This window comes from Myotis yumanensis, unplaced genomic scaffold (genome assembly GCF_028538775.1).
Source record: "Myotis yumanensis isolate MYYU_CA2020_CCGP unplaced genomic scaffold, mMyoYum1.0.hap1 SCAF_2, whole genome shotgun sequence".
Lineage (NCBI taxonomy): Eukaryota > Metazoa > Chordata > Mammalia > Chiroptera > Vespertilionidae > Myotis > Myotis yumanensis.
The window spans coordinates 37,094,045-37,234,694 of record NW_027223753.1 but is presented as its reverse complement, the minus strand read 5'-3'; the positions used below and the strand labels follow the sequence as shown (position 1 = coordinate 37,234,694).

The window sequence follows — 140,650 nt, the reverse complement described above, 5'->3', positions numbered from 1 at the left end:
CTTATATATTGTTAGTGGGAATGTAAAATGGTACAACCATTTTGGGGAAAGAAAACAAAAAGTCTGGTAGCTTCTTTTAATACTAACCACACACCTGACCTTCACCCTAGCAAATTCCACCTAAGAGAGATGAAAAAATATGTTCCTGCAAAGATCTGATTAGAATTAGCCCAGGTGTCCACTGACAGGAGACTGGCTAAACAAAGTGAAATATTCATATCATGGAATATTGTGCAGCAATAACAAGGAACAAACTATTGATATGCACAACTTGGGTGAATTTCAAAACCATCATGCTGAGTAAAAGAAGCCTAGCATGAACAGGCACATGCTGTATGATTCCATTTCTATGAAATTCTAAACAAGCAAAACCAATCAATGGTGGGAAAACTTAAAGTTGTTGCCTCTGGGACGGTGCAGGTGGAGACTGACTGGGAAGGAGCAGGAGAGAATCTTCGGGGATGAGGGAAATTTCTGTCTTGTTTTGAGTGGTGATTATACATGTATACAATTGCCAAAATTTACTGAACTGGACACTTAACAACTGCATATTTTATTACATATAAACTGCACAAAATGAAAAGAATGGCTGGGGAGATGATAAAAAGAATTAATAATTAGACACAAACACATATGAGATTTTACTTTGATAAAGGTATCATTTCAAATGAGTGGGTAAAAAATGGATTCATTAATAAACGATGTTGAAATAACTGAAAAAAAAGTATATTGGAACCACATGTCATTTCTTACACCAACATTAATTTTGGAGGGATCAAAAGTCTAAAGGTAAATAAAAACATGGAAGCATTGAAGCAAAGATGGATAATTCTTTTGTGATTCTTAGTTTGGGTAAGGGAAAGACTTTCTCAAAATAATTCAAACCCAGAAACTATAGAAGAAAATATGCAAATATCCATTAAAACCGAACATGTCCAATGTTTTTAAATGCCACCAGTGAAATCTTTATTTAAAAAATGAACAAACTATCTCATAGATATGGGAGACCACATGTCCATTTTTTTAAAAGATCAATAACCCAGAAGAAAAATGGGCACAGGACAGGGACACATGGTTTGCGGGAAGCATATACAAATGGCCTCTAAGCATATGAGAGACGTCCCTGCTCAATTACAGTGAGAGAAATGCCGAGTTACTGTTCCCCCTATTAGATGGCACAGACCAAAATCTTTGATAATCTCCTGCGTTGGGGAGAAGATAGGGCACACGCTCTCTCAGGCATTGTGGGTGGAGTATAAATTGTTACAGTTCTTGAGAAGACAATCTGGAGATATCTATCAAATACAAACCTGCGCCTACCCTATGACCCAAGCCATCCACTTCTAGAAATTAATTCAGCGGATGCACGTCCCCTCGTCCGGAAAGACGAATGGCAGGATACCCAGTGCAGCCTTGCTCGCAGTGGCAAACAACGGCCACCAAGAGGAGGCTGGTGAGATAAACGGCCAGGTCTGGATACAATGGGATGCCCGGAAACTGCCTGAAGTGCACCAAAACGGATGAAGCGGACCCTCACACGTGAACTCTGGAGCCAGATGCCTGGGTCCCACTCACCGGCTGTGTGACCTTGGACCCGTGGCCTAACCTAAGCTCTCTCAGCCCCAGTTTTCTTATCACTAAAATGGGATGAGTAGCAGTGGGAGGAATGCCACCTACCTTAAAAGGTTGTGCTGAGGAGTAAATGAGTAAAAAAACCTGGTTTTAAGACATTTAGATTAGTGCCTGGCACATAGTCAGAACAATGTATGTCTATAATTATTACAGATCTGAAGCAATCTCCAACATATATTAGGTATAAAAACACTCCAATTGCATGAAACCAGAGTGTGCAGGAGAGTCCTACATATTTATGCCTGCATATACAGATCTCTAGGAGGAGGCGCCAGAAACTAGAGATTGCGCCTGAGGAGTATTCGGGGTGGGAGGCAGTTCTCACTGAGTAACTTTCAAACTTTCAAACAAAGTATATGTATTAGCCATTACAAACTTTTAAAATAAAGAAATATGCCCTGCCCTGACCGGTTTGGCTCAGTGGATAGAGCTTCAGCCTGCAGACTAAAGGGTCCCAGGTTTGATTCCGGTCAAGGGCATGTACCTTAGTTGCAGGCACATACCCAGTGGGGGGTGTGCAGGAGGCAGCTGATCGATGTTTCTCTCTCATCGGTGTTTCTAACTCTCTATCCCTCTCCCTTCTTCTCTGTAAAATATATTTAAAAAAAAAAAAAAAGAAATATGCCCAGCCGGGTGTGGCTCAGTGGTTGAACGTCGACCAAGAACCAAGAGGTCACTGATTGGATTCCCAGTCAGTGCCTGGGTTGCAGTCTCGATCATCGATGATCCTTTCTCCCTTTCTTTCTTTCTTTCTTTCTTTCTTTCTTTCTTCCTTCCTTCCTTCCTTCCTTCCTTCCTTCCTTCCTTCCTTCCTTTCTCTCTCTCTCTCTCTCTCTCTCTCTCTCTCTCTCTCTCTCTCTCTCCCTCTCCCTCTCCTTTCCTCTCTGAAATAAATAAAAATGTCTTTAAATAAGATAAGGAAATATATTTGGAAAAAATGTCCCTTGGGGTGATGGAACTGTCCTATGTCCTGATTATGGTGGTGGTTACACAAATCTATACACATGTTAAAATTCATAGAACTGTACACCAAAAGAAAAATGTAAATTTACTGTACAATAATTTTAGAAATAAAAATTCAAAAAAGAAAGTCTCATTGGAGGACAGGAGACCAATAAGGAGGTGTTGTGATTTGTTTTGTTTGAGGGAAAAGAAATTCTTAGAGCCCTGGGGGAGGATCTGTTGATAGCTGTTGCTTATTCCTGAACCTGACTCGGCTGCTGTAGGGTGACTAACCATCCTGGTTCGCCCGGGACTGTCCCAGGCACAGCACTGAGAGACACTCATCCCAGGGAACCCCCCTATCCTGGGAAACTGAAACAGTTGGCCACCCCAGTTGAGTGGGGCTGCCAGGCTCAGGCCGGCTGGGCTGGGGAGGCAGGGGCCTCTCTCCACGGCCTCTCATCCTCCAGCGGCTGGCCCGGGTGGTTCTCATGGCAGCAGTGACCGGGGCCGAGATCAAGCAGAATCGTGCACATCTTAAGGCCGAGGCTCAGCTCTTGGCCCATCATCACTTCTGCCACATTCTATTAATCAAAGCGCGTCATAAGGCCAAGCCAGATGAATGGCGTAGGACAATAGCCTCCCCTCTTGATGGGAGGAATTGTAAAGTCTCATTGCGAGGGGCATGGTTATGGGGGCTGAGGGTGGAGAAAGGGGCCAGCTTTGTAATCTGTCACAGAAGGGAGTCACGTGCAGTAATAAGCCCAGCTGATCTGTAAAGGCTTATTGTTTTACTACTGAATCGAGGAGGTTATTTGTTACACAATAAAGTCACACGGATACAGCTTCTCGAGCTCACGGGGTGCATTTGGAGAGTGGCGGGGAGGTCAGCATGGCGGGGCGATCAGAAAGCGGAGGTGGATGAGAACTGCTGGATCTGAGTGTTTCTCATCTCCTGAACTGGCAGGATGAGGCCAACAGGAGAGGGACCCGTTTAAGGTGAGAAAGACTGGGGCCCAGAGAGGGCAGGCATGTGCTCAAGGCCACACAGCCTGTCAGCATGGGTAGGGATTAAAATCTGCTGGGGCTTCCCTGCTGGGCCCAGGAAGGCCACGGGAAGAAGAGGGGTTTGAATGTACTTTTGCAATCTCTTTACTTAAGACCAAGAGACCATCAAGTCTCCATAAACGAACATGGAGGGAGACCTGATGGACAGGGGGTATTGAAATCACAAAAACTGCCCTTGGCACCCACATACGTGCAGGACTGGGCTTATTCATTCTTTCAATTTGAATGATTATGTGTCTTTTTACTTCAAAAATTCTCTGGAGCTCCCTCTCTATCATTAGCAGCCAATGGATTTGCAGGTGTTTAATTAGGCTGGAAAATTATAGACAGCCAGAGCCTTGACCGGGATTCCCTGCCTCCTGGGACGCTCCCAGGCCAGGAAATCAGGCCAGTTCCAGGAAAGGGTCTCCCTGCTCTCATCCTGGCCAACCAGGCCCCTTTAAATCCACTGACCTGTCACTAACTTGTGTGGCTTTGGACTAGGTCCCCTCTCTGGGCCTCTGCTCCTGTCTATGCTGTGAAGGGCTGGACCAGGTGAGAAGCCGTGTGGTGGGGTCTGGGACAGCCAGGAGGCCTGGTGTGAGCAAACTGGCAGTAACAGGACCAACCATGAGCTGTGTGAGGGCATTACAGCCCCCAAGGTGGCTGTGAGGAGCCGGCTGGGCCCGGGGAGCTGGAAGGAGGTAGGAGGGGCTCTGTCCTCTCCTGGAAGGAGCAGGTGACATTCTGCTTTGACCAGCAAGGCTACTTCTGTGCCGGTCCATGTAGACTGCTCTGCCTCACTGCAGCTCCTCCTGCTCCTGGAGGGACGTTTGCTCCCTCGTGACGGGTGGGAAGTGACTGTCCTGTGCGATGCAGGAGGCGTGAGTAGGTGGGATGAGCAGGGGGCTCCCAAGCCTGACTTTGGCTTCCAGGCTCCTCCCACATGTCTGCTGACTGTGTGCAGCAGCCCTCCCAGCCCCAGCTGCCCAGGTCTGGACTGGACATTCTCCGTTTGTCCCTGCAGGTGCACCCTCTGCCCTTCTCTCGGCTCCACCGGCTGAACCCCCTGGCCTTCTGGCTTCTGGCTGGGTCAGCCAGTGGGGCGCAGCAGCTGGGAGGGTGAGAGGAGAGAGAGGCTGGGGGTTTGTTAACTGGCGCCCCTCCAGGTGGCCCGCCCCCAGAACCTCTGTCCTCGGGGGTGGGGGGGTCCAGCAAGGGCTGCCTGCCTGGCCCTTCAGGTGCCACTGCTCCCACTGGTGCTAGTCTCAGGGTGTTTCACCATCTCTTAACCTGTCCTTAGACACAACTCAGAGACACCCATCCGCAGGCTGCTCTGCCCCCAAGGAGCTCTGTGCTCTATCACCCACAACTTCTCAACTACTCTCTCCTTGCTGCCCCCCCCCCCCCCCCCCCGCCCCAACGCTCTTCCCCTGTGGACACAGTGGGTCAGCAGGAAGGCAGGCCAATCAAACTGGTTCCCGGCAAAGCAGTGTTTCCCACCCAGCAGTCCCTGCAAACCTCCAGAGCCAGTATTTAGTATTTTCCTTCAATCAACTCTCTTTTTTTATAAAAACTTTTTTAAAACATTGGACCTGGGTTTTTTAATTAAATTGTTTACTTTTAGAACGGTTTTTAGATTTATAGAAATATTGTGAAAGTAATTCAGAGATCTGAGAACTCACTTCTTAAACTTTACTCTAAAAGGAAGTTTCCATTATTTCTGCAAATGAAAAACCAGCATGATTTGCCTCAAATAGATGTTAATCTTAAAAATGAGCAGTGAAAACAAAACAATGTTATTAAAATTTAAAAACGGAATAAAAAATTAACAGCCCAATAGAAGTACTAGTAAATCTGACTGACATATAACAGTGCATTCTGTGCAGAATTGGCAGGGGTGTGTGTGTGTGTGTGTGTGTGTGTTCATAGGCGAAAGGGGAGGTGGGGCTTGAAGCCCTTACAGTGCAGGGTCATCTCAAGGCACCAGGTGGTTTTCCACCACGACCCATGTCGATGACCCTGCCAGAGTTCTCCCCACTAGGGAGCGGGCCTACCACAGCCCAGCGGTGTTTACGGAGCGCTGCCTCTGGTGGGGCGCCGTTCTGATGACAATCTGTTGACTCATCAGAGCCTCAGGACAACCTGAGGGGGTAGTAGGTACTGTGATATCTCACTTTTTTAATGGAGAAACTGAGGCAGGTTAAGTAACTGATTCAGGGCCACAGTTCAGAGACAGACCCAGGCGGTGGAGCTCCCAAGCCTGCACTTGTAACCACCGTACTCTGCTGCAGAGAAAACAGGACGATCTGCAGAAGGGAATTCAAGGGAGAGAACTTCTCAGCTTTAATCCCCGCCTCCAACTTTGTCCTCTGAAGTTCTTCAATTACACAGAAAAGGTGAAAGACGAGAAAATGAACGCCCTAGCTCCTCCTCCATGAGTCAGCAATTGTTAACCTTCTCTCTCTACTCATTCTTTTTTGAGTTGAAATAAACAAAGCCTTTCTCCATGTGTCCTTGGCTATAATACCAGGTTTGATGAGCTTGTAGTTTTTTTCCTAAGGACATTTAAAAATACACACATTGTTGTGAAAATAAGGAGGTGCTTCTCCAAGGACCTCCTAAAGTCATGCTGGTATGACCGCCACACACTGGGAAGATGAGGCCCCAAAGCAAAGGGTAGCCATGGGTCTTGTGGTTATTTTCAACAAGGATGCCACCTAGACCCGCCAGGTCCCTCTGGTGGCAGGGCTGGGCTGCGTGGAACAGATCTTGTGGGGTCTGGGTAGGGAAGACAGGTGTCCCGGGGTGAGTCACCTAGACCGAGAAGGAGGCCGGGGTGCAGTGCAGACATGGCTTTGCTTTGGTTGTTCCCTGTGCTGGACACTCGTCCTGTGTCTTTGGAGGCACCCTCCCTCCCTTTTATTGGGTATCTGCTCAGATGTCCCTCAAAGAGGCCTTGCTGACCACGCATACCACTTAACCTGCTTCATTTTTCATCAAAGCATTTCAAATCCTGGCACTGTTTTCTATATGGTCTGTTCACTTCTTAAGGGCAGGGTCACATCTCTACTCAGTGCTACACCCATGTGCCTGGCACGGAGCCTGGCACGAGCACATGCTAAATAAGTGATTGTTGAATGAGCAGATGAATGAATGGGTCAGCGGCATGGGGTTCAGATTCAGACTCTAGGCCTGATGCCATCACTAGGGGCAATCAGCCTCTACTAGCATGTGTTCTGTGACAGGGACCTCAGTCCTTACATTCATGAAAGGGACCACATTTGGGGAGTTTTTTTCTAGATTTTTCCATAGATATGATTTTTTATGTCCCTCCAAACCGGAAACGTATGTTAATTTCAAACAGTAATTTAACTCCCGGAGGACATGAGGGGGAGTTTGTGCCCAACACAGGGTACCCAACACAGTGAGGGTAAGGACCCTCTGGTTTCTCTGGTGCCCCATTATACATATTTCTGAGTAAGAGCCCAGTTTCCCATCAGGCTCTGGGCCCATGGGGTCCTCACTCCCCGCCCCCCACCTCCAGTTTACTCCTCACCCCACCCATTCCTCTTGGTGGCTGGGAGGCCTGGTTGACAGAATCCTGGGCTGGATGAGGGAGTGGGAAGTGGTCCAGCTGAGATGCCTCCGTGCTGGGCTCTCTGCCATGGTCTCACTGTGTAACCTTCAGCCTCGCCTTCCATACCTGCGAAATGGGGACGGTGAACTTGTTCTGAGCTCAGGGACAAGAATCTGTATTAGGTCAGACTTCCATGCCCCAGGGATCCTCTGCAAATAGCAACTGAACCACCCCATTTCCAGAGGCCTCAGGCACAAATCAGCAGCACAGAAACACCTCCGGGCCGTTCGCCTAAGCACAGGCAGGATGACGGAGGAGGAGCCAGGTGAGGGCCCTGCAGCAGCCTCATTCTGAGCTGTCAGCGTGATGCGTTAGATAAAATAAGTTCTTAAGTCAGTCAGAGCGGGCTGTGGCAACTTGGTTTCAAACTGTGCTTCTTGGCCACTCTGGCTGGGGGCTGGCAGGGTTGCCCTTTGAAAGGCCCAGCTCACTGTCCACCAGGTCCACCTCCCCTCCCCACAGGCCACCAGAGCCTGGGCACCAGGCCTTTGCTTAGGCCATGTGCCTATCTGATGTGCTTCCCCCGCCTGACTCAGCCCACATTTTTTGAGAGGGGGTGTGTGTGTGTGTGTGGGGGGGTGTTGGGGTCCAACCCCAACGGGTCCAGGGATCCCCAAAGGTGTGGACGGAGTCGGCGAAGAAGGAAGGACACGGAGGCAGCATTCAGGTGATCATCATAGTTGGGTTCCTCAGCCAGGTTCTGTTTCTAGGTTCTAGTCAGGTTCTCTTGCCAGGTTCTATCCAGGATCTCCAGCCATGTTCTGTCGCCAGGTTCTAGCCAGGTTCTCCAGCCATGTTCTGTCTAGGTTCTCCAGCCAAGTTCTGTAGCCAGGTTCTGTCCAGGATCTTTCGCCATGTTCTCTGGCTAGGTTCTGGTTAGGATCTGATGAGGTTCTGATGAGGAGCTGATGAGGAGCTGATGTTTATTGTCTTGTTACATCCGTATTTATACCAGCCGATTTTAATCCTGTCAATTTCTATTACAAAGGTTAGGGCGTTTCTTATCTCCATTCCAGGGAGTAAAGATTATGTAGCTCAAGCATGATTGTTTGTAGTTAAAGTGATTAACTACCCGCCTGGCACTTAGTTAAGGAGCTTTATCCCCTCTCTAACTTCAGGGGAAAATCCCTACCTGGGAAAACCACCTTTTTCGGAGAGGTGACCTTGGTTAAAACACATAGCGCCAAGAAGGTGAGCAAACATATTAAGAACAATATGCCATATATGCCAGGTCCCTTGAAACAGCAAGGATGGACCGGCTCCCAGCAAATTTGGGATGCCAGGTATCTCAGTGTAGGAATGCCTGAGCTGAGGGGCAGGCTTGCCCCTGCCCCAGGCTCCCAAAGACCCCTTCCCAGGAACAGGTCCCCTTCCTGAGGCTGGGCCTGATACCCTGCAGAGCCATGGGTCTGCCATGTTTGCTCTCTCTCTATCACATGGAACCATCAACCCTGCAACACGGGCCCAGAGGGTCACTGGGACCGGCCCGCACCACATTGGTGCCATCGGAGGACGGAACGCATTGCTCAGTGGTGTCCAGGGGCTCTGACTGTTGTCTAATCAGCTGGGCTTAGCCAAGGCCTCAGGGCATGACTGCCAGCTGCTGGACACACGCCTCCTTCCAGGCAACCAGGAAGCTGGAATTCTTATGAATCCTCGCCCTGGCCCTGCCCTTGGGAACTTTGCACAGTCCTGCACGGGTGTGCCAGCCGGAAGTGTGGGCCGCACCCCAGCATCTTATTTCTCAATGTGACTGGAGAGCTGCCTGTCTTCCCCCACCGCCTGGGGTTCCACCATTCAAGCAGCATCCCTGTGAGCCCCAGTGGTGTCTCTCAGGCGGCTGGAAAGGACCCAGATTCAAGAGCCTGGATCTGAATCCTAGCTATGCCCCAGCTGTGCGACCTCGGGCAGGTTCCCTCACATCTCTGGGCCTCAGTTTCCCAGAGGGTTCAAATACTCCGTGGACAGGACACAGCCTGTACAGTCGTTTGTTTGTTTTAATCAAATTGGTTGCCAACATTTAAAAACTAGGAGATTATGAAATTTAACACAAAAATCTAGATTTTCGGTTTCCCCCCACCCTGCCAGGTAACCGTCTACTGGATTGAATCGCATTCTCCAGTCCCTACAGGCCGTGTGGTCCCTGGAAGCTGAGTTAAGCTGGGAGCCCTCAGCCTCTTGCCTCAGAGTCCCCATAGCTCCTGGCCTAGGCCTGGTCATTGGATGGGTGCTGACCGAGTTGATGAATGAATGAATGAATGAATGAACGAACGAATACAGCAAAAATGACAATATTAATGCCCTACTCCCTGCCCCTCACTTTCCCAGAAGAGCAGGAGGAGTCCTCTCATTATGTAAACTTTGAAGTTCCAGGAATAATAATAATAAATATGTATATAACACTTACCAGTGCCCGGCCCTATTCAAAGCAATTTTCTTCTATTATCTCATTTGTCTCTCACCACGGCCCTCTGAGGGGTCACCTTGTCCACCCTGGGGAGGAGAAGACAGTGAGGAGCAGTATGTGGCTTAGAGGGCTGGTGGGAAGAGTAACTTAATAAATGTGGTAAGTGCCCGGAAAAAGCCTGACTCACCTGGTTAAGTAGTGTAACTCTTGCATCAACACTATCAGCAGGCACAGATGAGGAAACCGAGGCACAGTTCCAGGCTTTTGGCTCAGAGCCTTGCTTTTCCTCCAACCCTGAGAACACAGAGCGCTGTGCGCGATAACAGTGCAGGATCATAACCGGACCGGCTCATCTCCACCGTCAGTGTGTGGGCGGCAGAGCCAGCAGCGAGGATGCAGTTCCCAGGCTCTCCTGTCCCAGGCAGCACCCCACCCCCATCGGTCCAGCACCACCCGGGGTCTGCTCTGTGCACAGGACAGAACCCGCCCCCCCCCCCCCCACCACCACCCCCGACAGGGAATTAACAGGCTGAGAACAATGCGGGAGCCGCACCATTCACCTCCCTCGACCCCAGAGGCAGGGCTGGCCCAGCCGCTGTGGGGAGGGAGGAGGCATTGACCTCCTGTTTTCAGGCCTCCCTCCACTCAGTTCCCTGAGCCCAGACTTCAGAGCGTCCAGGAGGCCCCTGGGGCCATGACCAGAAAGGGGGGCCTTTCCTTGTCCTAAATTCAGCCCCTTGAGTCCCCTTAAGTGAGGAGACTTTACCACATTGTTTCAACATGCTCTTTCCAAGTCCTGGGCCTTTGCTGGGACTATTCCCTCTGACTGAAGGCTCTCCCTCAACCTCTTGGAAAACTCTCTTTTCCCTGGAAGTAGAGTTTGTCCCACTTTCCTCCCATGCCCCCAAGGCCCTGTCACACCCCCCTCACACATTATTGTCATTGTGTATGTGTCTGTCTCCATCCTGGCCTGTGCACCTATAGTTTTAACGCAAGCACACAGCCACCTTCAAGCACACAGCAGCACACATCGCAAAAACATGCAACCGCACAGAAAAAAATCACTACTCTCTCTCTCTTTTGTGGTGGCTGTGAAGCTGGGGAGATCCCGGCCTGGCTGAAGGATGTTGGATCTCTTTGTTCTCCCAGCCCTTTGACCCTCCGAATGCCCTCAATAAAATGGTTGAATCCCCCCAAATATATACCACTACCCTCTTCTCCTAGGTGCACCTAGACACCCAAAGGCCCAAACTACACAGAGGCACATGCATACATGTATGATGCCCTAACCACACACACACACATACACAGCTACCTGCACAGAATCACATTCTTGCAGACATAGCCTTCTACATGCCTGAACACACACAAGTGCACACTCATGCAGAACCATGCACATCACCCAACAGTGGGACACACACAAAGGTGCAGAACTGCACACACACTAGAGCCAGTCCCCGGAGTCAGCTGGCTCTGGCCTGAGGCTGGGAGGACGTCTCCTGTCTCCTCGGAGACAGGCTGGCCCCCATAGCAGGCCCTGGGAAACCAGGCCACCACCTCCCCTGGAGCCCACGCCTGGAGGGGAAGATAAATGATGTGTCTACTGGGCTCCTGGGCGGAGGGTCCTGGGCGGGAGGGGGACTCGGGCTGATTCCTGACTCCTGGTTCCTTCTTGCCACTTGTGCCTTCTTGCCCCTTGGGCCCAGTGAGCTGCTGCCCGTCCAGTGGGAGCCCAGGCTCCTGAAATCCTGACCTAAAGGAGCTGAGTGCCTCGGGCTATCCTGGGCACAGCCGGACCACAGCTGGCGCTGGCGCCAAGGGTTTAAGAGATTAGGACAGGAAGAGCTTAAAACTAAGAACCCTCCACTCCAGGCTGATTGCCTTTACGAATTCAGCACGACAACCGGGAGCAGACCCAATGAACACAGGTTTAGAGGAAGCAGGAAACTGCTCCAGGCCCAACCCAGCCTCCTCCCCAGACCCTGGGGACATTTGTCCTGGACTCTCTGAGTGAAATCGACAAATCCTGCCCATCTCTGGGCCTCAGCCTCCCCCCCTCTCCCCCCCACCCGCCCCCCCACCCCGCCCGCTCCATCCTCCCCACCTCTGAACTCCAGGGGAGATCTTCAAACCACGTTCCCCACTTGGAGAGGGGCTTGGGTGGAAAGCTGCCAGCTATGGGGCTCCAGGATTCCTCTCCCGCCTTCAACAGAAGCACTCAGTGCCCGCGGGCTCACCAGTCTCATTTCTTCCTCCTGAGCCCACAGGAAGCCTGCATTTCTCACCCAGCCTGCAGGAGTGACAAAGGCCGATCACAGGCTTCTTTGGAAGGAGGACGCGCTGTACACTGTCCCCAGGCCCTGCTTTCCAACCCCCGGTGTGACGCTTGGCTCTTTCCTTTGCCTCCCACAGCGACAATGTACTGAAGTCCCATTACTCAGCGGCACTGTGATGGGAGGAGCTTGGATCCCTGTGCCTTCACGTGGAGAAGAGATGCTCAGGGGAGCCCCTGGCCCGTTTTGTATTTGTGTGAGCGAGAAATAAACTTTTATTGTGTCCCCCGTTGGGATTTCAGGGTTTATTTGTTACCTCAGCAGGGCCCAGACTAGCATGGCTAATATACTCTCCTTTGAGGGATTTGACCTCGTGAGTTTTCACATGGATGTTTATTGAAGAAAGAACTCTGAGTAAAATCCTTCAGCCTGATGCCCTCTCTCCAGGCCTCCCAGCCCTGCAGTCCTGAGAAGCCCTATTCAGAGAGCTGTGGGCAGGGAAGCCAGGAGTCCTGGGTTTGGGAGTACGTCCTCACTGTGTGGCCTCGGGCAGGCTTCCTCACCTGTAAAGAAGAGGCAGCGATGCTTCACTACGAGGTGCTGTGATGATGCTTCACTGCGAGGTGCTGTGCAGATCAACGAGGAGCCACGGGCTGTAAGGGGGACTGCGCTTCAGGAACACACTGGCATCACATCAGGATGCACATTCTACCCGCCGCACCCGCCCCAGGCCAGGACAGACGGGAGACTTCAGGTGGGGCACCAGGAAGTCATGCATTTCATTCCTTCCTCCACTCAGCAAATATTCATTGTCACTGCGTTAGTAGCACAGGGTCCAGCAGCAACACACCAAAGTCCTTGCATCAGGCAGGGTGTATGCACAGGTGGGGACACATCCTGCCCTGTGCGGGGTCCTGGCACTAAACATTACATATATTACGTAAAAATAGGTACATACAAAAGAGGTGTATGCTGCATTTTTATAAGAAATAAATAGGGACTCTGGCTGGTATGACTCAGTGGATAGAGCATTGGCCTGCGGACTGAAAGGTCCTGGGTTTGATTCGGGTCAAGGGCACATGCCAAGGTTTCGGGTTTGATCCCCAGTAAGGGGCGTGCAGGAGGCAGCCGATCAATGTTTCTCATCAATAATGTTTCTATTTCCCTTTCCCTCTCCCTTCCTCTCTGAAATCAATAAAAATATATTTTAAAAAAGAAATAAATGGGGGGAATAGACAGGTCATATAATTTATTATTAAATCAGGACCTTTCTGAGAAAGACAGGGTTGCAATAAATGATTGTGTTGGGACAACAGGTGCTGGGAACCCTGGGGTATGGCCCCCCTATTATATGTATAAAGCATATAATAGACACCTTTGAACCCAACTTAATCATGGGAGTGTGACTAATACTGTGGGCTTCTTCCTTATCTCATTCCCTCCCTCTTCTCTATAATAATACCCACTATTTCAAATTTTGTGTGAATCATTTCCTCAATAAGAAAAAACAAACAAACTGTATCACATTGTATGAGAACCTAAACAATATTAATTTGCTCACTTTTGAGCCTTATAAATGTTGGATTATATTGTATGTAGTCTCCTGCAGCAAGCTTTTCTCACTCCACATTATATTTCTAAGATCCCTTCTCATAGTTGGCTGCAGCTATATTTGATTCATTTCCACTGCTGTATAGGACTTCAGTATATGGAGGGGGCATAATTTATTAATTCATTTTCCTGCTACAGGCATTAGCTTGGTTTCCAGGTTTTTGCCATTATAAATGGCACTACTATGAACATCCTTGTATGGGTCTCCCGGTGCTTTTATGCAAGAGTTTCTTTGCAGTTTCCACTTAGTAATGAAATCACAAGTTTCAAAGTGACTAACCATAGTCACTGCTTTCGGAGCGTAGAAGAATTCCTGTTGCTTCACATTCTCATCAGTACTCCTCTCTGTCCCATTCCCTTTCTGAAAAATCTCCTGCAGTATTCATTTGCATTTTCCTGATTACTATAAGGTTCAGCATCTTTTCTTTAGGTTTATTTCCATTCATATTTCCTCTGCTGTGAAATACTTGTTCATATCTTTTGCTATTTTTTAGTTGAATTGTTCGTCTTCTGGTTGATTTGTAAGAGTTCTTTATATAGTCTGAGTAGTAATGCTTTGTTCATTATTTGTACCGTAATAGAGTCTCCCAATTTGTGGCTAGTCTTTTAAATTATCAGAAAAAAATGAGCCCTAACCAGTTTGGCTCAGTGGATAGAGTGTCGGCCTGTGGACCAAAGGGTCCCAGGTTCGATTCCAGTCAAGGGCACATACCTTGGTTTCAGGCTCCTCACCAGTACGGGTCCTGGTAGGAGCACGTGCAGGAGGTAACCAATTAATGTGTTTCTTTCATATGGATGTTTCTGTCTTTCCCTCTCGCTTCCACTCTCCCTAAAAATCAATAGAAAAAATATTCCCCAGGTGAGGATTAACAGAAAAAGAAAAACAAAGAGCTTGGAGGAAGCAGAGACTGTGAATGGTGATAAACACATTAACAGAAACAATGATAAAAAGTTATTAACATCCTCAAATAAATAAGAAAATATTGCACCCATAAAACAAGGACAAGATACAAAAATATAAATAAAAAGGAATAGTCACCCAACAAACATGGAGTTCTTGGAAATATAATAAGAGAAAAAAGAAAATTGTAGAGGGTTAAAGAAATTTTCCAGAATGGATAACAAAAAGAGGTTAAAAAAAAAATAAGAAAAGAAATGTAGACCACTTCAGGAGGGTCAGTATTGGGATTATTAAGGAGATCCAGAAAGGAAAAAGCAGGGGGCAGGGAGTGGAGGTGAAATAATCCTTATGAAGGTAGTTCTACAAAATTTTCTCCAAACTCAAGGTGAGTTTCCCGAATGAGAGGACCTACAGCATGCCCGGCACAGTGAATGGGAATAGATTTGCTCTAAGACACACGCAGGACACAGAAGTCTAAAAGCTTCCAGAGAGAAAGAACAAGGTTTCTAGAAAAGATTAGGAAACAAAATGGCTTTGGGCTTTTTCAACAGAAATTAGAAGACGATGGAACAAGCCTTCAAAATTCAGAAGGAAGATTTTTTCCAACTTAGAATTCTATACCTAGTGAAACTATCAATTAAATGTGGGGCACTTTTAGAAATACAAGCTGTCAAAATTTTACCTAAGATATCAACTTTTGGAAAGCTACAGGTAGATGTTCCCCCAAATAATGTGGGGAGTATAGAGGGAGAATGTGGGATCTAGGAAGCAAGAGATTCAACAAAGAAGAAGAAGAAGCCTCCAGATGGTGGTGAAGGGAGAGCCGGTGATGTGGGCTGGGCAGCTGGCCTTGCCATCAACCAGGCCAGGGTGGAGCCATCAGAAATCTTCAGGGACTTTTAGGCAAGTGATTCAGTAGAATACTTAATAGGAGAGATTGTATTAAGAGGAGATGTACACAAATGGGGGAGAGTTTGGAAATAAGGGATACATTTATAGAAAACTAAGCAAAAAATATAACATAAAGATTAAGTATTAATTTCAGAAAACACAAAGTTGTGCAGGAAAAAATATTAATCACAGCACACTGTGAATAGCATTTCTTTTGCTCTGATGACATAAAAATCCTTTCAAGATATGACACCAAAGCACAGACCACGAAAGAAATAAAGATAAATTGGACTACAGAAAATAAAAACTGTGTATCAAAGAACACAATCAACAGAGCGAATAGGCTATCCACAGAATGGGAAAAAACATTTGCAAATCATATATATGATAAAGGATTAATGTCCAGACTATATAAAGAATTCCTATAACTCAGCAACAACAAAAATCTAAAACAACTCAATTAAAAAATTGGCAAAGGATTTAAGTAGACATTTCCCCTAAGAAGATATACAATGGCTAATAAGCACATGAAATGATGTTTGACCTCACTAATCAAGGAAATGCAAGTCAAAATTACAACGAGATACCACTTCATACCCATTAGGATGGCTGTTATCAAAAATAAAACGAAACAAAAAATAACAAGTGCTGGCAAGGATGTGAAAAAAAAATGGAACCCTTGTGCACTGTTGGTGGGAATGTGAAATGGTGCAATTAGTATGGAAAATAGGGCAGGTTCTCAAAAAATTAAAAATAGAATTACCATATGATCCAGCAATTCCCACTTCTGGATATACTAGAAGCCCGGTGCACAAAAATTTGTGCACTGGCGGGGGGGGGTCTCTCTCAGCCCAACCTGTGCCCTCTCACAGTCTGGGACCCCTTGGGAGATAACCACCTGCAGACGTAGGCCTGCTCCCCTGGTGGCAGATGGCATGCCCGATCCCACGGTGCCTGCCACGTCTCCCCCGGTCACACCCGGCAGGCCCGGATCCCGCGCTGGGGCGGGTGGCAGCTGGGGATCTCGCTGCTGCCCACGCCCCCCGTCCCCCCCCCGCCCGCCGGGGCTGCACATGGCAGGCCTGGATATGCGCTGGGGCGGGCAGCGGCTCGGGATCGCGCTGCCGCCAGCGCAGGGTGGTGCAGTGGGATCTGCCTGCAGTATGCAAATTTAACAGCCATCTTTGTTGGGTTAATTTGCATACTCTTTTGATTGGCTGATGAGTGTAGCAAAGGTACTGTCAATTAGCATCTTTGTCTTTTATTAGTGTAGATACCCAAAAGAATTGAAAGCAGGGACTAGAAGAGATTTTTGTATATTCGTGATCATATTAGCGTTATTTACAATAGCCAAGAGAGGGAAGCAACCCAAGTGCTCACCAATGGATGAATGAATAAACAAAGTGTGGAATATACATGCAATAGAATATTATTCACCCTTAAGGAGGAAGGAAATTCTGACATATGATACAATATGGATAAACATTGAGGAACATCATGCTAAGTGAAATATGCCAATCACAACATGGTAGATACTGTCTAATTCCACTTATATAAGGTGCCTAGAGTAGTCAAATTCATTGAGACAGAAAGTAGAATGTGGTTGCCAGGGGCTGGGGATAAAGGGGAAAGGGGACTTACTGTTTAATGGGTATAGAATATCCAACATGAAAAAGAGTTCTGGGGATGGATAGTGGTTATGGTAGCACACCAATGTGAATGTACTTAATGCCACAAAACTTACACTTAAAAGTGATTAAGAAGGTAATTTTTCTGTTATGTGTATTCTACCACAATTAAAAATAAAAAGACATTTTTAAACATTGCACCCATATTGGAAGGATGGGCAGAAGTTGAGGCACAGGGAGTTGAGTGTGTGGGTGTCTGCATGTCTATGTGTTCCAGGGTGCTGGGGCGGGGGGTGTGAGAGCTGAATCTTCCTCGTCATGGTGGGAGTCAACAGATAGTGCCTAAAACCGAAAGATCAAGAAATAGAAACAAGTGTGTTATTTAATGATAAGGAAGTAAATACCAAAAGAATCAGCCGAAAGAGTTGAAAGTGTTTGCCTCTGGGAGAAGGAAATGGAGGTGGGGTGTGAATGACTTAAATGTTCCATAACTAGCCTTGCAGAACTATTTGATTCTTTAAACCGTGTGAAGTAAAACTTTGATAAGAAAACAGACAACAAAAATAAAACAAAAACAAATGGAAAATTGCAGAACCTCTCCTAGAAGGCCCTGTGACTCAGGCAGTGGGCACCCAGGCCTGGCCGCCTCCAGTCACCTTGAGAAACCCGTCGTCATGGGCAGAGTGGTCAGGGCTCCTGCCCGCCATCCTGTCCCCCAGATTAAATGGGAGGCACAGAGTGGAGACCTTGAGAGAAGCGAGGCACATCTGGGTGGACAGAGGAGCATTGTTTATTTGAATAAGCACACATTTATGTTAATGTGTATTGGAAAAATATAATTAGCATATCAAACAAGTGATTTCATGGAGGTTATTGCTTAGGATAAAGCTAAGTCTATTGAGTGAAAGGATTTAAAGGAAAATACTAGGATGAGAGTAGAGGAGGTAAGTAGAAATGGAGATAAGAAAATAGTATGGCAGCCCAGCTGGTGTGGCTCAGTGGTTGAGTGTCGACCTATAAACCAGGAGGTCACAGGCTGACTCCCGGTCAGGGCACAAGCCCCGGGTTGCGGGCTTGATCCCCAATGTGGAGCGTGCAGGAGGCAGCCGATCAATGATTCTCTCTCAGATGTGAGGCCTGCTCTCTGAGAGCACACGGCCAGCAGGAAGGAAACTGAGGCTGCAATTGTCCTGCTCTGCCTCTAGTCTGCTCTGAACTCTGAGACACCGTCACCCTCCCAGTTCCTGGGCGTCTCTCTCTGTATAGGGAAGGGGTTCGACAGCTAAAAGCAATAATGTCCATGATAATTGTAGATAATCCTCGTGGAGGGCTTACTATGTACTAGAAACAATAATAATAAGGTAATAAGCAAACACTTATATAGGGTGTGCTACGTATAGAAAACTCTTCTGAGCACTTTATATATATGAATTTATTTCATCCTCACTAACCCTACGAGACAGTGTGGCAGCCAGGCTCTAAGGCGCCCACAGTGATTTTTGCCTCCTGGCCGTCACACTCCTGTAGAGTCCCTTTCCACAGGGAGTAGGACTGGTCTGTGTAACCAACAGGACATTGCAGAAGTGATCGAGTGTGACTTGCATGGTTAGGTCATAAAAGACTTCGTCACTCCTCCTTGCTTTCTCTTCCTCTCTCTTGGGTCAGTCACTATAGGGGAAATTGGCTGCCATGTTGTGAGGACACTCACGCAGTCCTGTGGAGAAATATGTGGCTTGAAAAACGGAGCGAACTTGTCAGCCACGTGAGTGAGCCGACCCTCGGGCCCCAGTTAAATCTGCAGAAGATTCAGCCCAGCCAACGTCGTGAGCCAACTAAGCTTCTCCCCAATTCCTGACCCACAGACACTGTGAGATAATAAATGACCACTGTTGTTTCAAGGGGCTACCTTTGGGGGTTACTGTTAGGTAACGTTGTCATCCCTGTTTTATAGATGAGGAAATTGAGGTACAGAGAGTTCAAGTAACTTGTCTCAGGTCACACAGTTAACAAGTTATTTAAATCCTGGCAGTTTGTGACTATACAAGGTTCTTGCAGTGAATTAGAATCCCTCTTTTATAGGGCGGAAGACACTCTGGAGAGAGAAAAAGAGGGAGAGAGAGAGAGATCTGGCTCACAGTACAGCATGAAAGACTTGGACTAGCCAGTGGTCAGCAAACTGCGGCTCGAGAGCCACATGCGGATCTTTGGCCCCTTGAGTGTGGCCACAAAGTTTCAATCGCACTGTACGTGCACGCCCGCACGTGGTATTTTGTGGAAGAGCCACACTCAAGGGGCCGCAGTTTGCCGACCACTGGACTAGACTTCTGTAATGTGCAGGTAGTTACAGAGGGAGAGCTCTGCTGCCTTGAACTCAGCTGTGATGAACTCAGGACCCATACTGGGCATGTGAAGCAGCCTTGGGTACCTGGGGCGGGACTCTGATGCCTCTGAGCTGTCACAGTGTGATAAGACCCGAGATCTCAAAGGCCGTGATGGAGTCTAGTTCATCTGTGCCCCTTGCCTAGCACAAGGCCAGCAAGAGCAGGCTGGGGGGGGGGGGGGGGGGGGGCGGGGGGGCGGGGGGAGGTGTATGCCGAAGGCCCTCTGGCCCTAATCCTGGCCTGAGAGAGAATTCATATTCACACTTCCCTTTAACAAGTCATCACTGAGGATACAGCAAGAACCAGGATGACCCAGTTTCTGGCTTGGGGAGCTCCCCATTAGATGGAGGGTTCAACGATAACAGCCCAGTGTGATCAGAGAGATGGGGACACACAGTGTTGTGGGAGCCGGGAGCAGGCAGGCCCTCTCTGGAGGGGACTGGAAGGCTTCCCAGAGGAGGAGACATTTGAACTGAGGCCCAAAGGATGACTAGAAGTCAACCAGTGCAAGAGTGTTCTAGGCAGAGGGTACAGCCTGGAGGAGGCCTGAAACTCCCGTTCTTGGGGGGCAGGGCGAAGGAGTAGAGTGCGCATAGGGCGGGCTGCTGGGCCTCTGGTGGCTCCGGAGGCAGAATATGGAGGCTGAGGTGGGGCAGCAGATGGAATGTCACCTGTTTCCGTTTCACGGGGAATCATTGTACTGGGGATTGGGTTTGAGGGTTTTCTTTGGAAACCCAGGAGTGTGCACGGCCCATATGTTTGAGTCGGTCGAGAATGAAGGAGAGGACAGGTGAGGACAAGAAGTCCCCTGGGCAGCAGAAGTTGTACCCAAACCTTAATGTCCATTTGGTGTCTGGTATGTGCCAAGGGTTAGGCGTTCTCCCTTTGCCCCTCACTGGATTTCAACCACGCATGTGCCCTGGAAAAGTCCCAGTTCTGCCATGTAGGTTCGAATACTGGCTCTGCCATTTACTAGCTGTGTGATTTCCCGTTCCTCTGTTTGCTTATCTGTAACATGGGATAAACGTAAAGCCCGCCTCGTGGGGCTGTTATCAGGACTAAATGAGTTAAAGCAATTGAAGCACTTAGATGGTCCGGACCACCAGCAAGTGTACAGTAAGTATTGACTATCACTATGACTTGATATGCTTTTCCTTTTAACTTGATTTCAAGTATTTAAACATCATTTATCTGATGCTTGTTATATATCAAGCCTTGTGTTTATCCTCTGAATATAAGAATGATAAGACATAGTCCTCCTGGGGGAACAGAAACCTTCAGTAAAGGCAGGAACAAACTTTGATAAAATGTGGCCTGTGCCAGGGCCCCAGAAATGCAGGAGAGCTGATTCCTGCCCTTGGGGAGATCACAGGCTGACTAGGGAGAGAGGCAAGTGGCCCAAATTGGGGAGAGGAGTCCAGAGAACCTCGGGCGGGGGGGGGGGGGGGGGAGAGGGCTGTGGAGAGACAAGGAGCGCCCTTGTTGGCCCCTGGTCATTTGTGAGATCGTGTGAGAAAAGACCCCATTCGGAGGGGAGGTCAAGGAATGCCTGGGCTCAATCTTTATTGTTTTTGTTTGTTTGTTTGTTTTTTCAATCTTTATTATTTGAGTGTTGAGAAGTCATCAGGGTTTTTTGAGCAGGGACTTGTGTTTGAAGCATAGCAACATAACTAACAGTTATTATGCAACTACTGTATACTACATGCTATGTATACACAATCTTATCTAACATAATCCACACAAAAACACTGTGAAGTCAGTTCTGTCACCATTCCCATCTTACCGATGAAGAAACTGAGCCACAAAGGTGAAGTGAGTTGCTCAGGGTCACATAGCGAGGAAGGGGAAGAACAGGCGTAAGCCCAGGCAGTCTCACCCAGACCTCATGCTCTTAATCTCTCTACCTTGCTGCCTCTGAACTTCAATCTACATAACTATCCTAAAACTAGAATGAACCTTGGGAATATCCCGTTACCCCATTTTGCAGATGAGAAACTGAGGTTCAAAGATGGGGACTAGCTTTCCTAAGACCACAGAGTGAAGATGGAGGGGCTGAGCTGGGGAGGTCAATCTGGTCTGCAGGAGGGGCTCCATCCTAGACTCCACAGTCCTAGGCATCCTGCTGTCCCAGCAGGCATCCTTGTGCTTAGAACAAAATCCAGACTCCTGACTGGGGCCTGTAAAGCCCTCATGGGATCAGGCCTTGCTGCATCCCTCTGACCTCACCTGGTCACCACCCTCTCCTCCTCATCACCAGGCTCCAGCCCACCCACCTCAAGGCCTCTGCACTGCTCTTCCCTCTGACAGGAATGCCTTTCCACCTGATTATCATGTGATTGGGCTCTGTCTTAGTCTGTTTGGGCTGCCATAGAAAAAAATACCATAGACTGTGTGGCTTATAAACAACAGAAATTTAATCCTCATAGTTCTGGAGGCTGGGAAGTCGAAGATCAAGGTGCCTGCAGATTTGGTGTCTGGTGAGAGCCCTGGTCCTTGTTCATAGACAGCCCTCTTCTCGCAGTGTTCTCGTGTTGTAGAAGGGGCCAGAGATCTCTCCGGGTCTCTTTTATAAAAGCACTAATCCCTTTCATGTCCTAGTGCCTCCCAGAGGCCCATCTCCATATACCCTCACATTGAGAATTAGGTTTCAACATATGCATTTTAGGAAGACACACGCATTCAACCTATAGCGGGCTCATTCTTGCCGTTCAGTGAAATGTTACCTCCTCAGAGCAGTCTTCCCTGATCACCTCTCTAAAGTTACCTGCCATCACTCTCACAGAACCATGTTTTATTTTTTTCATAGCAGTTATGATGATCTGAAATTATCTTTTTTTTGTTTTCTTGCTTTTGTGTCTGCCTCTCCCAATTAAAATGTCAGTTACAGGAGAGAAAGGAGGGACCTCATATATTTCTACACTGTATCCCCAGGCCTCAGACAATGCCTGGCACATAGTTAAGTGCTCCATACATTTTTGTTGAAATCATACCTGTATTTCATTGTCTGCTGATGGTCCATCTCCCCACCAGTCAGAGACCTCACAGGTCTCTGGGGCTGGGGCCTTGTCTGATGCACCTTGGCACCACCTCTAGGCCCAAGACGGGGTTGGCACAGAGCAGGGCTGGAATATGTTAGTTGCATGACTGAATGAGCAAGGATAGAAGGGGTAATGGCATGAGTACCTGCTGGGCTCTCCGTCGGGTGGCCACAGCCATTGCCAAGGGACTGCCCTTTGTGGGAAGTAATAGGGCTCAAGAGGCTGTTCATGAAACAGAGGGGCTTCCAGGCCTGGGACTAACACCTCCTGAAGCCCCGTCTTCTGCCCCTCTGCAGTGGAAATGAGAGGGCAAGAGTGGAGAGGGGGTGGACCTACATTGGGCCTGGGCACCTGTGAGCCTGCCTCTTAGTGGCCTAGGCCCTTAAACATCAACAACCTAATCCTGGGTCTGCTCTCTGCACCCCGCACCCTGTACCCTGGCAGGGTGAGGTGGGCTGTGACTTCCCAGAGGTGGGGCCTTCTCCTTCACGCAGAGGCCAGCAACAGCGGCAGAGGCCCTGTCTCCTAAGGGCGGGGATGACAAGTCCCTTCTCTGGAGCCCACGGTCCCTGCCCTTCCCTATCACAGCAAGGTCTACCCTGTTGTCCCTTCTGATTGTCTCCCCTCTGCCACACCCCCTGGAGAGTCAAATGCGGATGAATGAGAAGTCTGTGCCCCAGGTCCATCCTTGGCCATGGTCTCATGAGCAGGTAACTTGCACAGATGTACACGGGCACATTAACCAGCTTCACGGATGTGTAATGTCCTGGTTGGAGCTGATGAGGAGCGCAGAGATCCAGCCCCACTCCCTTACCTTCTTCCTGATCATGCACATCCTGGTACCCAAACTCCTATCCACCACCACCTAAGCTCCACGTGCCCCCTGCACAGACCTGTGAACGCAGGAACAACATCTCCCCTCCCACGCAGATTCGCTCCAAGGCTTCCTCAGCCTCCTACGAGCCTGCCACCTCCTCCAGGCAGCCTGTGCTGCTTCCTCTGGGAACAGTGGCCTCATCTGGCTCACCCCAGCGTCTGCAGCGCCCAGCACGCCGCCTAAGCAGGGCCACTGAGATCCTGCCTGGGGAGGAGTGGACCGAGGACGTGAGGGAGAAGGGAGAGGTGGTAGCAGCGAGAGGGACGTGGGGTGGAGGCGGCAGCGGGAGGGGGCGCGCGCGCCGGAGGCGGCAGCCCAGGGCCGGGGCCGCGCGCCCAGCCTGAGCCCGCCCCGCCGCCGAGCGTCACGGAACCTGCTTGAAATGCAGCCGAGGAGCCGGGGCGGGCGGCGGCGGCGGCGGCGGCGGCGGGGGCAGCGGCAGCCCCGGCGCCGCGGCAAGAACTCGGAGGGCTGAAGCGCGGCGGCGGCGGCAGCGACTCGGGGTGTGCGGGGGCGCGGCGGCCGGAGCCCGGGGCCCGCCATGGGCCGCCCCGAATGGGGCGCGCTCCGGCCGCTGGCGCTGCTGCTGCTGCTGCTGCTGCGACTCCAGCATCTTGCGGCGGCGGCGGATCCACTGCACGGGAGCCAAGGTGCGTGCGGCCGGTCCCGGGCCAGGCTCTGCGCCGCCGTGGCCGCCAACAAAGCGCGGCCCGGCGGCCAGGGAGCGGGTGCACCAGGGCCACCCAGCCCGGGGTTGGCAGAGGCGCCCGGGTAGGATAGGCTTCGCTGGACGCATTTATCTTTTCATTTGTCCCCCGCCCCCGCGGCTCCCTGCGTTGTGGGCTCTGCCCTCCGCACCTGCTCTTGGGGGATGGGCGCAGTGGGGACCCGGCGGGCCGGGAACTTTGGGGGATGGGGAGTAGTCATTGATGGTTTGGGGTGAGCTATACGATTCTTGTCGTTGACTCGCGCTCCGTGGCGGCGTTGAGCGGAGCCGGGAGACTTCCCCGCCTGACAATGCGTTTCCGGGGACCCCTGCACGCTGCCGAGCAAGAGGGGCTGCGAGCAAGAGGGGCAGGTGCCCGCAGCGCCAGGGGCATGGGTCTCGGCGTGTTTGGGGGCTCCCCGTAGGATGTGTCTGCGTGGATCCTTGACTATGGGCCGAGCGTGCGGGCGAGTGTGACTGAATGGAGGGTACGCCTAAGTTGTTTGACACCGACTGTGTGTGCCCGGCCTCGTCGTGCCACAGCACTGCCTGCCATCCCGGGACCCCTCCTCCCCTCCTTGCGGATCGAGGGTGCCCGAGGTCCCCGGGGCTGTTGCATCGCCCCCTTTCCGTCACCGCAGGAGACCCTGCCCGCTGCCTGGACTGCAGGGTCCGAGGTCCATCTCACGCCCCGTCTCCCCGCGCAGGGCTGGCCAAGGAATGCGAGGAGGACCAGTTCCGGTGCCAGAACGGGCGCTGCATCCCCTCTGTGTGGAGATGCGACGAGGACGATGACTGCTCGGACAACAGCGACGAGGACGACTGCCGTGAGTGGCCGATGGGGGAGGGAGCGACGGTGGGGGACGCCATACTTAGTGCGCACGTGGCTCAGCTGCCGCCCAGCCACCTGCGTGGACCTCACCCCAGCAGCCGGGCACCGCCTCCCTGGGGCGGTGTGCTGAGCCGTCCCGCTGGGAGCTGGGCTGCGGGCCGGCCCTCGTGGGGTCGGGGGCGGAGCCCGGGGCGCAGGGGCCCTGGAGGAGGGCACGCCACACCCGGTGGCTGAGCCAGAACTGTGTGCGAGGACGCGACTGTCCCTGCGCGGGTCCGGCTTCCTACGAACCGGCCTCCAGGGCTCCAGCCTCGGCTCCACGGAACGCGCGGCTTTTTCAAAGTTCCGCACAGCTCCAGGCCTAGCCGGGCTCCTTTACTTGCTCGTTTCTTCTTCTTCTTCTTTTTTTGAATGAATGGGCTCCCCAGGGCCCCTGATTGGCTGGGCGAGGACCACCCCATAGGCCCCCGTGGCCTGAGTGGCCAATCGTGGTGAGGAAGGGTGCGTGGTTTTCGGGGCGCAGTGGGCGCAGGGGCCTTGCCCTGGCCCCGCCTTGGCCACACCCCTACGCTTATCCCGCGGGTAGTAGTTGCAGACGGACTGGAGCTAAAGCCCGCTGGTTTTCTGCCTAGTCACGGGAAGCCCTTTTGTGTTACCCTCGTTAGCCGACCTGGATCTCCAGTCAGACCGACTGGGGCATGAGTCATGGTCTAACCACACAACCAATGGGTCTGGGCTGCCTGTCACTACTTAGCCACTTAAGCCGAGACAGGGTTGAATCATATGTGCGCCTTTATTCCAATAATACGGGCAGCATGGGTGAGCAGCAGGTCATCCACAAAAATCTGCTCTCCCCTTCCCAGAGCCAGCTGCTTATATTGGGTAGGAGGCAAAGATTATGTGGGAGAGAAAGAATTCCAGGCATGGGAAAGGAGGCAGGGTATAATGGTTACAGGTTATAGGCAATGCGGGCTGGGGTGGGGGGGGTGGGGGTGTCTCCAGGCACCTCGGGGGACAGGCAATAGGGCCTAGGGGCTGCAAAGGGCAGGTGCCTCCAGGACTAGATTGCTTCAGCCAGGAGGTTGTAAATCTTTCCATAATAGTAGGCAGTTCTCGGGAAAGAAGGATGGACTGCATTCCGATGTTGGCTCCCATGTCCCAGGGTAAGCAACTCTCAGCCATGTTAGAGTGTGCTTCCTCCAATTAGAACAGAACCATCACGGTTAACAGAACATGACTAATATTTCTTATAATTGTAGCTAGTCCCCAATATTCTATTTCTGCCCCTAACAGTGGGGCAGACCAGGAAGGAGGGAGCCAGGAGGAAGAGTCTGTTTCCTGGGAGGGACCCGAGGATCCCGAGGCTGCATGTGCACCCCGGCTGTGTTGGTTGCAGGTGATCTTTTCTGAGTTTGGTGTTTGTACACCGGGGGCAACTGCTTTGGAAGTTCTTTCTTGGGGTGCACTGGGTTCCAGATGTCTGTGGGACCAGAAGCAAGTTAGCAGGCAGTTGCCACGGTGGAGTGTAGTTCCAGGAACAGAAAAACAGGATTTTTAGAAACAGAATCAGGTGGCCATTCATTCTGTTACTGGGCGCCTACTGTGGGCAGGCACTCGGGCACTTGGAGAGCAGGCCCACCCCACTGGCCAGGGGAACAGGACCTGCGGGAGGAGAGCGATGGGTGGACAGACCCTTATCTCCACAGGGTGGCAGGGGTGGGGTGGGGTGGGGGTGGGGGGGGGTGGGGGGGTGGGGGGGTAGAGGGAACACCTGGACAGGCACCATCTGTTGAGGCCCCAAGGTTTTATTTTGTTTTTTAAATCCTCACCGGAGAACATGTTCATTGATTTTTAGAGAGAGGGGCTGGGGGGTGAGGAGAGAGAAACATCAATGTGAGAGAGGAATATCAATCGGTTGCCTCCCTAACTCGCCCCAACCGGAGATAGAACCTGCAATCTAGGTATGTGTGCTGACGGGGAATCGAACCCATGGCTTTCTGGTGTGTGGAATGACACTACAACCTACTGAGCACACCGGCCAGGGCAAGGTTTTTGTTTGTTTGTTTGTTTTTAAACTGGGTTTGCCAGTCAGCCACTGGGTTCGTTTTCTCAGAGTTGGCTCTGTGACTAGGGCACATCTTTTCCTCCTGCCTCAGTTTCCTTACCTGAACACTTGGGGTAATGATTCCTGCTCTGTTTTTTGTTTTGTTTTGTTTTTTAATATTTTTTAAAATTGGTTTCAGAGAGGAAGGGAGAGGGAGAAAGAGATAGAAACATCCATGATGAGAGAGTCATTTCTCCCCTGCATGGCCCCCACAGGGGATCGAGCCCACAACCTGGGCATATGCCCTGACCGGGAATCGAACAGTGACCTCCTGGTTCAGAGGTCGACTGAGCCACGCCAGCTGGGCTCCTGCTCTGGTTTTGAGGACCAGTTCTAGTAATGTAATTGGAAGTAATGAGACTAACTCGCTGACCATTAGCTGTGTGCCAACTACTATGGCTGTGCTTATATAAACTCCTTTCATCTTCCGAACAGTCCTAGTTTACAGACTATACAGACACAGGCGCTGAGAGAGGAAGTTACTTGCCCCACAGCTATTGGGTTACCAAGTAGGAGCTTGAATTTAGGCATCTGACTCCAGGGTCCTTAGACTAATCGTGACTCGACCATTACGCAGTGCTATTGAAGTTATGAATATGGCTGAGCTGGGGTAAAATACTATGAGTCTCATTGTGGGGAGTTGTTCTCTGTGGTCCCATTACAGCAGGAGTGCTGAGGATGAGGGAAGGAAATGAAAACTACATTTCTGACCGTGGCCAGGTGGCTCAGTTGGTTGGAGCATCCTCCTGAACAAAAAGTTTTGGTTTCAATTCCCCATCAGGGCACATACAAAGGCTTTGGGTTCAACCCTTGGGTTGAGGCGGGTATGGGAGGCAACCAATCGATGTTTCTCTCTCTCCCTTCCTCTTTCTCTCTAAAATAAATCAATAAAAGCATATCCTCCATTGAGGATTTAAAAAAAAAAACAACCTGAATAGCCCTGGCCCAGTGTAGGTTGAGCATTGTCCCATGAACCGAAAGGTGGCCAGTTTGATTCCCAGTCAGGCCACATGCCCAGATTGCAGGTTCTGTCCCATCAGTATACAACAGGAGGCAACCAATGGATGTTTCTCACATCAAAGTTCATCTCTCTCCCTCTCCCTTGCTCTCTCTCTAAAATCAATTAAAGCAAACAAACAAACAAATAAACAAAAAAAACCCCTGTATTTCTGGTCTAGTTATACCTTATCTCCCTGATTCTTTATAATAGCAATCTTCCGAGAGTGGCTGTGAAGAGCAGACCTTTTTCTTATCCTGTTTGTAGGTAAAGGTCTGGCTCAGAGAAGTTGAGTGACTTGCCCAAGATCACACAGCAGACAAAGACAGAACTTGGTCAAGATGTCCACCTGCCTCCCAGCTCTGGGGCACTATTTGCTGGGGGTGGGGAGTGGGTGTGGAAGGATCTAGGAAGGTGACCCAGGTTTTTGAAAGTCATACTCTGAGTGTTGAGCCTGTTGCTTTTCATATGTATGCGAGGCTCTGGGCAAGATGAGTGTGAAGTAGTGGGTGGCTGGGTGGCCCCAGATGGGACCAGGGGAGATCTGATGGCCAATCTGGGTTCCTGGTTTCATCCTGAAATAGATGGGGTGGCGTCATAGGCAGAGAGTGAAGAAAAACAAATGACATTGATATCTTGCAGTGGAAGAAGGGTTGGGGGCTTGGCTGTTAGTACCAAGTATCAGTTCCACACTCTTGTCTTCTCTGAGTTTGTGTCCTCCTTATCTGCTGAATGGGGGTAGCTGTTCCTCCATCATAGGTTATACGTGTGAAAAATGTTCACGCAGGGCTGGCAAAGAGAAGGGAATGGATGACTGTTCACACCTCCAAGACCTTTAGAAAGGGGCCCCTAGGAGCCACAAAAAGCAACCTTGAAGAAAGGGGGTGGGTCCAATTGTTCACAACTGATCTTTCCTCACTTCTTCCTTCCTCACCTGGGGATTTCCCCCTCATTCTGGGCCACCTGCCCAAACTGCATTTCTTTGAACTATCCTCCCCTCAAGGCTGTTGGCTTCCCCCTGAGCAGCCTCCCTGCCTTATAAACGACACCTTTCTTTGGCACATCCACCCTTCCACTCCATGACAGCGGCCCCACCTTTGTACCCTTTGACCTGCAAAATGGGTGTTGCAGTTTGTAAATGAAGTCTGTGAGAGGCAAAAGGAGTTCAAGCTCCCAGAGGGCCAGAATGCAGCCTGTGAATACCAAACACTGATGGAGGCTGGGGAAGCACAGGAAGGCTTCCTGGAGGAGGAGACAGATAGACCAGGCCTTGAAAGATGGTAACTAATACCATTCCTCTAGAGCAGTGGTGCTCAACCTTCCTAATGCCGTGACCCTTTAGTACAGTTCTTCATGTTGTGGTGACCCTCAACCATAAAATTATTTTCGTTGCTACTTCATAACTGTAATTTTGCTACTGTTATGAATCGTAATGTAAATATCTGATATGTAGGATGGTCTTAGGCGACCCCTGTGAAAGGGTCGTTCGACCCCTAAAGGGGTCGCGACCCACAGATTGAGAACTGCTGCCCTAGAGCTTACCATTTAACAATAGGTAGTACAGTCCCCATATTATAGAGGAGGAAACTGGGGTCAGAGAGGTGAAATTACTCTCCCAAAGTCTCGTCGGGGTTGGAGGCAGCACTCAAACCAAGGCCTTCTATATCCTCGTCCTTGGCCACGGCAGGTGGGACTCGGCCCTCTGGAGATACGGGACAGAGCTGGCGGGCTGGGGAGAGGAAAGGCTCCCAGAGCGTCAGTTCCCAGCTCAAAGGCCTTCAAAGTGTAGGAAGGGGCTGGAAGCTGGAAGGCCAGGCCCCAGGAAGCCCAGGGGTGGCCCAGCCAGGGGAAGTTGGGTGGGTCCCTGGCTGTGGACGTGGGTCACGTAGGCCAGCTGGCCCCTTGGCCTGTTTCCTGTTGCTCTGTAGTGTCTGGGGGCAGACATGGGGGCTCTGGGCTCTGGCCAGCCCTTTGCTCCCAGAGTAACAACAACAGCGAACGCTTACTGAGCACTTGCTGTGGACCGGGCATTGTGCTGAGATTCTAAGTGCATCGCCTCATGCTTCTGGGTTCTATAAAATGGGCAACTCTATGAAGTACCTGCGTTATTCCCATTTTACAAAGGCACGAAGGAGTTAAGTAACCAGTCCCAGCGTGTATGGTTTTTAAGCGAAATTGCCGTGGTGTGAATGCAGGCACCCAACTATGGAACCTGTGCTGTCGCGAGCACTATCCGGTGGCCTCGGGCAAGTCCTTCCGGGCCTGCTTCCCCATCGTGAGATGACACCCACCCCCTCTCCTCCTCCAGCTCTGGGAAGAACATGTGTTTCTCTGTGTGGATGGGCTGAGGGGCTGGGTGTATGGGGGGCCGGTTTTGTGCTCAGATCCCTCTACCTTGCTCTGTCTCCTTCAGGCTGCCTTGTTCTCCCAGCCCCCATCACCCCTCCATCCCAGGTCTAATAAAGAGCAGCCACAGCGAGTTCTCCCATGGCTGAGAGTTCATTAGCTGGGCAAGGCCCGGCTGCAGGAGCGCTGAGGCCTGCTGGGAAGCAGCCTCGTAAATAATTAAAACTCCGCCACAGTTCCCAGCTGGGGCTGCGGCCTCCATCTGCCCTTCAGGGTGCCGCCTGGCCGTGGCCCCATTCTCACACCCCTGACACCAGGCCCAGCTGCATCTCCTTTTTGGATGGAGTCATCTGACAGATAGCGCTGCTTCTCTCTGAACCTCTGTTTCCTCATCTGACCAGGCAACTCCTCCATTCAGGGTCCTTCTGAGGCCTGTTGTCCACATCTCTAGCCCATTCCTGTCTCGTCCTATGAGCCTGTGACACCATACTGTGACTTTTTTCTCACTCTTGCTTTCCTACTGCTTCTCACCTCCAGGTCTTTGCACATGCCATTCTGTCTGCCTCGAATCCTCTTTCCGCTCCCTCACCTAGCTAACTTCTGGTTGTCACCTTAGAAGATTCATCTTGGGTGTCACCTCCTCAGGGAAGCCCTCCCTGCTGCCCTCTCTCCCCAAGGCTGAGATACAGGAGTCAGAGAGAGGGACTTCGGGGCCTGTGTTTTAACGACAGCTCAGTGGGGCCCTGAATCAGACACGCCTGGCTTTCTATGCTGCTGAGCGAGCTTGCGTGTGCTAACAGTCTCTCCCTCCCAGAGACGGTGTGAGGATTCCTTGAGAGAATGTGTCTGGTCAGCACTAGGTAGATGCTCATTGAATGGCAATGAGAATGATTGTTCTTGGAGGGAGGGTTTTCCCTGAAGTCTCTAGGTACCTGCTTCCCAGGCGTCTGAAGGCTCCTGCCGCTGGGGCTTGCCTCAGCCAGTGGGTTGTCCAGCCACAGGGGAGGTTGCCCCGAGGCCATTCAGTCTTGGACCGGGAAGGGAGAAAGGTATCCGGGGAGGGGCTGAGGGAAGAAATGGGTCAAACAGGCCTGGTTGGTTTCAGCAGGGGCAGAGGATGGCTTCCCTTGGTCCGTGCTTGTCCCAGGGCTGGTTTCTGTCCTGTCTGGCCTGCGCTCCTTTCTTCCTGGCTGTGCTCAGAAGCGGAAAGCCCAGCACCCCCAGGGCTCTGCCCAGCAGGCGAACTGGGAGCTTCTCTAGCCCCCGGCTTCAGAAGGTGGCTGGACCCAGTCTCAGAACTAGGGTGTCCTGGGCAGGACTCCAGTCAGAACAGTGTGCTCCCACCTCCTACACCCTGCAGCACCCACCACACCCCTGCCCTCCCTCTTCCCTCTGGATCAGAGAACAAGGAGTTCCCAGGTCACAGGCTTGTGCCACAGAAAGGGCTTCGGGGGACTGCAGGTGCCCGCCCTGGATTGCTGGGAACTCATCCAAAGTCATGATGTTAGTTGTAATAGTTAATGTTTGCTGCTAGGGGCTTTCTCATACCAGACCCCCTTGACAGGGCCCGGAAGCTCCAAAGCTCACTTGTCCCGGGCAGTTTGGCTGCTCAGTGGCGGGACTGGGCCAAGCCTGTCTGGTGGCAAAGCCTGGCGCAGGTGAAAGGAAGAGACACACATTCCACATCCACACATCCTGGTCACAGCAGTGCGAGTGGCACATGGGACGAGCTGTGGCCCTTCCTTTCCAGGCGCTCCAGGTGTCCCCCTTAGCCAGCCCCCACCAGGGGCTCCCTCTGAGCAGCTCTGGCCCCTGCATGCCCGCAAGCATTTTAAATCACCAGCCTCGCTCACCCTGCCTCTCCCAAGCTGCTGTATGTCACGGACCCAGGCATAACCTCGCAGCCAGAGTGGCTCAGAAGGGACGACCGTGAGCTCCCCATCCACTGCATCCAGTCTGACCTCTGCATCCCTAGCAGGGCTTCGCCCCGATGCCTGCAAACTGGCCGCTTTGGGGATGCAGAACCCAGCATACTATCAGGTCCCTCAGAATGCCCTCTGGTGACTGAGAGGGCCAACCTGCAAGCCAGAGCCATGGGGCTTCCAGGCCACACAGTTCCCAGGACCCCTCACGGCCCCACACACCTGCCCCTTGGAACACGGCAGGACAGACAGCCCACAGCCTCTCTGGGAGTCCACGGGAGTGGTCATGTGGCCACTCAAGTTGCCACAGGGGACTGTCGGCCAGTCATGCTGGAGACTATTTCAGATCTAGCCCTCTCACCTGTTAGGCCACAGGATGGCCTTTTCCAGCTTGTGCCCAAAGCCGTCCTGGGAGGCAGGTGGTGCAGGAGCTCATTATTACCCCATTTTCCTGATGAGGACATTGAGGCCCAGGGAGGGCCCGGGGCTCGCCAAGGGCCACACGGCTAATTATTGGTCGTGCTGGAGCGGAGGCTCACTTCCGTTTATTTTATTTATGTATTTTTCCAGTGGAAGTAACTTGATGATTATAAGGGTAATTTCATGCTTGTCATTACACACACACACACACACACACACACACACACACAGACAATACAGAAAAGCAAAAAGGACGCTAACAGTCACCCCTGGTTACACCGCACGGAAGCAGCATACCCTCCAGAGGTTTTCCTCCGCATGTGAGTGGTTATATGAACACATTTATTTTTTAAGCAAAAATAAGGATGTGCTGTGCCAATTCTTCTCTCCCCATGTAGACGTACGTGTCTTTCCGCGCGTCAATAACAGAAGATTTGTATCATTGTTTTAAAGGACTGGGTAGCGTTTTGTTGCATGAATCATTCCATTTAATGCTACCGTCTCCTACTGATAGACGTGTGTTTAGCTGGTTCTGTTTTTCCTATTCCACGCAGTGCTGGGACCAACATCCTTGAACTACATCTTTGTGCGTTTATCTGATTCTTTCCTTAAGATAAATTCTTACCAGAGGGATTGCTGAATGTGTGCATTTCTATGAGAAAGCCACATCGCTCTCTTTCAAGGAGACTGTTTTCCAGTCTCACACCAGCACCTAATGCCCCAGCCGGTGGCCGGCCCACAGGACTTCCTTCTTCCTTGAGCACAGGGCCACCTTGTCCCGGGTTCACAGGACAGACAAAGTAACCAGATCTCATCTGCACAAAACAAAGCAAAGAGAAAGGACAATTGTGTTCTGGCCCCAAGGACTTCCTACCCCCACTGAAGAAAATAAAAGGGAACAAACTTGGTCTTCGTTCCTAAGATATTCGTAGAATCCATGCCCTCGCAGCATTTTGCCATGTTCTGTCTCTACCCCCGCTTGACCCTGGGCCAGCGGTTCTCCCTCTCTGAACTTCATTTCCCCTTCGCCCACTGGTCCTTGCTCTACCTCCATTGCCACCAGCACTCTGAGCATATTTCTCCTCCCAGGAGCTGGGCTCAGGGCCAGTCCAGGCCTGGGGGCGGGACACCCGTGGCCCTCACGCTCCTTACAGCCTGGTGAGGATTGGCAGGAACGTGGGCTGGCTTGGTGGGTGGATTCTGGGCAGGCAGATATGAAGGGTAGCTGGACTTCCTAGGGTCCACTTCCGGAACTCAGCCCTTAGGCCCAGTTTCATTGGGCCATGTCCCTTCTGCCTTCTTCCTGTGCCGTGATTGGGCTGGATGCAGTAGAGTGATGGAGAAAAACGGAGTCAGGTCCTTCAGCCCCGGGACGGGCTCGCCGGGACCCTGGTGAAGGTCGTAGATTCTGAGCCTTAGATCCTCGGTCTGTGGAGTGGGATAATGAGCCCAGCTGTGAAGGTGCGCAGGCTGGCGCAAAGCATTCTGCCCAGATCCTGGTCCTGAAAACGAGCATCCTCGTTCCCCCTCCCAAGCCTGTGACCCCTGCACAGGGAACAGCTGACTAGAAGGGCCGGCAGCAGCTTCCCTCCTCCTCCTCCACCACCAAGGACACAACAGAGGGCAGCTGCTGAAGTAGCAGGAAAGATGTAGGTCAACTGGCCAGCGGGGAGGACCGGGCTGCCTGGAGCACAGCCGCTTCTCCGGTTGGGAGGGACTCTAGGAACCATCCGATCTGCACTGGGAGCCCCAGGGCGGCTGCTCCCCGGGTGGCCTGGGGCAGCGAGTTAAGCAGAGGGAGCCAAGGAGAACTGGCTAACCTGCCAGGCCTGGCACGGTGCGTGATCCAGGAGGGGCCGTGGTTCACCAATGGGTCCAAATTAACATCAGAGAGTTGGCAGCTGATAAGAGGCAGGAAGGCCCCATCAGGCCCAGGTTAAGCTGCTCGCGTGAATAGCTGGAGACCAAGGCTGGGCTTTCCTGGTGGCCGGAATCCAAGGACATTCAGGCCAGTGCTCCCCTCTCCCTCTCCACTTCCTGGACCCCGAGCTGCCATCTGCTGCCCACCTCCCCTCAGAGCCCTCTCAGCCATGTGCCCCCGCTCATGCGCATGTGCACTGGGTGTGCGTGCTCGAGGAGGGGTGCACCACGAGGGAGGTGACTTATGGATACACAGAGGCGGCAGGGCCAAGGACGTCCTTCCTCCTCCCACACAGGCCGAGGCGGCCCAGCCAAGCCCAAGCCAAAGCCCCCCACTGGCTGTTTGTGGTGGGGAATTATTTGTAGCTGGAGAGGCGCCAGCAATCTCTGTTCCCAGCCTGCCCCCCACCATGCAGCCGCTCCCCACCGAGCCTCAGCCTGAGCCCACTGTCCAGCCCCCACCTAGCGGGCTGAGGTTGATACTATCGCCGTGGCCCAGACCACCGGCCCACCTCTGCTTCATCTCTACCCGTCTTAGGGTCTCTACGCATGGGCTGCCAGGCACCTCCAGGCCTCTTTTGACCCAATTCTCTGGGATTCTTTCATTTTTCCCTGAGAGCCAGGGTATTCACAGGAGTTCCCCCCAGCCAGGCCCCAGGTGGGGGTGGGGTATAAGGAGCTGCCCCTGTTCCCTGAGGCCAGGAGACCCCGGAGCAGGGAGCAGGGAGCAGGGACTGTGAAGTACAGCCCCTCACACGGGGACATGGCTAAACACGCACACAGAGCCAGAACCCACTCTTTATTACTACATTCACTCTGGAGTTCCGCCTGTTGTTTTTTTTTTTGCTGAGTTTGACCAGGCCAGCAGAGCAAACTTTTTATCAGCTGTGTTTGTGACTCCTTAGTCTCCCTCCCCTGTCCACCCGTCACCCGCAGGCCACAACTGGCTGTTTCCCAAGGGAGCAGAGGGGGCAGGGACCAGCCGGACCTGGGTTCCCAGTGCCAGGGGAGTGGAGTCCACTATCATCTGCATCCTAGCTGGGGGCCGGGGGCAAGTCCCTTGATCCTGACCCCCAGATGTGGGTAGTAAGTAATTTCTGGCCCATATAAACCGTGTCGGGTCCCACAGGGTCAGTCAGTTCTTCCTTCACTGGGACCTGGGCCACACCAGGGCCCAGAAGTCTGCCAGCCTGTGGGTGCAGCCCTGGCCCCTGTGCCACTGCTCTCCCAGACCTCTCGCCGCCCTCTCCTTGGCTTTGGGCCCTCCCACACTTGCATTCTGGGCGGAGTTCTCCCCCTTCCCTGTGTGGGTTCACTGAACCCTGTTGCCATTCTCACCCACACCCTTGGCTCTCAGCCCCACCAGGGGCCAGGTAGCCTCACCTTGTCCCTGAGCATGTCTCTGCCCCTCGTTGGGCTTCAGTCTCCTCACCTGTACGGGGAAGGGGTTAGGATTGGACCAGGAGTTTGAATCACTTTGGGCAGCATTTGAAATTCAGATTCCCTGGCCCCTGTCGACGTCTGACTCCAAACCTCTGTTAACTGTGCAACCAGGAGGGAGCCATAGACGTGAAGACACCCCCCGCCCCCCCCCCCCCCCCCCCGCCTGCCAAGCCCCCTCAGGCCCCCTGCCTCTGGCTGCTCCTGCGTAGGTCACCTCATCCAAGAGAGGCCTCCCTGTGACACAGATAACAGCCAGGCCTCTGACAGGACTGCCTGGGGTCCAGTCCATACTTCACTATTTCCGAGCTGTGTGACCCGGGGCAAGTTGCTTCACCTCTCTGAGCTCTTGCCTCATCTGTAAGCTGGAGCCATCAACACCGAACCCTCAAGGTGACTGGAGGACTATGTGAGTTAATTTCCAAAAGGCACGGGGAGCAGTGCCTGGCCCATGGTCAGTGCTCAAGTCAGGGTTAGCCTTCTGTGAGCCCTCATTTCCTGTCTGTTCTTCAGGAATTCCCTCCCTTGCCATGCTTCTTCCCTGCTGGGTAGAATGGGAGGGGCTGGGGCCCCAAAAGGCTCCTTTGTCTCCCCTTCCTCCCTGCGGCCCCGGCCATAACTTACTGTCCTAGTTTAATTAGGAAGAGCCCTTCCAGAGACCTCATTAGGAAAAGAGCCCAGAGCCTCCGGGACCTCCAGAAGGGGTGGGTGCAGGAGGAGGTTGCACTGTGCCTGCCCCTGCCCAGCCCTTGGCCCCGTGCTCGCTCACTGACGGGACGATACAGATCTGTGACATGGAGCATGGGCAGCCAGTGCCTCCATCCTCTGTCCCCTGTCCTGCTCCGGCCTTGCCCCCTGGATGGGGTTGGGGAAAGTTGAGAGAGGAGGTTTTTCTCTGATTCTGCCCATGGTCCCCAGCCTGGCAAGAACAGGCCTTGGGGAACGTGTGCTGAGTGAATGAATGAGGGAGCTATGGCTCTTGGGGCTGGAGCCGCAGCCTCATTTCGCCCAAGCAGCCTCCCCACTCCCATCCCAGGGCAGGAATTCCCCCAGCAGCCCCAGGGCGGGGGGGTGTGGAGGGGTTTCCAACTTCTGCTTGAATACCTCCAGGGACAGGGAACTCACTAATTGACCAGATAGCCCCTTCTGTCCCTGGACAGCTCTTCCTGTAGAAAATCTGTCTTCCTTTCTATCCTGGATCTGCCTCCTATGCCCCTCTGGTCCCAGCTCTGTTTCTGGGGCCTCTGCTCACAAAGACTGCCTTCAGCCCAAGCCTGCGTAGGGTCCCCTTCCAGCCTGTGACAACTGACATGCTGTGTGACCTCAGGTGAGGCCCCTCCTCTCTCCACGGCTTCTCGGGGCCTGGGGACTGCACTCTCGGGCTCTGCAAACGCTGGCTGTCCCTGTAACCCACCTGTGGGGAAATGGAGGGTGAAGACGGATGTGTCGCACCTTGAGGTAAAGGTGACACCTCTACAGACAGCGTGGTCTCCTGGTCAGCAGGGTGGCACTGCCCCGACCCTATGATGACCGGCACACAGGCACTGGGGCTGAGGATGGACCTCTCCTGCCTCTGAGGTCCACAGCATGGACCTCACCCCGGCCTTGGGAGTTGTCACAGCCCCACTCTCCCTCACCTGCAATAGCCACCAAGTCCTTAGATTCTTCTCCTGCCACCTGCCAGTCCGAGCCCTTTCCCCACTCACTGCAGCCTCCCTGGCGGCTGCAGCAGCCCTGCCCACGCCCCACTCTGCAGCCGAGTGCAGGGTTTTGTTCTGTCCTGGCTCAGCATCGCCCTTTCACAGGCAGTTCCCCTCTGCCTGAGGCCCTGGCTCTGCTTGTCTGACCCTGCTTTACCTCCAGAGTCATTTCCAGGAACCTTCCCCACAGGTGAGTCAGGGCCTCCTCCGGGCTGCGACCCTGTGTTTCCCTCATCTCCGTCCTTGCCATTCTGCCCTGGAATGGTCTGGTTAAGAGTCTGGAGTTCACCCTGGCTGGGGTGACTCAGTTGGAAAGGCACCGAAAGGTTGCTGGTTCAATTCCCGGTCAGGATACATGCCTGGGTTGCAGGCTCGATTCCCAGTAGGGGGCCTGCAGGAGGCAGCTGATCAACGATTCTCTCCCATTGATAGTTCTATCTTTCTCTTCCTCTCCCTTCCTCTCTCTCTAAAAAAATAAATTAAAACATATTTTTTAAAAGTTTGGGGTCACACCAGATCCCAGACCTCAGGAGACCTGGCCAGGGAAGGAGGGTGGAGGGGAAGGAGGAGGGATGGGGTCTCTCTGGCCCAGCCCATGCCCAGTGCCCCTCCCACTCACCCCATCCTGTGTTCCCGCACCTCGTGCTGTGTGTGCCTGGACATGGGTGTTTCTGTGGGTCCCACGGAAGCATCTGGTGTGGACTGGAGCCTTTGAGTCCGCGCTCCAATGTTCACTGGAGGCCTGCTCTGCGCCAGTGCCCTGCCGGGACCTGGGGAGGACCCATAGATGGAAGAGCAGGCCTGTCTTCTGAGCCAGGGCCGCCTCACTCAGTGTGTGACCTTGGGCAACGGGTGTCCCTTCTCTGAGCCTCAGGCTTCCTTGGCTACGAAAGAGCTGGGAACTCAGGCCCCCTCCCCCTTTTCCTTGGGCACGTCTGTGCCGTGGTTGGGGTGAGACATGGGTCCCCCAGGACCCCAAGACTGCAGCTAGGCCAGCACTTCCCTCCACCTGGCCTCGGGGGGCCGTGGGCCAGCTTCAAAGGGGCAGAGAGGGAGCAGGAGTTTCGCTCTCTTCTCACGGCTGCATTTGCCCAGCACCTGGGTGTCGTCCAGGGCCTACTCCCACGAGGGTGACCACTGGTCCTGGTGTGCTCAGAACTGTCCTGCTTTTTAAACTGAAGTCCCACGTCAGACGGGACGTTACAGGCAGTCTGCCGGCACCCCATGAACCCTGGTCGCTGTGCCCCCAGGTCTGCAGCAGGGCTTCCTCGTTATTCGTGGGTTCCGCTGCCGGTTGGTCAGGGATCACTTTTTTTAAAAAAAGGGAAAGAGTTGATTTCCTCCTCATGTTTCGGAGCAGCGGTTCTCAACCTTCCTAATGCCGCGACCCTTTAAATACAGTTCCTCATGTTGTGACCCAACCATGAAATTATTTTCGTTGCTACTTCGTAACTGTAATTTTGCTACTGTTATGAATCGTAATGTAAATATCTGATATGCTCTATGTGTTTTCCGATGGTTGCGACCCACGGGTTGAGAACCGCTGTGGAGGAATTCAAGGAGAAATAAAGCCCCTTGGAAGGGAGGTCTGGAGGAGCCAGGGCCGAGCATCCTGTGTGGGTGCCGGTATGGACTGGTCCAGGCGACCTGGCCGCTGCCCCGTCTCGCTCCCACCTCTAACCGGCTGTGTGGCTGCTCTCTGGGCCTCAGCTTCCCAGCGCTGCCCTGTGCACCTCACATTGCGTTCTTGCTGCCATTTATATCCTTCTGGGCATTGTCCCGTCTGTTCCTGTACCATTCTGACCTCTCCACTGCCAAGAGGAGGGCAGCCGGATCTCTGTCCCCACGCTAAATAGGAAGGAGCTGGGGACACCAAACATTTGCCTGCGCGAGGCCCTGTGACTCACAAAGCCTTTCCGCATCTTGCCTCTGGGCTCGGAGCAGCCCTTTGGAGGCGTGCTGGCGGGATTTACTGCTCAGTTGTATAGACAGGGACACTGAGCCCACAATCCCACAGGATTCCGACCCCTCAATAGGCTGGGAGCGGTAAGGGATGAAGACAGATGGGTGGCTTGCTGTGGCCGTGGTATGTGGAGGTTGCAAATAAGTGTGTGTCACTGGCTGGCTGGTCCCCCTCACCCCCGCCCCACTCCCACTTTGTCAATGTCTTCATCAGCGGGAAAGAGGCAGATAGACAGAAGGGAAAGGAAGACAGGGGTGGGGGGAGAGCAGGACCATGGTGGGGGAGCGCTAGGGAGGCGGTGGGGAGGGGGTCCAAGCAGAGTCGCTGCTTACTCTTGTGGTTCTCACAGTCTGTCTGCACCGATTCCTGACAGATGGAGGGTAGGGGAGAGCTGGTGCCAAGAGGCTGTCACCACAGGCGGGCAGAGCTGGGGGAGGGTGCTTTGTGACCGGGGTTTGTATGGGGAGGGGGCAGCAGCTGGTGGTCTGGCTGCTGGGCCTCCTTGGAGCCTGCTCCCCGGGAACCATGGTTGAGGGGGGGCGGGATGTGGGGCAGAGAAGTGGGTAAGGGGTGAGCTCACCACCTGCCTGGTACAGGCTGTGCCCTTGTAGAGACAGCTACCCCTCCCTCTTTCACACCCTGCTGCCAGCAGGCCCCTCCCTCCACGGACACCTCCTACCCACCCCTCACTGGGTATTGGGACAGGCAGGGGCTCTGGGGGCTGGCAGTGATCTGTGGTCAAGGTGGACCAGGGCAGGGAGAGCACGGGCCCTGGGGGCACGGGAGGTCCCCGGGATCACAGGCCCTGGGGGGCTCAGAGCCGGTAGAACCCGGCCTCACATCTGCTGGGCCAGAGCACAGCCCCTCTTGTAGCTGCCCGAGTGCTCCCGAGCCTCCTTCACAGCAGTGCCTCTCCCTTCTCCTCCAGGCCCCGGCACACTCACAGCGGCGGGCAGGCCTGACCCGAGGTCTGTCTGGCACCTCCAGCATCTCTCGAGTGTGGTGTCTGCAGGAAGATTGGGTCTCATGCTCCCTTTCCCAGCCCCCAGTGCCCAACACAGGGCTCAGCACAGAGGAGGGGCCAGTGAACGCTTGTTGAATGAATAGATGGATCCTTTGCTTGCACACCTCCTGGGACAGAGACTTCACTTTTTCGAAGGGAGTTCTTTCTATTTCCAGAGACAACGTTCTTTCTGATTCTGTCCTGAGGGGCCCTGTGAGTCCCAGGCCTGTTACGGGGCCACACAGAGACCCCTGGCTGGTTCTGCTGCCTCGGAGCAGCCTGGAAGCTCCTCCAGGGCTCCTGGCAGGGCTGGGTCTTCCCTGCACTAAGCCCTGTTGTCAGCAGTCACAGCTGACAGCAATCAGTGCTCTCAGTCCCTGCACCCCATTCAGTGCCAGGTGGCCTCCCCTTTGATCCTCACGGCAGCCCCACAGATAGGTCCTGTTTTTGTCCCCCTAAAGGTCTTCTGGCTAATGTCTGAGTCAGGAGGCGGGGGCTTGGCGGAAGGCTTCCTGGACAGGGCGTTGTGGTAAGGCATGGGGCTTGACAGGGCTGGAAAGCAGTCACACTCTGGAGATGGAGCTGCCCCCTCCTGCTTCCCCACAGTGTTCCCAAGCAGAACCCAAGACTCCAACTGGGCCCTGGACAGTGTGGTTCAGTGGTTAGAGTGTCGGGTCTGCACAATGAAGGGTCTCGGGTTCTATTCCTAGTCAAGAGCACGTGCCTAGGTAGCAGGCTCGATCCCTGGCTCCGATTGCAGGAGGCAACCGATTGATGGGTCTCTCTCACATCAATGTCTCTCTCTCTCTCTCTCTCTCTCTCTCTCTCTTTCCCTCCTTCCCTCCCTCCATTCCACTCTCTCTAAAAATCAGTGGGAAAAAACATTCTTGGGTGAAGATTAACAATAACAAAAAGGCTCCAACAGGGCAGTCCCTCGGTTCAATCCGGGAACCTGGGCCCAGAGTCCCTTGGAGACCAGGGCAGGGGGTGCTCCTGGTGGAGCCCAAGGGCCTTAACACAGCCTGTCCTGTTCAGTGGCCCAAGATGTGCTCAGGGTGATGGTTGGGCCTGCTGTGTCGGGATGGGTGGGTGGGTGGGGCCTGGGGCTCCTTCCTGCTGCCGCTGAAAGTTGGCTCTGGTCAGAGGTGTCTTCCTCATTAATACTAATAATGGCGATCATTAATGGTGAATCACGCTGTGCTGCCCCGGGCTGGGTACGCTGGAGAAAGCTGAGCGGAATAGGAGGTGATACCAATCCTGAGAGCAGGCTGCACCTTCCACTCCGTTTGTCTGGACCTCTCCGGGGGGTACCCACTGCCTCCATCATTCACAGGCGGATCCCACATGGAGCCCTCCCCTTCCCTCCCCTTGGCCCTGTGGGTCCTGCCAGGGGCTCTCCAGTGGGGTAGTGGGTGCTGTGTTCCCCGCACCCCTGTGGACTGTCTGCTTGGCCTTGGGCAGACCACCTCCCCTCTCAGTGCCTCGGTTTCCTCATCTGCACAGTGAGGTTATAAGCCGTCCCTACCCCCAAGAGCCACAGGGAGATTAAATGAGGTGATGAGCAGGGACAGTAATCCTCCGTGTTTGCTCTGATGCTTATGATTTAGGGGAGGGGGGTGCAGATCTCAGAGCACCTCTGCCCTCCATGCATGGCCTCCCGAATCTCCTGACAGCCCTGGGAGGGGCATTTGTCCAGTCCCCTTTGCTGACGAGGGTGGGGAGGCACAAAGACGTGGGATGACTCCCCTAAGGTCCCTCAGCATGAGAGGGCAGATTTGAACCCTGGTCTCTCGGACTCTGAGGCCCGTGTGTTTGCCACTATGCCGGGCAGGGCACACAGAGCTCAGCTTGAATGCTCCTTTATAATTAGAGTCACAGAGGCTCCTGGCTTCCTGTGCTGATCTGCAAGCCTCCATCCAGCCCCCAGATCCCAAATCCCTCCTAATCCTGGGAGAGAGGCAGCCCCCGTGGTCACGTCTGTCAACAGCTCCGAGAGCCCTCCCTGGGCCTCTCACCTCCCGTATGAGCAGGGAAGCGGCAGGCGAGGGCCTGGGCTGCAAGGATAGGGGATTTCCCAACTCTGGTTGAAATCTGTCACAACATTAATGTTAATTAAGCCCCGCTAATTCAGCCCTCTGCTTACGCAGAGCTCCTGACAGCAGATTACTCATAAGTGAGGCGGTAAATTTATTGCTGCATTTCCCCAAACACTCAGCAGCAAAGAACGCGCCCCTGGCCTGCTCCCCGGGAGAAGGCAGAGGCAAGGCCTGCCAACCTGAACCTCTGTGCTCTCGTGGCCCAGAGAATGGGCCAGGGCTTACCTTGGTCCACCAGAGCAGGCTGCCTGGAGGTGTAGTGAGCTCCCCGTCGCTGGAGGCATGTAACAGGAGGGCAGGGAGCACTGCAAGTCCCTCTGGACCAGCCTATTATCTCTCTAATGTGTCCATCTCACACAGCAGACTGCGGGGGCTCTATGCTTTGTTTCCTCTCCTGGTGCCTTGAAGTCACACAGTAGGGCTCATAGGGCAAGTTTAGATCTTAATGTGAGCCCAGAACTACAGTCTGACAGGAGCCTGGCAGCCTTGCAGGGATTGAGCTCCCTGACTGCTGAGGTGTGCAGGCTGGGCAAGACAACCCTGCCAGGGCTGCTGCGAAGGGTCTCTCCCTGTCTGGGGTCGAGGAGAGCTCTTGGGATCAGGATCAGGCCCATGTTGTGAGTCCAGCCTTCCTTGCTAGGCTAGGCATCAACCCTCCAGGTGAGCGCTCAGCCTCTCCTAGGTGCAGGGGGAGCCCCTCTACCTCCCAGGGCCCCTTTCCCTCTCCCTAGGACCTGCTTCCCTCCTTGGCCTCAGGCTGGGCCATGTTTGGGACATTTGGAAGAAACCCATGCTCTGGGTTCCTGGAATATTTTTAAATTAATTAGAGCATTAAATGGTAGCCCTCTGGGAGCATCCCACCATCTGGTTGTCACGGGAAAGGCAGGAAAATCTATGATTATGTGTCTGTAGTGTGTGAGAGTCCTATGAAGCCACCTGTGCACATGTGGGTGTGTGGTCCGTGTGCTGCGGCAACATGTGCACAGTGCAGCATGTGTGTTTGAGTATGTTCAGTATATGGTGCACGTCTGAGTGTGCAAATGTGTGCCTGTCTGCACATACGTGTACTGTGTGAATGGGCCTGAGGTCTGCACATCTGCCTGGGCACACTTCTGTGCCCGGCTCTGGCTTTTGGTACAAGAGAGGGGGCCCCCTCCCATCCCCTCCTGGCTGAGGTGGTGGTCACAGGGGCAGTGGGGCAGGGCTAAATTTAGCAAGTGCACCGCTGACCTGCAAGGGCAGGGAGGGTGGGATTCTTGTCCCCCGTTTGACAGATGGGGAAGCCCAGGCCCTCCCAAGCCCAGGACTGGGGCTCCCTGGGCAGTGCTCTCTCTCCTCCACTAGGCTGTGGCCCCGGCCAGTGCTTCATGCTTCTGCCACCTTTTTGCTGTCGGATTTTCATGTGGCACAGAGAGGTTCTTGAGAGGGTATCACCCCCCTTCTCAGGGTTGCTCAGAGGGCAAGGTCGGGGCTTGTACTGCAGGTCCTTCCCGTTGCATAGAGGAGGCAGCCGGGCCGCTGGCCTGGCCCAGGGTTGTGTCAAGGCAGAAGACTGGGCGGATGGACGGTCCTGAGCTCGTCCTGTCCCTTTCTGAGCCTCACAGGCGGGTGTAAGAACTAAATGAAGAGGTGCGTACAGTGGGCTATGTAAATCTTATGATGCAGTGGACAGAGGCGCGTCACACTGTGATCAAGGCCACGTATCTGGTGCCCTCCCCAGCCTTGCTCTGCCAAGGTTTATAATCGTTGTGGGATTAGCTGGGGACGCCACTTCTGAAACAGCCAGACCTGTGATCCCAGCTGGCTGTCCAGCAACACCTCCACCTGGACCTTTTCTCTAAGGAGCAGCCCTTCTGCTCTATGTGTGGAGACGCCAAGTTAGGAAGAACCGAGGCCAGGCCTCCTGATGCCCTTCAACACTGTAACAAAAACTTCCTGAGGACCCCCACCCCCTGTGTGCAAAGCCTGGGGCTGGGGGAGCAACTGAGAAAAGCTGGGAGGAGCTTCTGTCCCTGAGTATTTTCTAAGTCCAGGCTTTATGTTGGGAAAGATTCACAGCGGCAGGGCGAGGGAGGGCACCAGATATGTGGTCTTGACCACAGTGTGACAGCGCCTCTGGGCCAGGCCTCATCTGTCCACTGCATTCTGACTTGAATCCTGCAAGTCAGAACTCATCATCCCAGCTTTAGATGAGGAAAACGCAGGCTCCAGTGGCCCAGTGAGCTGCCTGAGGTCACAGCCAGGAAGGGGCAAAGCCAGGGTTTGAGCCCTGGTTTCTTAATCTGCTCCTGGTGGGAAGAGGGCACAGCGGGCAGCAGCTAGCATCTTCCAAACCTCTGTGCCAGGAGAGGATGTCCACTTGAAGAAAAGCCCGAGGTGGGTGGGGCCGTCACGGGGCGGCAGGCACGCTAGAGAGCAAGCTGTTCCAGGAGTGGCTTCTCCTGCATCTAAGCCGTGGTGGCACCCACCCGGCTGGCTCAGAACCTCAGGGTGGTGGGCACCCTGCCTCAGAGGCTCTGAGAAGTGGCAGGGGTGGTGGAGGTCTGGGCCAGGATGCCAGCGGGAAGTGACGTCTGCTGGCACCTGCCCCACTCCCTCCCTCTGCTCACTTCCCACAGCATGTCTGTCTCCTTTTGCCCAGCTCTGGCCAGAGCCTCCTAGCCATCCTGCTGGGCCCCTGGCCGGAGGCATTGAGCTGTGGCCCGCAGCCATTGCTCTGCCCACGCTGCCTGCCTCATGGGTGGGTGGTCTCCACCAGAGCCTTGAGCCCAGCCCTACAGGATATGGCCACCTCTTAAGGTCTTACCTAACCACAGGGCTTGCACCTACCAGGGCACTGGCACAGAGTAGGCCCCTACTTGACGCTTTTGTTTCCAGCAGCAGAGTCCTGAAATGTTCCCATTAGAAGAGGGGTCTACAGAAGCTCCGCCCTCCCAGACTCTCTCCCAGGAACACAGGACTGAGGGGTGTGAGCGGGGCAAGGGGAGGCCCGATGGCCCCTACACTGAGCTCTCCCTGAAGAGGGCCTGGGACAGCTCTGCCCTGGGCACTTGCCAAGCAGTCCAGTGGCAATTTGTGGGCCCGCCTTTCCTCCCCCTTGCGGACCATCTCGCAAGAACAGGGGATTTTCCCTCGTTCCCATCGTTAGGGTGCCAGGCCAACAAACGGCCAAATCCAGATGAGCCCGGGCCACAGTCACCAGTCTCTTTTGGGGTTTGCTCTTTATTTCTAGCAGTTTTGAGAAGGCTGAAGTAATTGGTATTCCACACAGGTTAATAGAACTGCTGCCTCCTCAGTATTATGCCCTAATTTCCTTTATCGCAGAGCAAGTTGGAATTAATCGCCCCTCTCCATCCCTTTTCCCACCGAAACCTATTACCGGTCTGTCTGCTGGTGGAAGTCATTTCGTGGCAGCTCTTGGCTCCTTGCCACTTCCCTAGGAATCTTTCCGATCAGAGCCAAAGAACAAGGAGGGGTGAAAAATCCATTTGTACCAAGTGGGGATCTCCTGTTGAGAACTTACTTCCCTCCCTGCACAGAGGAAGGAGCACGGCGAGCCCCAGCCCGCACAGCTGACTGGGTCCCCTGTCGCCGAGAGCATTCAAGGAGCGGAATGGCCATATGTCAGCGGTGGGAAGGAGGCTCCTGCACGGTGGGAGGAAGAGCCGGCCTTTGCCACCTGGGGCCCGGAGTCGTCTGTGGCTCGAAGCTTCTAGGGTTCTGTTTTCTCACTTTGGGTTTACAGTTCTCTCTGTGATTTCAAAGTTGGAAAGATTCTGTGAATTCACGGTCCTAACATTGGGCCGTTTAGGTTTAGGTACATTTTTGTTTTGTTAAGCCTCACCTGATGATATTTTTTTTCACTGCTTTTCAGAGAAAGTGGAAAGGAGGGAGGAGAGAAAGGGAGGGTGGGAGAGAGGGAGAGAGAGAAACATAGATGTGAGAGACACATCGACTGGTTGCCTCCTGCACGAGCCTGGACTGGGGCCTGGAGTGAACCCGCAACCCAGGTATGTGCCCTTGATCAGGAATGAAACCTGTGACCCTTTGGTGCATGGCCTGACGGTCTAACCACCCAGTACACCGGCCAGGGCTAGGTTTAAGTGCTTTCCAATTGTGTGTTTTAAGATTCCAAGATCCTCTCCTGGAATTGGAGATTCTGTTCTGCGATTCTAAGGCTATTTTATGATTCCGTGAGCCTCTTAAGCTGCAATTCTGTGCCATGACCAGGTCTTGGGAGGGCTTTGCTGAGGCTGCCTTGGGAGTGTGGCCTCAGGCCAGGCCAGCTCTAGCCTCAGTTCCCCCACTTATAAAATGTGAGATTTGGACCAGATGGCCTCCAGGGCCTGACCTCCCAGTGTGCTCTGCCTGCAGCCCCTGTGAGCACCTTCTGAGCCTCCCCCCATGGTGCCCCACCTGCATCGGTCACCCCCCAGCACCTCAGGGGACCAAGAAGCTTTTCCCACCTGAGCCAAGCCCTTGTCCACCTGCCCACAGCCCTCTCCCATTCCAGCAGGAAGGATCCCGCTCTCCTCCGAAGTCCCTGCAGGAGAACCAGTGGGTGGTGGTAAAAAATAAGCCAGATCGTTGACAAGAGCTCTGTGGCTTCTTTGCTCTCTACAGCTCACCATATAAGTTCAACATCTATAATACCCTTTCATTCTCACCCCCTCCCCGAGGGTGTAGTTATCGGTTGTTAGTCCCATTTTATAGATGAGGAAACAGAGGCTCTGAGAGGTTAACTCACCTGTAGTCACACTGGTCGTGCCAGGACCCTGCATCACACAGCCTCAGGCCGCCCGAGTGACCCTAGCCTAAGTCGCCCGAGGTGGTCAGTGTGACGAGGAAGCCCGGGGGCCCTGGGCCATCCTCCTAGGAATCTGCTACCTGGAGGGTTGTGGCCCCCACACACACTTTCCTGCTGGAACCAATCCCTGGGATGTTAAAGGACTTTGGAGAACGGAGCCCATTTCCTTCCAAAAGCACAAAAAGCCAAAAAAGAAACCACCTTCTCCATCTGCTTTTAGGATCTACCTTCTTCTGGATCAAACAAGATTTCTCAAGGTGGGCTTCCCCCGCACCTACTGGCTGCCGGCCAAAGTCACCCCTTTCCTGAGGTTCAACCTACAGGCTCCCTGCTCTGCCCCAGCCCCTCAGAGGCCCCTGGGTTCCGCATCCTTGTTTCCAGGCTGGGGGCACTGAGGCCTGACGAGGGGAGGTGACTGTCGGAGGTCACACAATGGCCTCACACCCTCGATTCTAATCAGGACCATCTTATCTGGTCTGGGTTGTGACTGTTACAGCTGAATCCCGGGCTCCTCCGCTTGGCTGTACACTGTGAGGGAAGGTCCGCCTCTCATCTTTCTATTTTCTTGTAGAGCATTAGGGGTAAGATCACCTGGGTTCTGGTTCTGCCTTGAGCTCTATGACCTTGGGACAGTCCACTGCCATTCAAGGACTCTGCCTCCTCACCTCTCAAACATGGTGATTTCCCCCCGCCCCCTATCCACCTATCCACCTCACAGAGCTGCTGGGGGCTCTAATCTGCTACTCAGCACTGCATCCACTCAGGTTCCCCATCCTGCAGACTTCCTGTGGGCCCTGCTGAGTTTCTAACCAGTCTCTTTGTCCCCCTAACGCCCCCATGGTTCTCCTCTGGGGCCCCTGATGTCAGCACCCTTCCCCTGTCTCCATGGAGCACCCACCCTGAGCCATTCGGGTGCTCTGACGTCCTCCTCACCCAGTAGCACACCTGCTGCCCCTCCTAGGAGCAGGGGCTGACCACGCAGGCTCGCAGCACTCAGCCCTGCCCACACACCTGGCGTGCCCTCCATCAGCCCTTCCACTCTCCTCCTGGGGAGGCACCCAAGGCAGGCCTGTGAGTGGGGCACACCTGACTCCTTTTGTAACCGGACAACCAAGGGGTCTGGGCTGCCTGTCACTACTTGAGCCAGTTAAGCCGAGACAGGGTTGAATCATATACGAGCATTTATTCCAATAATGCGGGCAGTATGGGAGAGCAGCAGGTCGTCCACAAAAATCTGCTCTCCCCTTCCCAGAGCCTGCTGCTTATATTGGGTAGGAGGCAAAGGTTACGTGGGAGAGAAAGAATTCCAGGCATGGGAAAGGAGGCAAGGTATAATGGTTACAGGTTACAGGCAATGCGGGCTGGCGGGGAGGGGGTGCCTCTGGGCACCTCCGGGGCAGATTACAGGCAGGAGGGGCTGGGGATTGCAAAGGGTGAGCTCCTCCAGGACTAGATTGTTTATCTTTCCACACTGGTAGCAGTCCTCGGGGAAGGAGGATGGACTGCATTCCGATGTTGGCTCCCATGTCCCGGTGTATACAACTCTCAGCCAGGTTAGAATGCGCTTTCTCTAATCAGAACAGTACAGTCTTGGTTAACAGAGCATGATTAATATTTCTTATACTTGTTGCTAGTCCCCAATATTCTATTTCTACCTCTAACACTTTCTCCTCCCATGACTAGATGAGGAGACTGAGGCACGGGGAGGGTAAGGGACTCGTCTGAGGTCACTCCAGAGGTCAAGGGCAGCCTGAGGAGTGCCCAGGATTCCAAGGCCCATACCAGTCAGAGGCTCTCTCAACCGCCCCACCCCCACCCCAAATCCTAGCCTGGGTTTGTGGAACTTCCCCAGAGGAGCCCTATGAAGGGCTTTTGCAGCCCAGAGCCCAGCTACAATGGGGGGAAGGTTTGCATCTCATGAGGCCGGCTTCATGGTGGTAGCTGAGCCGCAGTCCCTGGCTCGCTGAGCTGGCGGGATGGCCAATTTGGTGGAGGACTCCTTGGCCTCCTCGGGCTGCCAGCAGGGCCCTAGATCTTCACCTGGACACTGCCAGCCAGGGTGGGTGCAGCCTGGAAGGGCTGGCTGCAGACACTGCCCAGGTCTGACCTGCCAAAACTCTGGCGACAGAATAAACACCTTTTGGAGAATTGAGCTTGCTAATGTTCTGCCCTTGGTGCTCTGGGCCCCAGCAGACCCTGGCCGGGGCGCCACTCCTTTTGGCCTTGTTGGAGGTGGAGGGCATTGTCAGACCATCAGCAATGATGCTCGAGTGGCCTGGAGGCAAGGGGAGGGTTTTCCCAGTGAGATGGAAGGCGTCTGCTGCCTGGTGGAGCTGCACAATCCCAGGCACCTGGTGGGACAGCCCTCGGTCTGCCCATGACCGGTGAGTGGATATGGAGGCGGGGCAGCCAAGGATGCAGAGCTGGCACAGGTAGCAGGGCGGCTTGACGTGGTCCCTAGTACCTGCTCAGACACGTGGTCATGTTATAGGACAGTGATGGCGAACCTTTTGAGCTCGGCGTGTCAGCATTTTGAAAAACCCTAACTTAACTCTGGTGCCGTGTCACATATAGAAATTTTTTGATATTTGCAACCATAGTAAAACAATGATTTATATTTTTGATATTTATTTTATATATTTAAATGCCATTTAACAAAGAAAAATCAACCAAAAAAATGTCATAGGTTCGCCATCACTGTTCTAGGGGGAGGGGGGCCCAGTGGAAGAAGGAAAGATGGCTTCCAGAGTATGGGGAGGCCCCAGCAGGGCAGTGGCTACTGATTCTGGATTTACAGCCTCCGATCTGGAGCCACAGGAGGGAACGGGACCGTGCCATGTTGCCTCCCTCTGCCAGCCTCACCCTGAGCCCTGGAGGGTAATACCATACCTCAAAAGCAAAGGAACGTGGAGACCATCTTGTCCAACCAGTTATTTCGTGGGGAAGCAAGGCATAGAGAAGGAGGACTTACACAAGGTCACATGGTAGAGCCAGACCCCCAGCCAGGGGTGGGAGAACCCAATGCTAATCCCATTCACAGTGAAATAATCCTTTTTTAAAAAAATTTTTTTAAATTGATTTCAGAGAGGAAGGGAGAGGGAGAGAGAGAGAGAAACATCAATGATGAGGAAGAGTCATTGATTGGCTGCCTCCTGCACGCTCCCCACTGGGGATCGAGCCTGCAACCTGGGCGTGACCTGGAATCGCACCGTGACCTCCTGGTTCATAGGTCAATGCTCAACCACTGAGCCACACCGGCCAGGCCGCAATGAAATAATCTCAACCTTTCTTTAAATAAAAGCCAGCAGCCTCTCTGGCACAGACTTCACAGAGTGACACCCTCACCCTCAGGCTTCCTGCGGGCATTGAGGCTCCCTGGCTGGCCAGCGAGGAGCTGGGGGTGGTGGAATGCTCATACCAGCCTCCTGAGCAAGAAGCCCTGGGCCAGCACAGAGGGCGTGCCCCGAGAGACCCACCCAGTCCCAGGAGATGGATTTCCCAATAGTCGGTGTCGCTGTCCTTTACCACCAGGGTGGCCCAGTGGGCTCCTCCATCCAGCCTAGTTGGTGAAATCATTTGCATTTTCCATTTAGCCAGGGCTGCTTCCCAGCATGGGCAGCCACTGCCTCCCGGCCAGAGGTGCTGCCTGCCTGAGGAGTGGGAGGAAGGACTCCCCCAGTCAGGCTGGGGTCATCTCTCCCTCATTCACTCCACACCTCCAGCTGTGGGGCAGGAAGGACTGGCCTGTCTCCTGCTCCCTTGGCAAAGGCAAACCCGATCTAAGCTGCTGACTGAGACACAGCCCCTGGTAAGGAGGGAAGGGGGAGGGGAGCACCCACAGCTCACTGGCAGGTCGGACTCGTGCAGCTCTGCCCTGTGTGGGTTCTCGGGCCCCTCTGGCCTGGCCTCCTCACTCCTGGCTGCAGGGCTCTGTCCAGGGAGCCCTGGGTTCCCCACTTGAAGCCAGTGGAGAAGTGGAGCCATGGAACCCCCCACCCCCAGCTCAGGAAGGTCCCATGGTCAGAGGAGGCTGAGTCCCCACTGGGGCCAGCAAGTGCTGCGGCCGGAGTGGAGGGGCAGGTGGCAGGGAGCCAGGCCGGCTCTGGCTGGAGGTCACAGGGCCTTCCAGCCTCCTATCTTCTGGAGGCTTCCACACTGAGGGTACCCTGCGTTTCCCTCTGGCTGATTCCTGGAGACCTACAATCCTAATGCCAAGCGGGTGGCCCAAACCCAGGGTGGGCAGGCCTAGCCTAAAAGATGGGCAGAGCCATGGGTACCCTCCGTGTCCTGCCTGCTCCTCTAAGCAGCACCCAGCATGGTGCAGCCGCCAGCCGGGACCCATGCTGATTCCCTCCACCTCTCCCACTCCTATCTCCCCCACCCCTCCAGCTGACACTGGCCCAGTACCTCCTGCATCACAAATCACTGGGACAGGAAGACCCCTTTGTCGTCGGTCCCTCGGAGATGCTCGTCTTCCCCGTGGCGACAGGGAGTCCCACATACCCCAGCGAGGGCTTGGACCTCCCTTGGTGACAGGGCTGGGGTCGGGCAGTGTCCGAGAGCAGCTGGGCTGTGCGGGGCCTGGGGGAGGGACTTGGCCGTGGAAAGCCCCAGGTGACCTTTCCGGGGCAGGGGGCGGGGGGGGGGGGGGGGGGCTCAGGCAGCACCATGAACCACAACCATCTGTGTCTTAAAGTTACAGACCCAGCATGTCCGCTGTCGGGGTTCCTTAAAGATTTGTTCCCATGAGGAAACTGAGGCCAGATGGGAAGAGGTCACACGGTCTGTCAAAGGGGCAGGGCCATGGGTATTCTCTGAGCACCTTGGTATCAGATCCCATGTGTGGCTGTGTGAGGGGGCCGCTGTGATGAAGGAAATGCTGGAGAGGCATAACCGAGGGGCCAGGGGACACCGGCTGAGGACACTGCCCAACTTAAAAGCAAGGCTGCCCCCCAGGGTGGTCCCCTCACACGCACCCCTTTACTCTTCCGTCTTCTCCAGCCCTTCACAGGCTCACCCTACCGGTTCATTTCCTCTTTCTCCCTCGGTGGGAGGAGAGGCTGGGCGAGGAAGCAGACTCAGATGTCACCTGCTGATGGATGGCGGTGGCCAGAGCCCCGGAGCCCAACTGGCCCCACAAAACCTGGAGCTGATTCCCGCCGACCACACTCTGGGTGTCGGGACACTGTGGGAACTGTCGGCTTCTCTGGCACCACCAAGACCCTTGAGTCTGACTGTCAGTGTGTGGACTGAGACACTGTCCCTTGTGGGGATGGGAGGTGGGGGCATCCACAGCTCACTGGCAGGTCTGACTCATGCAGTGGCTGTCCTGAGTCCATCACAGGGCGGAGGGTGAGCGGACCCGAGTGGCGCAGTCTCAGAACCTTGGTTACTAGGGAGTGGGAACCTTAAGCCCAAGGCGCTGTTTTAAATGTTCTCTTCGTCCCTCGGGATCTTTACACCCAGGGCTGTTAGGAGCATCACACACCTGGGGCGGCCGCAGGGTCAGGTGTGACCCACAGCTGCCGAGAGCCCTGGTTTCATGGCCCCACCAGGCCTGTGGGCGGAAATGGGGGAACGGCTGCTGAGCTTCCCCTCCTGCTTCCTGCAGTGCAGCTTCACGTTCACGTGGGGGTTTCACTGGGAACAAGGGTTCCTCTGCTTAAAATAAAGAGCGAGTTCTCCGGGCCCTGCTGGGCCGCAGCTCCCTGCCAGGCCCCGCCGCAGCCTGCGAGGACGGCTGGCTCTGGCGGTGGGTGAGTGGGCGCAGGGGAGGGGCTCCCCGAGGGGGTGCAGGTTGCTCTGGGCCACCGGCTCCTCCCCCTCTCACTCCTGCTGTGTTGTTGCCGAAGCCAGAGAACACTCGGGGTCTGTCGTCCGTTGACTGGGGTGACAGTTTAATAGTAGCTTCCTGGGCTGTCATTTAAATCTGCCTGCCAGGTTAGCAGGCCAGAGGCGGGCTGGCACGCCCCCTGCCCCCACCCCGGATCTTCCTTCTGCTGGCAGCGGTTGTCTTGGCAACGCCAGGGTCTGGCGAGCTCTGGGAAGGGTAACCATGGGGGGAGCAGCCCTTTCATCTCCCTGGTTCGGGTACAAGTGGCCCAGCTGTCTTAGGGCTGGGCTGCAGGGCCAGAGCCAGGCCACCCGGAGCCAGGCTGCCAGCGCTGATCCAGGCCGGGAGAGGAGGTGGGAGCAGATGAGTCCCTCTGTGCACTGACCGCCAACGTGGGGCTTTACATCTTTGCCCTCTCAGGCTCTCGCCTGCCCTGGGAGGGGAGGGGACATGCCCCAGTGTTGAGCTGGAACCCACCTTGTCTATGGCTCTCTGCCCTCACAGAATATTCCCCGGGGACCACAGCCTGTCTGTAGAAACCAGAGGGCAGACAGAGCCTGCAGCCCTGACATCTCGTCTTCCTGTCCTGTGTGGCCTGGTATCAATACCCCTCCCCCATGCTGGGCTCTCCTCTAGACATGTCCCTGCTCTGAGGACTGGGATGGTGTCTTGTCAGCTTCGCTCTGGGCCAGGTACTCTGGGAACGCCTTCTCCTATATTCACTGCTTGGTGGGGCCAGCCCATGGACAGAAAATTGGATATGAGCGTCTGCTGTGTGACCACAGCCCAGTCTTTCCCCACTGGGCCTCATCTGTAGAATGAGGGGCTTGCACTGCAGTGGTGTCTCCCAGGGTGTGGTTCATTAGACCACTTGTTTCTGGGAAAAGGACATACATGGCAACCAAAATAGAAGTTGCTTGGCTAACAAGTTTGGGAAATGCTGGAGGGAACTGTCAATTCGATACCTTTACTGCAGGCTTTCTCAGGGCTTTCGTAAGCCAGTGGGCACCATGGATCTCCAAGAGGGAAAATAAGTGTCTTATCCCAAACATCCGGGGGGTTGGCCACCTGCTCCATGTCCTGCCCTCTGCCGGCCTCCTCCTCTGCTAGGGAGTCCCAGCAGCTGAGAGCCGTAAGTTTGGTTGGCTGCTAGGAAGCAGCCCTGTGCTGAGCCGAGGCTGGGTGTCTCTGGGTGAAAAGCCAGCCCCTGCGCCGGGCTCTGAGGAGGTGGGGTGAGCTGGCCCTGACCTAGGGAGCTCCCAGGACCCCAACCCTGCCTGGCCATTCTGCTCCATGTCCCAGGCCCTGTGACCCTGGAATGCCCTTCGTTGCTCTCCTCGCTCCCACAGCTTGGCTGACTCCTCTTCCTTGAACACCGTCCCTTTTCCCGGAAGCCTTTCCTGACCCCTAGACGTGGTGAGTCCGGGAGTCAGAATCTCTGGGTGCAGGTGCAGCCCTCCCACAGACAGTGCTGTGACTCTGAGCAGCCACTTCCTTCTGCCCCTGGTGTTCTGGCTTATAGAACGACCGAGCTCACAGAGGCCCTCGAGGCTCTGACACGACAGAGCCCTGTGATTGCCAAGAGGAAGCCACACCAAGCAGTTCCGCCTGGCAGCCCAGGCTGATCTCTGTTTTGAAGCCCCCTGTATGCACGGGGCTGTGGGATGAGCGTGGGAGGGAATAACAGTGTGAAGGATGCATATTGTCTCGGGAAGGATGCCTCTGGGGGTGGGTGCTGGCAGGTGCTGAGTGATCATAATAATTTCACAAGATCATAGACTCTGGGTACAGAGAGGGGCTTCTGATGCAGTCGGCACCACACCTCCACTTCCATATGAGGAGGTAGGCCCTCATCTGTGACTGATGGGCCCAATGTCACACCCACAGCTGGGGCTGCTGGCTTCACACCCCGCAAACTTGCGCCTTTATGCTTTCAGTTTATGCACTGGCACCATCCTTAGCCCATTCACCAACAAGCCTGTGTGGTGAAGCAGGGAGATTATCCCCCAATGCAGATGAAGAAAGTGAGGCCCAGCCCTAGCCGGTTTGGCTCAGTGGATAGAGCATCGGCCTGTGGACTAAAGGGTCCTGGGTTTGGTTCCAGTCAAGGGAACATGCCTGGGTTGTGGGCTCGATCCCCAGTGGGGGGCATGCAGGAGGCAGCCGATCAATGATTCTCTCTCATCATTGATGTTTCTATCTCTCTCTCTCCCTCTCCCTTCCTCTCTGAAATAAAAAATATATTAGAAAGGAAGAAAGAAAGAAAGAAAGAAAGAAAGAAAGAAAGAAAGAAAGAAAGAAAGAAAGAAAGGAAGGGCTCAGAGAAGTTATATAACTTGCAAAAGGTCACACAGCCCACAGGTGGCAGAGCAGAGTTCCTTTGACCATGGACTGTCTGACACTTTCCTTGGCCAGTATTCTTGTTATAAACAGCCATTCCCACTTCCTTTGTCCTGGATTTCCCATTCTCCCCCTTGGCCTGTGGAATCCCAAGCCCTTTGTGGCAGCTCATCTGTTGCCATGGCACCAGATTATGATGTCGCAGACCCTGGATGATTACATACTGCTCCTGGGCTGTGGAGTACAGGGACCCACAGAGGTGGGCATTGTCCAAGGGGCGACTGGCATGGAGGGACATGAATCCCTGGAAACAGGGAGCCACGGCCTCCCGCCCAGCTGGGGAATCACCCCGGGAGCTGGAGCCAAGGCTGCCACGGCCAAGAGAGCGGGGGCTGGCATGGCTTGTCCGACACCTCGGAAGACTGCCCAGCCCTCATCGCTTGGCAGTGCTGATGCAGCCTCTTGACGAGGGGCTGTCGTCTCACTTCCCTGGACAGCCGGCACCGGGCGCTTGCTCGGGTCCCCAGGGGAGCCTTTTGCCTCTTCTGTGTCCGTGCTGCACGGGAAGCCACCGTCCCCACTTGCCCAGAGCGGGGAGGAACTGGCCCAGGTCACCGGGGAGGAGGTGGCCGTGCCAGGATTCAGTCTCCGCTCTGACTCCAAATCCTTCCATGTTGTTACACTTGAGACAGGCCCATCAAGGTCGCTTATTCTGGTCCCCGACCTAAAGTGGCAGGCTGCCCGCCTCCGTTTCCCCAGGACAGCCCACGAGCAGAGCACCTGTTGACATTGCCCAGGTTCATTCTGCTCACACTTATGGGCACAATCCAGGAGAACACCTCATGCAGGCACCTCCTGGCTATGTTGATCTGCTTGGACCCTGGCTCCTGGAACCCAGTCACACTGCACTTGCCACTCCGGAGTCCTCATTCTTAGCCTGTATTGCTGAGATGGCAGAGGGCCTTAGTGGAGGGAGCCTACGCTTTGGCAGCTGCCACAGGGAATTGAAATCCCACTTCTGCCACCACCACCCTCACCTCTTTGAGCCTCAATTTCCTTTTGTGTAAAATGGGATTAACAGCAGCTACCAGGGCATCTGACTGGGAGGTCAAACTGTGGCCCTGCTTCCACCCATATGTGACCTTGGGCGTGTAACTTAGCACCCCTGGGTTCCCCCATGCGTCGAGCGGGACATAGGGCCCCTTGTCGTGGGGTTTCCTGGGAAAGTGCCTCGCACGGGGACTGGCACACAGGACACACTCAGGGAATGTAGGAAGGAATGTTTCTCTCTTGGATGCTGAGCTTCTGGTGGAGAAACACTCTGCTGTCCCCGATGGGAATGCCCAGGTGCTGTGGTCATCACTGTCCTTATTTCAGGTGATTATGGGCCATGATTTACCTAGCGGTGGTATTGGTATCGGTGACCTCCCACGCCCCGTGGTGCAGGGCTCGAGGGCTGCGCAGGCTCCTGGCCTGGAGTCAGGACGCTGGTTCTGGTCCCTGCCTTGCTGTTTCCCTGGGCTGACCCCGTCTCTGAGCCTCAGGCTCCCCATCTGTAGGTGGATTCTGATTCCTCTGGTTTCTCCTAGCCCTGCACAAAGGTGTTCTCCTATGGAAAGTGTGAAGAAAACATCCTAGCATGCAGATATATTGCAAGGATTCCACTGAAAAGAGAGGCAGGCCCAGCCGGCATGGCTCAGTGGTTGAGTGTCAACCTATGAACCAGGAGGTCACGGTTTGATTCCTGGTCAGGGCCCATGCCTACGTTGTGGGCTCGATCCCCAGTAGGGGGTGTGTAGGAGGCAGCTGATCAATGATTTTCTCTAATCACTGATGTTTCGATCTCCCTCTCCCTCTCTAAAATAAATAAAGATATATGTTTTTTAAAAAGAAAGGAGAGGCAGAAATAGGATGGATTCAGGAAACCCAGTCATGTTGCTCCAGAGGCAGCCCGAGGGCCTGTGGGAGGATGGACATAATCCAAGCTGACCACTGGGAGGGAGCTTCTGGGGGGAGGGGGAGCCCTGGCCCAGGATGTGCGAGCAGAGGCTGGGCAGCTGTGCTTCTATCGGGCTCGAGCCCCCACTGAGAGCTACCCCGTCAGGCCCTGTGCTGAACGTGACAGCACCTACACTGGGAAGCATCAGGCCAGTGGAGAGACAGGGAGAAGAGCACCCCACTGGACCCCATGTTCCTGTCCCAGTTCCGCTCCCAGCTGTGAGGGCTCAGCCTGCTACATCCCCCATGAGACCATGGAACACCCATTTCCTTTGCTTCTAATTAAGACTTCAGACCATGAAAACAGCAATAGCTGCTACTTATCGAGCATCTGTTATGTGCCAGGATCTCTGCTGCGTGTTCCTCATACATTACAACTTGCTTCCTTCTTCAGAGCCCTTTGCTCCTTCTTCCCATCCTATATAATAAAAGCCTAATATGCAAATCAACTGAACTGCAGAACAACCGGTTGCTATGACACGCACTGACCACCAGGGGGAAGATGCTCAACGAAGGAGCTGCCCCCCCAGCCCCCCCAGCACAGCACAGCGGTGGACATCCCCCGAGGGCTCCTGGACTGCAAGGGGGCACAGGCTGGGCTAAGGGACCCCACCTCCCCCCATGCACGATTTTCATGCACCGGGCCTCTAGTTATATAGATAAGAAAACAGAGGCTCAGAGGTTAACAACCCCAATGTCAGACAGATCAGAGGCAGAGCTGGGATTCAAACTCCCCGTGTGGAAGCCTCCCCTGCCCCTCAGACTGGAATCACCCTGGGGACAGAGACTGATTTGGGTGTCTTGCCAGTAGATTCTCTTTCCACCACTCTGAACAGAGGATATCTCATTAATCTTGTCATAAAACAATCATTCACCTTTGATTTATTATCACCAGCTTTCTGGTGCTTACAGACGAGGCCTTGACTTTGGTCTGGTTGGGGGAGCAGGTACAGGGACTGAGAACTGGCAGAAGGGGCTAAAGCATCTGCCCTAGGTGATCAGGGAAGACTTCCTGGAGGCTGTGACAGTGGAACTAGACTTTGGGGGAAGAGAGAGTTGTGACAGGGAACAGGCATGCCCGTGGTGGATGGATCCTGTCACACTTGTTGGACTTCGCTCTGAATTTGGAGGGCAGGACAGGTGTCACCGGTCTCCCTCTGGTGCTCGGTAAAAGCCTCTCTCTCCTGTTCTCTCCCCTCGGTTGACGGGGCTCCCTGTGACATAGGGGCCATGGAAGGCCAGGTGGCCCAGCACATTCTGTCCTAAAAAAGCCCCCTGTGCCCAGCAGGCCCCTCATGCTCTTCTCCTGCCCCACAGCCAAGAAGACCTGCATGGACACCGACTTCACCTGTGACAACGGCCACTGCATCCCCGAGCGGTGGAAGTGTGACGGCGAAGAGGAGTGTTCTGACGGCTCCGATGAGTTCCAGGCCACCTGCCGTGAGTCCCGTCCCTCGGGCTGGGCGTGGGGGGCCTTGGGCTAAGGTTTCCTCATCAGATCTTCCTTGGTGGGAGGTTGGGAGGCTCAAGGAAGGTGATCTGTCAAACACAGCCCGGACTCACTTGGCGCTGTGCCCTCGGGGGCTCCTGGCAAACGGCAGGTGAATCTAGTAGCCGGTGTCCAGCATCCCGCTCCGGGCTGTCTTCACAGCTCCCTGGCACACTGGGCCCTGCTCCTGCAGTACCGGGCGCTTCTAAAAGAGCCCTCTGAGCCTTCTGCCCAGAAGTTGCCATAGCACATCCTCCAGCCCTGTGTCCCCCTCCCTCGCCCCTCCGCCCCGCTGCCCCACTACCTTTTTGAGGACTCCAATCATAATTCTAATAATACTAACAACGGCTGGTGCTTGTGAAGCATGTATTGTGTGCCAGGCACTGTGCTGAGCTCTTTGTGTACATTAATTCCTCTTATCCCCACAGCAGCCTCATGAGGCAGGGACTGCCACTTTCTGAATTTTACCAAGGGGGACACCGAGGCTCAGAGGTTGAGTGACCTGCCTAAGGCTCCCCAGCCAGGACTTTGAGGCCTCAGTTCTTTCCTCTGCCCTGGGCAGCTCTGCCCGGGTCCCGGCCTCCATGGCCGGCTGGCGGCAGCCCAGGCAGCAGGGTGAGTGGTTGGCAGAACTGAGCCCCAGGCCTGCCCCACACTCAGGGCTTTGTCTCTCCGTGATTTCTTTTCCAGGCTCTAATCCTCAAAGCAAACTTACACCAGCAGGTCATTCTGTGACATTTGTTAAATTAAAAAGGGAGATGGGAAGGGGGTGGGGAAGGACCCAGTGGTCCTGGAGGCAGAGCTTCATCCGAGTGAGCCTGAGACAAAAGACAGGGGGGGGGGGGGTGGTGGCGGGGGGATAAGCATGTGGAGGATGTGGAGCTGGGGGGAACTGCAGTCACAGCCCCACGTCCTGTTAGGGGTACAGTTGTCCCAGAGGCAGAGGCAGGGACAATGGAGGCCAGCGTCCCATCTAGTCCCATGGAGGGCTGAGCTAGTGATAACTGGGTTTCCTTGTCTCCTAGCAACAGAGCTACCAGTCTCAGAGTGAAAGAAAGAGAAAGGGGGAGAGAGAGTGAGAGCAAGATCAATCCAGCCTAAGACAGGGCCCCCCAGCTCCCTTCCCCTTTGCCCTCACCTTCCCTGCATTGCTCCAGGCCTGATCCTTTCCTCACCCACCAGGTGCCAACCCCTGCGCTGTCCTGGGGGTGCCTGGCGGGGCTTCAAAAGGAACAAAGCCCAGCCACACCCACTGTGACTCTCATCCTCAGGACAACCTTGGCAAGAGGGTGGGATGGGTCCCCATTTAGAGGGAAGGAAACAGGCTGGAACAGGCTCACCCCTTGCCCAAGGCTACCCAGCTAACAAGGGGCAGAGCCAGTGCCGCCCAGCGGCTGTGCAGCCCTGTGCATGGTGCATGCGTTTGGGGAGGGGCTGTGGCCACAGGGGGCTTTTCCACCACTGCAGCCAGCCAGCTGGGCCACCCGCCCTCACGCCAGCAGTTACCCTGGACGCTGGGGCAGAGACGGAGGGGAGAGCTGTATCACCGTTATTATCGGGATCTGTCTTGCTGCCTGAGAGCTGTGCTCCCCTCTCCCCACTTCTCTGGGTTGGTGTCCCTTTTCATCTTCCTCCTGCCACCGGGTCCTGCCCACCCTGCTGGCCTGCCCCTCCCTCACCTTGCCCCGCCCCGTGTCCCTGTCTTTGTCCTTTTTGCCCACTTAGCACTTGCTGCCTTCCCACCCCGGGCCTGCTTCGCACCCAGCTCTGAGGCAGTTACTGGCGACCCAGAGCAGTGGAGGGCTTTGCTTCCGAGATGCTCAGGTTGTCGTGGCTGGTCTGCCTCCCGTGACAACAGGCTCCACAGGCTCCCTGAGGCTTGACAGAGCACCCATGGGAGCGTAGCCAAGGCTGCATCCAGGGAGGGAGGAGCCCAGCTCTCTGGGTCCTCCCAGTGATTACTGTGAGGTCCTCTGTGGGCCCTGGTTTCTCACATCCCAGAATTCCCAAAACCGTGATCCTAAGATTCCTAGACTCAGGGTTCTGAGATACTTTCTCCTTTGCCTGTGCCCAGCTGGGACACGAGCTCAGGACCCCACTTCCGGTCTAGAGCTGCATGGTCAGAGGTGAACAGGCCTACGGGCAGGGAGGACTGCCTGGAGGAGGTGAGCCAGGGGGGACCTCAAGGGTCAGGCAGCATTGGAAGACCTGGTAGCAGGCTTCCTGACTGAACAAGAACCCCACAGCCAACCCGCTGCCCATTGAATTGGTGTTGTCATAGCAACCTTCACAGCCTACCAGGTTTCTGGGGATTGTGCCAGCTCCCAGGATTGAGCCCCTCCCCACCCCCAAAGAAGGATTATAGGCAATAGTAAAGTGTGGTGAGTACTACGGTGTTTGATATATTTGGGTTCAGGTCCTCTAAGGTTAGAGGTTGCCCAATCTCCCTGGACCTCAGCTTATTCATCTTTAAAATGGGGGTAATGGTATCTGCCTTGCAGGGGATGTGAGGATCAAATGGAAAACTACTCGCAAAGTGTCAGTGCTGCAGTAACGGGCAGTGTTACTTTCATTATTATATTTTTACTTCAGGCCCTCTCCCTCACATACCCCAGTTTAAAATCTTAGAATAGTATAAGTGAGGGGGGTTGCAGCGAGAGGGTAAGGGATCTGGGAGCAGCCCCCATTCCTGCATTCCTCCATGACGACTGGGGTTGCTCCCAGCTCTCTTTCCTCTGGTTCTGGATTGTCTGTCAAACGCAGCCAGGAGTCACAGTAGGAAAGCCTGGGACATTTGCCTAATGAAAGTAGCATCGCAGCTCTAATTATAGCGCACTTGATTGGGGACGGCTCAGACCCACCTTCAGGCATTTGGAGGGGCGGGAGGTGGGGAGTTTGGTTCAAGGTGAATGAGTTGCAATTCTTGGTGCTGCTTATTGAAAATGAGGGTTTATGCATGAATCTTAGAACCTTTCCACCTGGAAGCAGACCTCACTGATTAACCAAGAGTACCTTCCCGTCTATACTAATAAAAGCTGAATATGCTAATTAGCCCTTTGACCCCGTGGGAAGGAGCTGCTGCAACCACCCCTTCTGCACTGGCAGCAGCTGGACACTGAACGCTCCCAGGGCCCGAGCTCTGGTCCCCTTGGAGCCGGCAGTCCCCACTTGGAGGTCGGCTGCCCTTGAGCCTCATGTGACCTGACACACACACGTGCTGGCTCAATAAGCAGCCGCCAAGTACTTTCATTCTTTTATTCAACAGACATTTCCCTTTTTATTAATTTGTGAGCTTCTGAATTAGAGAAAGTACCCACGGGTTTGGATTTCTGGGGCAGATTCTCTGGGAATGTGTAAATGCCTGCAGCCTCCCCAGCATGCAGTTGGGCCCTGGCCAGCTGTGCAGGATTCCCCACGTCCGAGAAGGCGGGTCCCTCGCTCCTGCCTCTCAGAACCTGGGGATACTTGACCAGCAGGCCGAGGGCTTCCCTCAGGCCTCCATCTCAGGGAGACAGAGGCAGGCACCTGCGTTCTGGGCTGGGGCCGGGGGGCTGACCGTGGTGGGCCATGATAACGTGCATCCCCAGCGGGGAGACCAGGGCCCTCCCAGCCCATTGCATTTGCATTTTATGAACTAAAACAAGGGCCATTCTTTTTGAGCTTAGAGTTTCTTGCAGGTTCTGAGAGTAGGCATTTCCGTTTCCCCATTTAAACCACCCACCAAATCTAGAAGACTGTGTAACCCCGTTTTCAGACAAGAGAAGCCAGCGTGCGGAGAGGTTAAGCGATTTGCTGAAGGAACTCGAAAGCCCAGGCTCTGTCGTCCACCTCATGCCCCTCAAGGCCTTTGGCTTCAGTCCTCCTGAAAGTGGGTGTCGGGCGGGCACCTGCCATCTTGCAGACCCTGCCTGAGCTGAGGCCCCTCGAGCCTCCTTCCTTCAGCACCCTCTCCACCCCAGGGATGCCGGGGAGACTGACAGGGGTGGGGACCCAACGGGCCTGCTTTCCCTTGTGATCAAGTGCAAAAAAGTCAAGCAGTGCATTTGGAGGTGCGTCCTGGGATGGAAACCCAGCTCTGCCCTCACTGCAAGACTTACCCTCCCCAGGCTTTGTTCTCCTCGTTCGTAGGATGAAGGTAATGACAGTGCCCCTCATAAGCAGACCTGCACTTCCCAGGGCCTGCAGTGAGAGGCCTGGCCCAGGAGCCCGGAGGGCACGGTGCGAGTCCTGGCTTTGGGGCAGAGCCACATCACAACAGAGACAGGGAGGTTCCGGGAGAGACGGGCCGTTGGAACAGCCAGCATCCCGTAGCCTCAGCAGGTCCCTTCCCCTCTCAGACCTCTGTCTCCTGTGGCTCTAACGGCTGCTCCTCCATGTGACGGCCATGACCCCTGGAGCCTGGCATTCCAGCATGGCGCCTTGGCGCTCTGAGGGCAGGAGGGCTGCTGTCAGGCGCTGCTGAGTCCTCGAGAGCCTATAATTAGAGCTGTCTATTTAGGGACACGGCAAATGTCTTATTAATTATAAAGAAAGGAAGCGGACGGATTGTTTAATCATTGTCCTTGCTGAAAGGTTATGCAATTAACTGTATAAATATTCATTAAAAGTTCAAGCGGCTGCCTGCTGCCCCGGGGTCTGCAGGACCAAGCCCCAGAGGGGGTGCGGGTGGTCAAGGGACCTTCCAAGCACCTGGGATGTGGGGCAGAGTCTGGAGCTGTTCTGAGCCCCTTCCCCACCCGCAGGAGCCTGTGGGGGTTGATGGGAAGGGTAACCTGGACTCTGCTTCTCGCCGCTGTGCATTTTGGCCATTACTTGGTCTCTCTGAGCCTCCGTTTCCTCATCTGCGACATAGGATGAGGGACCACTCCCCTGTTCCACTCCATGGGCAATGCTGACATGACCATCTCTATGAATGGTGCCCCTGGAGTTCACACTCACAGCCTGCAGGGCCTGCTTACCTGGCAGGTGAGGGTAAGGGTGAAATGGGGAATCGTCAAATGCTCAGCGTGGAGCAGGCCGACACACTGCAGGTGCTCAGTGCACATGACTTCCTGGTTTCCTGAGGCCTGGCTCAGGGACATACGGTCGCCTTGTCCCTCCACCCCATTGCTCTCTCGGGGCTTGCAAACATATAGAACATCGCTATCATTTTTCTGGGAGTGAATTTAAAAGAAATGAAATATCCTTTATCTTTTGAACTTGCAGAATGATAACCTGGGGGTTTCCCAAGGGGTGCATGGGAATCACTGGGGTGGAGGATTTGCTAAAATGCAGATTCCTGACTCTGCCCTCGAAGTCTGGATTCAGTCTACTATGGGCTGGAGTATTTCCAACAGCCACCACACCCTCATCCCTTAGTCAGGACGCTGGGAAATGCCGGTCAGCCCCAGCTCCCTGTGTTCGGATGGGCCCCGAAGGGTAAGTGCTTACTGAGGGCCCACAGTGTGTCAGTGATAGAGGTGCCCCCTCCCAAATCCCAGGCCCCTCACCACCCGGCACTGCAGCCCCAAGGCCGCCCCAGACTCGACACAACAGTCACTTGTTAAGGGAAATGTCTGTAACATGAATCCTGTATTCCCAATGGGTTGCCTTGTATTCCATGAAATGTCATCCTAGGGATAACTTTGGGGTCCATGCTGGGGGCCAAGGAACTCCTCTCTCACGGCACAGTAGTGTTTGGAGGCCAGGACTCAGACTCCTGCGCCCCCACCCCGTCTTGTCTGTGCCCTTTTCTCCAGCCCTTGTGGCTTCTTAGCCCAGCTATGGAAGTAAGAAGAGAACGAACTGGTCTGGGATCAGAGAGAAGCGTGAGGGTCAGGCAACAGTCACCCACTGCTTCCCAGTGCAGTGGACTGTCCGGCTGCAGGCACCAGACACAGCTGACTCTGAGTCCTCACTCCGTCCTTAACCAGCTGTGTGATCGCCGCCGTGTCTGGGGCAGAGCAGCGCTCGGTAGATACTCGCTGAGAGAATAAACCAGTCCTCCTGGGTTACCCGTGAATTAGTATCGCTAGTGCACTCTGGGCTGGGCAGGCCAGTCCTGAGTTCTTCCCAGACATGATCTTAGTCCTCATAACAACCCTATGTGGTAAGGAATAGTATTGTCCCCACTTTAATGGCACAGAGATGAGGATTACTGGCTAAGGTAGCTAGTCAGTGAGTGGCCGAGCGAGGATTTGAACCCAGGCAGCCAGGCTCCAGAGCCCAGGCCCTTGATGTCTGTGCCACAAGATAATCCTCCCCCTGCTGAGTTTCTGTGAAGACGAAGACTATGCCTGGCACATCCTAGAGACCACTGTGCTCAGGAGCCGCCGCCAAGGTCTCAGAGGCGTCTGCCTTGGCTGGGTCTGCCCCGTGGGTCACCCTGAGATGCTCAGGATGAACGCCATCCCCAGCCCCGATCAGGGTTCTCATTCTTTCTTCCAAATTGAGAATCAAGCCTGGGGCTTCGGGCCCCTGACTGAGCCAGCCTCTGATTGCAGCTGCAGTAATTATAGCTGTGTGGTCCCGCTGGGCCCTGCCACAGGCGGCTGCTCTCAGCAGCGGCTCCCACCATTGCCGGGAGAGCGCGTTGGAGGGGGCGAGTTGTATGGCGGGTGGAGAGGGGGGCTGTTGAGGCCTTGGTGAACCCTTCAGATCTGCAGGTTCGGATCAATGAGGCACTGAGACCCAAACGGGGCATGTCTTGCCCCAGGACACAGCTGGGAAATGGCAGAGATACTTGCAGGGCATGGAGCTCCGTGTTGCTGGAGCTTCAAGGGGAGGTTTGGACCCAGGGGAGGTGGGGCCGTCAAAGCAGGCGGGAGTTGGCCGGATCAGGGAGGCTTGATAGCCAGGACCGAGGGGGGCATGAGACAGAGTTAGGTAGGGCCGTGGTGGAGTCAGATACAGGATTCAGAAAGTCTTCGGGACAGACAGGGGCTTCTCAGATGAAGGCACCAGACACACAAAACAGGAAGGCTTTGGTGGATTCCCAGGGCCTCAGGCCAGGTGGCTGCGGCCAAGCAGTAGGACGGGCTGGCACCAGGCCCTGTGTCCTCCTTGGCCAACCCATGCACATGTGTCTGTCTCCACAGCCAAGCAGGTGTGTCCTGCAGAGAAGCTGAGCTGTGGACCCACCAGCCACAAGTGTGTGCCCGCCTCGTGGCGCTGCGACGGGGAGAAGGACTGCGAGAGTGGAGCGGACGAGGCCGGCTGTGCCACCTGTGAGTCGGGGTGGGCTCCCTCGGGTCTGCGCTGCACAGCCAGGCAGCCCCCGGGGGCGTGGTCGGTGGAGGGAAAGGGTGATGATCAGGACACTAGTGACGGCCAGGCACTTTGGAGACACTGTTTTCTTTCATCCTCACAACCACCTCACAAGCAGTCATTATCATTCCCATTTTATGGGTGAGGAAACTGAGGCTCAGACAAGTGAGGAAAAGTACTCAAGGCTGAGTGCTGGCACTGAGATTCAAGTTCAGGTCTGGACAGCAAAGCCCCCGAGGTGTTTTCTTACCATGCCTGACATTTGCTCATCCATTCCATGTCTCTACCGGTCCCCGAGCAAGGGCAGGGAGAACAGATGGGACTGCAGCAAGAAATGGGGGTGGCCTGGGCCAGGGCACTGGTAGTGTCCGGGGCAGGGGTGGGGAGAGGACAGATTCCTGAGGTGTGAAGGACTGTTGCTGAAATCTCAGATTCAAGCGCAATGTCACAAGGCAGAGAGGACGTTCCCAGCGGCCTCGGCAGGGACAGATGGAAGTGGTCACTGGGACGGTTCCACATCACTGAGCTTCAAACACAGGATTATCTCCACCCCAGGGAGCAGGCCAGCAGGGCCGAGGCCAGTGGGGAGCGTGGCTGGGCCGCACTGGTTTCAATTTGATGGGCTCCTACTGTGTGCAAGGCCTGAGCCAGGCTCCGGAAGGGACAAGAGGAGCGTCCTACACGGTCCTCCCTCTGGGGCTCATGACTAATAGGGGGGACAGACCGACTGTCGATAACCAGGCTGTGAGGCTGGGCGGTCACTCGGGAGCTTTTGCCAGGCATGTGCCCACCAGTGTCTTCCACCCCACTCCCTACACCAACCTCTGCGTCTGCACCTTACCCACCCTTCCTGGCGCAGGGGAAATGCCCTGTCCTCTGGGGGCTTCTGAGTCGCAGCTCTCCGAGATTCTATGTCTGGGGTATGTGCCCGAAGCAGGAAGCAGCTGGGTATGGGGGAGATCCTGACGGGGGCCAGCACTGTCAAAGCCCCAATGATGGCATTGGCTCTTTTCTCCTTTGTGGGACCTCATCGCCCATGAGAATCCTCTCCCCTTCGCACCCCCACAATCAGGTGCTTCCTCGGTCATGAAGGCCATCAGCCACTATTGCAGGGGTGGGAACAGCTCTAACCAGAGCCTGGCATGAGGTAGCAGGAAAGTTTCCTGTCAATCATAGCAGGCAGGGGTGTTAGATGGTTTTAGTGGGCTTCTCTGCTACAGCTCCCAACCCGGGAAAAGGAACAAGAATGCTTCCCCCCTCCTGTCCCCCCGAGTTTCTTCCATTTGTGAATGCTGTGAGTGGGTCTCAGGGCACAGGCCTGAGAATACAGATCTTAAAGTGGCTGTCCGCTTCAAAACGTTGGAGAGAATTCAGTATAGAGAAGGACTTCCTTCCAGACCTCTGAACAACGTGAGTCCTCGCTCCCTGGACATGTACACGCCGAGTCTGGACAGGAAGGAGTGCAGCTAATCTAGGCATCAGCATAATTGTGCGGGGCAGACATCACAGGGTGACATGTGCTTTTCCCACCAAAGCCCCAACATCCCCAAAGCCTAGAAGCGAAAAAATGCTTCTGTCAGAAACTTGACAGAACTGTCAGCAACATGTGACTTGAGCTGCCTACATTGTGAAACTGAAGGCATTGTTCTATTTTATATTCAATAACAAAGAAAAAAAAAAATTCCATCAGATAAAGACTCTTGGCGCCCCCATGTGGAGTGATCTGGTGCTACCACCTCATCACCTGAGGCCACAGCCAAGCCCCACCCAGCCCCCCAGCTTGTTCTTGGCCTCTCTGTGTAAGGAATGAAGGAGGCAAGGAGGGCGCTGCTCCGACACCAGCTTACACTCCAGGAGAAAACCAGAGTAGGAAGGAAGAGCCCCAAACCCGAGTCCTGTGTCCCTCGTCACCCTGGACCGTGTGACCCTGAGAAAATTGCTCCCCTCTCTGGGCTGTTTCCCCGTCTGTAAACTGGAAGCTGGGCTGGTGATCTGTAAGGCCCTCCCAGCCTCTCAGCTCAGAGCAGCCCACTAGAGAGGGAAAGCCCAGGACCCCAGGCAGGGCCAGTGGCCTTTGCCCTTAACTACTGCACACCCCTCAATGAGCCCTCGCACCCATCCACAACACACCCACCCACTGCAGGGAGCCCTGGGCCAGGCCCTCAGCACCACGCTGGGTTGGTCTCAGAGCCAGTGCCATGCAGTGTGTGGTCCTGGGGCCGTGGAGAAGGATGTGAGACCCAGACACCTGAGCATGATGTGAAAGGCACCGGCAGGAGAGCAGGAGGGGGTCTTCCCGAGCGGGGAGCAGGGAGTGTGTTAGGAAAGAGGTGGCATTTGGGCCCTCGTCCGACGAGAACCCATCTCTGTAAAGTGTAGAGACGGTGGGCAACGTATATACCAGCCGATGCAACAGCTGGAGCCAAAGCCCAGAGGTGGAACGTGCGCAAAAGGTCTAGCATGATCAGAGCAGGGTGTGTGCTAGAGTGAAGGAGGCCATGGCCCAGCGCAGGGGCTCCGTGCTCGTGGCCGTGGGTGCCAGGCCCGGAGACGCAGATGGTGCAGTACCGGCCATGGGAGGGAGGCGGGGAACCCTAGCTGCTGAGCTGTGCCGGCCATGGGAGGGAGGCGGGGAACCCTAGCTGCTGAGCTGTGCCGTAAGGAAACAGCCCAGACGCAGTTCCCTGGAAGGGTCGGTGCCATGTTACATAGCATCTCCTGGGAACATCACAAAGGCCTGCAGGTGGCGCTCTGCAGCTTTAGAGACCCTCCTAGCGCCAGGGTCCAGCGGGCAGTGAGGCTGGGAGGCTCCGGGAGGGAGAGTGTGTTACACACACACACGCACCCCGCAGTACCTGGATTGGAAGCCCCCTTTGCTGTCCCTGGCGGCACGTCCACCATTCAGCCCCCAGCAGGGCTCCCTCTGGCCCAGGGGTGAGGGTCCGGCCCCTGCAGCAGGACCCGCGGCCGGGTGTCCGGGGACGGGGTTCGGCGGGCCGACCGGCTGTCTGTCCCGCGCAGTGTGCGCCCCGCACGAGTTCCAGTGCGGCAACCGCTCGTGCCTGGCCGCCGTGTTCGTGTGCGACGGCGACGACGACTGCGGCGACGGCAGCGACGAGCGCGGCTGCGCCGACCCGGCCTGCGGGCCCCGCGAGTTCCGCTGCGGCGACGGCAGCGCCTGCGTCCCCGAGCGCTGGGTCTGCGACCGCCAGTTCGACTGCCGGGACCTCTCGGACGAGGCGGCCGAGCTCTGCGGCCGCGCGCGCCCGGGGAACGCGACCGCGCCCGCCGCCTGCGCCGCCGCCCACTTCGCCTGCCGCAGCGGCGAGTGCGTGCACCTGGGCTGGCGCTGCGACGGCGACCGCGACTGCAAGGACCAGTCCGACGAGGCCGACTGCCGTAAGCGCCCTCCTCCGCGCGGCCCCCCGGGGTGCGCGGCCGCCTCCCCGCCCGCCCGGATCGCCCTGCCTGACGGCGGCGGAGCCCGAGCTGGGGGACGCGGAGCGACCTGAGTTCACGTGGCTCCTAAGCTGCGGAGCTCGGGTCTGACTCCCGAGGTCTAGGGTCTTCGGGTACCTGTGCCCTGGGATGATGCCCTCCCCGTCGCACCTCCCACCCTGCCCTTTTCAGCCCCAGGCAGTGGCTGCGCTCAGGAACTCCGCGCGCTCCTACCTGCTGGGCCTGCGCCCCGGAGTCCTCCCCGCCGAGCTGGGTCTCCCCTGGCCTCCCACAGGCCCCCCAGCTGCCTTCTCTTAGAACACAGCCCACGCTGTGCTCCACCACCTGCCTCCGCACCCCGATCTCCTAGGCCTAGGGGGCAGGGAAGCGCTTAGTAGGCTCTGGGTTCTCATGCCTGGTACGCGAGGGCACACAGTGGGTGCTCAGAAGGGTTTGCTGAAGGGATGAAGTCATTAAGAGATGAGCACCAACACTAAAAGGGCCCTGTGTCCGCTGGGGAGGTAGCCCCCGGGAGGGGCAGTAGAGGGAGAAACAGGAGACCTGAGTTTCAGTCCTGGCTCTGCCGGCCAGAGTGCTGTGTGACCCCGGTGCAGCCTTCCCCTCTCTGAGCTTCAGTCTCCCGTCTGTACTCTGGCAGTGCCTTGGTCAGGTGTCCTTCGAGGTCGCCGGAGCTCAGCCACTGGTTCTGTGCTTGCCAGGGGTGGACAGGGAGGCGGGCAGGGGAGCCGTCCCAACACTGCGCTGGCTCTGACCCTTTCCCTTGGCCTGTCCTGGCAGCACTGGGGACCTGCCGCGGAGACGAGTTCCAGTGTGGGGACGGAGCCTGTGTCCCTGCAGTCAAGCGCTGCAACCAGGAGCAGGACTGCCCCGATGGGAGTGACGAAGCTGGCTGCCTAACCGGTGCGTGCGGTCGGAGCAGAGGGGCAGCATCCTCCAACGAGCGCCCCAGGCTCTCCCCAACGCCAGCGGGAAGAGCAGAGCTGGCAGCTGCCTCCCCTTGGTCCCCGAGATGCATCTTCCCCCAAGCATTGTCTGCCCCCACACCACCCTGACCCCCTCCCTGAGGTCCTAGTGGCGCCAGGACTAGATGTTTAAGGACTGCAGGAAAGGGCACTGCCGGAAGTCCAGCCCCACCATTTGTCCAGGTCCAAGTCTGCAAGTGGCTTTTCTCACTTGTTCCCAAACTAAGCAGAGGCTGCCCCCCCCCCCCCAGGGAGCCCCCGAATCCTCAGATGGCTCTTCTAGTCATCATTCACCCCTGCAGGAGGAGAGGCCCTAACCTGCTGGTCATCCCTCACCCCTGCAGGAGGAGAGGCCCTAACCTGCTGGTCATCCCTCACCCCTGCAGGAGGAGAGGCCCTAACCTGCTGGTCATCCCTCACCCCTGCAGGAGGAGAGGCCCTAACCTGCTGGTCATCCCTCACCCCTGCAGGAGGAGAGGCCCTAACCTGCTGGTCATCTGGGGAAGTGGGCAGTGAGGCAGCCTCCCCTCCCCAGGCCCCTGGACATAGGTCCCCCCAGGAGATGCTCAGTCCAGCCCCTGGGGTGTGTTGAGCTGATGCTTTTCCCTCCCTGGGCCCTGGTACTGCAATATCAGGTACAGACCCCAGCCCTGCCCACCCGCATGACGCCTGGGCCTGATCAGCCTGGGGTCCCGCCCCGTGAGCAGAGCTCCCACCGGCCCTTCACTCAGCTGTCTGTCCTGGGCCACCCTCTGGAGACGCTGGGATTGGAGCTCTGCTCACCTCCCTGGGCCCAGTCTAGCCCTCCCTGCCGAAGGCCTCACAGGAGCTGTCCACTCTCTTGTCTGGCCCAACAGAGTCCACATGTGAGGGTCCCCGCAGATTTCAGTGTAAGAGTGGCGAATGCGTGGACGGCGGGAAAGTGTGTGATTCGCAGAGGGACTGCCGGGACTGGTCGGATGAGCCTCTGAAAGAGTGTGGTACAGTACCTGTCTGCACCCAACTGCCGGACTAACCCCCTCCACGCCCTCCTGGCAGCCAGGCCACGGCCCTCGCCTGCCCCGGGCACCCGTTCCTCTCTGGCCCTCTCTCTGGCCCCCACTGTCCTGTGGCCTCTGACGGAGCTCCCTGCTTTGGGACGCTTGTCCGGCATCTCTACAAAGAGAACGGCCTCTCCTGCCCAGTCCAGCTGCTCATAGACATGCTTCCTCTCACAAACGCAGCCTCTGCTCCTCCTTCCACATGCTGACCTCTGAGTGTGTGCTCACGCTGGAACCTTCTCTCTTACTCCGTGTTTCTGCCCTGCTGACCTGCAGGAGGCGAGGTGGGGAAGAGCAGGCAGGTGTCCATCTGGCCCAGGCCAGGCCTCGGTGAGGGCGGCATCATCCTGAGCCCTGAGGAGCTTAGACTTCCTGGGACCCAGACTCACAGGCTGGACTAGAGTGAGGAGCAGAAGGAGAGGGCGTCCTGATGTCTGGAGCTGTCAGGGGGGTTCCCAGGCTGAAAAGAGCAGGAGTCTGGGCTGCAGGTGGGTGGGCATCTCAGAGAACAGGCAGAAACCATTCCTGAGGTCAGGGGTTTGGACGGAGCCACGGTCAGGCCCTCCCTCCCTCCCTCCTTCCTGGTAGACCCGTTGTCACCCAGCACCTCCCGCCAGGGCGCTCAGAGAAGCTTCATTCTCTGGAGCACCACAGGAACAAACAGCATGTTGCTGCCCCTGTGGACGGTTTTAAAATTGATTTTGAGAGGAAGAGGAGCTGGGTGAAGGTCACAGCCTGCACCTGACCTTGCAGGTGACAGACTACCTCCCCCCTCCCTGCAAGGCCCTGCCAAGAAACGTCCCAGAAGATAGAAGAGGATAGGGAAGCAGGAGCAACTGAGCCTGCCCCGCCCCACCCCGCCCAGACTGGGAGCTAGCCAAGGGCCACTAACCCACTAAACTCTCTTCTCTCTCGTCTTTTGCATGACACGCCAAAGGGAAGTATGTACGCATGTGTTTGTGTCTCTGTGCTGGTGAGAGGCCAGTATCTGTATCCATGGCTCCTCCTCTGAGTCAGGCAAGGGAATTGCATCACGGACTCTGTGTGATCCCACGTCTGTGTGAGTGTGTCTGTGGAGTCCATGAGCCTGTCTGCCTCTGCACGTAAGCTGGCGAGTGTGTGCATGCCCGTGTGCACAGGTGTGTGCATGCCCGTGTGCGCAGGTGTGTGCATGTGCTGGGAAAGTGTCACTGCCCTTCCTTCCATGGGGGACCTGAGGGACCTGGCCCCCTCACCCCTCAAGTCCCCCAGAAGAATCACCTCCAGGCTAGATAGAACGGGGAAGGCCCAGAGGTTCCCTCCAGCCGCCACCTGGTGCTCACTTTCCAGGGAAGGGGGACAGGGACAGAAAGGGCCGCCACCCATTCTCACCCTGACCACCTCCGCCCTGGAGGACTCTGCTCTCCCACTTCCCCTTCCAAGCCACCCTACACCTGCCATTCCACCGGGGGCTCCTGTAAATACAAGTGTTGAGTTGCTGCTACCTGCAGAAGGATAGAGGACGTGAGTGGGTGATGAGTGAGGCAGGGAGTGAGTGGGGAAACAAATGAGTGGGTGGTGCTGAGGGAATACTATGGTGTGGGAGAGGTCAGCGAGGGCTTGGAGTGACAGCAAGATTCCTGGGGGTGGTGCTCCACCGATATCACCCCAAAGGTACCATGGCTTAGCCCATGCAAAGGGGCTGGGGCTCCCAGGGCTGGGCCTGGTTGAGTCCCTCCCAGGCCTCCCCAGTCATGGGGTTGCTGTGGTCTTGTTCTTTCAGCTCTACCAGCATCTCAGGGAAACAGGAGGAGGCCCAGGGGTAAAGGGGAACATTCCCCAAGCATGGCTTAGGCTGGAGGTGGGGCACCACAGCTGTGCATGGCCTGGGGTAGGCAGCTCAAACCAGCTGTTTGCATGGTCACGGCTGGCTCCGCTCAGCTCTGCTTGGCGTGGCTGGAGTGGTGGTGCATGAGCCTGGAGGGCAGAGGGGTGGTGGCACCTTCCCTTGGCTTGCAGAATTAACCTTCTGTGATCCTAAAGCTCAGAAGATGCTGTGAGAACTTGCGAGCCGTGGTCCTGGCCTCCCTGACCTCCTCTAGGACCCTGCCAGAAGGTGATGAGGGAGTGGATGACCAGATGACCTCCTGGCATCCCTTCATCCTTTGCAGGAGTTGGTAATCCCAGGACCCGGCCTGTGGCTAAGTATAGGAATAGACAGCTGCTGGAGGAGGGGTGAAAAAATCCATTGTAGTTCATGGTAGGAGGGCATTGACTGAGCAACAGCTCAGTCTAGAAAAAGACCTGGGGATCTTAGATAACCACACGCTCAGTACGGGGAGACTGTTCAGACTTCTGCACGGTGGGCTAGGTCTGGGCCCTGTGCAGTTGGGACATGGACAGATGGGGTGTGTCCAGAGAAAGGGATCTGACTGGTAGGGATCAGAAATCAGTGCTTTAAGGAGCTTCTGAGGGAGCCATTAGACTCTGGTCAGCCCCACACGCAGAGCTGGGAGCAGGAGCAGAAACCACAGAGAGGTGGTCCTGCGAGGAGGGACTTTGTTCCCTCAGAGGGAAGTGCTGCTGAGGCTGCAGGTGTTGAAGCGAGGGCGTTTCAGAGGGGATTGCTGGGGCATCCTGAGGGTTGGACACAGTACATGCAGCCCTCTTCCACTCTGAGGCCATGAGGAAGAGCTGGAAGAAACTTGTTTGTGAAAGGAAAAACCTTAGGCAGCCTAGCGGCCTGCAGCCTGGCAGAGAGCCCTGGCCTGGGAGGCAAAGGACCCGAGTTCTGGTTCCACTCTGTCCCTGCCTGTGTGTCTGGCCTGGAGCGAGGACCGCTCCTCTCTGACCCACCTCTTGCCCAGGCACCTGGTTGATGAGGCTGAGGTTCAGTCCCGCTGCCCTGAGGCTCTGCTTCAGCCCTGGCCCACCCCTACCTGGCCCCCACCCCAGGCTGGGCTCCTGGACCCTCAGGAGCCCGTGTCTCTTTCCAGGGCTGAATGAGTGTCTGCACAACAACGGCGGCTGCTCCCACATCTGCAATGACCTCAAGGTTGGCTTTGAGTGCACCTGCCCAGCAGGCTACCGGCTCCTGGACCAGAAGACCTGTGGCGGTGAGACCCTCCCCTCACACCCCCAGGCAGAGGCAGAGCCTCCTGCCAGTCTGACCTCTGCTCCTCCCCACAGACATAGATGAGTGCGAGGATCCAGACGCCTGCAGCCAGATCTGTGTCAATTACAAGGGCTACTTTAAGTGCGAGTGCCACCCTGGCTACGAGATGGACACACTGACCAAGAACTGCAAGGCTGTCGGTATGGACGCCCCAAGGTGTGGGGGGAGGGGAGCTCTGAGGAGGTACAGAAAGCAGTGTGCTTCCGTATAGGTGAGGAGTGGGTGTGCGTACACAGTACTAGGAGCGCACATACACATCACACATGCTGCACTGCACACTAACACCCACACAGACACTACATAAAGCCCCCCAGTACAGCCCGCAGAAACAACACATGGACAAACTGGACCATGCAGACTATCCCCACAGCATAGGCAGCCCACACAAAGAGCATGGCTTGTGCAGACCTAACTGGTCAGTTCAGCCAACTGTATTCATTTTATTCAGTCCTTTGTACTGGATATCTAACGTGGTAGGCACTAGATTCAGCAGTAAGCAAAACAGACACACATCCTTGTCTGCCCTCATAGAACTTTCATCCTAATGGGTGAGACAGACAAGAAACCAGATAAATAAACAAAATGCAGTGCGTGGCCGAAAGTAATAAGGGTTACGGGGCAATAGAAAGCCGGGAAGGGGAGAGGGAAGTGCAGGAGGGCAGTGGCTTGCCGTTTGGGAAGAGTGGTCAGGGAGCCCTCCCCTTCATGAGAAGGTGACCTGTGAGGTGAAGGAGTGAGCCGTGCACTGTCTGCAGGAACAGCAACAGGCGAAGGAACGGAAGTGCTAAGGCCCTGAGGTAGGAGCATGCCTGGTTTCAAATACCAGTGAGGAAGCCAGTGCAGCTGGAGCAAGGAGGACAGGAGGAAGTCAGAGAGGTGGCGGGCAGATCACAAAGGTCTCCCCCTCCCAGTGAGGGGTGACTCTGGGTTCCACTCTAGGTCAGGGGAAGCTTCTGAGGGTTTTGAGTAGACGAGGGACATGGTGTGCCCTCCATATGCAGTAGCCAGGAATGTCTAGGTCACTGAGGTCCTTCCTGAAATCTAATCTTTAGTCCATAAATGGGTTTTGTGTATACACATACATAATCTGTGTCTTATATTGCACACATCCCACCCCTGCTATTGGCTCAGAATAAAGTGCAAACTCTTCACCCAGCTGATAGGACACTTCAGGGTCTGGCCCCTGCCAACCTCTGCAGCTTTATCTCTTATGGCCCTACATATACTCCACATAAACTAAAGACTCACTGTGGCCTGCCTGAGTCTCCTCCCTCCAATCTCACCCCAGCTCCAGTGTCTGTCCTCCATACTGATCCTCAGTCATCTTCGTAAAACACTTAATGCTCACGTTGCCCCTTCTTGAACTATCGCAGTGGGGCCCTGAGCAAAGGAGGTGGTAGTTGCTGGGGAGAGATGCATTCTAGGTATAGGGGACAACTTCAGCAAAGGCCCCGAGGCAGCAAAGCAGTGGTGGCTAAGTAATGATAGGTGGTTTGGAGGTCGGAGTCACGGTGTGTTGGAGAGGCAAGTGATGAGGCTAGGCAGGGAGCTGGGGGTCACACTGCCTTCAGTGCGAGCGTGAGGAGGAAGTGGGGAGGATTGGGGGAATTTGTTATCTAATAAACAGAGGAAAAGTCCTTCTGTTATGTGTGGTATCTTTGCATCTTACGCTTTTTGTAACAATGGTTTCATCTGCTCCTCTAACCTGTGAGGTAGGACTTGTCACCTGTTCTACAGGAAAATGAGACATCGTCCAGCAAACCAGTGGCAGCGCCTTGGTCTCCAGGTCCTCACCTCTTGCCCTGACCCTTTCTCTCTCAACCTCTCTGCATGGCAGCTGGCAGGAGCCCGTCCCTAATCTTCACCAACCGGCACGAGGTGCGGAGGATAGACCTGGTGAAGCGGGACTACTCGCGCCTCATCCCCATGCTCAAGAACGTCGTGGCGCTAGACGTCGAAGTGGCCACCAATCGTATCTACTGGTGTGACCTCTCTTACCGCAAGATCTACAGGTGAGCAGCCAGGCCTGGGCGGTGGAGCTGACAGGGGAAGAGAGGAAGGGCGGCCTCTGTGCCCTTTCTGCCCCTGGAATTCTCCAGGACAGAGTTGGGGCTTAGGAAGGGACACAGAATCACAGGGGCTATGGAGCTGCAGGACCCCTCCCCTCCCCCCACCCATATCCTCTGGCCTGGCCTGAGGCTGTGGCTCCATTGGGAGAGCAGCTTTGAGCGCCACACACCTGGCTTTGACTGCCCCCTGGCGGACTAGTAGGGCCGTGCAAGACCCAGGAAATGCTCAGCCCCTGCAGAAAGGAAGCAGTCCCTGCCTTTGGTGAGGGCTTTCAAAGCAGCTCACAGGACTGTGTGTTGGATCCTGAGGACTCAAGGTGACGCAGATGCCTGGAGAGCCCACTCACAGTACAGTGACACCCATTGTGATGATCGTGAGTCATGGAGGGATCACAGAGGAGGCCTCCGACCCCATCAGGGGGGTCAGGGAAATCTTCCCGATGCAGTACCCCCAGTCCAGCCCTTCTCTGTGTCTGTGACACCAGCCGGTGACCTTCAGGAAGCTCCTCACACACTCATCTCTCCTCCCGCTCTTCCTCGGCTACCACAAGCCTGCCTCCCCGCATGTCCCGGCCCCTTGGGGCAGCCATAGCCTTTCTTCGTCCTGAGATCTATCCACTTAGCAGACCTGCCCATGACCAGGCACTGGGGAGAGTGTTGAAAGAATGACGGGATGGATGGGTGGATGGACAGATGGACAGATGGATGGGTAGGTAGAAACAAATACAGTGGGGCCTTGACTTACGAGTTTAATTCGTTCAGAGACCGAGCTCATTAAGGAGCTCGTTAACTCAAATTACTCCATCAACTCAATGCAAAAAATCAGCCGAGAGACAGCTGGTATCTCAAAAAACTCGTTAGTCGGGACACTCGTAAGTCAAGGCCCCACTGTATACCAAATGCTACGCTACTCACTGACAACTCAATGACTACCACCCCCAACACAGAGACACACACTCAGGCCGCACACACACAGAAGCAGCTGCTGTCCAACAGCTGTCACTGAAAGAGGCAGGATTTGGTGACAGACGAAACGGGGCTGAGAAGGAAGAGTCAGATGAACTTCCAGGTTCATTTGGGGAGTTTTAGGTTCTGGCTCGGGAGGTGCTGTGGGTGGTGCTGTTCTCTGAGGTGGGGTTTGGGGCCGTCCAGCAGGCTGGCTGAGGGAGGGCAGTGGAAGTGAGGGGCCCTGGATGTACTGAGTTTAAGGTGTCTAGACATCCAATGGAGACAGCTGGCTTTACAGTCTGGAGCTTCAGAGAGTGGCCGGGATGGGAGCGTCAGAGTTATGGGTGGCAGTGGGCACTAACCTCCCAGAGAGAGGTTATGGGGGAGGAGAACCCCTTGGGAGGAACAGCATTTGGGAGTCAGAAAGTCCCATTAATATTGCCTCCTGGGCGTCAACTGTGTTTTCAGCCTCTTCTCTCCATTCTCATGGCACAGCCTCCCACAGGCCCTCTTTCTCTCTCACCTGGACGCAGTAAACAGCCCCCTCCAGTCTCCCTGCCTTCATTCCGCCCTTTCCAATCCACCTCCTAGCCCACAGGTGCCACGGTGACCTCACATCCCGTCTGACCTGTTCAGTTACATGCTCCGTGAGAAAATCCCACTCCTTGGGGGCGTGCAGAGCCCACCGGATGTGGCCCCTTCCCACCTGCCTCCCGTCTCATAGCCCACTACCCAGCTCCACCTCCGCTGGATGTCGCGCCTTAGTCAGCGTTCCAGGACACACCCCTGGGCGTTTGCATGCTGTTCTCTGTGCTCCTAAAGCACGGTCCGTCAGGACTCAACTACAAAGCCTTCTGCAACCCCCAGGATGGTGCAGCCTCCGTTTCTCTGCTGCCACAGCCCCAAGTGGTTTATGGAATCACATTGCACTGTGATGGTCTGGCTATTGATTTCTGTCGCCCACTGAAACGAACTTCTCCGGGCTGGAGGCTGTGGCTGATTCAAGCCTATACGCTTACTCCGGTGGCCCAGGGAATGCATTGAGTAGAAATTAGCTAAGCTCCTCTGAAATCCACTGCCAGCACCCAGAGGGGAAAGAGGAGGGAGAAGGGCGCACAGGCAGCTCCAGGGGGACATGTGGGTAGAGCACCTGCCCCACGGCCAGCTCTGGTTGCTCCTAGCGCGTACATGGACAAGGCCAGCGACCCGGCAGAGCAGGAGGTCCTCATCGACGAGCAGCTGCACTCTCCAGAGGGCCTGGCGGTGGACTGGGTCCACAAGCACATCTACTGGACCGACTCGGGCAACAAGACCATCTCAGTGGCCACAGTCGATGGCAGCCGCAGACGCACTCTCTTCAGCCACGACCTCAGTGAGCCCCGGGCCATCGCCGTCGACCCCCTGCGAGGGTGAGTGTCCTCACCTGAGGCTTCCTGCTCTCCCACCGTAGGCCACAGTCACTCTGTCCCCATGCATCTGTCATCAGGGCTATCTTGAGGGCTTCAGAGAGCCTTAGGCACAGCCCACGGGAGGAAAGTCCGAGCAGGCCCCTCAGTCTCCAGGACTCTACTGCTCATTCATCCTATCTTAGAATCAGCAACAGAGCGTCTCAGAACAGAGCAGGGCCTGGGAATTGCCTGTAGACGCTCCCGGGCAGGGAGCCTGTCCTCACGCTGCAGGTGGGCCTCTGGCGGCTGCTCACACACTCCCAGAGGCAGGCTCATCATTCCCCGCCCCCTTCTCATCTGGGGACAGTTCTGCCCATTAGAAAGGATTTTCTCCCTTTGACTTCGTCCATAATCCTGATGTAGGTACATGAGGTGAAACCAACCACTCAGCCCCGTGCCTGGCACATGGGAAGTCCTCAGTACATGTTCAGGAAAGAGAGAGAGAGAAGCCCTGGGCAGTCTAGCTGTGTGGCCCTGGTAGTCACCCACTTTCTCCTCTGTGGGCCGGAATAGTATGAGAGGGTGGGCAAGGGCCCTCCCACACTGGCGTGCAGGGCTCTGGCTGAAGCGCCGGAAGGGAGAGATGGCTTCCAGGCCACCCCACAGAGGCCAGGGGACACTCGGGGAGCACAGGCTTCCCGCACTCAGGTGAGGTGAAGGCTGAAGCACCTGCTAACGCCAAGCTTGATGATTCCCATGGATTTCAGGTCTTCCCAGCCCTTACTACGTGCCATCTTCAGCATTCAACGGGTCATCGGGCCCTTGTGATCCAGACCACCCAGCCACATCCCTGACAAGAAGCCCTGTGGGTTCTTCTCTCTTTCAGGTTCATGTATTGGTCTGACTGGGGGTACCAGGCCAAGATTGAGAAGTCTGGGCTCAACGGTGCGGACCGGCACACACTGGTGTCAGACGATATTGAGTGGCCCAACGGAATCACCCTGGGTGAGCCCTGCCCTCAGGTGGGGGCTGTGCTAGCACCTGGCCCTGACCAAGGCCCACGGGTCTTGTTCCTGCATCCCTCTCGGTGCCAGGGCCCGTGCGTCCTGATGGCTGCCCCGGGACAGCCTCCGTTGGAGGCCTGGCCTGGAGATGTGGGCAGGGAGGGGGCACCGAAGAGCAGAGACGCAGGCTGTGGTCCCAGGCTGGTGGCCTGATCCCCCGTCCCCTTTCTCCTCCCCAAGATCTGCTGAGCCAGCGCTTATACTGGGTCGACTCCAAGCTGCACCAGCTGTCCAGCATTGACTTCAGCGGCGGCCACAGAAAGATGCTGATTTCCTCCCCCCACTTCCTGGGCCACCCTTTTGGGGTGGCTGTGTTTGAGGTGAGCGCCGTGAGGGAGGCATGGCCCATAGGAAACCGAAGCCCAGAGAAAGTTTGTTCAGATGGGGTGGCTCCCTGAGGGCTGTCCAGATAGAAACAAGGGACAGGGGAGCCAACCGGCGTGTTTGTGTCTTTGTGAGCGGCCTCCGTGCAAAGGCTGCCTTTCCTGTGCTCCCTTCCCAAGGCCGCTCTCAGAGCAAGCGCAGAGGTAAGTTGCTAGACCACATGTGTTCTCTCTGAGAACTCTCAGCACCCAGCACTGAGCCCACATAGACAGAAGGTACCCAATTATGGGAGGGAGGGAGGGAGGGAGGGAGGGAGGGGAAAAGGAATCTGTATTTCCTTACAATCATTTATTGTTGGAAATGGCCTGAAAGGTACTGTTCAACTCAACATACTTTTACTGACCTTTTCTGGACCTTGGGGTCATAGAAGTGAATCAAACATTATCCCAGTCCACGAAGCTCCCAGGAGGGTGAGAGTTAAGACCTTCCTTTGTTCTGACCCTAATAACCTTTCTCCTCGGGGAACAAAGAAGCAAGAACCATCAAGGTCTCACACATCTGCTTCTGCCCCAAAACTCACTCTGCCACCGAGGGAGGGAAGGCAAAGGGACAGTGGTCTGTGGTGGGCATTGGCAGTATTTGCTTGGAGCGACATCACCCAGCAATGCTCTGAATTTATGGGGTAGTCCAGCCCTTGCTTCAAGACAGGTGTGTTCGGACACGTGTATGTGCTTGTGCATATTTGTGACATGTGCGTGTAAAATACATGTATGTGCATGTGTGTACATGAATACATTTAAAAGCATGCATTCCTTGCCCTGGCCGGTGTGGCTCAGTTGGTTGGGGCGCTGTCCCGTGCGCCGGAAGATTGTGGATTGTGGGTTCAATTCCCAGTCAGGGCACATACCTTGGTTGCGGGTTCATTCCCCAGTAAGGAAGCAATCGATCGATCAATGTATCTCTCTCACATCAATGTTCTCTCTCTCTTTCTCGCTCTGTCCCTCCCTCCCTCCCTCCCTCTCTTGCTAAAAAAAAAAAAGAAAAGAAAGCATGTGTTCCTGTATATGCTAGTGCTTGTGCACGTAAATATGTATACCAGTACTTACACAAGTGCTTATTTAGGTACAAGTGTGCCTCTGTGTGTGTCCATGAGCATGTGGGTATGTGTCATGCCCCGAGGCTGTAGGCAGCCCAGCAGGGACTAGTCCTCAGTAGCTCACACATCCCCTCCAGTCATGGTCCTGGGTTCCAGTAATGGTAACAACTAACAGAGACCCAGGAAGCAGGCCTAGCTGAGCTCTAACGAGCAGCCTCCAGGCCAAAGCACAAAATCACCCAATGACCCTCTCAGACAGAGGGAGCCGGGCACATGCCACAGGTCAGCGGCCACAGGAGCGCTCCGGGAGGCGGCAGGGCAGTTCTTATGACCAGGCTCTGGGGCTGAACCCTCAGACGGAGGTCCTGGGTTTAGGCTCTAGGCCTCCCATCCTTTGCATTTGTGCCCACAGGACAAGGTGTTCTGGACAGACCTGGAGAACGAGGCCATTTTCAGTGCAAATCGGCTCACTGGCCTGGAAATCTCCGTCCTGGCTGAGAACCTCAATAACCCGCACGACATCGTCATCTTCCACGAGCTGAAGCAGCCGAGAGGTGAGCCTTCCCTGGCCCCAGGTCCCCTGCCCACGGCCTCTCCCTCCGCTAGGCGCAGGCGACGTACTAGCTCAGCACCCCAGGATCAATGGCAGCAACCCCTCCGGTTGGTGGAGCGCTGAGCTGTCACATGTTTTATTTCCTTTTGCCTCAAGCAGGCTCTTGGTGAAATAAGCCTGGGCATAAAGAAATAAATATATACGTGCCCTCGTTTTGCCAGTCCTACAAAGTGTGGGTGTTCCTGTTCTCATTTAACAATTGAGGACGCGGGGGCTCGGAGGTAAAACATTGTTAGCTCAGGTTCCAGAACTCCTCTGCCACAAGGAGCACGTGGCTTCTCATTTAGTACGTGTGCCCGTTTGACAGTAGCGTAGACTAGTGAATCCTGGGGCCAGATTGTAATGCAGGTGGTTGGTTGGAAAAGCAGCCAGGAATCCTACCACCTGCTGTCGCCTCCTCTATCTCTAGGGTATCGGAAGTCTAACTAACTGAGGGGCTGGCTGCCAGGGTGGTGGTGAAAAGTCAGAGGGGATAAGGAGATAAGGTGGGTGCCTGATCTAGATCTAGACATTTAAAAAGGAAAGAGAAATGGCTGGTGGCATAGGGGGAAAACTTGGACTTTGGAGTCCAACAGACCTCAGTTTAAATCTGTCTCCCAAATTCCTAGAGGTACAGCCTTGACAAATATATTCTCCGTGTCAGTGTAGCTTCTTCTATCTGTCAGTCTGGGGCCTAACGTCCACCTCCGAGAGCTGTTGTCAGGATGAGCAAAGGCGTGGGGTCAGCCCCAGGTCCAGTGCTGGAAGGGCCTGCCTCTCTCCCTCCCCCCCACTAGCTGGAGATGCCTGCGAGCTGAGTGCCCAGCCCAGCGGCGGCTGCGAGTACCTGTGCCTGCCTGCTCCTCAGCTCTCCAGCCACTCTCCCAAGTACACGTGTGCCTGTCCCGACACCATGTGGCTGGGCCCCGACATGAAGAGGTGTTATCGAGGTAGGCGGACCTGCCAGGAGGGGTGGCCTGGCCATGCCAGACCTCTTCCTGCTGACTTCCTCCCCCGGCTCCTGGGCTCCCTCCATCTGCTCTGGCTTCCTGTGGCTTTCGCAGGCTCCTCTGTTTCACCTTCCTTCAATGCTGGTGTCCCCAGGGTCCTTCCAAGGCTTTCCTCTTCTCACTCCCCCCAGGACTTTCAGGAACCCCTTTAAGACTTCAAATTAAGAACCCTCGATTGGCCCTGGCTGGGTAGCTCAGTTGGTTAGAGCATCACCCCAATATGCCACGGTTGCGGGTTCGATCCCTGGTCAGGGCACATACAAGAAATAGCTAATGAATGCATAAATATGTGGAACAACAACTCTGTGTTTCTCTCTCACTCTCTCCCTTCCTCTCTCTCCAAAGTCAATAAATTAAAAACAAAACCACCTTTATCCCCGTGGCGTTATCATTCTTTATATGCAGGTGGCTATGAGCTTGCCTGTTTCTTGCCCAGAACTTAACATATTACATAGGAGCCCTTTGTGACATGATTGGGACTAATAGTTCATACTTTAACCATATAAATTTCTACTCATTCCCAAGTCTTGGTGCAGGCCCAAGGCCTTTGGTTTGAGCAAATGTCCACTGTATCATTTATGATTTCCAGATGCAATTGTTTAAAGTGGAGTGAGAATTTAACCCTAAGGGTGTAACAGCATGTGTGTAAAATTCTTCTAGGTTTACATGATTTTCCCTCCTCCCTGACTTTGACAGTGGTCTTGCCCACACCGAATTCTCAGCGTTGTTGTGATAGCTCATCTTTCTCAAACCAGCATGCAGTATAAACTCAGACACAGTGCTTGGGGTTCAGCTGAAGGGAAGATCACAGTCCATTCGGGGAGATTAGGGACGGCTTCCCAGAAGTGGCCCTTGAGCTGAGCCATGAGGATACGTTCATAAGTAAAGTCCATAGAGGCAATAATGTGGGCACTAAGTCAATAAAATTCTCTGTCCAAGTGACCTCCATGGTATTTCCCCTCCAGCTCCTCAATCTACCTCAACTACGACGTTAGCCTCTACCACAGCGAGGACCGAAGCTGACTCTGCGAGAGCGCCTGGGACCGCCATCCACAGCCCCACCCACCAGAACCACAGCACAGAGACGCCGCGCCTGGCAGCTACAGCCCCAAGCTCAGTCAGTGTTCCCAGGGCTTCCAGCATCGGCCCGTCTACCCCAAGCCCTGCAACCAGCAACCACTCCCAGCACTGTGAGGAAATGACTTCTGCCTTCTCTCATTATATGGGAAGCCACGACGGGGGCATCTGTGGGAAGGGGAGGTCAGACCAGAGCTGAATAGTGCGTATCTCTGGGGGGTGGGGGGGTGGGGGGGGTGGGCACCTGTGATTTAGGAGTCTTAGGTGCCCCTAACTTACAGAGGGTCTTACAGGAAGCTACTTCCTGTCTCTGAGCCTCAGTCTCCTCACCTACAAAGTAGGATAATAACAACCCTTCTCCTACCTGCTTCACAAGATTGCACAAGAGGCAAGGGAGACAGTGTAATAGAAGTGCTCACACACACAGCCTCTGCTGCTCTGGGAGGTGTCTGTGTCACGTGTACTGACATGTATAGGAGGGGGTGTCCCTTAGATTTGGAAACTTCAAAAGTTCTGGTCTCAGTTCTCAACACCTTCAGTCGGTTCCTCAGATAGTAATATCCACAACCAGTCTGCTTGTGCCTCTTCCCAAACCCCGGGATGAAAGTCATTCAGTTCCCCCACTAATTAAATCATCAGGAGCAGTAATTATCGCTGCCAGAAAAGTTCGATCTCATTAACCAGCAAACACTTTGTTAATTGAGTTACCTGCCGAGCGGAGTGATCTAAGAGGATACACTTTCCTGTACGTGCGAGGCCCAGAAACCCGGCCGCTCGCTCGGCAGCACCTGGCTGGCTGGGTCTGTCCTCCCAGCAGAAGCTGGAGTTGCAGAGCTGAGCACGTACCTGCAGGTGTGAGAGGCAGGTGGACTGTGTGTGAATTCCAGTTCCTCTCAGCCTGGCGAAGCCTCTGAGCAGGAGTCCCCCGCCGGCTTCGTCCTGCTCTAAGCTTCACGATTGCTGTGCAGTGTTTGCTGGGGCCCCAGGGAGAGGCCAGCCACGTTGCCACAGTAGCTGTGTGAGCAGTGCAGCTCTTCTTTCCCCTTAATATCAGGCTCCCTCAGAGCAGCTCGGAGGAACAGACACACTGAGAGGGTGGCACCTGGGCCACTGTCAGGGGCCAATCATCTCTCTTGGAGCAAAAGCAGACGATAGCTTCTCTTCCCGCTCAGAGGGCATCATGAGGGCCCCGGGGAGGAATGCCTTCCAAACTACAAAGTGCATTACACACGTGACAACGAAGTTGGGTGTATGAGTGGAAAAGATGATGCAACATCCTTCTTAACAACTACAGCTCACTTTCCAAGCACTTTTCAGTTCAGAATGTGCTTCTCTACATCCCATTTTATTTAGGCTTTACAGCACCCCCTCCCCCACGCCCTGCCGTCCTTGAACTAGGCAAGGCTGTGCCAGGCACTGTGCTAAGTAAGCATTTTACATGAATTATCTCATTTAGTCTGTACAGGATCCCTAGGAGGTAGGTAATATTACCCCATTTTAAAGACAAAGAAACATATTTATGATATATAATAACTTGCCCTTGGTCACACAAATAGTGAGTAGTAGAGCTAGACTTGAACCCACGAAGTCTGACCCAGGGGCCTGCGCTCTTGATCCCACTGCATGATACTGTGTCCCACTTCAATTACGTCTTCAAAACGCATGATAGTGCAGATGGGCCGAAGGGCCACTGGAAATGAGAGACGCCATCCTGCAAATGTTTGTATTTTGCAGACGGGAACGAAGGCGGCAAGACGGGCTCAACGGTCACTGCTGCTGTCATTGGGATCGTTGTGCCCATGGGTGAGTATGGCCCCAGGTCACTGGGAGAAAAGAGAGACCTTGCCTGGGGTCTGGGGAAAAGCGCGCTTAGCAAGCGCTTAGAAGGACAGAGCGCTTAGCATGCTGACCTGCCCCTTGACCTTTGTCTGCCCTGGCAGCCTTCCTGCCCATCTCCCAGGCCTGGTTTAATTTGGTTTCTTAGTTTGGCACCACGAGGCCCTTTAGGACCTTACCCCAGGCAACCACCCAGATGCATCCCCCATCCCCCTCTCATTCACACTCTGCATCCAGCCATGGAAGCGGCACTGCAGGCTCCGTGCGACAGGGGTGGCACCTCTCATGCTCGCCCCTCTCCCCAGCTCCCAGCAGTGTCTGGCACATGGTCGGAAATAAAATATGTATTGAATTAATGAGGAGAGCTGCTTGCCATTGCTTTAATCGAGCCATCTTGCTTTCTTTCTGTTTGGTTTTCAACAAACATTGAGCGAGCAGCTACAATGCACCAGACTCTGATAAGGGGAGGGAAGGTGGTTGAAAGTGGCTAACACATGGTTCCTGCCCTCCGAGTTTATAATCTTGTTGGAGACACACACTTAACACAGATAATTTGACTATGACATGGTAAGTCCTATAATTAAGCCATATGTGGTTCAGGAGAAGTGCCAAGGAAGCATTTAACTTAGAACTGGGAGAGAAGAGGAGCAGGGAGGGAAGGTTTCCTAGTGGAAATTATAGGTGAGCTGAGTCAGCCAAGGGAAGAAGGATCAAGAGCAACCCAAGCATTGAAGACACCATGAGCTGAACCAGGAATGAAGTTCCTGGTTCAGGAAGTAGGAGTTCAGTATGGCCAGAATATATAACATTTTGTTAAATCTCACACAGAACCCAGGGGTTGATTCATTCCCTCCCACCGCGGTGATCACGGAGTATCCTGTGCATCCTGTCTCTCATACCTGTGTCATCTCTCAGCGGGTTCTTCGGGTTGGGACTGTCCGTTCATAGGTTTATCTCTTATTGCCCATGAGTAGTACCTCAAGGACTTGGCCCACTTAACCTGGGAACCCCAATATGGTGGTGAATTAGGGAGTGAAAATTCTATACCGAGCAAGGGTCTGTGCCAAGGGTCAAGGATCCAAGGAAGAAAAAGAGACTTTAAGAGCTTTCAGTCCTTAATCAGACTTAGTCATAAAAGAGTGGTTACACACGCGGTATTAAAAATGTGCTGTAACTGAGGCATGGTGCCCGGGGAGGAGGGGGGCGGCACTTCTGGAGAAGACGGCATTTGAATTGGCCTTGAATGGGTTCAGCAGTAAGGATGGTGGTGAGGCTATTCGAGCCTCATACTGTGTGGGGTGGATGGAAAATACTCTGAGCATCGCTTAGTGCAGGGGTCCTCAAACTACGGCCCGCGGGCCACATGTGGCCCGCCGAAAACATTTATCCGGCCCGCTGGGTGTTTTTGCCGCCGCTGCCTGTTCTGCTTAGCAGCCGACTCGTCCCGGGCCCGCAGTGCGCATGTGTGGAATGTCTGAGGGACAGTGAACTGGCCCCCTGTTTAAAAAGTTTGAGACCTCTGGCTTAGTGGAAGAGAAATTCACCCCTTTCCTGCCTCCCGTGCTGTGCGGAGGCGCGTGTGTGCTGTCTTCTTGACAGTAACCCGCTCTGATACAATCAACATGTTAAACTCCCACTGATCTGAGGGCTGAAAGACGAATATTCTTTCCCTGATGTTCTCCCATCCCATAAGCTTATTGGCCATTTACATTTCATCCGTAATGAGTTGCCTATTCATGGTCTTTTTTTATTTTCCTGTTGGTTCTGTGTCTTATTATTTATAGAAATGTTTATACATAGTGGATGTTAAACATGTTACAAATATCTTCTCCCGTAATGCCGCTTGAGATTTGTTTATGGTGTCTTTTACCATGCATACATTTTAAAAAATTTTAAGCATCAGATGTTAATCTTTTGTGTATGATTTCTGGGTCTTGCTTAGGAAGGTTTTCCTCACTCTAAATTATTAAAATAGCTCTCTACATATTTTTCTGCTACTTTAAACATATTTTAGTATTTAGATATTAATACATTTGGAACTTATTTTAGAGTCTGGTGTGAGGTAGAGATTTAACTTATTTTTCCTACATCCCTGTCTGGTTTTCCCAAGACCATGACTGAGTAGTTCATCTTTTCCTTCTGACTTGAATGATCACCTTTATTATAAACTACGTGCCTGTGCAGACTGTGATGTGCTTCTAGGCTTTATTCTCCCCACCAGTTCTGTCTATTCCTACATACTAGAAGCACAACTTTGTGCTCTGTCTTAATATCTAGTAGGGCATTATTATTCTCGCAACATTTTCCTAGCTATTTTTTAATTTAATCTTTATTGTTGAAAATATTACATATGTTTCCTAGCTATTTTTTATTTAATTTCTCTTTGCGATGAACTTTAGAGTCGTCTTGTTAATCCATAAAGATTATGCTGGAGCCCTGATCGATATGGTTCAGTGGATAGAACGTCGGCCTGCGGACTGAAGGGTCCCAGGTTCGATCCCGGTTAAGGGCATGTACCTTGGTTGCCGGCACATCCCCAGTGGGAGGTGTGCAGGAGGCAACTGATCGATGTTTCTCATCGATGTTTCTAACTCTCTATCCCTCTCCCTTCCGCTCTGTAAAAAATCAATAAAATACATTTTTTTTAAAAAAAGATTATGCTGGAACCCATTTTTGCCCAGCTCTGTTCGAGAACTTCCTCCTGTGCGCTTAACGTGCTGATTTATTCCCACTGGGAGCCGGGGTTTCCCTGCTCTGTCTCCTAGAGATGCTCCTCTGCTTGCAGAGCCCCTCGAGTTTGGGGGGGGAACAGTTTTCTTAGAGAAATCCAGGGAAGCAGCAGCGTTCGGGCAAAGGTGTGGTGAAGACGTTCACTCATTCACTCAGCACTGTTACCGAGCACCTACTCGGGGCAAGGCACTGGGCATAGAGAGAGAAAGAAGGCACAGGCCCTGGCCTCAGAGAGCTCGGCCTGGTTGAGGTACATAAATGTAAAGCACGATACCATGGCCTGGGAACACGTGGAAGGGAGCAACAGAATCTAGCTGAGAAGCTGAGCAAAACTTCACATTTGAGCTGGATTTGAAGGATGAGTGGTTATGAAAGAAGACATGGGAAAGGGCTTCCAAGCAGCAGAAACAGAGCCTAAGGCACAAGGGCAGTAGGGTTAGAGGGGTGGCAGGGGAAAAATGCCATCTAAGCAACGGGCTGGAGCCTGCTGGAGGTCAGTGCAACGTGTCTCTCTCTTCAGCGGTGATAGCCCTCCTGTGCATGAGCGGCTACCTGATCTGGAGAAACTGGAAGCGGAAGAACACCAAAAGCATGAACTTTGACAACCCCGTGTACAGGAAAACAACAGAGGAGGAGGATGAAGATGAGCTCCACATCGGGAGGGCTGCTCAGATTGGCCATGTCTATCCTGCAGTAAGTGTTCCTTGCTGGAAGAAGCCCGTCCTCCCTCCCTCCCTTCCTTCCTTCCTTCCTTCCTTCCTTCCTTCCTTCCTTCCTTCCTTCCTTCCATCCTCCTTTCCTTCCTTCCTCTCTCCCTCCCTCTCTCCCTCCCTCCCTCCCTCTCCCCTTTCCTTCAAACATTTATCAAGAACCTACCATGTGCCAGGCACTGTTCTAGGCCCCGGGGACACGGAGATATTGGGGCCAGTAGCTGGGGTAGTAGGTAGCAGGCTTCTCCTGGAAGTAAAGACACCAAGTGCCTGTCTTCCTGCCGAGTGAAAATGCACTTGCTCCCAAGGAGCGGGCGGGAGTTAGAGATCTCACTTCCTGTTGCACAGCTGTGTGCCAAGCGCCATGGTGGACGCTCAGGAGTCCCTCTTCCAGGAAACTTTCCCTGGCTTTCTCTGTTCTCCCACAGCCTCTCTCCATCATAGCATGTCACACTCTGGTCAACTGGTCTTTTTACTCTTTGGTCTTCCCCTAGACCAGTGGTTCTCAACCTTCTGGCCCTTTAAATACAGTTCCTCATGTTGTGACCCAACCATAAAATTATTTTTGTTGCTACATCATAACTGTAATGTTGCTACTGTTATGAATCGTAATGTAAATATCTGATATGCAGGATGGTCTTAGGCGACCCCTATGAAAGGGTCGTTCAACCGCCAAAGGGGTCTCGACCCACAGGTTGAGAACCGCTGCCCTAGACCGTGAGCTCCTTGAGGGTAGGACGATCTGACTAATCTGTTTCCCTGATGCCTGTGCAGCATAGGTGGCTCCCAGTGAATGTTTGTTGAACAGATCAACAGGGAGCTGTTAATTCGGTCTGGGGGCTTTGTCAGGGAGCGCCTCACGGAGGAGGTGACAGATAAGCTGAAAGAGTAATAGTTTTCCAGGTAGAGAAGGAGGAAAATGGCATTCCGGAAAGAAGCACGTGCAGAAGCTGAGGCACAACAGGGCGTGGCTTGTTGGGGGAGCAAGGACTGCCAGTTGTATAGCAGTGAGGGGGCTGAGTGCTACCTCATAGGTCATCCAGTCCATCCCCCCGTCAGGCAATCAGCAGCTTTGATCGCCCACTGTGGGCAGAGCCCTGTCTTGGGGAGACCAGAGAACTGGAGGACCCAGCCCCTGCCCTCAAGGAGCTTTTGGTCTTGCCGGGAGAACCAAGGTCACAGCTGCACCAACTCCCGAAGAACCCTCTTTCCGAGCTGCCTGTCGTCAAGTGCAAGGTAGGGCAGTGCCACTCTGAGTCCGAGGGGCTGACGAGTGAGGGTGTGAGCCCAGGCAGGTGCAGCCGAGCCTAGAAGGCGTTCTGGCCATGGAAGGCTGCCACCTGTACGCCGGGTATTGGCGCCAAGAGAAACGATGGGGTAGGTACAGACTGAGGAAATGGCATGTGGAAGAAATGATGAGGATGAGCAGGGCAGACAGAACTGCTGCTGAAGCAGATTGTTCCCAAAGGGGAGGCCGGGGAAATGAGGCTGAGCAAGTGAGGAGGGCTAGCAGGTGGCTTGAGGAGCCTTAGCCCGGGCCAATCCGAGCAAATAGTTGTTGAAGCAATTGTTTAAAGGTCAGAGAGAGCGCAGTGGGAGAAATGATGAGCTTGGGGCGAGGAGATGATTCCCAGTTTCACTATTCCTCAACCTGTGATCTTAGTCACGTCTCTGCTCGCTATTATTTATAAAATGGGACCAATAATCCCCCTTCCGCACATGGGAAGTGGCACTGTTTCCAGAGAAGGAAACAAGCATTCAGGAGCAGCTATTCCTGAGGAGTCTAGACCTGAGGAGTAACCTCCTGCCAGTTGCAGAGAAATGGAGTAGGAGAGTGAGGAAAGCACACTTAGTGAGGTCCGACTAAGTATCAGACAACACTCAGTGTTTTACATACATTTTCTTGTTTAGTCTTCACAGTAACCTTATAAGGTTGATATTATTATCCCCATTTTGCAGATGAGGAAACTGAGACTCAGAAAATAAATTACACCTAGGATCACAACTAGGAAGTAGTAGAACCAGGATTCAAACTCCAGTCTGTATATACACAAAAACCCATGCTCTTTCCCCTCTGACATGGGGTAAATAGCCTTGATGCTCTGGAAGCCAGTATTCTCAACAACCTGTTCTCTCCCCTGTCCCTTTCTCAGGAGTTCCCTTAGCACTTCTTGGGGCCTGCCCCCAGCCTGGAGATCTGTCCTGGAGAGAGTGGGAGGGTAACTGGCTTAGAAAAAGATACTCTCAAATATCTACGCTAGTGGAGCAAGGTCATGGCATTCACGCAAAACTACAAATAACCAAAAGATGATTTGAAAGGCAGTGGGGTTACCTTTTATTGTATGTAGAATGTCCAGAGATGGAAAATGCTAGCCTGGTTGTGTTTCATGCTGGTTAGGCTGATCTGGAATACCCTGGACCCCGTGTGTGTGTGTTAGTGATGTATTAAGCACTCTGCATGCAATATCTCATTTGATTTCCCAACAACCCTAGGAGGCAGGTCCTATTATTATTCTCATTTGACAGATGATGAAACCAAGGCTCCAAGAGGTGAATGGTTAGCCCAAATTCACATAGCTCAGAGAAGATAGTGGAACACGGGTCTGTCCAAAGGAGGGCATCCAGGAAACGGATGAGTGGGAAACAGGGTCACAACAGGACCAGCGGGGGAAAGCTAGATATGTAGCCAGAGAGGAAAACATTCCAAAGGAAGGGAACTCAAACACTGCAAATTTCAAGTGTTTTCTGTGTAGAACTGTCTGAGTCTAGGAGAGAATCAGGGAACATCAGAAGATAGAGAAACAGATTTCATGTCAATATAGGAGAGCATTGAAGCCCACTGTCCACAACGGAATAGGCTGGCTCTGGGATTAGCAGGTTCACCATCCAGTGGTCAGGCATTTGTCACAGACAGAAGTCTAGCAGCTAATGGCTAGAAAGTAGGGGTGAAGGAAAGAGGTCCTGCGTTTCATTGACCTGCATTGCCTTCCAGTTCTGTGTAATCAGTTGGGAGGGATGCAGCGGATTGCCTTCCCAGCTGTGACTAACATGCTAGAGCCAAGCAGCTGATGACCTGAGGTTAAACATATGCCAAAACGAACCCAAAACATATGCAAACCTAAAATCCTATAAGAAAGGCTTGAGAGAGTTTAGATCTCTGCAGCCCCCCTTGACAAAGAGGCAGAACAGAATAATGGAAAAAGCTAAAGCTCTGGGTTCACAGAGACTCGGGTTCAAATTTTAGTTCACCCACTTGCCACGCGATCCAGGACAGATGTTTAAGCTCATTAAGTCTCAATTTTCTCATCTGTAAAATAAATATGAGAAACCTGTCTCGTGGGGTAGCTTGGAGATTATGTGAGTCAATGCCTGTAAAGTACTAGTAATAGGATGTCTGGTCCTTAGGCAGACTCAGCAAATAATTCCTGTGGTTCTAACGATGATTTCTTTGTGTTTCCCCAGCGAGTGGCATTAAGCCTTGAAGACGATGGACTGCCCTAAGGATGGGACCACTCCCTTCATGCCTCACGGAATTCAGTTCCATGCACTACACTCTCTGGATGGTGTATGCCTGGATGGAAGGATTTCTGTATGGGTTTGTGTGAGTGTGTGCGTGTCTGTGTGTGCGTGTGTGATTTTAATTTATGTTGCAGAAAGGTAACCACAAAGTTATGATGAACTGCAAACATCCAAAGGATGTGAGAGTTTTTATATGTATAATGTTTTATACACTTTTTAACTGGTTGCACTACCCATGAGGATTTCATGGAATGGCTACTGCTGAGTGACTAACATGATGTACATAACCAAATGGGGCCGATGGTACAGTAGCTTACTCATCATTTAAAAACTATATTTACAGAGAGAATATTTGATTTCGGGGGGGCTTTTTTAGGTTTTGGAGTTTTGGGCGTTTTTTTGTAAATAAAATGATTATGCTTTGTGGCTATCCATCAACATAAAAAAGAAAAGAAAAATAAGCACCTCAACTCCCTCCCCAATTTAGATTATTTATTAACAAACTTCATAAATAAGATTAGTTCTATAAATCATTTAGAGACATGAGAGTATTTATTTTTGGTATGATTGGCCCACCACACAGACTCTGTGTGCATTGTGTTTGTCTGCATGTGTGTGCAAGAGAAAACTCTAGAGAAGAGGCGCACCTATGGCAGTTGTTCGATAGATATATTTTAAGCCAGTCCACAGAGGGTATCTGGAGTTTTCAGAGAATTAGCCTTTGGAACTCTGGCTCAGAGAACAGATACCATGGTGTGTGCCATCATGTAGCAGCAGAGGCGGAACCTCCCCAGCTCTGGCTATTCCTGGGACCCGACTCGGGGAAAAGCCCTTCAGCTCACCCGTGGCTGCTGGGACTCCCCCCTGGGCTTTCTCTTATGTGGCTAAGGCCAGCGTACAGACTTTACACGGTGCCAGAAGTCCTCGTGAGCTCAGGTGAGAACATGCCTGAACCTTGGCTACTCCTGTTTTAAAGTTCAGCATTTCGAGCAACTTCATTTTCCTTCAGGACACTTGGGTTGAATTCATTAAGGTTGAATTCCTTACTGATAGAGAGCTAAGTGGAGATGTTTCCAGAACAGCCCAAGTTTACTCTAGGGACTGGCTTAGGCACAGAACCCCTGGGATGCATATGGATGAGGATAAAGATGGTGGAATAGGTTTTGTTACATCTCCATCTCTCCCTTCCTCTTACTCTCCCATTTCCTTTAGGTGGGAAGAGTAATACTTGGGTTTGTTGCCATCATGTGTTCGCATAGATGAAACTAATGTGAGCTTAAGGCAGTAAAGGTGGACAAACCTAAAGTCCTATTTAAGGGGGAAATGGCATACGCAATATTATAGGACACTGGATATATGTTCACACAGAAGTTTGGTTTACTGCTTTGTAAATAAAAGGAAGAACTCTAGGTCTATGTACAGCTTTGTTTCACCATGGACACTTCCTTTGCCTCTCCTGGGTCTTGGGGAGACGGGGAGAAGTGTTCATCTCTCTTTGTGGGGTCTACCATTGAAAACATAATCCAATAGTCCCAGAAGGAATTCAGTCCCCGCTGGCTCTATCGTCCAAGGTCTTTTCTTAACTCTGCTGTTCCACACTGTACTCCCACTGGACAACCAGGAACAAGACGTGACACAGCATGTTTGGCTTCAGTAGGGACAGAGGACATGTACCTAACCTCAGCATACCTGGAACTTGGCCCATGTAAGCAAATTCCTCTCCCCTACTTCCAAGTTGCCCCCAACTCAGTGAACCTTGGATGTCTCACCCATTGCTACCCTTTGAATTTCCAGACAGACATTCTGGAGTTCTGTCACCCTGTTCCTAGGACCTTTCTTTCTCTCCATCACTCATGATCTGCTAGATTCTGGGAAAACAACCGTATTCTGGAGCCTGGGCACTATGCTTTGAAAAAACAAGCAATTTCCTCATGATATGTATGTGCTGATAGTCCTGAAATGTCCATTAAGAGGGAAAGATGCATTGACTTAGAATGACTGTTACCAAATAGAATTTTAAAAACATCCGGCCAACTCCTATGGAGCTTAATCACTTACTACTATTCTTTCAAGAATAAAAAGTAAAATTTTTGACTGGAGAAAAATTATGAAAGTGAAAAGTCATTGAAATTTACACAAAAACAAGTAACTTTTTCTGTAACCTGCCTCCAAAGAAATAGAATTTCCTGGGGAAATTATAATAGTGTCTAATGCATAATATCTAAACTTTCAGTCAGATCCTGGCCTTCACAGAAAAAATAATGAATGGGATCTGGATGATTCAGCCCAATATCTCAAAATGAAGATGAAACACAACTTTCTCAGAGATACCCATGTTTTCTGAATATGCTGCAACTGCAGTTTGAAAGAGGCAGCTATGGGAGCAGCCTACAAAAAAACAAATTGTGGAATACTCACGTGTTGGATGGTAGTAAAGTAGGTGAAATCTGAGGACTCATGTCCATCCTCTAGCCCTGAAGGCTTTAAGCCTCATTCTGAGGTTTAGTTGCATTTCTGTTGCTTTTTGCCCTGATGCCGTCATATACCAATAGTCAGGAACAGGTCAGAGAGTCATTGGACTATACGTAGAGCTGGAGGACACTTAGAAACAACACCACGAGGGCAGAAGGTGTATCAGACAATTTTTCTCTATTTAAAAGAAACACTGCGGTCCTTTTCCTCCCTTTTCTTCTCCAGTTGACTACTTTGCACTGCCTGAACATTGCACCAAACCTGCCACCTACCTTTCCAACGGGATTATGAGGGCACTGGCAGAAATGGCCTTCCAGAAACAGGGAAAACTAAAATTTCATTTATTTACTTTTGATGGCATGATTATTTTAAAAATAGATGGAGATAACCTGTAACCTCAGGATGAGATTGGATTTAAATTTATGGCAATAAACACTGTGGATCCCTCCAATTCTCTCTTTGCGACTGCAATATATGCATTCAATGAACCCATTTGCTAGGTATCAGCTAAGTGTTGGGCACTGCAGAAGTATAGGTCAGTCAAACATTTTCTGTCCCTATGGCGCTCACAGTGGCAGTAGAGGAAGACGTGGAAACAAAAAAAGAATAGATTCTTTTCAGAATAATGTTATGATACTAAGTGGTCATTTCTACCAAAGCAGATAATGGGGTCAAGGAAGCCACCACAGGAGAAGTGACCTTAAGTCTTAAAAACTAAGTAGGGATGTCAGGCTGCTTCAGGCAGAAGAAACACAACTAAGACACAGAGGCATGAAACGGCATGGGGACTTTCATGAACTGCATGTAATTCATTACAATGAGCAAAAAGCTCAAGGGGGACGTAGCAAGCAATGAGCTGGATGGAAAGACAGGTTCAACATAAGCACTTTATAGAATACTCCTATTTAACTTCTGATTTAATTAAGCAAACATTCCTTGGTCATTCACTGTGTGCAAGGCACCAAGTGCATGGGAAATTCATCAGGATGTGTTGCCAGCACTTGCAGACATGACAGTCTTGAGCCTCAAGCTTTCCGATGGCCAAAGAGACACAGTGACTGTTTTTCATATATTCGAGTTGAAGTTTTGTGATATGGTCTATGAAAACTAATATAAGGGCAGTGGGATTTTCACAGAAGCATTCCATGTTGCCAAGAGCCTCTGAGATTTCTCCCACAGAGAGAAAGAAAACTGGGAGTTTTGAAGACGTGGAGTTTGCAGAGGGGACCCCAAGCACTGTCCAGTCTGGTGCTGGTTGGAATGGGAAGAGGGCACAGGAATGTGAGCCTCCCCACCTCACTCCCTTACGTCAGCCATACACTCATTTCACAGAATAGAAATGGTTAGCAGTTAACTGGCTCAGAGTAAATTATCTCCTTTCCCATCAATGCATGAAGATAAGCTATTGGAGTCTTTTTACATGGTATTTTTAGGGTATTGGGGATTTTCAGGATATGGAGAACTTAGAGGTGGAGGAATTACAGCTTCAAATTTCCAGTCAATAAAAGAAATCAGGAATCCCTATTCATTCAGGCTATGCACCATGTGCATAGTCAGGAGTCAGCAGAAACCCTCTGTATTTGCAAACACTTTGTGCTATAAAAAATAATTTTAAAAGAGCCACCTGTATATGTATATATTTAAAGACATGAAGGTTTTGATACTTTTTTACAAAAATTACAAGAGAAAACAAATACCTGTACAAACCATGTGTTTTAAAATAGCATTTTGTTCTATACAAGCTGTTGTTAATTTGGGGGTGAAGTACTGGTTCGAAAACTCCATCACATTGTACCCAAACGAATTTTCCCTGTTTGTCTCCCTCCCACACACACACATGTCCCCAAATTACCATATTTGATGTTTGATGTAACAGGCATGTTAGAATGTTGGGTCACACTAACCATCCCTGCTCTCTTTGTCTTATTCCAAATTCCATTGTCTTCTGTCCTCAGTCCCCTTTGCAGTCTGGCCTCTCTTCCAGAGGCAACGGGTGGTGTGCTGCGTCTCACTAGCTGTACCGGCATCATCTTGGTGAACTAAAAAGCAAATGTGGACATTTGTAAAATCAGTGCACTGTTTCTAGAGAAAGATTAAATTCCTTTTTTAAAATCTGGAAGTATTGTTTCATTGTGATGCTATAATGAGGGGAGTGTGAATGGTCATTGACTGCGTCCCTAATGTGTACCAGTATTCCACATAAATTACCTTGATCTTCATCAACAATCGTGTGAGGTAAATACTGTCAATATTATAATCCCCATTTTATTGAGGAGGAAATGGGTGAAGGAACTGCCCAAAGTCACACAGGTATGTTTAACGCCCTTGAAGTACTTAGAGCACATGTAGTGCTCATGTGCATGTGGCCTTCTCTCCCTAGATTTTCCTTCTCTGCCTCCATCTGGCAACTCGTTTGTCCTCGAGTACTCCAGCAAGCATTCTCTATTCTCACATCCAGACCTAACGCATAGGCTTAGGTAACCCCTGCTTCCACCATAAATTTGGCCCAAGTGTATCCCAATTCGTCTGCCCTGCTCCTCACCTGTGACCATGCCACTGAGGTCGCTTTTACCAAGGTCACCAGGTCCTCCCTGATTAAAAACCTTGTAAATACCTTTAGTCCTGTCTGCCTTGACCTTGGAAGGGGTATTTAACATTGTTGGTACTCCTTTCTTGGGATACTCTTATTTTGGTTTGCATGACACCATACACCTGGTTTCCACCCCGCCCATCTTAATCTCCTTTGTCCACCCTTTAAATTATGATATTCCATCTCAAACCTATCCACATTTTAAAAAAAATTTTTTTATTGAATCTTAGAGGGAGAGGGAGAGATAGAAACATCAATGATGAGAGAGAATTCTTGATCAGCTCCCTCCTGCATACCCCACACTGGGGATCGAGCACACAACCCAGGCATGTGGCCTGACGGAGAATCGAACCATGATCTCCTGGTTTGTAGGTCGATGCTCTACCACTGAGCCACACCAGCAGGGCTAATCTTTGCATTTTCCAATCCAATCTGCAACATTGCCACCAAAGTGATCTTTCAAAACTGCAATAGGTCATGTCACCTGTTTAAAGGTCTTCATCTGTTTCCCTTGCATTAAAATCCAATGCCCTTGGGTTTTAGCCTGAACTCCTTAATACGTCTTGTAAAAAACTTGGTGGTTTAGCGTCTGTCCCTTCTCCAACTTGTTACTATAGTCACCACCTCGTTCTGTGTTCTGACCACACAGTCTGGGCCCTCTCTCTGGAGCACTTCCTTCAGGGCCTGGGTCAGGAGCCGCTCCGGGGGCTTCCACAGTGTTCTGTGCTCCCCCAATGTGTACCCTGCATCCCCACATGGCAATTGCTCCCGCGGAGGGGGCGGGGCTGCGCTGACCCCGCCCCCGAGCGAAAGGGGCGTCGTTTCCACCTCCGGGCGGGGACGCGACAGGAGCTACGCGCAACGGCGTTGCCTTACGTCACTTCCGCGCGCCGCTAAACGTCACTGCCGGGCGCGGACAGCGCTACGGATCGCTGTTCAAGTTCGGGCTCAGTGGCCTTTCGCGAGCCATGGAGAGTGACTTTTATCTGCGTTACTACGTGGGTCACAAGGGCAAGTTCGGCCACGAATTCCTGGAATTTGAGTTCCGACCGGATGGTGAGAGCGGCCCCGGGCGCGGGGCCGAGGCCTGGGGCGGCCGGGGGCCGGGAACGTGCGGGGAGCTGGAGGAGGAAGGCAGGGCTCTGGGAGAAGCACGCCTGTGTCCGCCCCACGGGCTCTGTCTGTCCAGGGCGTCTTCTGTTGTGACATTTTCACCGGATGCTTCCGCCGGCGCTGAGTGCGCGGCCGCTCTGCACCGGGCGCCGTTTCACTACCTGGGATGCGGGCGCGGACGATAGGCAAGCTTCCTCTCGCGGGGAGCTTTTATTCTAGGGCTGGGAGAGAAGTCATAAAAGGGGTTCCAGACCGTGATGAGTGGTCGGAAATAAACAAAATGACGGGCTGGTTTTAAATAGGGCTTCCGTTGGGGAGCTCGCTGAAAAGGGGATATTTGAACTGAACCTTGATTGACAAGGAGCCAGCCTGTGACGCCCCAAAAGAGCATCTAGTCCGAGGGAGCAACAGGTGTCAGGGCCAGACGGCGGGGTGAGCGAGGCCTATTCCAGGTGGCCCGTGTGGCTGGGGAGAAAAGTTGGAGGTAATATGGGGTAGGTAGGCCGTGGCCACGACATGTAGATCTTTATAGGCCAGGTAAAGAGTTTGGATTTTATTCTAAGTACAGCAGGAAGCAGTGGGAAAGTTTTAAGCAGAGAAGAGGTGTGATCTGTTCTTGAAAAAGTATTCTAGTGATCGGGTACAGAATGAGCAAAAGTGGAAACAGGGCCTCCTATTGGGAGACAGTTAACAATTGTCCAGACAGAAGGGGGGCTGGTAGGGACTAGGGTGAAAGTGGAGAGAAGGACTTAGGGTACTGTTCAAGGCAGAACCAATATGACTGTCAGTTATAGGATTTAGGGAGCGGGCGGGTGGTGAGGAAAAGGAGTCAAAGATGATAGAAATCTACTAAATGCGGGCACAGAGGTGAATCTGACAAGCTGCATTTGTGAAGGAAATAGGTTTGTAAACAGTGACGAGACAGTGTATTAGGGGCGGTGGGAGAAAGGAGCAGAGGGACTCGGGAACAGAAAGAAGGCACCTAATCTAGCTGAGGGTTCAGAGGTTTCCGGCAAAACACGAGGGAAGGGAGATGCGAGTTTTCAGTGACCAGGAGTTGTGTAGGCAGACGAGTTAAGAATGCATTTTGGGCAGCCTTAATGGCAAAGAGGCTGAAAACCACAAAGTGCATGGGACGTTTCAGACAGAAACCAAGTAGTCTGATGGAGAGAGAGCTCTTGCAGGAGGGAGCCTGGAGAGGCAGGCAGAGGCTCAGTTTAGCAGTGTGCCATGTTGAATTTGGATTTTACCATGGCCAAGGAGGCAGGGGGACGTCATTGTCCGTATTAGAGTAAACTAATCAGATCTTGCTGTTATACATCACTTTGTCCACTGTGTGGAGAATGAACTGAAAGGAAAGAGTCTTAGGTGGAGAGTACAGTGAGGCATCATTTAATTTGCCTCTTTTATCTTCTTCGTACCCACCATATACCCAGATTAGCCTGTTGAATGCGTATATACACAGAGAGACTTGTATACTAAATGTGTTAAGTAATAAAACCACAACTTTTTTTTTTAATCTTCACCCAAGGATATGTTCATTGGTTTTTAGAGAGAGAAACATTGATGTGAGAGAGAAAATCTATTGGTTGCCTTGTACCCACCCTGACTAGGGATCAAACACAAAACCCTTCAATTCACGGGACAACATTTCAACCAACCGAGCCATACTGGCCAGGGCTAAAACCACAACTTTTCTGTCACAGGAATATATCAGAATATTACACAGTCACATGATAATGTATGTAAATTATATTTTTCAAAGGCTTTCATAACTCATTTGAGCCTCAGCAGGCCTTGTGTGCAGGTAAGTTACCAATTACTATCCCTGTTTTTAGCTTAGGACAGGGGTGGGCAAACTTTTTGACTCGAGGGCCACAATGGGTTCTTAAACTGGACCGGAGGGCCGGAACAAAAGCATGGATGGAGTGTTTGTGTGAACTAATATAAATTCAAAGTAAACATCATTACATAAAAGGGTACGGTCTTTTTTTTTTTTTTTAGTTTTATTCATTTCAAACGGGCCACATCCGGCCCGTGGGCCGTAGTTTGCCCACAGCTGGCTTAGGACATTAACCTGCAGAAATATGATTCTACCTGAGTTCTTTTGTCCTACCTGAGCTACCTTTTGCAAGATCTGTAATTCAGCATCAGCTATAGTTTTGGCTGTGAGGCTATTTAATAGCCTAAAGTGAAGAACTGAAAAAATGTATTGTTGAAACACCAAAGGTGTAAATATTTAAAAAGTTAGAATACGTTTTAAGCAACAACTGATAGTCTTACTAGGCTAATGATGATTTAGTCATATGTTTTTATTATATATTGATTTTTTCCCCCTCACAGGGAAATTGAGATATGCCAACAACAGCAATTACAAGAATGATGTCATGATCAGAAAAGAGGTAATGAGCCTTCTGAGAGACTTTCTCATTCACTACAGTTTAGCCTTTTGTCTTTTTTTGTTCTTTCTGGGAGTAGTAATGAAAGATAAAGAAGAGGAAAGTATAATCATGTCTGTAGACAGCTTCTAATGTTTTTCTCAAATCTTTTAGTGTATATTTTCTTTCACAACACTGAATCAGTTATTGGCTATCACGTGAAGTCTTGCAGATCTTGGCTTGAACCCTGAATGTGCTGCTTACTAACTATTTGGCCTTGGGCAAATTTCCCAGCTGAACTTGATAAATTCAGTTTCTTCATCTGCAATAAAAACAAATAAGAGCTAATCCCCATTCAAAGTATTTGGTATATTCCCTGGTACACAGCACTCAGTGGAGCTCTAATTTGCATTTGAATGGGAAAGGGAGCATGGAGAAATGGTTAACCTTATTGAATGCTTGTTAGATGCGAGGCATGACACTAGATATTTTACATACATGATCTTATTTTATCCTGATTATAAGCCCAGGTAATGGATGATATTAGATACCCTTTACAGATAAGACTGTGAAAGCCCAGATATGATTTATGGAACTTGTTCAAAGTCACCCCTGCCAGTAAGGGATAGAACAGGAATTCAAACCTATTCCTCCCTCTGTCATGTGCTCCATTTTGGTGTGATTTCTACCACACCATTAAGTCTTCATCAAAGCTATGCTTCCTTTTTAGCCACTTTGTTAACATTTGAAACTATCTTAACAATCAGTATATTTTCATGCTGTTATATTTAACTAGAGGCCCAGCACACAAAATCGTGTGCAGGTAGGGTCCCTAGGCCTAGCCTGCAATCAGGGCCATCTTCTGCCTGCTCACCAGTCCCCAGTCCCACTCCACCGTCACCCCCTGGTTCCCCGTAGTTCCTTGATCACAGTATGGCTCTGGTTCCCCGGAGCCTGCGGGCTGTGGGGAGGGACCAAGAGGTCGGCTGTTCAACCCACTCGCCAGTCCCGCCCCACCGCCGTTCACCGAGAGGTGGTCAATGCACCTCATGGCGACTGGTTGAGCGGTCGTTCTGGTTGTTATGCTTATGGTTGCTGGCCTTTTATTATATAGGATTAGCAATCAGTTTTATGCTTACCTACACATGTCAGCATCCTTTTTTAAAAAAATAGATATTTTTATTGATTTCAGAGAGGAAGGGAGAGAGAGAGAAAAAAACATCAATGATGAGAGAGAATCAGTGTTTGGCTGCCCCTGCATGCCCCACACTGGGGACCAAGCCCACAACCTAGGCATGTGCCCTGACCAAGAATCGAACTGGGACCTCCTGGTTCATAGGTCAATCATGGAGCCACGCTGGCAGAGCTTCTTTTTTTTTTTTTTTTAATATAAACTAAGTAGAGGCCCGTTTGCAGGAAGATTCCTGCAAGAATAGGGCTTCGCTCACATCTCTGCCTTTCCTACCCCGCCCGTCGCCAGTCTCTGCCGCTCCTACCCCGCCCTTCTCTTCCACTTCTCTCCCGCCCTTCTCTGCTCCTCGGCTCCGTTGCTTGGCTTCCTTCTACAGTGTCTTCAGTCTTCGCTCCCAGCTGGTATATGCAAATTAGCCACCATCTTTGTTAATTTGCATATCGCTCTGATTAGCCAGCAGTGGGCATAGTGAAGGTACGGTCAATTTGCATCTTTGTCCATTATTCAATAGGATATGTAGAGTGTATTTAAAAGACATGCCTCTGCTTTTCAGAAGCATGTCATCTAGTTAAGAATAACCAGGGATGCTGAACCGGTTTGGCTCAGTGGATAGAGCGTCGGCCTGTGGACTGAAAGGTCCCAGGTTCGATTCCGGTCAAGGGCATGTACCTGGGTTGCGGGCACATCCCCAGTAGGAGATGTGCAGGAGGCAGCTGATCGATGTTTCTCTCTCATCGATGTTTCTGGCTCTCTGTCTCTCTCCCTTCCTCTCTGTGGAAAACCAATAAAATATATTAAAAAAAAAAAAAAAAAAAAAAAAAAGAATAACCAGGGTTACACAAAGATCTATTTTGGGTCTAGGTGTGAGTTAGATGTGTAGGTAAGGAGAGGTCCATATGAATAGGATGTGCCAAGAAGTAGAAACAACCATATGGGGTACGGAGGTGTAATCATTGGGCACTTCTGACCCTGCCCTCTTCAGCATGCTGAGGTCAAGCCTGAATGTCTTCCCATTTGCAGAAATGACTTTTCAGGAGCAGTCTTTTTTTTTATCTTTAATCACTATCTGAGGCAGAATGCTGCTTAGGAATACAACTTAAATTCTGTTTTTTAACTTGCTTTCAGGCTTATGTACATAAGAGTGTGATGGAGGAACTGAAGAGAATAATTGATGACAGTGAAATTACCAAAGAGGATGATGCTTTGTGGCCTCCCCCGGACCGAGTGGGCCGTCAGGTGAGTGTTCTAGCAGCTATTCCCAGTGCAGAAATCTTACAAATAAGATAAGTTGACTACTCTCCATAGGACATTGAATCCTCCACTTGTGTGCGAGCACGCGTGCATATGGAGCCCTACACGGGCAGATTACGAGCACCTTGATCTAAGGAAGCAGTGAACCCACAGGGAGGAAGAGAGAGAGCAAGAAGTGCTGCTGACCACCAGGAATCCAGCCCTGAGTTTCTTCTTGTGACCTTCCCTCTCCCTCTTCTCAGGGTTTTGCTGCCCACCTTACTTACTACTATAGACAAAGCAGTGTGAAGATAGATAAATAGAACATAGTTATTTCAATAGTCCGACAGTCTAATGGAAGGAAAATCATGCAAGCAGCTAACCTCATCTACATCTTTCCTAATCCAGACTTCTAATTGATTTTTTTGTTTCTCTTATCCTGGGCAGCCCATTTCTAACCTGAAGCCAGAGTAATCTTGTAAAATGTAAATTTGTTTATGTACAGCAGGTCCTCAAATAACATCATTCTATTTAATGTGGCTTCCTTATAATGTGATGAGATGCCATATGAATTTAACTGTTATTTCTATCAGTTAGCCTATGATAAAGTTGGTTGTTATACTCTATTGCTCTGCTTAAAGTCACAGAACCAATCAACAATTTAAGTAAGGGCTTACTGTATTACACTAATTTTAAACTCTCTGGTACAAGCATGTCAAACTCTCGGTCCACAACGAATATTTTTGTGGCCCAGTCAATATAACGGTATGTAAGAAACGTTTTAATAAAAATTTCGTAACTTAATTTTTACAATATCCTGTTATCCATAATTTTTAATAACGAACTACAACATTCGCTAATGACTGATTACTATAATCATGTTGCATTCATTTCCCTTAAGTGCAGGCACACCATTTCTCTCCACTAATACTAGCAGTGAATATTTTAGCAGCCGATTGCCACATCATTAGTCTTGGACTGACTTGTTTGGTGTGCACAACAGAAATATTTCACTTTTGGAGAACAAGAAAAATAGGTTTATTTGCATTACGCTTATTAATTTGTGCAGTTATTCAGTATCTAATAAGTTAATGTCCAAGAAAAAATATTAATTTTTATTAAAATGTTCTATTATTTTATGTTAACGATCACTCATTTATTTTAGCCTTTTGTATTCAGCATGTCTCTGTTGAAATAAACCTATGTTTCTATGAAAATTGAAGCTTTTGTCTTTTTGCAGCCCACATAAACTTAAACCTTGTTTATTTGGCCCATGTTAGCCTTTGAGTTTGACATGCTTGCTCTAGTAGCTTTCCACTGCATTTAAAATAAAATCCAAACTCCCACCTTATCTTACAATCTCTGGCTGTGTTCAGACCTCATTGGTCTTATTTCTGTCCTTTAGACATACCTGTTGTTCTTAGTTTAGGACCTTTGTATTTGCTACATGCTTCCTGAAATATTTTTTCTAAAACTTTATTATTGAAGCCTTCATATGTCACTTTTTCAGTGATATCTTGTCTGTCCATCACATCTAAAACACCTCTCCCCATTAGGAGGCTATGGAAAACTGGCCCAGAACCAGTGAGTAGTAAGAACTTCATCATGAAAAATTCACTCCTTGGCTTGCTGAATTTGATGTACATTACCCAAGGTCTGCAAACCTGCCATTTTTACAAATCTTTGATCAATGTCTCTACTGAGCCAGACGCCACTTCATGGCTTTCCTCTGAAAATTATTAAAGGACAGAATCCAAATAAAGAAAGAAAGAAAACACCTCTCCCCGTCATTTAAAAAAACATGTTTGATCGTCTTCATAGCATTTATCATTGTCCAAAATTGTCCCATGTTGCCCAGAAAAGTTAAGATTCCTGGTATTTATAAAACATACATGTTACTCTACACTGTTAACAACAAAAACACATATACAAAACAATTATGTAATTTCTTCCAAATCACCGACACAACTTCCTCTAAAAATATGAGCTACTCAAGCGAGTATTTATCTCTTTGCTTCTAGTACCTAGCACAATTTAGTGCTCAGAGGGAATTGGTCTTGTTTATGTGTAGTAGATAGAGTTTGTGTGATTTGGCAGATGAACCTCCTGTGTGCTTAATGAACCATCCAATTTGGCTTGATTTTAAACATTTTTAAATGTTTCCAGGAGCTAGAAATCGTCATTGGAGATGAACACATTTCTTTCACAACATCAAAAATTGGTTCCCTCATTGATGTCAATCAATCCAAGTAAGTGTACATGATCTGTATGTCCAGATGTGTATGTTTTGCAGCAGATTGATATGAAACCCTTAAACAAATTGGGACCATATGGTAAGATCCGGTACAGATGGAGAGAGGCTCTAAATTATTTTCAAGACTTGCTCCTATTACTTTTGACCTTTTGTCCAGTTATCTATAACTAGAGGCTCAGTGCACAAAATTTGTGCATGGGGGGGGGGGGGGGGGTTCCCCTCAGCCCGGCCTGCACCCTCTCACAATCCGGGACCGCTGGCTCCTAACCACTCTGCTTGCTTGCCTGATTGCCCCTAACCCCTCTGCCTGCCTGCCTGATCGCCCCAACCCCTCTGCCTGCCTGATCACCCCCACCATGACGGCTTCATCTGGAAGGTCGTTTGGCCGTGTGGTCTAATTAGCATAAAAGTGTAATATGCTAATTAGACTGGGCAGCCAAATGACCTTTGGACGAAGCCGTGGCTGCAAGGGCTGAGTCCTTTGCACGAATTTTGTGCATCGGGCCTCTAGTTACTAATAAGAGCTTCTCAGTGACACACACAGTAATGCCATTGGAGCAGCTAGTGTGGGTAAGAATGTCCAGAACAGAAAAATGAAATATGCCAATACATGTGCTTAAGATAAACTGTAGAGTCGTTAAGTCTAACTACCTTCCTTGATGTTAGTCATTCAGACTAGCACATCTTAAAGTCTGATTTGGGTGAAACTTGAAATTATTTGGAATATAAATTTAAAATTTATGTCAGGAGGGCAAATTATAAAGTATGCTGCAGAGTCCTTAGAATTTGAAAATCTCTTTGGCTCCTGTGTTTTGGGCATTTGGGATTAGACGTGGCTCACTTTTAGTACAAGATGGGCATAATTGTCTTCCTTTGGACAGTCTCTATTCTTAGCCAGTTATGCGGTAGTAACCTTCAGCCTCTTGATCCTGACTAGTACTACTTCTTAAGAAAAGTTTTTCTAATTCTGAAACTTATACATAAAAATGTAAGGGGAAAATCACCCATAAACCTGTCAATTAGACAACCATTAATACTGTAAAGTATTTTTTTAATATATTTTTATGGATTTCAGAGAGGAAGGAAGAGGGAGAGAGAGATAGAAACATCAATGATGAGAGAGAATCAGTGTTTGGCTGCCTCCTACAAGTCGCACACTGGGCATGGAGCCTGCAACCTGGGCATGTGCCCTGACTGGGAATTGAACCTGTGACCTTCTGGTTCATAGGTCGATGCTCAACCACTGAGCCATGCCAGCTGGGCTTAAAGCAGCGGTCCCCAACCTTTCGGACCTCACGTACCACCAGTGATCTGAGGACCACCAGTTGGCGACCACTGGCTTAAAGTATTTCTTATCTTTTTTCTGAGCATTAAAAAATATAGTTTTTAAAGGCACCAAAAAATATTTAGACCAGTAATGTTATTTGAATGATTTTTTTCACTTAATATAAACATTTCCCCAATTTTTAAAACCTTAACATTTTAAATGCCCTCATATTCCATTTTAATATGTAGCATATAGCCTTTTCCTCGATTTTTGAACTCTGATTTCAAAGTTTTAATTCTGTAAATACCTTTATGAGTAAAGCCTTGGTACATAATTTGCGTTAAGTGGTATTATCTTGCCAGTTGTCTCTGCTTTTTAAACATTTTTTTCCTTTTGCATTTTAGGGACCCAGAAGGCTTACGAGTATTTTATTATCTTGTCCAGGACCTGAAGTGTTTGGTCTTCAGTCTTATTGGATTACACTTCAAGATTAAACCAATCTAGATTGAATATTGGTGTGGACACTAGGGGGGTGGGAGTAGCTGGTTTTCATTACCATTATCAGGAAATTTTTGTGTATAGAAGGCCAATATTTTTTTTATAAACTGTAAATGATTGTCTTCAATAAATATATAACAAAATGCAATTGTTATTTTATAGGGACTTCTAAACGTGTGAACTCTTTTCAATTACTTTTTTTAAAATCCTCGCCTGAGGATATGTTTTTATTGATTTTTAGAGAGAGACAGAAACATTGATGCAAGAGAGAAACGTCAATCAGCCACCTCCTATACGTGTCCCGACGGGATCAAAACCACAACCTAGATGTGTGCCCCGACCAGGCATGGAACCCACAACCTTTTGGTGTACGGGATGACGCTCCAAACTGACTAAGCCACCCAGCCAGAGCCCAATTTTTAAAACACTAACACCCTGTGTAAGGTATTGCCCCAAAATCTAACTGAATCGACTCTGTAGATAAAACTACCAATTCATAGGAAATAAGAAAATATAACCCTGGCCTTATAGCTCAGTTGGTTAGAGTATTGTCCCAATATACCAAGGTTGCAGGTTCAATCCCCACTCAGGGCATATAAGAATCAACCAATGAATGCATAACTAAATAAAAATGAAAATAGAGAAACATGTTAAAAAATACAGTGGGAGTCCAATCAGCAATATTCAGAGAAAAGTCCAGGGAAAGGGATCTGGTTGCTTCAATAAAACATAAGATAAAGATGGAGCATGAAGCTATAGGTTAAAGGAGAGTTAAGAGACTCATAATGCAATGTTTGGATCCCATCTGGATCATGATTCAAAAAATTTTAAATTGACATTACGGAAATTTGAACGCTGAATATTAATGAAATAGTCTTTTTAAGGTGTAAAATGGTATTGTGGTTGGGTTTACTGAGATAACTGCGGTTGGGTTTTTAAAAATCATCTTTTATAGATAAATATTTACAGCTATTTCATTATGGAAGAGACTAATATAAGGGATAAAATACCTAGTATCAGTAAAGTTTTCCTATACATTTAAAAACATTTTTTATTGACTTTACGTGAGGAAGAGAAACATCGATCGGTTGCCTCCCGTACCTATCCCAACAGGATCAAACCTGCAACCTGGGTGTATACCCTGACCAGGAACCGAATCAGTGCACGGGACAACACGCAACCAAGCCACACACCAGCCAGGGCTCCAAGACATTTTAAAATCAGACTATCGACAGCTATTAAGAACTGAGACCTGCCCTAGCTGGTGGTGTGCGCCTGCGGACTGACGGGTTGTGGGTTCAATTCCCGGTCAAGGGCGTGTACTTCCTACCTCGGTTGCAGGTTCCCCAGCCCTGGTAGGGGTGCATGTGGGAGGCAATCTATGTGTCTCATGCGGATGTTTCTCTCTTCCCCTCCCTCCCCTCCACTCTAGAAATCAATGGAAAAAATATCCTCAGGTGAAGATTAAAAAAAAAAAAAGCTGAGACTGAGAGGCGCCAATATAATCAGGTCAGAGAGGTCAAGGAACAAACGGCATCAAAGCGTTACCAGAGTGTTACATTTAACAAGCACCAGAGCAATCAGGAAGGTTAGGAGGGGGAGATGGAACAATCAACTTTTATGGGACACAGCTGCAGCCAGGGAGGTTACGGAGATGGCTGCAGCCCGGGAGTAAACTGAAAAGCAAGCAACCTGATAAGAAAGTGGACAGGCATTAATTCACAACGGCGCCAAGATTCCCAGAAGAGTGACCCCTTTGCTTCCCCCGTTTGCTCCCCCCGTTAGCTAGAAAAAGTATATAACCTATGCCTGAACCCTTAGTCGGGGCTCACGGCCGCTGCTCTGCCGCGTTCAGAGTGAGTTGTTGTGGGCCCCAACATGTTGGAAGCTAAATAAACCCCTTGCGTTTGCATAGAAAGCGTCTCTTGGTTCTTTGTGACAGCGGCTTGCACCCCGGACTTTACAAGACCTAGTGGGTACAGCTAGTGTGGGAATTTGGTGAATCTGTAGGAACTGCTGGTTGAATAGATGGTGGGACTGAAAGGAACCAGGCCTTCGTAAGTCATGTGGCCGAGGGGAAGTGGTTGGGCAAAGCTCCCACCCTCCAGACACCAGGTCTGACAGCGGCGCTCCCACCACGCCCAGCGAACGCACACCCGACTCTGCCTTGGTCAAGGCAACAGGTGGATCTGGGGCCTGAGACGTCCAGGTTCCTGGCTCGACAGGCGGGTGCTTGGGCAGTGAGACAACTTGGTGGTAAAGTACGTATCAAAAACAGTCACCCCAAACTTTATTAACGTAATGACCGTGAGGCGCTCAGAGGCTATACGCGTTTCGAATGGGCTGTTCTTGGTCATGTTTACAGCACCTGTATGGGCTCAGATATGCCTTGGACAAGAGGGCAAGTAAAACGAGCTGCCGTAAATGTATAAAGGATGGACGAGGGGAGCCAGGGGAGAGCCAGGCTTGGGGACCACCCTCTGAAAGCGGTTCTCGATGAGGAAAGAGGAAGGAACCGTTGGAGAAGACAAAGGCCCCGAATCTGCGAAGCCGGCCCGAGGAGGGGGAGCCGACGGAATGTAAGGAGCCTCAGGGCAGGCGGGAAGCAGGCGGGAGGCGGGTGAGGGCAGGCGGAGGGGTGAAGAGCCAGGAGCGCCGAGGCCAGGAAGGCTGCTGCGGCACCCCCCGCCCCCCCTCCCGCCCACAGCCTGCCTGCGGGCACGGACCGCGCTCAGCGAACACCGGAGCTACTGATAGCTGCAGGCAGGCCACTTGCGACCTCGGGTTGCCTCCGTTTTCTTCGCCTAGAGCAGTGGTTCTCAGCCTTGGCTGCACATTAGAATCACCTGGGAATCTTTTTAAAATCCTGATTTCTGGACCCCATCCTCCGGAAATTCTGTTTCTTTGTTACTAATGTTGTGGCCCCACCCCATCACAAAGAAACAGAATTTCCGGAGGATGGGGCCCAGAAATCAGGATTTTAAAAAGATTCCCAGGGGATTCTAATGTGCAGCCAAGGTTGAGAACCACTGGCCTAGAGCACTAACAAGCAGCGAAAACCCCGCTGCGCCGGAAGGAGCGGCGCACGGAGACCCGCCCCCCGCGCCACGCCCACGCGAGCCCAGGCCCGCCGGGAGAGTGCGCACGCGGCACCCACCGTTTGCGACGGGCCGGAAAGCAGCGACCGCAGCCAGCGCCGGGCCCAGCCGGCCGCTATGGGGGTGAGGCGGGAGCGGGACGCTGCCGGGGCAGGGGCGCGGCGGCGGCGTGGATCTGGGATGCGGGCGCTCGCGCCGGGAGAGGATGAGGGGAGCGGGCCTGCGCTGGAAAGGAGCGGAGAGGCCGCGCTCGTGCCGGGGCGGGCGGGCCGGGGCCAGGCGTGGGGCTGCGCAGGCGCGAAATGCAGTCGCTCTGGCCCTCCCTTTCCTCTCAGAAAATCGCGCTGCAGCTCAAAGCCACGCTGGAGAACGTCACTAACCTCCGGCCTGTGGGGGAGGACTTCCGGTGGTACCTGAAGGTGCGGCTGCAGGGGCGGGGCCCCGACGGGGCGGGGGAGGAGCCCCGAGAGGCTGTGGGCACTTCGAGGTTCCGGGAGGGGGCGCCAGAGGCCGGGCCCGGAAAAAGGTTCCCCCACCTGATCTGTGCTTAACCACCAAATGTTTCTTTCTGGGTAGAATTTTATATTTGCTTTTTAAAACTTATTGGCTAATCCTTAATGGATAGTGTCTTGTAATTCCTTTGTAATTTTTTCTCCGTTAAATATTTCAGGGTATGTAAACAAATGCTAAAGGAAAGGCTGCTTGAAGGGATACTGTGATTCTTTAGTAAGGAGGATAATTTCACCTGTTTTATTCGTTGATTGGCTTTATTGTGAAGTCGTTCAATTCCGTGCATGGCTCCACCCCTGCTTCCCAACCCCATTCTGGAAAAGCTGGTACTGCCAGTGGCATGGTCTGGAGAGGACCCCTCTCAGCCGAGTAGTCTAAGCCCTTTCACTCTCCCGGATCCCAGAGCTTCTGCTCTTTTCCTTGTAGCCTGAATCTCAGCATCCTTCGGGATTTGGCAAAAGCTGCTTCTGCTTCAGGAGCCTCTGGCCACCTTTAATCCCACATATTTTGAAGACGGAGTGCCAGGGCTTATTTGGGGAATTGATGTTCTTTGGTTTCAAAAAGCACAGAGACTAGGGAAGGAGACAGAAAACCAGTAACAACAGAGGGCAAACACTTACACCAGGGACGACAGGGCCTGTGGGAACACCTCCTAACCTAGCAGCGTGGATGGGAGGGGGCCGGTTGAGACCATTTCTGTACCACACGAGCCTTGAGTCCCCAGCTAACTTTAAGAAGTAAAGGCTGGGGGGAGGGGGGGGGGGCGGCTGCCAGCAGGAGAAGCACCTTGGCCTGTTCTTTGCCCAGAGGTGAGTCTGGCTATGTCCCTGGTGGGGCTGGTTGTAAGGATGAGGGGAGATTGCTGGCAGGAAGGTAGGGTAGGAGCCTGCCTTCTTACCCTTCCCTCACTGTCTGCCTAACTGAACTAACTACTAATGCTCCTTTCTCTCCCAAGATGAAATGTGGCAACTGTGGTGAGATTTCAGAGAAGTGGCAATACATTCGGCTGATGGTAACTGCTCCCCCCCCCCCCCCCCCCCCCCCCCACACACACACATACACAGACATCTCTAGGCAGGAATTTGGGGAATCTGTGACCCGAATCTCTCTGGTCTTTGAACCTTGCTTTTTGTGGTTTGGGGGGGCAGGCATTAGTGGGATCAACAGTGCAAGTAACAGCCTTCTTTGGGATGTGAGGCAGAGATCAAAATCAAGGGGAAGTCCTTTCCTTGGTCCTAAGAAGCCTCCCCAGGATTCTTGTCCTAGCAAGTCGCTCACCCTCTCTGAGTCTTGGTCTCTTCAGTTGGATAATAAGTGGTGGGACTGGGTCTCTTCAGGACCCTGCGTCTGACAGATTTGTGACTAGAGGTTGTGTTTACTCCTTGCTAGGACAGTGTGGCACTGAAGGGAGGCCGTGGCAGCGCCTCCATGGTCCAGAAGTGCAAGCTGTGCTCGAGGGAAAACTCCATTGGTAGGTCAGGCCATGAATGCTGAGCTCTGCGAGGCCAGCCCCTCGCTTCCTGATACCAGACCAGAAGCAGGCTCATGTTACCTGCGGTGCCCAAGCTTCTGCCGCAGACTCTTTCCCAGATCCACATCTGGGGGCTTGGGGTAGGGCCAACGTATGGACTCAAGTCAACTTTGTCCTCTGTTTTATGTTCCAGAGATTCTGAGCAGCACCATCAAATCTTACAATGTAAGTTGCCTGCTGTAGTGGCAGGCATGGTGGGGTTAAATCCAAGCTAGGAGGCCTGGGTTCTAGAGTTACACTAGCAAGTGCTGGGCTGTGGGAGCTCAGGGGACTTCTGACCAAGCTGGCCATTCAGTTTCCATCACTGGGAGCATTTGCCTTACCTACATCCTAGCAGGTCTAGGGAGCCTTCTCTGAGACCATGTGGGGAGAGTCCTTTGAATGGTCCCTTCCATCCTTGGTGTTGTCCATCTTATTAGGTAGTTATTCATCACTGTATAACAAATTAGTTCAAAGGGGAGGGAGGGTGTGTGTGCTTTGGGTCTGTGTGTTTAAAGAAGGGCATTTAACTTGTGTTTATCCATTCCTTATTTGGTATTTTTGAAAAATGTCAGATTCATGCCAAACTTCAGCTTTTTCCTGAAGTTAAAGAGAAATCGGATGAGGACTTGCCCTTAAGAATTGCCTGGCTATACCACCTTAAGTAAATCATAATCTAGTGGAAGAGATAGATTAGCAAACAAAAAACAAACTAGGGCCCGCACACATGGTTGGTGTGCAGGAAATGCTTTTAGAGTGAGTGACAGAATGAGAGCAAACGTGTAGGCATGGTGCTTGGGGTCTCTAGGCCTATGGGTCAGGTAGGCATGAGTTTCCTGGCTACACCACCTTGCTCATAGGTGCCTCCCTACAAGCAAATCTCATTTCAAAGGCTTTAAGTCGGCCCCCTGCCTTCACAGCATGGCAGGTGGTTAGCAAAAGGCCACAGTAGATGTGTGCTGGGGCCGTTTAGACGATCTGGAGACTTTGTAGCTTAACATTCTTGTTCATATTTGTGATGTTGGTAATTTTACCTACTAGTTACTGAGTATAGTGTTGGATACTCTGCTGGGTACTTTACACATATTTCAAGTTCTCACAATAAATCTATAGTGGTTCCTCACCTCTATTTGATAGTCTCAGTCCCAGAAGGGAATAAGACAGAGCTCTGCCTCCCATCTAGGCAGGCTGACCCCAGAGTCCACACTCTTTGTACTGTATCATCCATGTCCAGGGTCTTGTAGGGAGCAGGTGGCTAAGGCAAGCTTCTACCAGAAGGGGGTGATTTGATCCCCAGTCCCATTCTGGGCTCACAGGGGCAGTAAGGACCTGCTTGGCAGGAAGGGTAGGGGCAATGGGATTATCCTGAGGGCCCATTTGGGCCTACCTCCTCAATGTATTTCCTTTCTAGGTTGAAGACAATGAGAAGTTCAAGACGATAGTAGAGTTTGAGTGCCGGGGCCTTGAACCAGTTGATTTCCAGCCCCAGGTGTGTGTCTTCCTGGGAAACCTGTATCTTTGGGGAGGGCATATAGGAGGTAATAGCAGAACTTGGCTTCCTACGGAGACCATGAACTAGGAATTCTCCTTTGTAAGAATTATTACTTATTAAGTGCTACTATATGTTGGGCACCATGCTGGTCAGTTTTACATGTTTATCTTATTTAACCCTCCCAGTCACCCTGTGCAGTTATCCGTACTGTTTTTCAGACAAGGAAACAATTTCAAAGTTTTGCAACTTTCCCAGGGTGACACAGTTAGAAAGCAGGGGAGCTATAATTTGAATGCAGGTCTCTCTGACTCCAGAGTCAGTGCTCATTCCACTTTATTGGAGCGGCATTTTCACCTCACAAGTCTGTGAGATAGGCAGAAGAGAGAGTATTACCATCCCCGTTTCATAAATACAAAAACTAAGGTCCAGAGAGGGAAGCGACATGCCCAGCTGGCGGATGGTTAGCAAAAGGCTGCAGCTAAGTGTACTTGGAACCATTTGGGTGATCTGAGCCTTTATAGCTTCGATTGTCTTTCAGACAGTCTGGTAGTGGAAGGGTTTACCCTGCAGCTCCTGCCTTCTGATCTAGGGCTGTAATTGTAGGAACCACTCTAGTCCCAGGCAGCTGCCAGGCCCTGGAAGCTCAGTAGTTATTGCAGAACAGCTGCCAACACTACATCTCTGTGCTCCCTTCCCAACTGTGTTGTGAGAAAAGCCAGTTCGCTGGTCAGGCTCACATGCCAGACCAGTGCCTCCTTCCCCTCAGACTCACTGCCTTCCTGTCCCTTGCAGGCTGGGTTTGCTGCTGAGGGTGTAGAATCGAGGACCATCTTCAGTGACATTAATCTGCAGGAGAAGGTACGGGACTTGGGGGCCGTGCAGGGTGCTGTAGGGCACGTGGTGGAAATTATCTTTTATGGTGAACAAGACTCATCAATGGAAAGCTGACTGCACATCTTTGTGCATTTTGTTGGTGATTTTAGTGTATAAGATGGCCCCAAGGGTAACGCTGAAGTTCCACCAAGTGTTCCACTTACATGAGGGCTGGGATGTGCCTGCTAGAGAAAGTATATAATAGATAAGCTTTGTTCAGGCATGAGTTATAAAGCTGTTGGCTGTGAGGTCAATTTTAATGAATCAACAATAGTATATTAAAAAGGTGTTTTTAAACAGAATCATACATGAAACAAGGTTATGTATTGATTGGTTGAAAACAGTGTTGTGATCAGATGTAAACTCCCATGAGTTTAACCCTGTGTTTTTCCTGGGAGCATTGGTTCATTATTCACTGAGTCAGCATTGTGGTGACTTTGTAGAACATAACTACCACAATGAGCTTGACTGTATCACTGGACATAGTAATGCCTTGCAGATAAGGAAACCTTGTGTTCAGGCCTCAAAGGAAGGACAAAACTAATTTGTACAGCACATAACAACAACAGTAACTAGAATTTATTGAGCTTTTACGTATATCCAGCACTATCCTAAGTACTTTTACATGTGTTACCTCATTTGATTCTTTCAACGTGAAGTGTATTGTCCCTTTTTTAAAAAAATAGAGAATAGCTCTGAGGATCAGAATGGTTAAGTGACTTGCCAAAATCACAAAGCTAGAAGAGCTGGAATTCAGGCCTGAACAGCCTGGTTCTGTTCTAGGTGATACATGTTCATGGACGGCTGGGTCAGAGCCTGAACTGGGCCTTGTAAATCGCAGTTTCCCACTCCACACTGTCCTAGGCTGCCTCGTGAGGCTAACACTGCCATTTTCCCCCACAGGACTGGACTGACTATGACGAAAAGGCCCAGGAGTCTGTGGGAATTTACGAGGTCACCCACCAGTTTGTGAAGTGCTGAGCCCTCTTCCTGCACACTTGCCTCTAAGAACTGAGAAGGGACAACCAAGCAGCAGAGCCCACTGAGGCTGGCCCCGCATCCCTTGTCTCCTGGCAGCTGTCCAAGCCCTCACAGTCTGCACGCTGGGCTGTCACAGCTTCCCAGGCCCCAATAAAGCCCGTTTGTGCTGTACTCATGCACTGAGGTAGAGTCAGGTAGCAGCCACTCCCCCCACAAATAAGAATCCATATTAGAGGTCTTTTACTGTTTCCTGACACCTTCCCACAATATAGAATCTTACACCCGATGCTTTGCAAACTATGCAGGAGCACACAGCTTCTAAGGGCTCTCTAGCTCATGAGGAGTGGGCACATCAACCCAGAAAACCAAAGGTGTCAAGGCCAATGGTATGCAATGCAGCTGAGCCTATTCCATGATACCATGAGCCAATAATCCTGAGCCAAAACACTGCATTGATTAGTGTGGCTCTTAAGTAAATGCAGGCATCTCTGTTAGCTGGTGTCACTTCATATTCTAGGGAAAAAAGGGACTGTAGAGGTCAGCCGTCCAGTCCTGGCAAGATTCTGCTCTCAAATTCTGGCCAGGTGGTCATTAGGTCTTGGCTCACCTGCGTGATGGGGCTCTCCCACTCGGAAGTCAGTATGAAAGTTCTTATATTCAGTCAGCATCTATGCCCCGGGTAGCTCCTGGTCCTGTTTTGTCCCCGCTGTGGTCACCCTTCTGTGTGCTGTCCCCCAGGCAGCCCTGTGGAGGTATGAAGAGCCCCTACCCAGTGAACAGAGCTGTTTAATGCAGTTAGGTCCACGAGGCATACTCATGCCTTCCCACCAGTAAGCCATTTGGAAAACTTGTTACAAGAGACCTTATTTATCCAGTGTTCTACTGGAGCCAGGAATTCTTTGGAAGTGAAATATCCTCATTTTCTGAATGGCCCACTGGGAATGGGTCTGCCCACTCCCAGGCAGGTTGTGGGGCACTAGGAAGGGGGATCCTCCACTTTAAGGTAAAGGTGGCCGTATCCAAGAGGTGAAGAGGTGCCGACCTTGTCCCCTCTTGTCTCCTCTAGGTCGAATATTCCTGGCTCCCTCTGGGCCTCTTTTTTGTACCTGACAACAGCATTTCTTCAGCCCTCGCTCAGCCAGCAGGCCTTCTAGCCCCCTACCCACTAGGTCCAGTCCACTGCCCAGCCTGAAAGCAAATAAGTGGAAGTAATGGGCTGGGTAAGCAGCCTTTCTAGTTTTCAGTCTCTATACCAGCCAGTGTGTTAAGTTCATAAAGACAAACACTAAGAGGATCAATAACTTTTGTTTATACTTTAAATTGCTTTCTCATCTTTCAGGAGGTAAAAGAATCCAAAAAAAAATCATTAATTAAAAGGGAAAAATAAAGTAGATTATGTCAGTAGATGCAACAATTAAATTTTATTTCTGCTTCAACAATAAATACACCTGAGTTATTTTTCCAAATCCTACCCTCCTGATCAAATGCCCTTAAAATTGAAATCTCACATTATCTTTCATTGTGATCTAATTGCACTTGGAAATTACACGTTTAGTTTTAAAACCATGATTTTAAAGCTCAGGCTTCACATTGGCCGCTGAGGTACCACATGATTAGTTCCAATAGTCACAGAATAGCACCTATTGGCTACCTAGGCTTCAATTTTCATGTAGATGAAGCAATGGAGGCTTTTAACCCGCCCAGAAGCTAAGTTTTGATGGATTTGCCTTCCATGGCATCAAACATGTCTTCCAAGGCTTTCTGCACACATTGGAGAAACTCCCGGGCATTGCGGCCTGTGTAGGAGGAGACGTTGCAGCCTATCCAGTTGTCATGAACAGCATACCCAACACCAAAGCCATCAGGGACCACAGGGGCAAAGCCACCAATGTTCACTGCTGGGCTGGTCAGTGTGCTAGTGGACAGGATGTTGTGGTTTATCTGCCCATATGCAGGGTCCAGATACAGCTCAGGCAGGGCAATCCCTTTGGCTGCTGTCAGGTACCGCAGAGCAAATAAGTGTCGGTCAAAGCCCTGGCCTGTGAGAGACAAAACAAAAAACCAGAGTCAAAATCACAGAACTGAAAGAACCTTAGTAAACCTTCCCATCATGTAGGAATCCCCTTGAGAGTGGAAGATGGTCGTCTACCTCTGCATGCACACCTCCAGCTCACTAGCCTCTGGGGCAGTTCATTCTAGATTGTTTTCTTAAGAAAAAACTCAACAGCTGAGTCAAAAATGAGCCTAAAATAAAAGTATGATTTTACAAAAATGAGCCTAAAATAAAACTAAGTCAATTTAGTCAAGAAAAGTACATGAGAGCTCTGGACTCAAAAACTAAGATAAGCCCTAACCGGTTTGGCTCAGTGGATAGAGCGTCGGCCTGCGGACTCAAGGGTCCCAGGTTCAATTCCAGTCACGGGCATGTACCTTGGCTGCGGGCACATCCCCAGTAGGGGGCGTGCAGGAGGCAGCTGATGGATGTTTCTAACTCAGGGGTGGGCAAACTTTTTGACTCGAGGGCCACAATGGGTTCTTAAACTGGACCGGAGGGCCGGAACAAAAGCATGGATGGAGTGTTTGTGTGAACTAATATAAATTCAAAGTAAACATCATTATATAAAAGGGTACGGTCTTTTTTTTTTTTTTAGTTTTATTCATTTCAAACGGGCCGGATCCGGCCCGTGGGCCGTAGTTTGCTCACGGCTGTTCTAACTCTATCCCTCTCCCTTCCTCTCTGTAAAAAAATCAATAAAATATATTTTTTTAAAAAAAACTAAGATAAAAGCCACAGTCCAAGTCAAGTGTCAAAGACAATGAGTCAGTGGAACAAAACTGAAAGTTCTCATCGCATCTTTACTGCTAATTTGCTATATAAGCTTGGGCCAGCGGCCTCAGTTGCCTGCTTATAAAATGGGGAAGGATGAGACCAGAATGTCGTGGAGGTCCCTTTTAGTTCCAGGACTTTTTCTGCATGAGAGGATTGGATTATGTGATCCTCCAGGTCCTTTCCAGGCCTCAATTTTTGCCACAACGAGGCAAAGACGACAAACACTTAGATTTGGGAAAAGCTAAGGTGACCTATTTACAGGGAGCCGACACACTACACCTGAGGTGAAGTAAGAGGGCCTGTGAGCTTAGAAATCCTAAATTGTCACACTGAGTCTAATGACTAATAAATAATAGAATCATGTGTCACAGCTGAAAGTGACCTTCATTGAGGATAATGTTAGATGTATTTCCCCATCCCTGCTTAGAACATTCTGATCCCTAGTGGCTCGCCTGGCTATTCAGACTATTAGGGTAGAAAAAATCATGTGGGAGCTGGCAGATGGCTACAACCTAGTGAAGAGGTAGAAATTAGATGTGGGGGAGAATATAGCGGAGGCCTACCCCAGTGCGGAGGGCAACAAGACCCGAGGGCATGCGCCCCGTCTCACCCATTGCCGCTTCTTTGGTCAGCTGCCCGTGGTATCTGGAGCACTCGGCCATCATCTGCTTAAGCTCTCCAGCACTGTGCTTGGAAGGTTCCCTGACAAAGGCTTCGGAGCACCTCTTTGTGAAGATGGAGGCGGGGCGGATGGTCTCCGTGCGGCCGTGCTTGAACGCTGCAGTGCTGCAGGACTCGTAGGTGGCCACCGTCTGCCCATATTGCCGCAGAAAGGCCATCTGGAAGGCCAGCTGAGCCACCGAGTCAGGGCTCAGCTTCTGCTTCTTCAAGAATTCTTTGCCTCCTCTCTGAAACTGAATGCAGTCAACGGTGAGGGTTTTCATGGTGGCATCAAACTTTTCCTTAGCAGCAATGATGCCAGTCTTTAAGGCGTCGTTCAGCTTGAAGTTGAGCTTCTGCACAGCAGCAGAAGAGTCAGTGCTGGCTGGCTGGCTCTGTGGAGTGATGGCAGGGGCTTGAGTGCTGTCTTTAAACACTTCATTGAAAAACCTGAGCACTGCAACCCCATCGCCCCAAGCATGCTCAAAATGGACAGCGGCAGTGCCGTCCTTGGCTATAATGAGGTTAAAGGATTTATCATACCAGCGGTTTGTGCCGTCACCGTGCAGCATGGTATGGGACAAGTGGATAAGGTCCTTAATGGGGAAGTCATCTAGGCACAGACAGAACACAGCAGAGTCCACTTTCCTCAGGGTCTCCTCGTTGCCACTACTCACCAGCTTCTGCCTGAGCTCTGCCCAGATATCTCGGTTCTCACTGGGCAGATATGCCAGTGGAAACTCAGGGGCAGGGCTATTGTCTGAGAGAATGTACTTCAGATGAGCCTGGATTTCAGAGGCGCTCACAATGTTCCCATTTTGATCCAGGACATCAAAGACATAGAAATGTCCTTTTCTTAGGACCAGGAGGTGTCTGGCCTTGTCATCAGTGAAGAGTTCATCCCGGCTGGGTCTGGGTAAACGAGTTGAATTGAAAAGCCGAAAATACTGGGACATATCCAATGGATATGCATTGACCAAGTAGGCACCATACCAAGACAGAGAGGAAGGCACAAGGCGTATGAGTTTCTTGAAGGTATCAGTGTCACTTTTGGCAGGGTTCAAGTGGAACACTTCTGGTTCCAAAAGGCCATCCCGGAGTGTCTTCAGAAACCGGATGGCAGAAACCGTCATGTTGGTCGCCCGGGTGAGCTGGTCATTATACTCAGACTTTGGGTCAGGGTTGAATGACATAAATGGATTAAAGTTCAAGACAATGGGGTCTCGAGCAGTTAAGTACATATCAAACCAGGGGCCTAAAACATAAAAATAAAAACATAAAAAGGTAATGCAGTCCCTAAAAATAAAACCTGAGAAAGAAAAAAATAAGTCAAACATATGCAGAAGAAATGACATCACCTCCAGAGGGAGGAATTTCCGGATTATTTTTTTGCTCTGCAATAATTCAAGTTGTATAAACAGGATCATACACTATTTGGTCTTTTACATCTGGCTTCTATTACTTACAATAATGTTCCTAAGGTTCATCAATGTTGTAACATGTGGTAGTTCTGCATTTCTTTTTATTACTGAGTAATGCCCCATTATATAGATACAGCACATTTGTCATCAGTTGATGGACATTTGTGTTGTTTCCACTTTTTGGTTATTATGAATTCTCATGGGGATATAAACTAGGAGGAGAATTGCTGGTCATGTGTTAAACCTTTTGAGGAACTGCTACAGTCTTTTCCAAAGTACCTGCACCATTACCACCAGCAGTATATGAGGGTTCCAATTTCTCCACATCCTTGGCAACATTTATTGTTTGTCTTTTTGACCAGAGCCAGTCTGGTGGGTAACCATTATTGTGGTTTTGATTTGCATTTCCCTAATATCTATTAGTTGCCTTTTCTTCCTCATTCTCTTTCCTTTCTTGATTCTTTTTTTTTTTTTAAATATATTTTATTGATTTCTTACAGAGAGGAAGGGAGAGAGATAGAGAGTTAGAAACATCAATGAGAGAGAAACATCGATCAGCTGCCTCCTGCACACTCCCTACTGGGTATGTGCCCGCAACCAAGGTACATGCCCTTGACCAGAATCGAACCTGGGACCCTTGAGTCCGCAGGCCGAGCTCTATCCACTGAGCCAAACCGGTTAGGGCCCCTTTCTTGATTCTTAAAGGAATAAAATACAATAACACCTCACTTATATTCATGCTGGAACAGAACAGTTGTTAATTCCCATACCATCTCCTTAAGTTTCCCTTGCTTTATTTCTCTTCAGGGACAACATTCACACTTGACTATCTCCCTAATACAGGGGAAAGTCTTCACCATCATTCTGTGTACTGTGTTCATTTATGCACTTCCTCTTTTAGGAAATGTTAGAAAAGCAATTAGAAATAACAATGAGTGTATGTGGCCCACTCAAACTAGCTCTCTGCATTCCAATGGATGTTTTGCTTGTGAAAATTCCAAAAGCAGTATTTTATCAAGAAATGTGTCTTCAAGGGAAACTCAACTAACAAGGACCATTTTCCATTGGAAGAAATAATTTCCACATGTAAAGCACTGGGGAAAGGATTAATAAACACACATTTATCTCTTATTTATTTGTTGGTCCATTTATTCCATTTCATTCCTTGAGAATAAGTGTGGAGAATCAGGCCCTGGTCCAGGGATATAGAGAAGGACAGGACATGGACTTTGATTTAGAAGAACTATGGTGAAGGAGACAAACAGAATAAAAACATAATGCAATGCACTAAAATGGTAAGGGAAAAGACATATTGGGGGGTGAGGATATATTTGATGGAAAAAGACATGAATTTATGCCTCTGATCCCTTCAGTAAAATAATTTTAAAGAGACATAAACCAATAAGGCAAAGAAAATAAAAAAGAGCAAATATTAGAACTTGATGCCCGAGCCAGTTTGGCTCAGTGGATAGAGCGTCAGCCTGCAGACTAAAGGGCCCCAGGTTCCATTCCAGTCAAGAGCACAGGCCTGGTTTGTGGGCTTCATCCCAAGTGGGGGGCAGGGCGTATAGGAGGCAGCCGATCAATGATTCTCTCTCATCGTTGATGTTTCTATCTCTCTCTCTCCCTCTCTGAAATCATTAAAAATATTTTTTAAAAAGATGAAAAGCATTTAGGCAACTAAAGCAGACTCAAGAAAGCCAACACTAAGTTGAGAGCAGAGAAAGCCAAGAAACAATATTTACAAAGCAGAACCCCTACAGCAAGCATATCAAACTCAAAGGCTAACACGAGCCAAATAACTCCCCGGACAGTGAGTTTGACATGCTTGCCCTAGAGGGCTCAGGAATTGGCAGCCTAGACATATCTGATTGAAAAGATATTTAATTAGACCCACACATAGGATGCCCCAGATATTCTCTGGCAAACGTAAAATTGTGGGATATAGATCTGTGGAGATCTCAAGCCTTTTCCTTTATCCCACTTCTACAACACTAGTGACCAGGAAAATACCTTTTGGCAGTTTTCTGGAAAAGCCTTCCCTGGGAGCCTAAAACACAAACACTAACGTTAGGGACACTCAAGGAAATGATTTAGCCAGATCACATACAATGAAGCTGTGACAAGCCCCACCCCCATCCACAGAGCTCCTAATAGCTTGTTAATATTTCATCCATATCCAAGACAACAGAGAAGGGTAGAAAGCATCTGAAAAAAGAGGGCAAACAAACAGGAGAAAAGCAACTTGGATACAGACTATGAAGAAAGATGAAAACTTAAAAAAAAATTCCCAGATAAACTAGTAAGCACATGGAAAGCTAAACATAAGACAGTATAAAATAATTAACTTCAGAGAAAACAAAAAGTTTATCCGGGAAAGGAAATAAACAATCCCAATGTGCTACGCAACTCACCTAACAATAGCAATTACATGATCCTAATAGTGTAAATACTAAGCTAAGTTTTGTGCAGTGGCAGTATCATAGCCAATGAGGTTTATCTGAGGCACAATTATTGCTATGCTGTGCACTACACTGTGAAAATGAGGGGAAAGGAAATGGGTGTGTACACTCTCATGTGTGGCAGGGATATAAGAGACTGATTAATTCTAATCTTCTATAGTGAGATGTCAATAGACAATGCCTAAATCAAAAGAAGTTAAATTGCAGTGATATAAATATATAGAGAATAACAATACATAGTTCAAAAGAATCAGAGAGCAGCTGAAAGTAAGAAGTGGGAAATTAGGGGTCAGGAAATCGCTGTTTTTCCTAATAAGCCGTATAGAACTATTTGATTTTTTAAATTATGTGCATGTATATATAACCTTATAAAAAATACAAACTAAATTAAATGAAGTGTTGTGAAACAGAGGTGGAAGCAACAAACTCTGAATGCAAAGGGAGAAGGACAGAAAGGTTTCATACCAAAAAATCATCCTACTTGGTTCTTTCTTTTCTTTTTTTCATTGAGCATATAATTGGCATAAAAGATTATACCAGTTTCAGGTGTACAATATAATAATTCTGTATTTGTATATACTGTGATATTGTGAAATGATCACCACACTAGTCTAGTTAACACCCATCACCATACACAGTTATATATTTATTTTCCTTATGATGGGAATTTTTAAGATCTACACTTTCAGCAACTTTATAATACAGTATCATTAACTATCGTCATCATGGTGTACCTTACATCCCCATGACTTATTTACTTTATAACTGGAAGTTTGTACCTTTTGATCCCCTTCACCCATTTCAACCACTCCCCAACCCCTGCCTCTGACAATCACTGTACCTGAGTCTTAAAGGAAGAAATTTCCAGGTAACAAATGGCAGTGTATACAACATGGATAAAGGCACAGAAGAATGAAAGAATTAATGGGTTGAGGGAACAAGTTATTTCGTTTTGTTGAAGCATGAAATGTATCAGAGAGAATAGTAAGAGAAAAGGCTGGAGTGGGCAGCTAGGCCAGACTGTGAAGGATCTAGCCCAGTGATGGCGAACCTTTTGAGCTCGGCGTGTCAGCATTTTGAAAAACTCTAACGTAACTCTGGTGCCATGTCACATATAGAAATTTCTTGATATTTGCAACCATAGTAAAACAAAGACTTATATTTTTGATATTTATTTTATATATTTAAATGCCATTTAACAAAGAAAAATCAACCCAAAAAATGAGTTCGCATGTCACCTCTGACACGCGTGTCATAGGTTCGCCATCACTGATCTAGAATGATACACGTAGGGACTTAATCCTGTATGCATCCTTTTCAGACAGACCAATGATTAGGTTCTGTCTTGATCCCATCTATACAGGAAGCAAGCGGTTGCTCTTAAGCACGAATTCAGTCAACATCTTAGTGGAGGAAGAACTCAGCCTTAATCCTCAGGAGGAGAGGATGACACATTATTTCACTGCTGTCCCACGAAAAATATTTTTGAGACCAAAACAGGAGAGAGCTTCCTTACTTTCAATTATGGAGGGCTCTGGGGAAAATTACACCCACAGCCCAGACTCCCTACCTGAAATGTAGCTCGTATGTTTATTCTGCTTGTCCTGAGCAACCAGCTGATTGTGCAATTCTTTTCCAATCCCATTTTCAAAATTCTTGCAAAATTCTTCTGTTTTCCTGAAATGTTTGAGAAAAGACAGAATCAAATAATGGCAGAAAATACATGATTTTTAGATTCATGGCCCAAAACTCATACACAGAACTTTGAGTCCCCAATAGTATATCCCTAGAACCTAGGACTGAGATCAGAACAAGAATAAATCTAAAATGAATAAGTCTAGGAGATGTTTTTCAAATAACTGACTGGGAAGATCAATCAACATCTCATAAAACTATCTGTAATCTAGGAGGCGGTTTGGCATGGAGAAAAGGATATAAGCTTTGGGGTATAAAAGAGCTAAGTTTGAATTCTAGCTCTGTTGCTTTCAAACTGTGTGACCTTAAACAAGTTACCTGATCTGACTTTCAGTTTCTTCATGTGTAAAATAGAGATAATATACCAACTTATAATATTAAAACATATTTATAAAGCTAAGGATTTAGGATAGTTTGAAACATAATATTTAGTAACTGGTAGCTATTAAATTATTACCATCTCAAGAGAAGCTTCGTGTGACTAATAAGGAATACTTAAAAGTAGAGGACTAGATTATGAACAGTTCATCTATGTTTTTCCATCACTGTCCAGTGAAGGATTTTGTGATTTTAATGACAATGCCCATTATCTGCACAAAAAATTCCCATGATGGATAAAGAGTACTACAGTAGGATGTTAGAGCTTAATGCAACCCACTTTTTGGCAATAGCCAGTATTATTTTCTGATTCTATATTGTATTAGTTTCCTAGGACTGCCATAACAAAGTAGTACAAATTGGATAGCTTAAAACAATAGGAATTTATGTTCTCACTAGAGGCCCAATGTACAAAATTTGTGCAAAGGGCTTGGCCCTCACAGCTGCGGCGGCTTGCCTCAGCCCTTGCAGCCCCAGCTTAGTCCGGAAGGTCATTTAGCTGTCCGGTCTAATTAGCATATTATGCTTTTATTATTATAGATAGTTCTGGAGGCTAGAAGTACAAAACCAAGGTATTAACAGGACCGTATTCTCTCAGAAGACTCTAGGAGAGAATGTATTCCATGCCTTCCTCTTAGTTTCTGGTGTCACCAGCTATCCTCGGCATTCCTTGGTTTGTTGGCACACTCCAATCTCTGCCTCCATCATCACATGGCTGTCTCTGTGTCTCCTCTTCTTATAAGAATATCAGTTTCCTTGGATTAAGGACCCACCCTACTCCTGTATGATCTCATCTTTTTTTTTTTAAGCCTCACTCTAGGACAGTGGTCACCAACCTTTCGGACCTCAAGGACCACCGACTGGCAACCGCTGCTCTAGGATATGTTATTATTGGTTTTAGAGAGAGAAGAAGAAAGAGGGAGGGAGAGGGAGAGATATATTGATGTGAGAGAGAAACACTGACTGGTTGCCTCCCATATGCGCCGAGACCGTGGATTGAACCCACAACCTGTGTATGTGCCGGAAATCAAACCCACAACCTTTCCGTGCACAGGACCATGTTCCAACCCAGCCACACTGATCAGGACTGACCTCATCTTAATTACAACTGTAACATGCTTACTTCCAATTAACGTCATGGTATACTGAGGTTCCAAAGAGAGCATGGATTTTGGGGTCACACTATCCAATCCAGTACACATGCTCACCAAGCAAACTTCTGGTCTGCCATATGCTTTCCTCAATGTACCTCCCTACCAGGAGCACATGCCTTCTGCAAATGACTAGCACCAGCTGGCCTCCCAGGTACTCCTTCCAAGATGCAGTACAAACTTCTCATTCTGGCTTATAAACCATCATCTGTTGAGTCTGGTTAGAGAGACTCAGTCAGCCCTTCATCAGGTTCCTGGAGACCCAATCAAATCACAGATACTTCCTGAAGCACAGTCTACCATTATTTGTCAGCTTCTCTTGAACCACCCAACCATGGTCACTCAGGGTTCTCAGCATTTACCTGTACTGCCCATCATCCAAGAGAGGCTTCTGTGCACTGAGGTATCTTCTAATGGTGTCTTCAAGTTTGGGAACAGGCAGCCTGAGGAGAAAGCAAGGTCCATGTAGGTGACAATATGTGAAACAGGTTCATTAGCTTCACAATCCAAACTAATAACTGGATAACTACCTTCCGAAAAAACCAATAATGGGAAGCCACAGACAAATCAGAGTTGATGGATTTACAATGATAACTATTTTAAGTAAAATAATTTTTAATGTATTTATGATGAATTTTATAAGCGAAATTGGTAAATATACTAGTAGATTCAAAATGGGGAAGCAGAAGCTGCCCCAAACCTTCCAGTTTCCTAGTTACAACTACAATATCTGTCCTATACCTGTATTGGAACTGATTTGAATTCTACTCTTAGTTTGAACTGAATTTTTCTCCCCCAAGATTAAAAAAAAAGTTCTTTTTTTAAATGTGCTTGTGTATTATACAATAGAGATTCCAACAAAAGTGAAACACAGGTCTGTCCAAGGGCCAGCCATATGGGGTCGACGATCAAGCCCCCCCAGCCACGAGGAGTCCTGTGAGGAAGAGCCAGATCTTCCAGTGTGCTATTTATTCACCATTCTCTACCAGTAGATTTCCAGTGACGGCTATGGTGATGAAGTTACTGGTCCATATTGAAATTAAAACACATGGACAGTATGGTGAGGTGTACTTTCTTTTTCACGTCAATAATTTTATTGAAAGATATATCCCTTGGTAGCAAAACTTAATTTGTTAGGTTATCTCTGCCAACCAAATTAACAATGATATATTCAAATTATCTAAATGTAGTGGCTGTTTAGGAAAACTGGAAAGTTATCCATAAAATGTAACTTGAACCATCAGAAGTGAAATGATGGCCATCTAGGAAGCAGGAAGCAGGCCCTTACTAGATACTTAATCTGCCAGTACTTTGATCTGGGACTTCCTAACCTCCAAAACCTTTAGGAATAAATCTCTATTGTTTGTCACCCAGTCTACAGCCACCCAAATGGACTATGAGAGGCAGCCTTCAAAATGACACTTCAGTCACAGTCTGACAGTTATTGTTGGGATAGCTTACATTAGAAATACGCACCCCACCTGAAATATGTCAACCTCATTAATTATCTATTTATATAAAGAGCCAGGGTCCGTAACGACTAAAGGCTCGACCAAGTGGTCAGGGACTGGCAAGCCGGCTGACCTCCGTGAGGTTCCTGGTGGCCGAGGGTGCAGAATAGGAGTGCAGGTGTGTGTGTGTGTGCATGAGCATGGACCCGAGCGAGCGACACACACTCACACACCCGCACCCACAGGGACCTCGGCCGTGCCACCCGTGACTCCCTGGACTTCACTCTCCAGCCCGGATCCTCCTGGTCCCGCCTCCCGTAGGTTCGGGCGGGAGTCAATCTGGGGAAACTTTCTCAGACTTGCTTGGTGCTGGGACTGGATGCATCCAAGCTCACAGCAGGCTCCACAGAGGTTCCTGGTGGCCAAGGGTGCAGAGCAGGAGTGCAGGCGTGTGGGTGTGTGCATGAGCGTGGACCCTAGCAACACACTCACACGCCCGCACCCACACAGGGCCCTCGACCGCGCCACCCGTGCTTCCCTGGACTTCAGCCTCCAGCCTGGATCCTCCAGGCCCCGCATCCCCGCATCCCCGCATCCCCGGGTCGCTCAAGTTCAGCAAGAGTTTGCGATTTGCCCAAGGCGCGTTGAACCATTTTCTCTTAACCCGTTTGTAGGAGTGTAATCTGATTTAAAACCATTGGACTAAACAAACAGAAGCACTTTCTAGAAAGTCAATTTAGAAATGTGGGTCAAAATTCAAGTGAATTAGCTTTGGGCCAGGAGTTCCATGTCTGTGAATGTGTCCTAAGTAAACAGTCAAATAAGCAATTATGTTTTCTGTAGTTGTTGATGCCAGGGGAAACCGGAAACAACCAGCCCCACAATAAAAGGTTAGTGAAGTGAACCATAGTAATGTCAAACAGTCAGGGGTAACACTGCAGCCACTAAAAATTATGTCTGTGCATCCAATTCGTTGACATGAAAAGAAGGCCATAGCCAAGTATCAAGTGGAGGGCAGGGGAAGCTCTGAAGAGGGCATGTATATTTATATGTATGTATATTTTATATGTCAGGGAAATAATAGTTTTAAAAATAGTGATTCTTCCTGAGCTCTGCAATTGTGAGTGTTAGCAAATTGTGTTTCAGGTGTGACAGGTGTCCTTTGGTGTCCCCTACACACAGACATCCTTGCCTGTGGGACAGCCTGAACCTTTGCCGCACCTGCCCGTCTCTGCTGTGGCAACGGCCCATTGAGACATTCCCTTTTATTGGGCTGGCTTCCTTTTCTCTTTTGCCCAAACCACGCCTTTCCAAAAGAATATTAACCAAGCAATCCTAACAAGTTTTGTTGCCGACTGCACAAATGCCCTTTTACGCAAATGTTGTTGCTTTCAAGCCTACCAGGTTGTATTTCAAAACTTTTATTTTTCTGCAACTTAACCATTTTTTATTCCCTTAAAATATTCTGGAGTATTTTAAATACATATAGAAAAGTAGAGAATAATATGATAAATACTTATCTATACTAATAAAAGGGTAATATGCTAATTAGACTGGACATCTTCTGGACATCCTTCCAGAAAATGCCACAGTGGTGGGGGCCAAGGCAGAGGCTGTTAGGGGCAACCAGGCCTGCAGGGGAGGGCAGTTAGGGGCGACCAGGTAGGCAGATAGGTGAGTGGTTAGGAGCCAGCAGTCCCAGATTATTAGAGGGATGTCTGACTGCCGGTTTAGGTCCAATCCCATAGTGAGACATCCCCTGAGGGGTCCCAGAATGGAGAGGGTTCAGGCTGGGCTGAGGCCCCCCCCGCCCCCGTGCACGAATTCCATGCACCAGGCCTCTAGTCTATATATATAAAAGGCTAATATGCAAAGTGTCCCCTCAGGAGTTCGACCAGAGACTGGGAGTTTGATCACTCACTATGATGTGTGCTGACCACCAGGGGGCAGCACAGAATGAAGGAAGGCCCTGGCCGGCAGCCGGAAGGCCCTGATTGGCCCTAATCACCAGGCCTAGAGACCCTACCTGTGCATGAATTTCGTACACTGAGCCTCTAGTTTTACATAATAAAATGTAGCTTAAAACCTTACTATAAATAAGATATACTGTGGTTCTTCAGTTTATTTTCAATGCATGCTTATCCAAAAAAAAAAAAGGGTGTAAAAACTAAATCTGAATTATTTATAGCCATTATGAACTTAGGCTGAACTGAATAACCATTCATGACATTTTACAACTGTAGATCCCTTTACATTGGTAAACTTACACAGAAAATCCCAAATACTAGCTCAACTACCTCATAAGTACAAAGTTACCCACACACTTTTCTCAAGACTTTGTTTTGACACAGAAGGAACATTAATGAAAATTTACCTTCTTTTTAAACAAAATTCTAAATTAGAGGCAATGGCAGTTTTGTAAAAACAGTGCTTATTAAAAATTCTGGAGTGTTAATTCTAGCCTGAACTTACTTTAGTAGGGAAGTTTTCAGAGTGGTGACTTATATCTTAGTTAATACAATAGAAACTGAACTTTCTCAATGAAATTACACTGAGGCAATACAGATTCTGTATAACAATTTTTATCATAGACACAAAAACCACCTGTTTTCTATTAAAAACAAACATTAAAGATAACAATCAATATTCCAAACTTACCAGGTCTATATTTTTGCCTTATATAAAATGCCTTAATCGTAAATGCCAAATAGCAATCAGTCCACATCAATGGATTATCTAATATTTTGCAGATGATGGCTATGGTTATGAAGTTACTAGTTCACAGTGAAATCAAAAAAACAAGAACAGAACAGTGAGCTTTTAACAAAGCTAAATTTTCTTAATTTAGAAGTCTGCCCTTAAGGCTGAGACTGTTCCTTTATTTTTTGGATGCAGGATGAGAGTCATTAAAGGTCCTTTCTTTTAAGAAATAACATTGAGCCCAGTCAGAGTGGCTCGGTGGTTGAGCGTCGACCTATGAACCAGAAGGTCATGGTTTGATTCACGGTCAGGGCATATGCCTGGATTGCAGACTCGATCCCAGGTGTGGGGTGTCCAGGAGACAGCCGATCAATGATTCTCTCTCATCATTGATATATCTCTCTCTCTCTCCCCCACTTCCTCTCTGAAATCAATTAAAAATATTTTTAAATAACATTGATAACTATTTCCCCCCATAATTTTAATGACCTGTTAAGTCTAAAAGTATAAGAACTACTGACAGTAGAAAGAGAATGAAATTTAGACTCAGACCTAGCTTTGAGTCCCAGCTCAGTCACTTAATTTCTAGTTACATGGTTATAGGTGGCAAATTACTCAATGTTTCCCACACTCCATTTCCGATCTATGAATTGGAGAGAAGAATTGCCTTAAGGACATCTGAAATCCTACTGTCAAGTTCCAACCCCACCCTAGCACAAGTTTATCACTAACATGACTAGAATACGGAAAGGTTAAGTTCACAGCCCTTGGAATCTCACAGATCGTGTTTTGCAGCCTGTATTCTGTCACTTATTATCCATATGCTCCTGGACAAATTTCTTTGCTCTCTGGTCCTCCTTTCTCCACTTATTCAGTAATAGCCCACTGGGCTATTGTGAGAATTAAATGAAATTATATATATGAACTTAGGAGGGTATCTGACATATAATAAGCACTGTCTATTTAGAGACATCCAGATACTTATTCATAGCTATAAATAGCTAATTCAATCTCCTTTCCATTCCCTCCTAGTTTCCTGCTTCCCTACTTCAATATCTTCCACCTTAGGCACAAAGCCTATCTGCTATTATTTTCTTCCATCTGCTCAGCAACATCCAGTTTGGCCCCATGTAACTATTATTCTTTACTAGCCACTTCCACTATACCTTTAACCCCCATTATGTTCTGAAAATTATATTCTATAATTATATTCTATAATTGCTTTGCCTCCCTCCTCACCTCTCTTAAAAATCTAACTACAGTCAGCCCTCTGTATCTGCAGGTTCCACAACCAATGGCAGAGCGAAAATATTGGGGAAAAAGGTAATGAATGTTGTGGACATGTACTCTATAGTTAGGCCTATGATGGTTGTGCAACTGTACTAAACCTGTACAGACTTTTCTCCTTGTTATTATTTCCTAAACCAGGTGTGGGGAACAACTGGCCCGCAAAATCATTTGGACTGGCCCTGCAAGTAATTAGGGGTGAATTAAACGTTTGATCAAATATAGCAGGCTAATTTTTAAGTTGATAATTTTGTATGGCCCTGGAATCTATATTATAAAAGGCCAGTGGCCGTAACTCTGTAATGACCAGTCACCAGGAGGTGCATTGATGGGTCTCGTGGTGCGGCGGGTCTTGGGGTCCCGTTGGCGCGGCGCATCTGGGTCTCGCGTGATTTCGTGCACTGGGCCTCTAGTGATGTTATAAATACCTAAATGGCCTTGGCAGGACTAAGGTTCCCCACTCCTGCCCTAAATGATACAGTGTAACAACTACTTATATATCACATTGTATGATGTATTATAAGTAATCTAGAGGTGATTTAAAGTATACTGGAGGATGTGTACAGATTATATGCAAGTACTATCCTATTTTATATAAAGGACTTGTGCATACTTGGATTTTGGTAATTGAGGGGAGTCCTGGAACCAATCCCCCTGTGGCTATCGAGACAGCTATATTCTGAAAATACTTTCAAATTTCTCTCCAAAGAAAGCCACTCCCCAGCTTCTAGGAAGGACTAGCACCCTCCTTACCCACACCACCTGCCATCAACATTAAACAAGTTTCTTTCCTCTCCAAGTCAATTGTACAACCTTATCCGCATCCTCATCTGTTCCTCACTGCAAGTGGTGGTGGGTTTGGGGGTGAAGCCCTAATTTGTAGCATTTATCAATTTCAAACTTCCGACATGCTGTCACCGAAGGGGGAGCTGGGAAGAAATGCAGAGTTGGCTCTCATGATTATGGTAGCGTACAGGGAGAGGAGTTCACCACTCATTAGCAGTCCTCCTCTGAAACCTCTTCTCTGACCTCCACTGGCACTCAGGTCAGCACAGAATAGGTACTTAATAAATGTATGTCAAATGCATTAGCTAATAACTCCTTCCTCTAACCCTCTGCCCATCCCAGGACCCTGTATTGTTCTCTATTGCATTTAGTGGCATTTATATATTTATGTTTCTTCTCCCCATCAAACTGCAGGCTGTGACATCCTTAAAAAATGTAGAAGATGGAATTAGAAATTCTCTCCTCCCACCCTGTTGGTTTTGACACCATCTTCTTCTGAGTCACTTTTATGTCCTCTTGCCCTAAAAGTGCACATTTTCTCAAGACTGGGTTCTCTTCCCTCCTCTGACTAATCATTTTAAATATCAGCGATTTTCAACTGGTGTACTACAACAATTTTTAAAACATGCAATATCTGACTATTTAGTAAGGGACACTGACCTCTTTTCCCTTAGATTGTCAAATGAAAAAATGACAACAGCCGGGCTGGAGTGGCTCAGTGGTTGAGCGTCGAACTATGAACCAGGAGATCCCGGTTCAATTTCCGGTCAGGGCACATGCCCAGGTTGAGGGCTGGTTCCCCAGTGTGGGGCATGCAGAAGACAGCCGATCAATGATTCTCTCTCATCATTTATGTTTCTCTCCCCCTCCCCCTTCATCTCTGAAATAAAAATATTTTTAATGATAATAGCCAATACAATAGCTGTCTGGTGTGAATGAAAAAGAATTATAGCTGTTTTTTTGTCAGATCGGCAAAAAATATATTTTTGTTTGTTGTGCCACAGAACTTTAGTAATTAGCTTATGTGTGCCATGAGATGAAAAAGGTTGAAAATCGCTGCTTTATATGATAACTTTTATTCCAGATATAATGGTCAGGTTCTCTAGAATTCCAAGATAAGGCCAGAGTTACCAACGTGTGGAGGAGGATAACAGGTAAAAACAGTAATGTTCTGGCCCCAAAGGCATGCCCTTCAGATAGATAGTCTTAACATCTAGGATGAGTTTATCCCAATGAGAACTATAGTGTGTAAAAAACACAAAAGGCTATTTAGCTGTGTTCTGAAGGAAGAATTTTTCTCTACTAAGTACTTACTATGTGCCAGACTTTTTTACTAAGTGCTTTATATCAGGATATTTAATTCTAACAATTCTGAGACAAAGATAATATTATCAATCCCAATTTTTAGGTTAGATGACTTGACATAGCCATGCAGTTAGAAAGAAGTGAAGCTGGAATAAAAATCAGATCTGATTCCTGTCTCATGATCTTAAAATACCACACCATAAAAGGCGGCTTTCCACTTATACATGTGAATTATCTGTTTATCTGTCAAATCTCTCCCTCTATATGGTAAGCTCCTCACCATGACTGATCAGTCTCCAAATCCACATCAATGTTTATCAAATTAATAATGTGAATGAGTAGGTCAGATTGATCCACCCTTTGTCTCCTCAGAACTTCCAGTTTATATTATGAAATTAACTGTTCAGTATATATCAACATAGCCCTTTAAAAATAACACCTGCCCTAACCGGTTTGGCTCAGTGGATAGAGCGTCGGCCTGCGGACTGAAAGGTCCCAGGTTCGATTCCGATCAAGGACATGTACCTTGGTTGCGAGCACATCCCCAGTAGGAGGTGTGCAGGAGGCAGCTGATCGATGTTTCTCTCTCATCAATATTTCTTACTCTCTATCCCTCTCCCTTCCTCTCTGTAAAAAACCAATAAAATATATTTTTTAAAAAATTAAAATAAAATTAAAATTAAAAAAACACCTAACTGAGCACTGTATATGCCTGGTTTTCTCTAATTCTGAGATGGCAGCTAAGCACCCCCTCTCTGGAGAGTGTAGGGTTGCTATTCATGTGGCATCTTATGAGCTGCACGTCAGCGATGCTTGTCTATCTATGGCCTGTTATCGCACTGAAGGCCCAGAAGAACCTCGTTCTGCCACATTCTTTTGAAAACCAAGCTGAGGTGAAGAGGGAATATGAAAAGCAATTCCTAAGATCTCTAAGAGAATGTGAATGAAATCGGCCTTCTGGTGATTGAGGCCTGAGATAGATAACTAGGGAACCGGCATACAAGCTCTAGAGCCGGCTCTGGAACTGGAAAGCTAGTTAACCAAGCTCCTTCTAGACATGAAGGCCACAGCTTCTGCCAACAACGACACTAATGTCTTATGCTTCATGGGAAAATACCTGGAGGAACAGGAGAGTAACACAAACTACCTGCAACGCCAGCGTGTATATCACAAGGAATTAGAAAAGCAGGCCCAGGAGGAGGAAGACCCATTGGAAAAGCCTGCTGACGTGTCAGGTGAATAGACCCAACATCTGGAGGCAACAAAGCAAGTCTTCCCATTGTACAAGGCCCCCAAATCAGCTCCTTAAGAATCTTAATCGTCTCCATTTGTCAGAAGACGGCTTTCCTTCATTGGTGTGTGTACAAATAAATCTGTTTTTGCATTATAAAAAAATTAAAAATAATAACACCTAACTGAATTAGACACCTAAAAATAATTAAAATGGTGAATTTTATATTATGTATATCCTACCACACTAAAAAAAAGAGCAAAGAAAAAACAATAACATCTAAAAAACAAGCAAATGATAGTGCAAGGGTGAGTCCACGGCCACTTGGTCAATAGGGATAAGAGGGAAGAAGATCCAGTTGGACCACTTAATACAAAGGGACCCCCCCTTGCCAATTAATTGGGACAGGTCCCTATTTTAGGCATCTTACCTCACAGTGGCCCAATGAAATGTGTGGCCCATTCCTCCCTTACAGGGAAGAGCTGTGGCTCAAAGAAGTTAACGGAATTGCCTTACGTTACAGAGTGTGAGATCCAGACTTTGAAACCAAGTTCTACCAGACTTCAAAGCCAGGGCTTTTCACCGAGTGTGACATCAAAATGAGTGTCAAAGGTAACACATTTTACCAGTCTAGGACCTCAGAGATAAAAGGAATCTTATTTTATCTAAACTCCGCTTGACAGCTGAGGCAATGAAGGCCTGGGGGGATTTCTTGTTTCAAGTTACACGTGGGTGATGGCTCAGTGCTACTGTTTGTAGCTTCAAATTCCTACAGATTTTTGTATTGTGGGTTGGAGAAAATGATCCTGAATATTCTCCCCAGCTTTCCAATGCTAAAAGAGACAATCCCTCTGATCCTGGGAAGTCAAGGATCCGTCTGCAGCGGGCTTGGCAAATGCAGGCAGGTTCTGCCCTTCCTCACCTTTCCCCCACTTACAGGCTCAGCTCACAGGCTGCCCAGGAGGAGGTGTGTCCCAGGCCTATCCCACAGGCACAGAGTCACTTCTTCCTCCTCTCCCCCTACTTCTGGCCAAATTTAAACGATGGGATGGGGGCTAGATAATCTCGTCTTAATCTGTTTAGATGTCTGCACCCGGTAATTTCCCAAGAACCGCCTTGGATGATTTTCCTGAGAGGGTGGGGGTGGGCAGTGTTGACAATGGGTTCAGGGGTTCCTGGATGTGAAGAAAAACAGTTGGGGGTGATGCCTGCCATGCAATCTTTGTTCTATTCGTGTGGTGGGGAACACTGGTCTCCAGCCCCTGGATGAGGAGAGTCCTGATGGCAGTTTGGAGAGAGAACCATCTTCGATACAAATTTGGAATTTGGCACAGGAACTAACTGGTGAATAGAGAAGGTTAAATCTGATTTCAGAGGGAGAAGGAATTGGGGAAATTTCTCATATTGGAGAAGGAGATCTGGCAGCTCAGATGAAGGTTGGGAAGGTGGGAAAACTGGAGACTGAATGGAAGAAAATACTGGGTGAGGGAAAGGGAAAGATTTATTGGACTGTAGCTCGGGGAGGAGGGGCGCAGGGGCTGTGTTTCTAGGGGAGTGGCTCTGGGTGGAAGGTTCAGGCAGTTTCCGTGAGAGGAATGGAGAGGAATGGAGAGGGTTTAGATCAGTGGTTCTCAACCTTCCTAATGCCGCGACCCTTTAATACAGTTCCTCATGTGGTGGTGACCCCCAACCATAAAATTATTTTTGTTGCTACTTCATAACTGTAATTTTGCTACTGTTATGAATCGTCATGTAAATATCTGATATGCAGGATGTATTTTCATTGTTACAAACTGAACATAATTAAAGCACAGTGATTAATCACAAAAATAATATGTAATTATATATGTGTTTTCCGATGGTCTTAGGCGGCCCCAAAGGGGTCGCGACCCACAGGTTGAGAACCACTGGTTTAGATGGCCTCCAGCTCTAGTCTGAGTGAGACTCTGCGGGTTCTGGGGTGGTGCCTAGAGCCCCGTGCGGGTGGGCGGGAGGTGCTGGGGTAGTGTGGTCAGGAGGGTATTTGAGGGGGAGAGTGGAGGGCGATTTCATCCGGGCGAAAGGTGTTCCGGTGAAGACGGCCTGGCATGCTGAGGACTCGGGGAGTGAGATGGACACTCGGGTGGCGGGGGTCTGGGGGCGCTAAGAGGACAGAGTGCTGCTGGCAAGGGAGGGGGCTGAGGGTCCTGAGCAACGGCGAGGAAGAAGGTGGGGTGTCGGGACAAACTGGAGGAGGGTAATCCTTATGTATTCCACATTCCGGGCAGGCATGGGGGGCAGTCGTGAAAGCACTTCGGGGAGCACCTTGGCTACTTTTTGGGGGGAAATGTGAGGAGCTCTTCGGGTTTCTGGCTGGAAGCTGAGTTCCTGGGGAGAGTTCGAGAAGATTCAGCCGGAGACTCAGGGAGCAATGGGACGTTCTCAGAATCTGCGCGTTCTGCGGTTCCGGAGCCAAGAGATTCTGACAGTGACAGGATTTCCGGGGGCGGGGAGGGCGTCCCAGGTGGGAGTGGGGGCCGGGAGTGCCTGGGGAAGACGGGGCCGACCCTGGCGGGCAGCGGGCGGCGGGCGGGGCCGGGCTCACCTGGGCAGGCTGTCCTGGAAGTGCATGGTGGGCACAATGCTGCGCTGCAGGTACTGGCCGGGCCCGGAGCCGGCGCTCAGGGGCCGCCGGGGGGCTCCCGGGCCGACGGCAGGGGCCCGGGGCCAAGCGCGCAGCAGCAGGCGGGCCACCATCGTCCCTGGAGGCTGCGGCCGCGGGACGCCGAGTGCGGGGACCTTAGTGGGGCCGGGAAAAGCCCTCCCACCTCAGCCCCGGGACGCTGCGTCCGTCAGGGACTCCCGCCCACTTCGCGTCGGTCCGCAGAGCCACTTCCGGCCCCGCCCCTACAAGGCCCCGCCCACAGCCGAGCCCCGCCCACCGGTCCCAGAGCTCGGAGCGTCCCGCCCACTGCCCGGTGGGCACGGTGCCACCTCCCAGCTCCGCCGGTCCGGGTTCCCATCTCGGGGCGGCGGGAAACGGAGCTCTGAAACCGCTCTCTTCTTTACTGGAGCAAGATAGGAACTAGAGCTGAAGAAAAGCCGGGAAAAGCTCTTGGAATCTAATCAACCTACAGTTGATCCAGACTCTGCCCCTGGGAGATTGTGGACGAAATGTTACACCACTAGTTCCTCCCCTGTGAACTAGTGATCACGGTCTTCAGCGTGCCTCCCACGGTCCCGGATAGGAAATGAGTTAACTGGGTATGGACAGTGCTGGCGCTGTCGGCAGTAAATGGTGACGGTTGTTGTTAGCAACTGTTTGTTACGTTTACCCGGCAGACATCTGGCAAGATTAATGCCGCACAGCTGCCCGGCGAGCTCACCTGAGCGGGAATTACAGAAAATGTGTGCCGAAGCCAGAAACCATGGGGTCTCCCATCCACCTCTTTCTAATGTGCAGAAAGATCCTTAGAGCACGATTCCCTTCTGCTTGAACACTTTGCTCGGGTTGAACATTTCCAAAGACAGGAAGCTTGGCCTCTGGCTGCTGGGAGTCTCCCGTGCTCGGTGGACTACGTGAAGCTGCCTGTCACCACCACACATCACCTCCAGGTTTCCTTGCAACTCTGACGTTTAGATTATACAACTTGACCAAAGACTCATCATCCCTCAACCATCACAAAACAAACAACGCGGCCACATGCTAATCCCTGCTGTCAGCTGAAGCATTAAATAAGCTCTGCTCCCATTTTACAGAAGAAGAAAGGGAAGCATCAAAATACATTACGTCATGCTGTCTGGCTTGACGTACAGAATTCCATTCTGGAAACAGCCTTCCCTTAGCTCCAGCTCTCCATCATGGCCTTGTGGGTTTGAGGTACCAAGTACATTTGGTCTGGCTCATAACTGGCTAAGCAGAGCCAGGAGCCAGAGCACCCTGAAAAAAGCGCTGGACTGGGAGTCAGGAGACCTGAGTTTTTATCTCAGCGCTGTCCTTGTCTAGTTAGGTAACTCCTGGTTCAACAGGAAGATCACTAGCCAGCTCTTTCTTTCACTCACTCCGTGGTGACTATACATACTTAAAACGTGAACATGAAAGTCAAAAAATACTGAATATCTAATCTTCCCTTGACAGGAGAACAGACAGAGCTGACCCAAATCTAAAGCATCAATGCCAATTGCCTGCAGTGTATAGGGCAGGAGGGAGAATATTAAATCCTTTAAAAAAAATCACTCCACCAAATCAAGGCAGTTTTTAAAGGCTTGAAACCTGAGGCAAACATCAGGAGTTATGGAGAACTAAGGGCATCTGAGGCCCTGGAAGAAAGTGGACCCAGTAGAAGAGCAGTGGCTCAATTCTAGAGACAAAGGGCCAAGGAATAGTGCCCATCCAGTATAACAGCTAAAAGAGGGGCTCAAAAACCTTCTGTGGGTGCATGGCTGACA

The 140,650-nt window shown here is 51.0% G+C and overlaps 4 protein-coding genes across 11 annotated transcripts; 3 read left to right on the top strand and 1 right to left on the bottom strand.

Moving 5' to 3' along the window:
• Positions 1-23,809: 23,809 nt before the first annotated feature.
• LRP8 (LDL receptor related protein 8) lies at positions 23,810-97,991 on the top strand. Of its 6 annotated transcripts, none has more exons than XM_070405164.1 (21): positions 23,810-23,918; positions 24,682-24,801; positions 59,013-59,135; positions 66,261-66,389; positions 69,451-69,828; positions 70,666-70,788; positions 71,708-71,830; positions 73,653-73,691; positions 74,866-74,985; positions 75,059-75,184; positions 76,882-77,056; positions 79,243-79,470; positions 80,336-80,454; positions 80,694-80,833; positions 82,346-82,487; positions 83,323-83,475; positions 84,501-84,725; positions 86,347-86,415; positions 89,699-89,871; positions 90,948-91,124; positions 93,351-97,991. In XM_070405164.1, the coding sequence occupies exons 1-21, from the start codon at positions 23,810-23,812 to the stop codon at positions 93,387-93,389; spliced, it is 3,030 nt and encodes a 1,009-aa protein (XP_070261265.1). In that variant the 3' UTR covers positions 93,390-97,991. The 6 variants fall into 6 exon arrangements, with proteins under 6 accessions (XP_070261265.1, XP_070261260.1, XP_070261261.1 ...); XM_070405159.1 differs by lacking the exon at positions 73,653-73,691 and adding an exon at positions 72,828-72,950; XM_070405160.1 differs by lacking the exon at positions 73,653-73,691.
• Positions 97,992-99,366: 1,375 nt separating this feature from the next.
• On the top strand, positions 99,367-108,566 carry MAGOH (mago homolog, exon junction complex subunit). The gene is made up of 5 exons (XM_070405158.1): positions 99,367-99,525; positions 101,926-101,984; positions 104,278-104,388; positions 106,549-106,631; positions 108,308-108,566. The coding sequence occupies exons 1-5, from the start codon at positions 99,438-99,440 to the stop codon at positions 108,405-108,407; spliced, it is 441 nt and encodes a 146-aa protein (XP_070261259.1). The 5' UTR covers positions 99,367-99,437; the 3' UTR covers positions 108,408-108,566.
• A 2,992-nt stretch (positions 108,567-111,558) lies between these two features.
• CZIB (CXXC motif containing zinc binding protein) lies at positions 111,559-117,036 on the top strand. 2 transcript variants are annotated; one of them, XM_070405156.1, is made up of 8 exons: positions 111,559-111,622; positions 111,835-111,918; positions 112,965-113,021; positions 113,399-113,480; positions 113,674-113,705; positions 114,931-115,008; positions 115,804-115,869; positions 116,788-117,036. In XM_070405156.1, exons 1-8 carry the CDS (start codon positions 111,617-111,619, stop codon positions 116,863-116,865), a joined length of 483 nt encoding a protein of 160 aa, XP_070261257.1. In that variant the 5' UTR covers positions 111,559-111,616; the 3' UTR covers positions 116,866-117,036. The 2 variants fall into 2 exon arrangements, with proteins under 2 accessions (XP_070261257.1, XP_070261258.1); XM_070405157.1 differs by lacking the exons at positions 111,559-111,622; positions 111,835-111,918 and adding an exon at positions 111,968-112,225.
• A 1,230-nt stretch (positions 117,037-118,266) lies between these two features.
• On the bottom strand, positions 118,267-139,056 carry CPT2 (carnitine palmitoyltransferase 2). Of its 2 annotated transcripts, XM_070405155.1 has the most exons (6): positions 138,807-138,895; positions 127,825-127,905; positions 125,809-125,915; positions 123,790-123,826; positions 120,306-121,610; positions 118,267-118,904 (listed from the first exon to the last, which is right to left on the bottom strand). In XM_070405155.1, exons 2-6 carry the CDS (start codon positions 127,838-127,840, stop codon positions 118,573-118,575), a joined length of 1,797 nt encoding a protein of 598 aa, XP_070261256.1. In that variant the 5' UTR covers positions 127,841-127,905; positions 138,807-138,895; the 3' UTR covers positions 118,267-118,572. The 2 variants fall into 2 exon arrangements, with proteins under 2 accessions (XP_070261256.1, XP_070261255.1); XM_070405154.1 differs by lacking the exon at positions 123,790-123,826 and having other exon boundaries at positions 138,807-139,056.
• Positions 139,057-140,650: the final 1,594 nt, after the last annotated feature.

Bases quoted from the DNA above. Each gene is read 5' to 3' on its own strand.
- MAGOH (XM_070405158.1), top strand. From the start codon at position 99,438: ATGGAGAGTGACTTTTATCTGCGTTACTACGTGGGTCACAAGGGCAAG. The intron at 99,526-101,925 runs GTGAGAGCGGCC...TCCCCCTCACAG, and splicing joins ATTTGAGTTCCGACCGGATG to GGAAATTGAGATATGCCAAC. The intron at 104,389-106,548 runs GTGAGTGTTCTA...AAATGTTTCCAG, and splicing joins CGGACCGAGTGGGCCGTCAG to GAGCTAGAAATCGTCATTGG.
- LRP8 (XM_070405159.1), top strand. From the start codon at position 23,810: ATGGGCCGCCCCGAATGGGGCGCGCTCCGGCCGCTGGCGCTGCTGCTG. The intron at 72,951-74,865 runs GTGAGTGTGTCT...GTCTCTTTCCAG, and splicing joins CTGTGTGATCCCACGTCTGT to GGCTGAATGAGTGTCTGCAC. The intron at 89,872-90,947 runs GTAAGTGTTCCT...TCCCCCCGTCAG, and splicing joins TTGGCCATGTCTATCCTGCA to GCAATCAGCAGCTTTGATCG.
- CPT2 (XM_070405154.1), bottom strand. From the start codon at position 138,958: ATGGTGGCCCGCCTGCTGCTGCGCGCTTGGCCCCGGGCCCCTGCCGTC. The intron at 127,906-138,806 runs GTGAGCCCGGCC...CTTTCTCCTCAG, and splicing joins TTCCAGGACAGCCTGCCCAG to GCTGCCTGTTCCCAAACTTG. The intron at 125,916-127,824 runs GTAAATGCTGAG...CAAACATTTCAG, and splicing joins TTGGATGATGGGCAGTACAG to GAAAACAGAAGAATTTTGCA.
- CZIB (XM_070405156.1), top strand. The intron at 113,022-113,398 runs GTAACTGCTCCC...ACTCCTTGCTAG, and splicing joins GGCAATACATTCGGCTGATG to GACAGTGTGGCACTGAAGGG. The intron at 115,870-116,787 runs GTACGGGACTTG...TTTCCCCCACAG, and splicing joins ACATTAATCTGCAGGAGAAG to GACTGGACTGACTATGACGA.